The following is a 144179-nucleotide window of genomic DNA, read 5'->3' on the forward strand; positions in this document are numbered from 1 at the left end:
AAGGACCAGGGCGGATCCGGGTTTAGAGTTGATCAGGTTTGAGGAAGTATCCCGCTCCTTGGGTTTAAGGCGTTCCCGGTTTAAGACAAGTTTAAGGTGTTTCCGGTTTAAGACAAGTTTAAGGTGTTCCCGGTTTAAGATAATCCGGGTTTAGGGAAGTTGCATGTTGAAGGTTATTCCTGCTGGGAGTAGGGTGTTCCTGCTGCCTGAGTTCCCGTTGAGTTCTCGTGGAATTCAGAAAGTTTTGGGACATGAATTGTGGCGGCAGAACTGGGATTTCCAGAGAACATGTTTGTTGAAGGCCAGTGTGAGTTCGGGAATAAAGAATTGCTGTTTGAATCTACAAAGCTGTGAGTGGCTCGTGATTCTTGTGCCCAGCCAAGACATTGACACATACATGCTTACAAACAAAAATCATCTGAAGTCTTTGGCACTGGAAGAAGACACGTAATTATAATTATATCTGTAATTATATCTGTAGTCATACTTGAATTTTACCACTTATTTACTAACCCTGTGTTCTGGAGTAATTTATGTATTCCTCTAGTGCCTCTAAATATTAAATAATACAATAACTAAAATAATCAGTGTTGTGAGTTATTGGTGTGTACAAAGTAGAATGGTATCATAAGTGCTGACTTTATCCTCTTTATCCCCAACACACATCTTCTCTTCCAGTTAACACAACCCTCTGCTCAATAATTCATTTAAAGCTTTCAGCTTCTTGGTGGTCTCAGTATCCTTATTTACACTCAGATTCTTTTAATTTCCTCACCTATATTATCAGAAAAAAAATGCTACAATTTCTAAAGCATATAAAAAAGTGTAAAAAGAAATATCTGTTTAGATTTTTTTCACAAATATAAGTTAGGGAATATGCACACATGAGGAATATTATGGTTTTTAATCAAACTTAGTGAATGCAGGTTTTACATGTGATGAATGGTATCAAAAAAACTATGGACTGGGGCTGGGGTTGGGGCTCAGCAGTAGCATACTTGCCTGGCATGAGTGAGGCACTGGGTTCCCTTTTCAGCATCACATGTAAATAAATAAAGATCTATCAACAACTAAAAAAATATTTAAAAAATACTTTATGGACTGATGGAAATATTTTATGTTATCATTGTGTTTGTAGTTATGCAATTATATGAAATTGGCAAACTCACATTTAAATTTGGTGAATGTATTTAATATAAACTATACCTAATTAATGTTAATTTAAATTTTAAAACCAATGATAGCACCTATTTCCAGTAATAGAAGACTAGGTAATTGAGACCAACTTCTCTATCAGAAAAAAAGGAAAACAAAACAACAACAACAGCAAAAGACAAAACTGAGCCAGGCATGGAGGCATACATCTGTAATTCCAGCTACTCAGGAGGCTGAGGCAGGAGGATCATGAGTTCAAGACCAGTCTGGGCAATATTGTGAAACCCAGTCTGAAAATAAACAAACAAACAAAATAAGAACAAAAACGTGAATTAAATATTCAAAATATATGAAATGTGATTTTTGTCTTAAAGGCTCTTGGCAATCTAGAAATATAGAATTTTAGCCTTTCCCATCTCATAGGAGTACACCAGAAGCCCATATCCTCTATAATACAGGAGTTCAGTGGCAGTATCCCATCACATCTCCCACAGCAAACTGGGTTCAAAAGGGTTACACAGCTGAGTAAAGGATACTAGAAATTAAATTTAAATTTTCCTTAAATTTAGTTCTTTTTTTTTAGAATATAAAGGGCTTTAGGAACAACTAACAATAAAAAAAGGTACTTCAACTAACCAAAGCAATAAAAACACAAATCAATTGATTTCTGCATATTCAGGGTCTCTGATATAGACTTTCAAACATGCTTGATAAAATATGTAATGTGGATCCAGGTATTTTCCCATCTCTGATCTGCTAACTTCATGATGTTGGTTTTGTTTTTTTGGATAAGTCTTGCTACAGTTCCAAAAGAGGCTCAATAGTTCCTGATGTCCTATTCAGAATCAACGCCACTGGATCTTCAGAAGTGAGATGAGTATCACATGATAGAAGTAAGGAGAATTGCATGTGGACAGAAATGAGTCCATCTGTATGTTTGAAAACTGGAGCTTCTATTTTCTTTATAGAAATAGGAGAGAGACAAAGTCACCTGCTGGGAGTAAGGAGGGAGGTTGGGCAAGCAAAGTTCAGAAGACATTGGAAACAGTCATTGCAGGGAGTAAGAATGAGAGCAGAACAAAGGAACACAATAGAATAACTGAGCTTCAGTGAGGACCCAGCTGAGGAGGGTGATTACAAAGTTAAACTGATCATGGTCTTTCATGTTCAGTGATTCTTTCCAGCAGTATAAAGTTCCTCAGGTGTGGCTATTGAGACAATGACTAGTTGTTAGTATCCAATTTGGGGACATTAGAGGCACCTGCAAAAGAAGAGAAGCAGAGCAAGTGGTTTGAGTGTTAAAATAACTGGACTGAAGAAACAGGAGATCTGAGCTACATAGAGTTGAATTACAAGTTAAGAAATCATCCAGTGAGACACAAGAATGGTATAGGGACAATATTGTAAGAACATGTTAGAACAGAAGGAGACTGTGCTCAGGAAACAGAAGGGTTGAATTTGTACATTTGGTGACAGAAGAAATTTTGAAAAAAATCTAAATTCCTTATAGACCAAGAAAACATGAATGTATTTCTCCTTTAAATTTTAGAGAAAAGTCAAAATTCTTTGTTGCATTTGAGTAAAAGCTAACTTCCCTGTGAATATCCACATTATCCCTCTCTCTGCATAAAATCATGAGTTTTGATGCCTATTTCATGTTCATACATACATACATACCCACAGAAAATATATATCATTGGTTTGCATGGATATATATGGATAAGTTGATGTATATATTTGATGTTTATAAATCACTGTGCAACTTGATTTTCTCATTTTGTAATATTTTATTTAATACATATCTGATGCTCTTGGATATGTATAACAGTTTTTCATTTGTTAATTAACTAGATCATTTTATCACATGAATATATGACATTTAATTTAATTTATTCTTCTTTGGAAATGCATCAATCAGGGTTCAATGCAAGAAACAAACATCTGTGTGTATATTAAGCAAGAAGAGATAGAATAGGTCTTAGAAAATAATTGGAAAGGTTAAAAATGGAGGATTCTCAGCAGGTCCTTGAGAACATCTTCCCAAACAATATGGAATTAACCAGTTAAAGCAGCTATTACCTCTGAGATTGTCTAAAGCTCTAAAAAATTAAAACAACAACAATGCTCCTATTGCTTCCACCAAAACTGCCTCTCGATTCTTTGGAAGCTGGAGATTGGATCCTGGAATGCTACTTTTGTCAGAAACATTCAATCAAATAATAGCAATAGCAAAATCTGTGCATTTCTACCACCTCACTTACAAATTAGAGCAGGAAGACAGTATCCAATTCATTTCTGCCCTGTGAATTTTTAATGTATCTGATTAGTTCACCCTAATTTTACCTAGAACCTTTTCTGTAATAGTTTCTGGGAAATGAAGTTTTAACTTTCCAACTTCTAAGCATAGGAGGTAATATGAGATGTGAGTGAGCTGATGTAGAATATCCAAAACCAAATGAAGGTTTTTGCATTATTCCCAATTCTTTGAGATTACAAAAATGCTATGATAGGGAACCCTGTGTGTGTTTAGGAATCTGTCTTGCCCTCTGAAGAATTTTTACAAACTTAAACTCCATGTAACAAACTTTGAAAAAAAAATTAACCTTGTTTTCTTGGACGATTATATAGATAAAAACTTGAATTTATCATAAACTTTATGTTTTTGTGTGTGTTTCAGAACTTTTCTTACATACTTAAAATTCACTTGCATGTATTTTTTTTTTCTGACAGTAAAAATGCTTGGCTGAGTTGAAGTAGTCAAGAAAGTGTTTGGAGTTGAAGAAAATAAGGAGATAAGTAGATGAGGATGAGTAGATTCACTCAGAATGACTGCAGGATTTTGAGTTGAAAAACAGTGAACCTGATTACAAATATATCAAATGTTAAGAAGAGTTACAGAGAAGTAATGAGGCGGGCTACCAAAAACAGGTAGCATATGCTATATCCAAATTAACTATGGCTTGAGGGGTTGTGGATATGTAAGTTCACACAACCAATGAATACCATAGGTTCTTGTGAAAGGCAGCAGGCTAAGATGGCTACCTTTAGGGAGCACATGGTCAGATGTTCCTCAGCACTGTTGTTAAGTTATTCTTTTCATACAGCCAATTTAAAAATAAATAAATCATTTTACCTATAAAATCCTTCCTGTTATCTTTTAAGAAGAAAACAATAAAGTTCTACCTTATAATATCAAAATATTTTATGACATGCTTGTAATAATAACCAGTCCCATGATAAGAACTATTATTCTTCCAAAAGGATAAAGTCAAGGTTAAAAATTGATGTTGATTTTCTATAAACATTCCAATTGCTGTCTCTCTCTTCTCAAAGTATGTTAATAATTTACTGCAAATTATATCTTTGTTTTAAAGAGTACTTTGGACGTGGGAGTTTTAATATACTTACTTGTCTCAGTTTTATTTTTGGATCATCATTATTCACAGTCCAAATTTAAAAGTTGATTCTTTAGAACTTTTCAGTTTTCTTAATCTATATCTAACATCAATTATTTAAAACATTCCTACAGGCCAAAGTGTTGATACCGTTGGTCAGTTTTCTATTACTGTGACAAAATACCTGAGCTAAGAAACCTTCAAGGAAGAAAGGTTTATTTGGGTTCATAGCTTTAGAGTTTTCAATCCATGGTCATTTGGATCTCTTGCTTAGGACTGTGGTAGCACAGTACATCATGGTGAAAGTACATAATAGAGAAGGTTTCTTTACTTCATGGCAGCTGGGAAGAGAAAAGAGAGAGTTAGGAAGGAGCCAGGATACCAATATTACCTCCTAGGGCGTGCTCCAATAATCTGACTTTCAATAGTCCCCACCTCATAAAGGCTCTACCACTTCCTATAGCACTGTGGGCTGGGACAAAGCCTTCAACACATGGGTATTTACCTGCAGATACTAAGAAAATTGTTTAATGTGTTACTTTCTGAAACAAAACTGCAATTTTAATTAATGATGATTAAAGAAACAAAAGGTTTCCTCAAAATCGTGCATTGCAAAAATCCTCTTTCAAGCTTTGTATCATAACATAAAGTGAAAACTTCTCTTGCTCTGAGCAACTTTCTGAACTTTTCATGTCATTTCACTGAAAATAAGCCTTTGAGACAACTTCCAGAGTGGCTGCATGTGGGGATCTGCAGATCCATTCCTCAGTAAAATGACAATAAATCATGAAAATTGTTGTTGTGATTATTATTGTTATTATAATTTTATGATACTAGGGATAGAACCCAGGGTCTTATGCCTGCTGGGCTCTACCATGGAGCTACTTCCCAGTCCTTTTATAATCTAACTTTGAGACAAAGTCTCCCTATGTTTCACAGACACCCTTGAACTCATGGTTCTCCTGCCTCAGCCTCTGGAGTCACTGGGATTATGTGCTTTTTGCCACCATGTCCAGCTAAAATATTATTTACATTTTTTTTAAAGTCTGGAAGTCAACCTAAGGGCATATGGGAAATTAAGCAACATTTAACCAGGGAAGTCTACTGAATCTTGGTTTGAGCAGATTGGTAACTCTTAAGTTACAACTTGCTTCCTAAGGTCCTCCACTCCCAGCTCATGGTGTTGGAAGCTGTATTCTAGGTGCTTGTGACAATAAATACAAGGATCCCTCTCCCTCTAGGTCAAATTAAAGGACTACAGTAACCCCCTGTAGGAGAACAAGCCATCTACACTCCTGTTTCCCTCTCCTCTTCTCCCTGATGCTTAGGCTAAATGAGAGGCAAGTGCAGCCAAGATGAAGGGAACACTTATCTCCAATGCTGGCTCACAGAGACTCTGTCTTACATGTGTCAGGCAGGAGTACTATGGCCCAGGTCATCCTTACACTGCTCAGGTATGGGGCAGAAGTTCCACACTCTGAGGACAAAACCCCCATGGTCAGATCAATCCACAATGGAAAAAATATTTTTTTTGAGAAAAAAATCATTTAAACAATCAATGGACTATCTCAATCTTTTAAAAACATTCATAAACATGACACAGATAACATCAAACTTCAAATTGAAAACTGAAAGCTTTCTGTGTAGAATCAAGACAGAGACCTTAGTTACAAAGGGAGGAATATTGCCACCAGGGAGCACAATCATCATTCCAGGACCACCTCCTGCCTCCTCCGAAGCAACAGAGAGCGAAGGGTGCTCCTGTGCTAGCCAGGTGACTGTTACAGCAACATGTACAAAACACTCAAGGAGAGACCTGCTAAAGATTAATGGACTTGAGAACAGCAGAGCACTGCAATATGGAGTACTCATGCCAGAGAAAAGGAAAGTAAGGAAGCCTAGTGTGCAAGACAAGAGATCCACTGAGGCATGTGTTGTTATGTTACTATGGCCAATGACTGCAGTCCATGGGAAACTGTCACAATTCAGACCAGATAAGACCAGCAATGGCCCAGAACCTTCAGAAGTGAAGGACTGGTTACCCCACCAGCCTAAGAACCACAACCAGCTGAGGTGCTTGCTTAAGGAAAAAAATAACAACAGCATAGGGAGTGGAAGAAGGTAGAATAAATATCAGCTTTAGCACAAGACCAGCTGCAGAAATGTGGACTTTAATTGTCATGAGCATTTATACTCTTTATTTTGGTATGGAGTGTGTGTGTGTGTATGTGTGTGTGTGTGTGTGTGTGTGTAGCAAATATCTTGGTTTTATTTCTCACACTCCCTTAATCTGTGACAAAGATGTATTGAATTTATATTATAGTATTTAGAACTTGGTGATTTTACATCATAGTCATTATGCCATGAATTTTTGCTATGGTTTGGATAAGTGGACCCCCTAAGGCCTGTGAGTTAAAGACTTAATGGCCAGCTTATGGTGCTATTTGGAAGTGGTAGAGAACCTTTAAGTAGTGGGGCCTAGTGGGGAAAGTTAGGTCACTAACGACATGCCCTTAAAGGGAGATTTGGGGATGCTAGCGCTTTCCTAAATCTCTTTTGCTTCCTGGCTGCCCCAGAGTGAGCAGCTTTTTCCACCATGTGTTTCCTGCCATGATATTCTGCCTTGCCACAGACCCAAAGACAAGGGGACCAAGAGACCATAGATCAAAACTTTGAAACTGTGAGCCCAAACAAGCGTTTTCTCTTTGTAAGTTGATTACCTCAGAGACTTTTTGTCTCAGTGATGGAAAGCTGGCATAGTTATCGAGGAGAATAGTCGTCATCACTTGAGTACTTTTCCTCATTATCAGGAAAAGGATTATTATGTTGACAGTTGTATTCCGTATAGCTGTAGCACATTAGGTAGAATCACGACCTTGTTATTTGCTTTATTTGTGGATTAAGCATAGTATAAGAAGATATATAGACACACACATGTGTATATATGTGTGTGTATATGTGTGTGTGTGTGTGTGTGTGTGTGTGTGTGTGTGTGTGTATTGCTAATAGGGAAAACCTCTCTGATTTCTTCAATATTTTCATGACAATCTCAATACTTCAGACATAAAAAAGTTGTATTTACCCCACGACGATTCAATTCAATTCTCAGACATCACCTAGATATCATATACTTCAATTCTATTCTGATTCTACCCAGAGTTAGAGTCAGATCCCAGAGGACAAGGCCTCAATCTCATAAGACTTTTCCCATCACCTCAGATGCCAATTGCAAATAGTTCATGTTAAGATTACTCCCAACAACTGCCCAACTTGGCTACAAATCTAAGCTCCCATGTCCCCTTCCTTAGTATACAAAAGCTAGAATGGCTCACAGGACCAAGGAAGTTGTTTACTTATTAGGTTATCAAGTTTACTATAAAAGTAAACTCAGAACCATCCAGAGGGAAGGGGTGCCGAGGTCCGTGTATGGGGGAAGGACTCCACACCCTCTCCAGGAGTAGCATGCGCACTGCATCTTGGCATGTTTACCAACTTAGAAGCTCTCCGAACCTCAGCTTTTGTGTCATTACATGGGTGAGGTCCCTTAAATCATTGGTTATGGATGATTAAGTTGATCGCCAGTCCCTCTGCCCTCCCTGGAGTTTAGGGAGAGAGTCTAAAAGTTCCACTCTCTATCACATCATTGGTTCTTCTGGTAACCAGCCCCTGAACCTTAGGGGATTTCCAAATATACCATATCAACATAAACTCAGGTATGATTGAAAGGGGTTTGTTTTGAGTAACAAATGATGCTCTTTTTTATCTTTATCACCATTATCATTAGGAAATTAAAAGCGTTTTTGGAGCTATATCCAGAAATCACAGATGAAGAATGAATATACATTTTTTGGGGGGGGGGTACCAGGGATTAAAATTAAGGGCACTCAACCATGGAGCCACATCCTCAGCCCCTTTTTTATATTTTTATTTACAGACAGGGTATCACTGAGTTGCTTAGTACCTCGCTGTTGCTGCGGCTGGCTTTGAACTCTCGGTCCTCCTGCCTCAGCCTCCTCAGGTGCTGGTATTAGAGGCATGTGCCACCATACAGGCTATACATTTATTTTTACTTATTTATTTGGTTCTGGGGATTGAACTCAGGGGCACTCAACCACTGACCCACATCCCCCAATCTTATTTTCAATTTTACTTTGAGACAGGGTGTCACTGAGTTGCTTAGTGCCTCACTGTTGCTGAGGCTGACTTTGAACTTGTGACCCTCCTGTCTCAGCCTCTCGAGTGGTTGGAATTACAGGCGTTTTCCATCATAACTGGCTACATTTATTTTTATATTACAATATCATGGGTATCAAGTTGACAAGAGTTGGTCTTGTGATGGTTAATTATATGTATCAATTTTACAGAGACACAAAGCGCCCACACACTTTGTCAGTTATACTAGTCATGTTTGTAGGGGTTTCTCTGGATAAGTATAACGTTTGAATTCGTAGTCTGAGTAAATTGAATTGAATTTGCTTTCTTTGTTGTGGTCTTGTCCAATGAGTTGAAAACCAGATAAAACCAAAGGCTCCTACAAAGAGAGAACACTTTCTGCCTCTGAACATTGTTTTTCATTTTTTCCTGTCTTTGGATTCAAACAGAAATGTCAAGTGTAACTGAGCAAAGACACTGCAGTCCATCAGACTGGGATGATACTCTTGATTCCTATGTCTCTAACTTGTCAATATTGGGAGTTATATAGTTTCTATAATCTTGCGAAGCCTATGTCTTAAAATAAATCTGTATACATAGGTAAATAGATTATATTTCTTCAAAGAACTCTCACTAAAATTAAAATAGCAAGAAAATAAAATAGAAGCCACTTATATTAGAATAGAAGATGGGAAACTATTTTTGTTTTGAAATTAGTTGATTTTTGTATATTTAAAATTTTAAAGAATCTTAAAAATACTATTAGAACTAACATTCCAGGTAAGCAAGCCTAGAGGATACAAGATCAATATTTTAAAAATCATATTTCTATACATTAAAAATAATTTGAAGCTAAAATTAATAATGCAACTATTTATAGTAGCCTCAGAAAGAATACAGTGTCTCAGAATGAATTTAATAAATGAAAATTTATATGCTGAAAATCACTTGAAATTTTTAAAAGAAATTGAAGAAGACCTAAATAAATATAAAGATATCCATATCTTTATATGAAAAATTCATTTTATTAAGATTTTTCCCCCCAAAATTAATCAAAAGAGTTAATGAAATCCCCACCCAAATCTCAGACTTTTATTTTAGAAATTGACAAGTTTTTCTATATTTCATATGGGGAGACACAAGCATTCAAACCACAGCATTTCAACACCTGTCTCCCAAAATTTATGTCTTTCTTACATGAAAAGCATGCATTAATTCCACCCCCCTAGCCCCTGAAGTCTTAATTTGTTCTAGCACTGACTCAAAAGTCTGAAGTCCAAAGTCTCCCATAAATCAGGTGCAAGGGAGACTCACAGTGCGATTCATTCTGAGGCAAAGTTCCCTCCAGTGGTGAGCCCGTGAAGCCTTACAAATTGTGTGCTTCTAAAATAAAATGGTGAGACAGAAAGAGAACATGACAGACTTTCCCACTCCAAGAGGGTAAAATATGAAAGAAGAAAGGATTGAAAGGCCTCAAGCAAGTAGAAAATCCAGTAGACCAAACAGCATTAACTGCTAATGTTTCACCTTAATGCTCTGCCCACCAGGTCCCACAACTTTGGACAGCCCCACTCCCATGGCTCTGCCCACACCACAGCTCTCCCTAGTTGAAGTTAGGTGTCTGCTTTTCTTTCAAGATATAGTCACAGCCTAGGAGCTATACCAGTTTGGGATCATGAAGTTGGTCATGCTTTCAAGGCTCCACTTGACTTTCTTCAATTGGGGTCCTCTGTAGTGAACCTCTCCTTCTAGTGGTTCTCTGTACAGGATCCATGGCTCTTGGAGGCATCCTTTGAAATTTTGATAAAAGTAGCCAACTTCCACAGATTTCTTGGGCACAAGCACTCTGCATTTATCCTGCCAGAGCTGCCCCTAGGGGGACTGCAGAGTGAGGCTGCAGAATGCTTTCCCTGCGTGGTAGCACCAGTAGTGGGGATCCCTCTTTTACAATAGTATGGCCCCTCATCAGGCCCTTAAATTCTGGCCTGATGTAGGGGGTCCAGCCCCCTGTGATCTCTAAAATGGCTTCAGGGTTTTCTACCATTGTTTTGAAGAACAGGTCCCTACTTCTGTTTAAATTACCAACTAATCTCATTATCCTCTTAATGAATCACATCTAGCTTCCATTGAGGTGGCCAGTCCATACTAATATTATCAAATTGGCTGCATTCCTTATATTTTTTTTTCTGTAAGAGTCTTCCTAATTTTTTAGCTCATGGAATTTCATGAATAGTCTCTGTCCTTTGGATTTTGCTGAAAATCATGTTTTCTTATTATTTTAACATATTTATTTATTTATTTACTTACTTATTTATTTATACAATAAATATCAGAAGACTTGACATTGCCAGTGTCCCATGATAGTGAGGGAAAGTTTTTAAGAACATATATCTTAGTTAAAACTGCAAACATCACATTTCATTACAAGAACTAACCCCATCGTTGCTGTTGGGAGTCTGAATGAAATTATGGACAAATACAGCAAACATAATTTAACTTAAATTAATAATATTAACAGTCATAGTAATAAAATAATTAAGATTTATATAGCTATTTAGTTCACAAAGGAGTTCATGTGTATTGCTTTCTTTGATCCTCATAACCTTTGAAGTATCTGCTATTAATTACCCCAACTTTGTTGATGAGAAAATTGAAGTTAATAATTTGAAAGACATGCCTGAGTTCTCAAAGCTAGAAAGAAATTTCATGTTAAAAAAACTGTACACTTGCAGATAATTGGGTATTAATCACAGGCTTGAGGTTATGGCCCTTCCATTAGCTCATCTTTGCTTCATGTTAATCACCTAGAATTAACTGTTTAAAGGTTACAACTGTCATTTGTGCTATTCAAGTACTTTTGACCCTCTGTCTACCAAATACATGGTATGATTTTTGCCTCATGACACCCTTTAGGTTGAGTGAAACAACATGATCTGTTCTGGCCAAACAGTTAAGAAAAAAATAAACATAAAACAAAACAAAAACAAATGAGTCACTTCTGGGCCAGAGAGATGGGATAGAAAGTAAAAATTTTTCAAGTGGATTATTAGGGGTAACAGTAAGAGGTGTCTCTCTCACTTCCACTCCTTGATTCCTGGGACACGTTTTCTACTTATGGGGGAGGCAAACAATATAATATATTCTGATGCAAAGTACATAATCTGGACTGAACCCCATTATTTCAGGATGTTTTCTATCAAATGGCACTATGACAATCTTCAGTAGGCCAGTCCATATTTCAGTTAAGCCAGTTATTTCCAGATTATTAATATTTGGTAAGAACAGTTTATTCATGCATGTAAGCCCATAATGACTTTCTTTGTTGCAAACTATGATCAGATGTAATGCTAAGGAATTTCATGATGGTGAATAAGACACTCTGTGAGTACACTGATGGTGGTGTTGGCAGGAAAGGTAAATTCATATCCAGAATACATGCATTTCAGTGAAGAGGAAGCTACCTAGTCCTAGAGTACAGAGGTTTAATGTAATTGGCCTGCCACCAGATGCTTAGCTTGCCTCTTACACACCAGGAATATTACTATATTGAGTGTTCATTGTTGTTCTGTGCTATCGGTAGATTAGGTACACAAAAGGACTACTGGCCAGGTCAGCTTTGGTGAAAGAATATCCATATTATTAAGCCAAAGCCTAGACTCCATTCCTGCCATCACAACCACTTAGTTCATGAGTCCAGTATGCAATGAATTTGATGGGTAAGGAGAAAGTGCGTATTATGGTTTGGATATGAGGTGTCCTCAAAAGCTCATGTGTGAGACAATGTAAGAAGGTTTAGAGGACAAATGATTGGGTTATAAGAGCCTTAACCCAATAAGTGAATTATTCCCTTGATGAGATTAACTGAGTGGTCACTGAAGGCAGGTAGGGTGTGGCTGGAGGAGGTGGGTCATTGGGGGCATGACTTTGGAGAACATATCTTGTATTTGGTGAGTGGAGTCTCTCTGCTTCCCTCCATAACACTCTTCCACTATGATATTCTGCCTCACCTGAAGCACTGAGGAATGGAGCTGACCTTCTATGGACTGAAAAAACTTTTCCTCCCCTAAAATTGCTCTTATCAGGGTTTTTAGACACAACAGCAAAAAAGTTGACTAATACAGTGCATAATTCTGCCTACTTACTTGATCATTAAGAGTCACCACTGCAGTATTGGTCCTCTGGTGGGTATTTCACATTTATAAACATCTGTAATCATTATGAAAAATCCATCCATATACTTTTTTCAGTTCCCTTTCCACCAGTTACCCAATACTGTTCCTTCCAAGTCCTTGACCATCCAACCCAACCATATGCAACTACTCATTACTTAATACAAATCTGTATTTTTGGCCATTTTTTCAGACATGAAGAATGAGAATTTAATACTCCATTTATGTATTATATGTCAAAATGCAGTCTACTGTCATGTATAACTAATGAGAACAAATTAAAAAAATAAAAAAGAAATGTCTCCTGAAAAGCTCATATTTTGAAAGCATGATACCAAGTGCAGGAAGATTCAGAGATGGGTGTTTTAGGCAATGATGAGAGCTGTACTATCTTGAGGAGATGCATACATTTGGAGGATTGATAATTTGAATTAGTACTGGTTGGTAACTATAGGCAGTTGGAATGTGACTGGAGAAGTAGGTCACTGGAGGCATGCCTTTGAGGACTATATCTTGTCCCTGATTCTTTTTTTCACTCTTTTTTTTTTTTTTTTTTTTTTTTGGTATTGGGGATTGAACTCAGGGGCACTCAATTCCTGAGGCACATTCCCAGCCCCATATTGTATTTTATTTAGAGACAGGATCTCACTGAGTTGCTTAGCACCTCACTTTTTGCTGAGGCTGGCTTTGAACTTGGCAATCCTCCTGTCTCAGCCTCCAAAGCCGCTGGGACTACAGGCTGTACCACCACGCCTGGCCTCTTTCACTCTTTGCTTCCTTGTTGTCATAAGCTGAGCAACTTTACCATGTTCTTCCTCCAATGGAGTCAGCTGAGAATGGACTGAATCCCTGAAACCATGAACCCCAAAACACTTTTTCTCTTCTAAGTCACTTTTGTCAGGCATTTTTTTAACAGTGATAAAAAACTGACTAATATATATGGTGTATAACCAAATGTCATGTTGAAAATTCTGAGTACTGAAAGGATTTTCTTTCACCACTATCCTTCAGGTCTACCCTTGATTGGAGCTGTGGTGATGCAACTACTTACCTTCAGATAGTACTAGCATATGGTAAAGAATAATGGTCAGAATTAGAGTCCAAGAAACAAGGGAAAGGGCTGGGTATTGCACCTTTTAGTATTATACCTGCATTTGAAGTTTTGGACCTTGCCTATTTATAAAATTTAGTATCCAAACAAGAATTCTTCCATTCATCCAGCGATAGTCCTAATTAATGTGAAGTTAATATTATAGGAGTTATGCATATTAGAGTTGGAGTTGTATCAATAATGAATAGGTTTGGTTGGGGTTTTCTTCCTTTAGGGAGCTGTAGTCTGTGCACCCAGATGATTGAGGTTTAACCATACTACATGTATAGAGAGTGGCAGGACAGGGGGAGGTATGTGAAGAAAGATTAGATTGCCAAATGGGTGAATTATAAGTAGGAATTTTTTTCTCTCCTTCTCTCCTCTACCCTTCCCTTTTTCTTCCTCTCCCTTCCCCTGCAATTCCTCTTAACTGACCAGCATCAATATGCCCTCACTGTTTACAAAATTCTCTGCCTTAGGAATCTTATTGGTACCTGGCCAACTGGGCCAAGTCTATAAAACCTCTAGGGTTTTAAAACTAGGATTATCAACACAGAGAAAGAACTATGGGCACATTTTTTTTTTTTTTTTTAATGACAGTTATAAAATGGGAGTTCTCAGAAGCAGTGTAGTCCTGTTGTCAGGGACATCACTGGACTCCAGTGATATCAGGGTCAGTGGCACTATGTGAAGTGGCATGGCATTTAGTATCAGGTAGTGATGGCAACAGTGTCTTGCAGGAGCGGTCCTGTGCATGGTTTTGACTGTGATCTGAACTGTGTAGTCTTGGTTTGTTCTGCCTATTTTCTCAGCCTGTTCTCTATGCTCCCTGGGCAATTATGGTGAGTCATAATATCATTAAGAATTTCCTGGTTCAGAGATTGCAATTAGGAAACGTTAAATTTTCCTCACTAACCACAATGAGCTTAGAGAGGGACAAATAAAGTCTTATATTTCTGTAGACTTCAGCAGAGAGCTTTTTTGAGTGAGTACATCTGAACAGGCATATCATGATCTCTATTCTAAAAATGTTATTGTTTTCTAAAGAATATAAAACACATGCATGAAGCAAACACAATCTATATAGTGCAATAAATTAAAAGAGACTGTCATTTGGAAAGTCTGAAAGAGATGGGATTATAGTTAATTTCTGAAAGATAAGCAGGAGATAACATTTTGGGTAAAGGAATCATAAAGCTCAGTAAACTTAACTGACAATGACCAACCTGTCCAAAATCAGTGAGAGGTATATTTGACTGGATAAGAAGGGATATATTGAGGCTAGCATCAGAAACAAAAATCAGAAATAAAAAATATTCTCTATTTCTATAAATAGAAAATGCTTACATATATCTTTGGTTTCCTTAAAAATTTAAATAAGGCCTACAGAAGAGGCCAGGCTTAGGGGAATAAAGAATAAAATCTGAAGATCATTCAAAAACCTATCAAAGCAATTTGCTTTCAGTTTTCCATGATTTTTGTAATTTTAAAATATAATAAACAGTGAACTAGCAGCTAAATAATTACAGCTTTGCACTGGCAACGCAAGGACTGCAGATAATTTCTTTCTAGTCCTGCTAGTTGTCCTTGGCACTAATATTCTTGCTCATTAACTTCAGGAAGACTTCCAGGAGTAAAGATACATTGGAAAGCGGCTGAAAATAGATCTGAAATCTCAACTTCCCTGGCCTGACCATGAAATAGCCACAAAGTTCTGTTACTGGGTCAAAAATCAATGACAAGTACAGGGGAGGTTTTCAAGTCTTCTATTTTTGCATCAGCCTTTAGTAATGATGGACTCCAAAATCACAACCAAGGAGAAAGGCAACCTTTAAGGGCAGGAAATACAATATTGGTTTTTGTCTTTTGGCGGGTTAGGTCGGCTGCCTTCCAGTCCGCTGTGGATCCCGCGAACCCTACTGTTCCCTCCCAGGCTGCTTCCCAGACCCTGTCACCTCAGAAACCTTTCCTCCGCGGTCCCTGAGCTGCGTCAGTGCCCACCCGCAACTCTCCAGTCCCCCTTCCTCAGCGGGCAGCCGTCCTTCTCCCACCCTCGCCGGGTTCCGGGCCCCCCACTCTCGCTCCTCCAGGCGACCCCAGGCCACGTGGGGATGCACCCCAGGCCGCGGCGGCCCTTCCCGGCCCAGCGCTCATCCCGGCAGTTCCGCGTCTGCGCAGCGGGCGAGGGGCTGGAGCGGGGCCGGCCGGGGAGGCGCAGGATGCGCGGGAGCCAATGGGCACGCTCGGGGGAGCCGGGCAGGCGGCGGCGGCCCTTCGGGCGCGCACTCTCGGGATGGAGGGCGAGCACCGGGCATCTCTGGCGCGCTCCTCGGACCTCCCGTCCGGGGGCGGGGGCGCGGAGAGCCCTGGGGGCGGCGCCCCCTTCGCGGGCAGCAGCGGATCCTCCACCTTGCTGCAGGCCGACGTGCTCGATTTGGAGGAGGACGAGGATGACCTGGAGGTGTTCAGTAAGGTGAGGGCGCGGCGGCGGCGCGTCCCGGGAAAGTTCCAAAGCAACTCTAGGAGTTGCCTCCGTTGATCCGGCGGCCACCTGGAACGCGCCCGGCCTCTCCCGGCAGAGCCTGGGAGCTAGAGGTGGGGGAGGTCTCCTTAAACCGCCGGACCCGGGCTGCAGCAGTCCCGGCTCTCAGGGCTGCGCCCTGGCGGGGTTCCGAACCGGAGCCGCTCCCTCTTCTGCACTTTGACCTGCCACTGGGTAGGGCCTTGGCTTCACGAAGTCTGAACAAAGTTGTGATCCCCACCCCCGCTTTTTGATCTTTGTCTGCCAGGGACATCTCCTCCAGGCAGCTGTCTGAACTCGGGAGGCGGGTAGCCTGAAACTGTCCCCGCTCCTGCCAGCTGCTTTTCGGGCGCGGCCAGCTCTGAACTCGGGGAAGGAGATCACCTGAGTTTAGGGAAATTATTTTTTATTTAGTGGTGTTGTTTTTGGATTTGAGAGTTGAGTGACAACCAGACTGAGCCTGGAATCCAGTGGGAGTAGGTGCGAGGATATCTCAACCGGAGAAAACGGTCGTGTGTCTAACAGGAAGCTCCTCAGCTGCGGAGCTAAGGGTATTTCAGAGTCAACTACTGCCATCCCAACCCACAGCCGGCAGCTTTCGTTTTCCCCTTCCACTTCCCGCTGGAGGAAATTGTAGGGCTAAAGGCTTTTCCTAACTTGTAATTGGAGGAAAGTCTTGTGGGGTTAGTGGTAGACTTTTGGTGCGTGTAGACTAGTACTTGATATTTCTTAAAGGTTTTGGAGAAGATGTTGTGTCCTCCGAGAACTAAGAAAAAATAAATAAATATTAAGATTCTCTCTCAAAAAAAAAAAAAAAGAAAAAATAACTTTCTTTTAGAGTGATTGAAAGCCATTCTGGTTTCTCAGGTTGCTAATAGAAGACTTGAGTTCAGATCAGAACAATGTACTAATGACTAAGAAGCAATAGATAATTGTTACCCTGAGATGTTAGTTAAAGCAACTAACCTACTTAACCATTGTCTTTATTCTGGAAGAGAGAACAGTAGCTAGAAAGTGAACCAGCATAGTCTGGCTCCAAAGAGGAATATGTAAAACTCAGTTTTTTCTTGGTGTTAAATGGAATTGTAGGCCCACTTGCATTCTAGATACTTGGACACAGTCACAGTTTTGTGCTCTTTTCTATTTAAATTGCAAAACAACGGAATTATGTTTAGTTGTAAAAGGTTAATATTGTCTTTTTATATTACTCACATACTTTATGTTCAAATCAATGACAATTGGCCAATTGGTTGATTTATTTTTAACCTTCCTTTTTTACATTGCTTTTTAAGTCTATGAATATTAGTCTATGCTTATACATTGTTTAACTTCCAATATTGGGAAGGGGAATGTTGGGATTGGCAACTGTGTATCAGAATCACCTGGAACTGTTTTAAAACTTGTCAGGTAGTATCTCTTTCCCCAGATTCTCAGGATTCCAGCCAGTTTTTCAGGACCAGTTTTATTGGAGCACTATTGTCAGATGTGGATCTAAGGTGAAGCTGATGAAATTTAAGATGCAGAGCTGTTCATCTGCAAGGCCTGTGGGAATATAGGGAATGGCTGAAGTTGTAGATATTGGGTGGGAAGGAATTGACAGGTTGCAACCTGAAGCATTTTAAAGGAATCATTCCTGGTAAATTATCTGATGCACTCTCAGAAAATATATCCATGGCTCCAATTATTTTTTGAGATTTTTTTTCTCATTCTAAATAAAAGTGTATTTTTCCTCATAATTTTTATTAGTAATTTTGTATTTTCTTATTAAGGTATCTTTCCAAGCTGAGTATGGTGGTGTATGCTTGTAATCTCAGGGACTTGGGAGGATGAGGAAAGGAGGATTGAAGTTGGAGGCCCCCCTCAGCAACTTAAATGAGACTCTGTCTCTAAATAAATAAGTAAATAAATAAAGGATCAGTGTTAAAGTGCCCCTGGGTTTAATCCCCAGTACAAAAATAAATAAAATAAGGTATCCTTATAAATTGTGTGACCTTCAGTTCTCTGCACCTGGATCCACTGTTTATTAGGGTTGTATAATTGCATTTGCTGAGCACTTGGACAGTGTTAAGAAACAACCACTTCTAATAGAAACTGGCCATATAGATAAAAGTAAAGATATAATATTGGTTAAAGTCTAAAAAGAATCCGTATTTGGAAAAATTTGAAATTAGCCACTGTATTATATTTCATAAAGTTAAAAATTTTAACCACTAGTTATAATTAGACAAGCAAATTTAAGAAAGTTTCCGACATTTTTCTTACTCTTTAAACTAATCCTCTGTTAACCTACTTCTCTGCAGAGTTGTCTAGCCTACCCTAGGATAGTATCTCCCAATTACTCATGAAGCAGACTTATCATTGCCCTTCAATATCTTAAGACTGGCTGTAATCACATCTGTTCCCTTAGATTGTTTGTGAATATACCTCAGTGGTAGAGCACTTGTCTAGCATGTGTGAGGCCCTAAGGTTGATCCCTAGCACGAGAGGTGGGGATGTTGAAAGGAATAGACTAGTAGGTTTAATTCCAATTCCCAACTAAGCCATAAAGTGAATTTAGTGTTTTTAATAAATACATTGGAAAGAAAGAGGTCTCAATAGAGGCTAACGTTTTATAAGAATAATGTAAAATTTAAGATTATTCTGGTAAATCAGACTCTTTGAGCAAGGTTTTGAAAATAATTCATATTTTCACAGAAAAGGATACTTTTGAAAGAATGGTAAGTTATCGTTATTGGGACATTCAGTTTTCCCTTTACTATAACATTTCTAGAAGTTCAAGGGCAGGGTTCTGGCATCAGCCGAGCTTTCAAGGTCTTAGGGGGAGGGAAGAAGGAAGCCAGAGAGGCTGAAGAATGGCCAGTTTTGCTCTATAATAACAGCCTTCTTGCAAGACCTAACTCAGTGTCCCATGAAAACACTTAATCCCTTTTGAGGATAGTACCCCTAGTGTCCTAAGAACCTCCCACTTGGGCCAACTCTTAATGATTCACCACCTACCACTATTGGACATGTGAACCCTTGGAGGAAAAGCTTATATCTTATTTGACAGTAGATACAAACCATACTGGTAGAGGGACCTAACTATGTTGTTCAAAAATTCTATCGAGTACTTTGAAGAAGATATGAGAAACCTACAGATTAATTTTTCACATTTGATTTCTCAATGTTTCATTTCTATGATATACCTGTATCGGTCATCACTCTGATAAACAGAATTCTCTCCAATGAGAGAATGTAAATGAGGTTTTAATCCAGGGTCTACTTATAGAGTTGTGGGCAGGGTTGAGAACAAATAAGGGGTATTGAGGCACTTGTAGTCTTGTAGTAACAAAAAGCCATTAGGACCCCTAGCTCTAAAGTGACAAAGAATGGAAATACTGTTGCTGGAATTCAGTGGGAACTAGGGCTGTAGGAAAGAGGCCACTTCTGCAGAAACCATAATTACAGAGAGATGTGGCTATTCCCTCAGATTCCCTTGAGGGAATAGGCAGCATATTCTCTGAGGTTCTCTCCTTTGCACTCCTTCCTCCTGTCTGTGCCCTGCACTGGTTGAGCTGCTAAAGATATATCTTCCTCAGGAGTCAGACTCCTGGATGAGTGGAAGCCGATGGTTAAAACAAAGCATAACTAGTTTAGAACACGATAGCAAAGGGATAGCCACGTGCTCTTCCGTAATGTGACCTCCTTCTATCAAGAGGATCTGTGCTTCTCTCCTTGAATCTGGGGTGGGGTGGAGCCTTTGAGGGTGGATTTTAACTGTTTCTATAGTTCTGCTGGCAGTGATGCTGTGCAGCTTCTAAGCCTAGATCCTAAAAGAAAACAGAGAATTCACTTTGTTCAGTAGGACATTGCTTTCTGAAGCTGCCACTTGAGAAATGCAACCTAAGCCCTCCGTGTTGTGAAGTTACATTGAGATCATGTGTAAATGCTCTACCAGCAGCCCCATCCAAAGTCCTAGTCCCCGTCTGTCATTAACTTGAAGTCTGGCAGATGTTCATGATTACAGCCCCCAGCATCCAGGTACTCTCAGCCATCAAATCTTCCCAGTTGAGGCCTCACATGTGGTGAAGAAGAAACAAGCCATTTCTGCTGTGTGCTACCTGAATTCAGAAAACCAGGGATTGTAATTAAATATAAAACACTGAAGTTGTTTTCTACCACTATGTTTAGGGATAGTTTGCTACGTAGCAGTAATAACTATAACAATAGCTAGTAGTCTGTATAACATAGTCAGCCTTCCAAATCTTTTTGTAATTTAGAATAGTGGGTTCAGGGGAAGACTGAAATTTAATTGGGATAAATGTTAACTTCTGAAGAAGAAATCTGTTACTCATTATAAATAAAAATATAACAAAGATATAAGCTTAGTGGTTAGGAGCAGAGATTCTGTAGCTATATTGCCAATGTTTGAAATCCTGGCTCCACTGCTTGTTAGCTTTTTTTTTTTTTTTTTTTTAGGCAAATTATTTCATGTGAATACCTCATATTTATCATTTGTAAAATGAGGATAAACAGTAAATATGAGGATTGAATGACTTACCAGATGTATTACTTTTCCCTGAAATTTACATCTTGATTCTGGCTCAGTGGCTTTTACCATTTTGATGATTTAAAATGGTTGGGGGAGAAACCAATAAAACAAAATAACGCTGAGCTAGGACTATTTATATTATACCTCTTCTGGAAATTCCACTCACTGCCATCATAGTTCTCTTAGTATTAAGTACTTTTATATTTCTTTCTAAATGAAATAGAGAAAAGATAAAAAAAATCCTCAGATTTTCTCTTTGAATTAGCATATGTGATCAATGATAAAAATTAAAGCATAAGGAAAATTCAGAATAAGTTTGAGAAGACCCTTCTTAGGGTCATGATCATATTATGTTTAAATATTCCTTGTGGTTTTTTAGTACATGAAAAATCAACATGTACAAATACATGATGTTGAATCTAAACAAACACTATTGTTTTCAAGGTCACATGGTGTATTAATTGTACTGTAATCTAACCTGTCCATGATACTTCTAAAGATCCACTCCACCCTCTGTTTTGAAAAGGGGAGTTGAGAGTCTGTCAGAAATAGCAAAGAAATAACTCATCTTGAGATGCCAATGCTTTGTTATTGATTCTTTGGAACATTGTGTCTAGATGGAATCTAAGATGTTATCTGGGAGGATCATGAATCCATTAGCAGTGCCTTGATTGCCACAGAAAGAGTAACCATTTTGTCACACATTTCCTATCCATGAAGAAAAATAAAGGATTTCTCTGGTTTTGGTACCATGGCCTCTGAAGAAAGTCTGGGGAAGAACCAAAGTGGTTTAGCTTAGAAAAGACTTAAGTATTAATTCTTTTAAAGACTCTTTATGAGGAGTCATTGTGATTGAGGTGATTAAATGTTTGTAGTTTTTGAAAGGCAGAAGGGGAAAACTAAGACCACTGGGTTAAAAATCTTTCTTTTTTCCCAGGGCTAGGGATGGAACCCATCGTCTTGTGCATGCTAGGCAGGAGCTCTATCACTGGGCTGAATTCTCAGCCTACTGGGTAAAAAGTATGGGGAGAAGTTTTAAATCAATTTAAAGAGAAGTTTTCTAACTGAAGTTTCCAAAATGAAAAAGATTGCCTCATACAGTCATGAATTATGTCACTAAAAATGGCTAATACAAGCTGGATGACTAATTGTCCCAGAGAAGAAGATGATGTGACAGTTGACTGTCCTTTTCCATAATTAAGAAGTAGTTACAATGGAATTCTAGCTTACTAAATTTAACTGCAAGAGCAGTGGAAAAACTTAATTGGATGATCCTACTTATCCCTTCAACTTAATTCCCAAACTGAACTCTATTCCACCATTTCCCAATTCCTAATATTTCCCGTCCCAATCCTGTTGTCCTTTCCATTTAATTTTCTGTTAATGATGTCATAATTCCTTAGGTATCAAGGATAAAATGCTTAACGTTTACCTTTTATTCATCCTACTCACTGACTCTCCATGTCTGCCCATATATATGAAATGTTCTTGGAATTGGTGTCGTCTTTACAAATGCCTACAGCTGCAATCAGAGCACTTACATGGTTACCTCTGAGAACCATTAATATGGCCTCATGGTCTTCATTCTCCTCCTCATATCCTGCCTCTCTCTGGTCTATCCCATGTGCTTTCAGAGCTCTACTTAGATTGCTCTTCAAGGCTCTTGGTGATCAGACCACACCCTGGCTCTTCTTCCTTCTCCCTCACTACTCTCTTTCCCTCTTCTAGAGCCTCGCTCATTACAGAGCGTACCATGAATCAACTATGTTACTAAGAGCTCATTAGAATGCAGTCTCAGAACTCACTCCAGACCCAGTAAATCAGAATCAGTGTCTGAGCAGGATTCCCTGGTGGGCGGTTTATTTTCATCTTACATTTTGCCCAGCATTGGTCCAGAAGTTCTGATCTAGTTTGATTTGCTTGCCACTGCGTGAGCTTACTCTGTATTTGTTTACTTTTATAATTATTGCTGGCTCAACAAAATGAAATCCTTTCTGATTTTTATGGCCCAGTGTAGAACTACCTTTTCCTTAAAAGCCTTCTTCCCTCCCCAGATAGAATTAATTTCTTTCCATTCTGTGCTTTCCAGAATAATATTTGAATATCATAATACTTAATACATTTTGCCTTTTAAATAGATGTTTATTTCTCTTATGTAAAACCATGATTGTCTAGTTCCAATAGACTAAACTTCTTGAAGGTAGAAGGGTAGGGACATCACATAATTATGGGATATTTAGATTGCATATTAATCACATACTTACTTTAATGAATGACATGGCCTCTGGCTTTTTTTTTTTTTAGGTCTTATAGATCCAATTAAAATAGTAATTTGTTGATGCTCTTTCAGAAAATTCAGTTTGTATTGTATTGGTCTTTCCTAGCAGGATACTATACTGAATAGAATTAAATTCTTAATCAGTGGTGAGTGATATTATTGCTAGATTGGTGCACAGCTCTCTGGACAAGATCTCCTGCTTAGTTTGTATGAGAAGAAATAAACACAAAACATGTAAAACCCAGGGAAATCATTCAGGAATGTCTTTTACTTAGAAAAATAAATTGCTTTAAGCTAATAGCACCTGACTCAGGATTTGGTTCCAAGCCACAGTAACCAACTCTGGCAGGAAAGGAGTGAATTGGTATTAGGCAGCTCATAGACCAGATCAAAAGGTTGGAAATGCAGGTGCAGAAAGGGAACTACAGTGCTTTCCTGCAGAAACAATGGTGTTTTATTTGTTTTTTATGTTTATTAGGGGCCGTGGAGGAAATTATTATGAATATTTTGGGAAAATGAGGTCAAAACACTCCAGATTTAAATATAATGTACTCTACATATAATATTTTATCCTATGAGCTTTAAAAGTGGAGTTTCATGTTTATATCTTTGAGGATCCAAGCACAACTCTTAACTAATAGCCTTCTATAGTTTTATAAATAGCTAGTAAAAGAAACACATTTGGTAGTTAATGAAATTATGGTGCTCAAAATTAATTTCATTCATGCGCTTATTTATTTCTATTTCATGCTTTCTAAAGAAGAAGTAAAACTTAAATATTTACAGTTAACCACCTCACATACATATTTTTAAGGTTTTCCTTATAAGTAAGTGAAGAATTATGTGATTAAAAAGTTTTATTTATTTTAAATGGAATGTTTGATTAACTCTGGAAGTGTATATATCAATCATACTTCATGACAGTTACCTATAGTATTGGTAAAAAGGACAATGAAAATCAGTAGCAAATACTGACATAAAAAATCATGAAAGTCCACTTAGATGGTAAAGCCAATAGTTTTTAAAATTAAAACAAATAATTTTACTATTACTATTTTTACTTTGAGAAATATTTTATATGGCATGTTTTCTTTTTGTTTCTTTTTGAAGATAACTTTGTGGAGGTATATTTTACATAGCATAAAATCCACCTGTTTGGGTGAATGAGTTTTTTTCAAGTAGGCTAATTGAGTTGTACAGCCATCCCTGTAAGCCTGTTTTAAAACATTCTCATCTCCATAATAAGATCCATCATTGCCCTCTACAATTAATCCCTGTTTTCCCACCCAACCATAGATACCCATTTGCTATTTTTCATCAATCTACTTAGATTTTCTTCCTCACGTCATTTCATATAAATAGAATTATTTAATATGCGGCCTTAATGTCTGCTTTCTTTCAGTTAGCATTACATTTTTGAGGTTCACTTTTGTTGTAATTTTTATCATAATCTTAATTTTTTTGGTATAAGAAGCAAGAGTTCTTCTTGTTGTTGTTTTTAATATTGGGGATTGAACCCGGGGCCTTGCACATGCTAGGCAGTTGCTCTACTGAGCTGTGTCCCTATCCTCAAGAGTTCTTGTTTAAAAATGAAAAATAGCTTCATTAAAAATGAAATATGAAGAATAACAAGTCTGTTTAGAATTAAATTGAAAACCTTACTGTGTGTGACAAAAATACATGGTAAATTCTTGTCATATGAATGTTGAAAATTGGAAGAAAAAAATCCCAAATTTGTTCTATTCTACTATTTCTGAGAAATCTTTTTAACCTGTTTGAACATTGAATATTACCTTCATCAGCTCTAAGTTATGCTGCAGTATAACACCTGAATATCTAGTGGCTTACCTACAATAAATATTTGCTTCTTAGTTGTATATCTTTTAGGGGACTCAGCTGTGATTCTGTTGTAGACTTTGAGTCTGTTCCCCTTAGTCATGTGCATTTCAGTCACTAAGGAGTGACTTCTAACTGGGACACCATTCCTTGGCAGAGGGAAAAGAATGCGTGTGCTGGTGGAAAGAGGCAGCAGCTCTCACATCTTCTGCCCAGATGTGTGCATTGTCTAGAGCAAGTCACTGGCCAAACCTATTGGAGTAGGGGAAGCACTGAAAATTGCCCAGCAATTAGCCAGCAGGTATAATCCTCTCAAAGGAAGAATACTCTTGCTACCTCCAACAATGGTTTTGTGGCCAAGTTATAGGCAGATTACTTGTTAGACCTTTCAGCATAAAGAAAACCAAATTTTTAATAGAGCGTTAAACATAAAAAAAGGAAATTTTCCATTAGTTAAGAAATTATCCAAGCGTAATTGAGATAAGCGGAATTGCATTAGTTATGATGAGTAACCTCTAATAGACTAATGCTAATAAGTAGGTGAATAAGACCTTAGAGAAGCTGAGCTAGCTCTAGCTGGACAAGAAATGTCTTCTTTTGGATTTTCAGGTACAATATTCATCATGGAGTTCTTCCCTCACTGTTTTAAAGACTTACAAAATAAAGACATGAATACGTGAAATTCTGACATAGTAAATGTGACAGTTAAGCTTTGTTGGTTATTCCCCTCATCAAAGCCCATGTTGGAGTCTGGCATGTCCTTTTTTTGTCCTTGAGTATTTCATCCCTTTTCTGCCATGGGCTTGCTGGTCTTGGACTAGACTTCTCATCCCTCAGTATTTTACATAGCTGGCTGCTTCTCACCTTACCTCCTGAAAGCCTCCCTGAATGTAGCTACCAACAGCATTCTTCCTGCTCTGGAACTTACTCCCTTATATATCAATGCTTAGTCTCTAGTCTTGTTTTTATCTGGAATTATCTTATTTATTGAGGTGTTGATTTGTTTCTTGTCTGTACCTCCTTTGTGTTAGCTTTTCATCCCTACGACTGTAATACCTGACATGATCAATTTAGAAGAGGAAAAGTTCATTTCATTCACAGGTTCTGAGATGCCAGTTCATGATTGGCTGACTCCATCACTCTGGGCCTGAGATGAGGTGGAGCTTCAGGGCAGAAGGGCATGGCAGAGGGAAGCTGCTCACCTCTTGGTAGCCAGGAAGCTGAGAGAAAGCTGAAACCAGAGATCAAAATACATAATGCCTAAGGCATGCCCTAGTGACCCACTTCCTCCAGCCATGCCTCACCTGCCTGTAGTTTCCATGCAGTAATCCATTCAAATTCTTAACCCATCAAATAAATTAAACCACTGATGAAGTTATCTCTCTCATAATCTGGTGATTTCACTTGTATTAACACAGAAGCTTTGGGGGGATACCCATATCCAAACGGTAACATTCTTTTTACCCAACTCAAAATATAAGCTTCACAAAAACAGGACCCCTGCCATACTTGACCATGGTTTTGTTCCCTGCCCAGGGCCTTTGACATAGCTGGCCTTTAGTGAACATTTTCGAAAGGAAATAAAATTATTATTTTAGGTGCTTTGTGCATGTGTTTAACTCAATGAAATTAAGAGATACGTGATTTTGTAAAAATTATTAGAATCCCTAAGCCAGAAACTTATTTAATTGTAAAATATGGTTGATAACAACCGGTTGTTCAGAGGATTAAATAAATTAATGGACATATTAACTGTTGTGAAGGCACAGTTGCTAGTGCTTAGGAAACTGAGTATTTACTTACATGTTGAGTAAGATGAATGATTTTGACTTAGGTAAACTCCCACTTTGATTCATAATGAGATCTTCAGAGAATCACAAACATATACTTGTTTCTATCTTTATAGGGCTTGTATTTGTTTAAGGCAAGACATTGTGGTACTATACAGATGATCTAGATGGAGCTATATATTACAGCTTCTTAGATACATGCAGAAAATATATATTAAAAAATCCTTTCAGGTAGTCAGAGAAGGTACCATTGGGATGAAATTTAGGAGGATTCTTACTTTTCATTGAAGTAATTAGAGCGTGTTTTTCCATTTTTGAGAGTAATGCCAAAATTCTGGTAATTGCTTCTTAAATGTATGTGTGTAATTCCTTCTTGAGTGAGTCATTGCCTATACTGTCTGCTTGTCAATTTAGAATTACCCAGAGATAAGAGTATTTGGTGCATCTCTTTTAATCCCAAACTGGTTTTTCTAATACATGTGTGAAATGAGTAAGTACACATTAAGACTCTTCAGGAATGCCTAGTACATTTGTTACTGGAGATAGATATTGACACAGTTCAACCTTTTCCTGGGGAATGTCTATAAAAGCTACCTTTTGGTTGAAGGGACTACTTTTAGTTTAATGCAGGCCAGGATTGATTTGAGCCACACCTAGTAAGTGCACAGCTGGCTGGCTGCGCCCCTTAGGAACCCTTTCTGGACACACTCCTGGGTTGAGTCTGTTGTGTTGTCTGTGTACAGCACAAGCCTTCAACCTCCTTAGCAGTTCTGGTTAGAATATTTTTTCCTGGCTCATTCTGCTCCAGTCTGTTGTCTCTGGATCCACTGTTGGCTGATTCTACATTTCCTGTGTATATCCAGTACCTTGGGCTTGCTTTAAGGAAGGTTCCATACATGCTCTGTCCTTGGTAGACTCAGCATTCATGGTTTGAAGGATCTTTTATTGGCAGCAATGTGACTAAGTGTTGAGGCACACGTGTGAGTGCATCAGCGTGTTTGAATACACACTTAGTGACGGACCTTAAAGGAATTTTCAGCCCTAACTCCCTAACCTTTTAGTTGTTCTTTGTCTTTGGAGTAGTCTTTATTGAGGTGAATAAAAACATTGATTTCTGAATGTGTGTGTTTGTGTGCTCATGTGTGTCTAAATGTTAAGGGTTTTTCTTTGTTTCTTTCTTTCTTAACAGAAATGCAAATACTGAAAGTTTGAAATTTACCTTCTGCCAATTTGCCAGGCATTAAAAGGACTTTACTTTTATTTTTAAGTTCCATGAGAAACCTGGGCAAAGAAAATTAATGCATACTTTTCCATAATCAAGACCATATCATTGCTGGTGTGTTGCTGCACACCTATGACTCTAGCTACTTGAGACTGAGGCAAGAGGATTGCAAGTTTGAGGGACAACGTAGGGAGACTCTGTCCCAAATAAAAAAGGGCTGAGGGGGTAACTCAGTGGTAGAGTATCCCTGGGATCAGTACCCAGTACTGCAAACAAGAAAAAAATTATTATTATTGTTCTACTTAAACGTACTTTTTAAAAACTTTTAAAATAATTCTTATGGAATATTCTGATACATATAATAGTATATGAATATCTATATACATATTTTATTGTTATTTATAGAACATCTATAGTGTAAAGCAAGGGCAAGCAGCCTGTGGACCAAATGTGGTTTTGTAAACAACATTTTAAACATTTTATTAGCATATAGCCACACCCATCCTTTTTTATTTTATTTTAGGTACCTGGGTTTTAATCTAGGGCCAATTTACTTGAGCAACATCCCTACCCCCTTTTCTTTTTTTTTTTTTTTTAAAGAGAGAGTGAGAGAGGAGAGAGAGAGAGAGAGAGAGAGAGAGAGAGAGAGAGAGAGAGAGAATTTTTATTATTTATTTTCTAGTTCTCGGTGGACACAACATCTTTGTTGGTATGTGGTGCTGAGGATCGAACCCGGGCCGCACGCATGCCAGGCAAGCGCGCTACTGCTTGAGCCACATTCCCAGCCCCTACCCCCTTTTCTAAAATCTTTTGAGACAGTCTCACAAAGTTTCTTAGGGTCTCACTAAGTTGCTGAGGCTGGCCTTGAACTTGAGATCCTCTTTTCTCAGCCTCCAGAGGCCCTGGGATTACAGGCTTGGGCCAACTCACCCAGCCCCACAACCCATTCTTTTATGTATTGTCTCTGACCTGTCACACCACAGTGACCAAGTTGAAAATTTTAAGAGAGACCATATGGCCCTGGAAGCCCCAAATATTTGCTGTTTATCTTGTTCCTTACAGATAATGTTTGTAGACTCCTGGTAATAGAAGAATAAAATTGACATCCATGAACCAATCCCCAGCAGAAGAAATAGAAAATTCAAATATTTTAACATAACTGTACTACCTCCCCAAATGATTCTATTTAGTTAAAAAACAACAAAAACAAAACAAAAAACCCCAAGTAGTCTGGAATCCATATTTGCCATTGATTTGTTATTGTATATATCTTGAAGCAGTATATTTTAAAGATTTGTGTTCTTTTGGACTTTGCATGTTTTAGGACTTTTAAAAAACTCTACACTCCTGTGTGAAATCTTTTATGATTTACTATTCTTTTCTCCTCATACTTAGTTTATGAGATTACTCCCTGTCATGGCACAAGGTTGTAGTTAATTTTCATTGCTGTGTAGTACACATACCCTTGTATGCATATGGCACAATTTATGTTTCCATTCTTTTGTTTCTAGAACTTTTTTTCTAGTTTCCAACAGTGCTGCCTTGAATGTACTTGTACTTCCTCAGATTTTGTGTGCTATATAGGTATATATTAATCATAAACATTTATTTACTTGCTTTAGATTAATATTTAATTTCATGAGAAACTGAAAAGAGTAAATTCACTGATGACTCCCAGGGATCAGTATCATATTTTGATATAAGTTTGACTTAATGGCAGTTAGAAGGTCAAATCCTGGTTTCTCCACTTAATAGCAGTTAGAATTTGAAAATGGAATTTAACCTATTTCCTCATCAGAAAACCAGGAGTCAAAGAGTTCTTGCCAACAGTATTTCTATCTAGTTAAGAAGGGAGAATAATGCTAAGTGTGAAAGTAAACATCTGCAATTTAAGCTACTCAGGAGGCTGAGATAGGAGGATCTCAATTTTGAGGCGAGCTTTGGCAAGGCAATAAGACCCTGTCTCAAAATAAATTTTTTTTTTTTTTTTAAAAGGGCTGGAAATGTAGCTCAGGGCAGAGTTCCCTGGTTTCAATCGGTAGTATCAAGAGACAGGGGGATGAAGAATAAAGAAAAGGAAAAAGGGGAAAATATATTCCCTAGGAATGTGGTAAGGTTAACATAATTCATATAAAGCTTTTAAGCAGGCATTGTGCACATCACTTTCATTACTCATTTTTGTGCTCATTTCAGTCCTCCTTAATCCAAGGTGAAGTATGACCTTTCTAAGGAGTTAAAAGTGTGAAACTGAAACTCAGAAAAGTGACTTGACCAAGTTCACACAACTGGTATATAATCTAAGCTTGGATTAAGGTTAGCTCTTTTTTTAAAAAAAATTAAAGATATCATTCCTTACTTTGTTTTCTGTTGCTATAATAGGATACCAATTATACTGGCCAGTTTATAAAGAAAAGAGTTTTATTTTGATTCAATTTTGAGGTGAGCTTTGGCAAGGCAATAAGACCCCGGAGTCTGGAAAATCCAACACTGAGTGACCATATCTGGCAAAGACCTTTGATTCATAGTGGAGAGGGGCAGGACAAGAGGGCATGTTCAAAGAAAGAACAGGATAGTGGGAGCTGACCTGCTTTACAACAATCTACTATGGAGAGAAGTAATCTAGTCCTGAGATAATTACACAAATCCTTTCATGTGGGCAGTTCCTCCATGACCTAATCACGTTTTAAAGGACCCACCACCACTCAATATTATTATATTGGAAATTAAATGTCAACATGACTTTTGGTGGGGACAAAGCATAGTCAAACCATAGCACGACAGTTTTTATTTTATTTAATTAATTTATTTTGTCAGAAGGAAAAATTATGTGCAAAATTTCTTTGGTCAGTGCGTGGCTCCATAGCGCATGAAACCGAAGAAAGCACAAGTGTATTTGAGTTAGCACTGTTTGAAGGTTGAAGAAATAAGAAACAGACGAATGGATAAAGGAACTGTGGTATGTGCATGCAAGGGTGTCTCTGCTACATGGCAATGGAAATTATGTCAAACAAGATTAGAGTGTTGTATGCCCCTTTATAGAACATGACAGGCTGGCTTTTCCCCCAATCATATTTTCAGCAGTGTTCCGAAGAAGGCCTTTCTCATTTATTATTATTATTATAAGCAGGCAGATTGGAAGGATTTGTAAACCAAAACACAGCTGGTAGGTCTAAATTTAGGCCTATCAAGATGAGTGTCCCTCTTCACAACATGGTTTCTCAAACTCCTTCCACTTTAAGTTGCTGTTTTACCAGATGTCTCTTGGTGTGCATGTTTCTTGTGCATCAGCAATTTTATTTGCATGGCCTTTTCATGCCAGTATTCTGATTTATCACACTTCTCACATTGATTTTTCCTCCCTTCTACTTGTAAAAAGAAAATAGCTGTTTGTGCACAGATGGTGGATGCAATTTAGTATTATCAGAGTAATTCATGTTATATTTATGAGATGTTCCTGAGTAGCATTTTAGTGAGGGATGTTAAGGAAGAACATCTCTGGTAGAGGTCATATCTCACCTTTTAACCGGTTTCATTTGATGTTTATCTCCCGAGTGTTCAGATATCCACTAAATGTCATTTATTTTAAATTTCAGCTGTGTTTTATTTATTTCAGGAGTAAAACTTTGGAAACATCTAATAGCATAAAGCAGGGGTGGCAATAACCCTTTTCCAGAAATTACTAGAGTTGTTATTAGTCTTTAAAAATAAATGAATGATTATAGCAAAGATGAAATATTTGAGATGTGGTATCTCTCTTCCTTTCTACCCTTACCTCCAACTTCAGGTTTTTATTGTGCACAACTCTAGCTGCAGATATGCTATTTTAGTTTGCGAGGGCTGCTGTAACAAAGTACCAGAGACAGAGTATCTTAAACAACAGAAATTAATTGACTTGTAGTTCTGGAGAATGGAAGTCGAAGATCAGGATGTTGGCAGGGTTGCTTCCTCCTATCTGTTCTAGGCCTCTCAGCTTGGCTGGTATGAAGACAGCTGTTTTCTCCCTGGTTTTCTTTGCATTCTCTTTCCTCTGAACATGTTTCTGTGTCCAAATTTCCCCCTTTTGCAAAGATACCAGTTATAAAAATAACTACAGACCACTTTAATGAGACCTCATTTTAACTTAATCACATCTATAAAGACCTTATTTCCAAATAAGTTTACATTCCGAGGTACAGTTGATTATAGGACTTAAACATGAATTCTAGGGGAACCCAATTTGGTCTGTAACAAATGCTTATAATAAACCAAGAGTAACAACAGGAAAACTTACACTTAATTTGTAAATCATTTTGGCAATAAATTCCAATCTCATGCTAACACTGTTCTAAATCCACTCATTTCAGTAAAGTTACTGAAATGGTTTTCATTACTTACAATAGATGTATTGTTTTGGAGTAAGGATAAAATACAATGAATTCTCACAATACACAGAGCTTTTTTTTTTTTTTTTCTCTATTTTGCACATTCAGATCTCAGCCTGAAAGCAACTCAAGGTTTTCTTGGTTTTGTGTGTGTGCATTTCACTATGGTAGCTATAGGAACAGTGCTAAATGTGATTTAAAAAGCAGAAATTTGTCATACAGATAATTTCCCTTTTGTACTGATCTCTTGAAGGAAAAATGAAAAGTTATGTTTTCATCATTTAAAAGACTAAGATAATGGGCATGTATCCAAATGTTGGAGGCGGTAGAGGATAAGAGAGACAGAGAGTGATTGTGGAGATGAGACCTCTGTTTAGAAAGAACAAATTTTGATGATCCATTTCTCCTGAAAAGCATCTACCGCAAAAGGTTAAATGCAGCTCTTTTTGGTTAATTGCTTCTTTGCTTCTTTTCACACACTTATTTTCTTTAGTTATTCATGTCCAAATGTAAATTTTAAAAGTATTGTCTGTGTCTGTGTATTTTCTTCCCCCATCCCCCCCCCCTTTTTTTCAGAGTGAATATAAAACACTTTGGATAGTCAGTTTTATTGAGGTTTTAGGAATGTTTGAGTGATTCATAGTAATTTAAATCCTTCTACTGAAATCTTAGATGTTGCTAAATTTCAGCCTGTAATTTTCCTCCTTTGCCAGATATCGAAACGTATTTTTGTGACACCACACACTACACTCACTGGAATCGTGAGCCTTTGAAAATTCATGCAGATCTTTCCCACTCTGCAAAAGGGTGCATTTTAAGCTGAAGAAATGGAATGCTAAATTATGTAGTAGGTAAAAGAAGTGGGTTGTGGTGAGTTGGGAGGGTGAATATGAAAAATGCCAGAGCACATGGCAGCATCAGTGAAATTGAAAGTACATGCGCCCGTCATATTGAAATATGTCTGCTTAAAAAACTCCTGTTTATATGAAATAGTTTTTGAGAGAGATATTTGTACATGCTGATTGCACATTTATTTGTAAGTTCTGAATTCTGTTAATGGTTGCTTAGTTTTCCTTTATGTTAGCATCCCATACTTGCATTGGGACAGTCTTATTTTCATTTGTTCTGATATATTTTTGCATATTTTTTTATTTAACTGTGCAACCTTCATGAGTTAAGGAAAAATGATCAAATGTAATCTGAAGTCTTCTGCCCCATTCAACTCTTCTATCACCATGATTTCCTATCTCTGAACATATCATGGACAATGTTGACTCTAACAGATTTCATTTTTTCTGATTATGAAATAATATGTTTGTTTAAGAATATTTGGAGAATGCAAAAAGTCACATAGAAAAATATGAAAATCAACAGCAGTCCCAGCATCTGGAATAACTTCTGTGTGTGTGTGTGTGTATATATATATATAAGCTGTATAGCTTCTAAGTTCTCCCCTTCTTTCCCTCCCTCTTCTTTCTGCTTTCTCCCAGTCATACACCTACTAATATATATTGAAACCTGGTTGTGCATGGACTTATAACATGTTTTTGTTTAATAGCATACATCAGCCAAGTGAGGTGGAACATTTCTGTAATTCCAGCAATTCAGGAGACTGAGACAGAGGGATCACAAGTTCGAGGCCTGCCTCAGCAACTTAGTGAGGCCTTAAACAACTTACTGAGACCCTGTCTAAAAATAAAAACTAAAAAGGGCTGGGGATATATATGGCTCCGTGGTTAGGTGCCCCTGGGTTCAATCTCCAGTTCTCCCCCAAACAACAACAACAAAAAACAACATATAGGTAGAATTTATTGTATCCCATCATCTGAATATAAAATGATATATTTCCCAAACTCTAGTTATAAGCCATTTGTTGTCTCTCTATTTTTGTGTGTTTGATTAACCCAACTGAATGTATGTATGTGTTGTGGGGGTGGTATAGGGGTACTGAGCAAATAAGTATATTCAGGATGCTAGGAGCCAGGCTTACTGCTAGAGAAAAGAGTTACAAATACGTAAGGAAGAATAAACCACGTGGTATCAATTTAGGATTAGAGGTATCAAGTTTGAAAATGAACTCTTGGAATTTCACTTCTTTTTCTATTTATCTATAGATCCATATCTAAAGGAAATGTGTGGAGGGGTATCTTATACATTTATTTCCTAGCACTCATATTGTTTTTTGAAAGAGAGTGAGAGAGAGAGAGAGAGAGAAAGAGAGAGAGAGAGAGAGAATATGAATCTTTTTTTTTTTTTTGTAGATGGACACAACACAATGCCTTTTTATTTTTTATGTGGTGCTGAAAATTGAACCCGGGTCCAGCCCGTGCTAGGTGAGCGCTCTATTGCTAACCCACAATCCCAGCCCTCTTATTTTATAAAAAAAATCAGAGTCTTGGAACAAAGCAGCCCAAATGGGTTAAAATAGTGGGGTTTCACACTTTCCTGCCAATATCCATGGGGCCAAGTAAAGATAGGAGATTGGATGTCTTTCATCTGGTATGCAGGACTTTCACTTCATATCTGTATTTTCATGAGCGTCTCCCCTTATACTGATACCCTGGAGTTAGAACCTTCCATAAAGTAGTTCCACAAAATAAAGTTAGGAAGTGACCTGATTACATGGGGTGAAGAGGGAATTTGATGTTCTTGTTTGTTTGATTCGATTTTAGACCAATGTTCTCATTTTAACTTTACCACCACCTCAGTGTACATGAACTTCCAATGACTCCAGTCCCTGAGCCCTTCTGGAATTCTGCTTCGTCAATATGTTTGCATCGTTCTAGTTTACCTTTGTTTTCTAGGTCACTTTTCATTGTTGTACTGGGATTTCAGTGCTCACTGATTGATCAGGTTCCCAATTTCTAAAAAGTGGTTGATATATCTTGCTTGCCGTAGTTTTTCTTTTAATCCTTTTCTTGGCCTTTTTGGGCTTTTATGAAATATACCCGAGGATGGGTAATTTACATATAACAGGAGTTTATTTCTTATTGTTCTAGAGGCTGAAAAGTTCAAGAGCAAAGTGCTGCCGACAGGTTTGGTGTCTGGTGAGGGCTGCTCTCTGGTTTCAAGATGGAGCCTTGTTGCTGTGTCCTCACATGGTGGAAAGCAGAAGGGCAAAAAATGGCTAGTTTCTGCCCATTATAAGATCACCACTGCCATTTATGAAGTCTTCTTGGTTGTGATTTGATCACCTTGGGAAGACCCTACCTTTTAATACCATTGCATTTATCATTAAATTTCTACTTGAATTTTGGAGGAAACACAAACATTTAAACCTTAGGGATCCTTAAGGGTGTGTGCCTTTTATTTGTTCTTATCTTTTGGTTTGGGTGGGAGTTTATAGGGTGCAGAAGTAAAAGTAAGTGTTTAACATACCATGTGCAATCAGATCTTCAATAGTCTTTTTGTTCTTAACATATTTGGGTAATATTGGCTATATCTAAGAAATAGAGAGTTTTAACTATTTTTTTTGGTATTCATTTTTGTATATTCTGTTCCTTAGGATGCTTCATTGATGGACATGAACTCCTTCAGTCCGATGATGCCAACATCCCCTCTATCGATGATAAACCAAATCAAGTTTGAAGATGAGACAGATTTAAAGGATCTCTTCATTACAGTTGATGCACCTGAAAGCCATGTTACTACAATTGAAACTTTTATTACTTACAGGATTATAACTAAGGTAAACATTGAATGAACATTTTCTTGCACATCACTGCTCTCTTTGAATATTTTGGAAGTGCTTCTTGGTCATTATATCTCTTAATATGCAGAATATTATTCAAATTGACTTTTACTTGTCAATCATTTTGGGTAAGACGTTGTATCTTATCTGCCATTTACTTGTTCTGTTTGAAGTTTAAAATTTGAATTGACTTAATAACTAGTAATGAATTTAGTTATAACTATTAGAATAAAAGCATTTAGATTTTTACTGTAAAAAATAAATAAATGCCTTTGGAAAAGAAAAGCCAAAGGTTTCTAATGCAGATAGTAAATGGTTAAAAACATGACATAATATTTTTTTTTTTTAAAGAGAGAGTGAGAGAGGAGAGAGAGAGTGAGAGAGGAGGGAGAGAGAATTTTTAATATTTATTTTTTAGTTCTCGGCGGACACAACATCTTTGTTGGTATGTGGTGCTGAGGATCGAACCTGGGTCGCACGCATGCCAGGCGAGCGCGCTACCGCTTGAGCCACATCCCCAGCCCATGACATAATATTTTGTATTTACAATTCTTCTAAAGATTACAAAATGTAATACTGTTGTTTTTCAGGAGAAGATGGCCACTTTATATATTACCATTATATATATATATATATATATATTACCATTACTTCTTTAATAATGCAAAGGCAGAAGTAGATTCAAAACCCAAGACTCCTTTATCCTCTGCAAAAAGACAGTTTACCTCAACCAAATAGTATAATCTGAATTTTATTAAGTACTTTATTTAGAGAAATCTTTGATAATTCTGTTTATAAGTTAAATATCTTGTTTATAAAGCCTCACCCTGGAGTTGTGTGGTTCATAAATATAAAAGATTCATCTCTTTTTTTAGCTGAACATATTCTGAACTGCATTCCTAATGATCCTATCTCCTAATACAAACTTGAGTCTGTAAGCTTCTCAAGGGTGTTGACTACATCTAAAGTGGTTAGTAATTGCAAACACAATTTTTAGGTCATAGTAAGTAAGCAATTAAATTTTTTGGTGAATGAGTGAATGAGTTTACAATATCTTAGTTAATATCAAGAGGTGATAGAACAAGATATGCTGGAATTAAATCTTGATTTCTCCCCTTCCTTATTATGTGTCTTGGACAATTCAGTTAACCTCTATTTATTAGTATCCTCATTTGTTAATAGGGTCAGAGTTCTAATTATTTCATGGGGTCTTTATGAAAATCAAATATGTTAATATAGGAATACTGCCAGGAGTAGAGGCAGGGTTCTCTGGTTACTACTCTTATAAGCTTTGGTTGTCATCATCCTTCCAAGCAGAGAATTTGTGAAACAATTGTTTTCCTATCATTCACATCTCTTGGAAAGATGCTCTTCATAAGCTCTCTAGTGGATTTCATTATGATCATAGGCATACAATGAGTTATTAATATTTGTATCACGCTTTAAATGGACTGCTTTAGTATTAATACTAATACTAATAATAGTATTAATAATAGTATTAATAGGAATTGTGACTACTTGTGTCAAACGACACTCAAACCACTTTCTAAATGTTAACTTATTTAAATTTGTAACAGTTCTAGGTCTTAGATATTATGATTTACCTTCATTTCATTCATAAGGGCACCAAAACTCAGTAATTTGCCAAAGATTATACATCATAGTAATTAGCTGAGCTGGAATTAAACTCAGTTTACTTTCATAATATACATTTTTTTCTATTACATTTTTGTGTATCTGTATATGGATATGACAACTTTTCATTGTAACTATTACAAACTAAATTTCTTTATTTCCTCTTACTTTTACCAGCATCTTAATATAATACACTAAAACATACTTTATAGATACAAATGATAAATGTCTAATGGATATGTTATGTTATCAAATAATCTCTTCTTTGTTTTTTACTTATTTATTTATTTAATAATTTATTTAATAAAGTTTTTTGAGAGCCAATTGTGTCCCAAGTTACTGAATTTGTATATTAAGACTACATCAGGGGCTGGAGTTGTGGCTCAGTGGTAGAGCGCTCACCTAGCTCATGTGAGGCACTGGGTTTAATCCTCAGCACCACATAAGAAATGAAATAAAAAAGATATTGTATCTACCTACAACTAAAAAGTAATTTTTTTTTTTTAAAAAGACTACATCAATGCTCAGGACAGACCTGGCAGAAAGAGCCTTTGTCTTCCATGGATCTTTCAATCAGAAAGATAGATGGGGGCAAGGGTGTAATATTAAATAATTAGATACTTATTTAATTAAAAGTTGTGTTATGAAGGAAAAATACAAGATATGTGTATTGAGTACCCCCATCTAATAAGCATTAGAGATAGCTTCCCTGAGGAAGTTTTAATTTTATAAGTACTTACATTCATAGACTCTAAGGTAAAAAGGATAAATGCACATGTAAATATGCATATATGTGCACTGATAATCTCCTGCTTAGGAATGCTTATGAACTTACTGTTCATAATGAGCACCAGGATACCCACGACCTTGGCATTAGTTCTTATGGGAAATTACCTCTTCTTCTCTCATATAGCATATTTGAGGTGACTGCTTTCAAGGAATACTTGCTCTTTTGGAAAATCTAGAGATTGCTTTCTCTTAGAACTTGTAGAAGGAAGGACTAAGAATATCAACAATTGACTTTCTCCCACATCCTTATCATGAAGAAAAACCTAGAAAAGTCTACAGTATACAGAGAGGTTAAATTATATTATTGATGGGTTGCATTGATTGTTAGGATCATTTAATCTCAAAAACAGTTTTCTAAATTTTCAGAGCTTAGAATAACTGTTGACACTTGACCAAAGGTCAGTGTTAGTTGAATGGATGCAATTTGGGTATCAGCTACGTGAGAATATTGGTACTAAATTTCATATTTCTGAGCTAAAAACTCACTCAGGAATAACGGGTCAGCCATAAAAAATTAGCCATGAGTTAAGAGTATAACAGTGTGTACCAATTTAACAATATTGATATGAGCTGTTTGTCTTGTCATATTCCCTTCTGGAGTGTAATTATGTCTTAAATTAGTAAGAAAAATCATACTCTTCTTGATACTTGCTCTCTTTTCTTCCTCTGTTATTGTATTTTGTTAGAGAATTCAAGTCAATGACAAAGTGATGAAGACAGAATCAACCAATTATTTAACTTGATTTTTCCATCTTCTGCTTGTTGGAATTTATACCAAATTGTTTTATGTTGAGTAAAGAGTTGGAAACTCTTAAGCACAACTTAATCTTATTTTGACTGCCCATTTTTAGAGTGCATTTATTGTTATTTATGGTAATTTAATGAACCTGTATGCATACACCTGGCACAGAAAGGTGCTCATTCTCATTGTTTCTTAATGAGTGACTCTGGACTATGTTTGTGTGCGTATGTATGTTTGCATGTATGTGTATTTGCATATGTATGCACACATACCAACTAGTATGTATACACTGTTAAAGAGTGTTTCTACTAGATTTAGTTTTCCTATTTTTACCATTTTTATATTTTCCACCATTTTGCAAAATAGTTAAGATTTTTTAGGGTTTCTTGAACATTTAATTTCTTAGACTTCTGCATCTCATTTACCCCCTCTTTTTAAAAAAAGGGAGTATTTTACCAAGATATAGTGTATGATATTCTAAAGATTCATTTTAAAAGAATAATCTTTGGAAAGCATAGCTTTCACGGAGTTTATTTTATAACAATTAAAATTGCATCTTATTAAACTGCTATATCTACAATTGGATCATCTGAGTGGGTGACTAATATTTCTAGAGAGAGTGTAATATATGTGAAATATGTTATTTCATGTTTACTCCTCCAGAAAATTTCAACCTAAGTATTTACTGCATTTAATTTTTAACATGTAAAATTTAGTTAAATAAGGTATCAGTGAAAGTGACTGTTTTCTTATAAAAGGTGAGTATGCCTTTGGAAGTCACAGTTTTTGTTTTGGCCTGGAATTCAAGCAGTGGATGTGAGGTTAAAACTGGACTCATGTTCCTCTTGTCATATGTGTTGGCATAGATTTTTGGTTTACTGGGAACAGATCTTTTAATGTATTTGCTTAATTTTCAGGAGTTCAGGCATGTGATTCAAAATAAAACTCCTTGAGAAATGACAGAAAGATTTTCTTTTCATTGCAAATACCCATTAATTACATTTTCTTAAAACAGTGGTAAAAATCACTCTGTAAAATGTTAGAATTTTTATATACTAAAAGCAAATTTTAGCAAAGCAATTCATTTGAACAAATTCCAAGAAAACATTTTTCTCAGTTATATTCAGGTTATTTTCCAAATTACAAAAATAGGACTTTCCTCAAATTCTGAATTATAATCATCTTGAAAAAAGAAATATATTTGAAACCTAAATTCACAACACACTTTCTTCTTAAGCGAGAAAGTCATGCCAAAGATAATAGTAGTTAAAATCTTGTGGAAGACAGATGGTTGTTGTAAGACAGATTTTTCAGTTTGGACTTTAAATTTAAGCATGATGTTTGCTTTCTTTTTGGAAATACCGGAAAGTTTGCTTTATTTCATCTGCTACATGAATAGATGACTTAAAAAAATACAGACTGACAAACACTGAATAATTAGGATTTGTTAATTTTTCTTAGAGACCCATTTATTTCAGAATGTCTGAAATCACATTAGGCAAATGTCTCCTGGCTTCTCTTGCATGTGCTGTTATTTTCTCCTACTTTGTTCAGACGTCTCGTGGGGAATTTGACTCCAGTGAATTTGAAGTTAGGAGACGTTATCAAGATTTCCTTTGGTTGAAGGGGAAACTTGAAGAAGTACACCCCACTCTGATTATTCCAGTAAGTTTGCAAGTTTTTTCATGCTACTATTTTTTTCTTGAGTCTTTTAGAATGCTTAGAACCTAACACCAGATCTTTACATTCATTGCAATTTATTTATCTTAGAAACATTTATTTCTAAAGTTTTGAATCTGAGTATAGATTTAAAAGAAACTATTATTTTGCATGTTTTGGTTTTAGCATTGGAATTTTTAAAAATTATTTTTATAAGAATCAGATATTGAACTAATCTTTCAAAAAAGAAAAAAATATATATACAGAATTCCTTATAAACCTTTGCCACAAATTCTCAGATTGCTTTTGTTTTTGCTTTTCCTTTTTTTTGGTCTCAGCCATTGCCAGAAAAGTTCATAGTGAAAGGAATGGTGGACCGATTTAACGATGACTTCATTGAGACCCGCAGGAAAGCATTGCATAAATTTTTGAATAGAATTGCTGATCATCCAACTTTAACATTTAATGAAGACTTCAAGATTTTTCTCACTGCACAAGCTTGGGTAAAAATTTTGATTTCTACTCATATATAAGCATTTGGTATTTGAATGCTTTCTCTTGTTTACCTTTATATATTCAGCACTAGTATCCTTGAATTGAGATGGAGTTTCTTAAAATCACTTGAGGGATATACTTGAATGAAGTATAACCCTGTGTCTAATCTACATGTGAACATTGCAGGGATCTTGTATCTTCCTTAAATGAACTCACTGTTATTTCATTTGTTTGTTGGCCTTATTTTCAAATGTCAATGTGTTCATTGTACATATAGTTAATACTGAATATATAGGAATGTATTTTTTGACACTATTTTGAGCAATAATGGGTTAGGACTTTTCAAGTTCGGATAAAATTATTATTAAATTCATAGATAAACACTCTCTTTTATTTCAACTACTACTTGGGAGGGTAACCTAATTTTTAATACAGAAATCCTATGTGTATTTTGTTTTATTTTCTATGAAGCTCTCAACAAGAAAGATGATAGGACAATAGGAAAAATAATTAAACAATTATTAATCAATGTTTAGTTTTCTATCTCTCAGTTGCTGCCAAAGTACTAGAAGCTAAAAAGTGATTCATCTCTATCTTGAAAATTCTGCTCTCTGGAAGCCCATTGCAACTTAGGTGTAATAAATGTGTGGCCTGACTGCAAGCTATGGAAGCCCTTAGAAATATCCTCTACAGGCAACAGTTGGAATAACAGCCTTCCAGTTGTAATTTGGGCTGTCTCTAATGACTTACTGTATCAAATGGTGCTGTAGCACCTCTGGATGAATGTATCACCGGGTCAATGATGACACCTGTTATTATTTGTACACAAAATCATACTGACTTGAAAACAAACAAGTTTATATATATGTGTAGTTTTCTGTAAGACTTTAAGAAAACCTGGACAAAGATGGATAATGTTATTCATTATTTTGGTACATAATAGATAGTTTTTAATGTGTGAATTATATAGTCAGTATTATTATTTATGGATTTATTTCATCTGTGTTACTCTTCATGTATTTTGATCTTTAGAAATCTGTGTTTCAACAAATGCTACAGCCATCATAAGAATCCTTGTCCTCTTTTTTGTTGTTCTTTTCAAATATGCCGTATTTCTGAAGGAATGCATTTAAGTGTACTATAATAGCTTTATAGCATTTCTTCTGTATTGCAAGTTTGTTGCTGTCCCTGCTAGGTTAACTCTGAAATAGATAGTTACATATCTTATTGAAAATCTTTCTGTACAGAGAACCAGCCAGTGGACGTAGTGTCACAACTTACCCATTTCAGTTGGATGAAGAGCTATTTTAGGTAGTATCTGTTTACAAACTGTTCTGGGGACTTTACAGAGGCAAAGTAGGTTGGTCAGCTTAACAGTGATGCCTCTGTGGTCCAATCCCCAGTCTTCCAATCCTTCTGTACCACTTCATTGCTCTGAAATGTTGAGTAACTTAATGACACTTTCTATGTTTCTGTTATCTTCTGTAAAAAGACAAAAATAGAACCTACTTTGTAGGTGTATTGTGAGTTAATGTATACAAATATGAGTATAGTGCCTAAGAACATATTAATCTCAATAAATGTTAGCTCTTATTATACCAAAAGAATTAAGGATTTTTTTAAGAGAGTGAGAGAGGAGAGAGAGAGAGAGAGAGAGAGAGAGAGAGAGAGAGAGAGAGAGAGAGAGAGAATTTTTAATATTTATTTTTTAGTTCTCGGTGGACACAACATCTTTGTTGGTATGTGGTGCTGAGGATCGAACCCGGGCCGCACGCATGCCAGGCGAGCGAGGTACCACTTGAGCCACATCCCCAGCCCCAAGGATTTTTTCTAATTTTTTTTTCCAGAGAGTAATGTAGGTCCTGAGAAATCTTCTCTCAATCATTTTTCTATTAAGTATGTATTATAAAACACAAATGTCATATCATATCATCCTGTTTTCTTCTCTGGTATCTTCTTGAGCACTGTTCCCTGTTACATTTTGTTCCTTTAAAGATTTATGCTTTGAAGAAAGACTATACACCTGTTTCACATGAGTTTTTAGAAAAGGAATATTATCTATTATCTAGGGGACTAAAACTTAGAGGAAAAAGTGTACCATAATAAAACTCATCTGCTTCAGAGTAACGTTTAAAAAAAAAAGATGTGTAAGAAAGAGTTTTATCATCTTTATCTCATTCTGCTTATTGAGTTTTCTTTATTATTGAGTCTTGGAATGTTGTTACTTGTTTCTCCAGTTTTTTTTTTTGTTTGTTCTAGGAACTTTCTTCTCATAAGAAGCAAGGGCCTGGATTGCTGAGCAGAATGGGCCAAACAGTCAGAGCTGTCGCATCCTCCATGAGAGGAGTTAAAAACCGCCCAGAGGAATTCATGGAAATGAATAACTTTATTGAAATATTTAGTCAGAAAATTAATTTAATAGATAAAATATCTCAGAGGATTTACAAGGAAGAAAGGGGTATGTAGAATCACTGCATTGTGACTTCAAAGTTGTTTACTTTCTTTTGGATCTTCACATTTGCTGATGTCGTAGGATAATATTATTAGATTAGATATTGTTGTCACCTTCAAAGTGTGGCTTATGCACAGCAATGTAGGGAAAATTCTAGTTCCTAAATGATTTTGGAGGTACTCATGGCAAGTCCCCATTTGCTTTATCAATCCCTGGCCATTCCATTCCCAATTATACATCATAGTGGTAAAATGAGCACTAAGCTTAAGATTTTGGGTGTGGTTGTCTGCAGTTGGCACCAAATATTCATCATGGACCATACCTTAAAATCAAAGAAGTGATGTTTCAAATAATAGGTGTTTTTAGTTCCCTTATATTTTTTAGTTACTTTTATTTTTAATTGCTTTTGTTTTTTAAATATATGATAGTGGAATGCATCACAATTCTTATGACACATATAGAACACAATTTTTCATATCTCTGTATATAAAGTATTTTCACACTTAGTTACTTTTTTTAGAGAGAGAGAGAGAGAGAGAGAGAATTTTTTAATATTTATTTTTTAGTTTTCGTCAGACATAACATCTTTATTTGTATGTGGTGCTGAGGATCGAACCCAGCGCCGCGCATGCATGCCAGGCAAGCGGACTACTGCTTGAGCCACATCCCCAGCCCCACACTTAGTTACTTTTTTGATGATGGTTATTAATATTATATATTAGGCCTATCTAAGTATCTTTTAAAGAGTTATATAATGGAAAATAGGTCTTTTTTTCCTTTTTTTCTATCACTGTTTCTTTTCCTATTTTCTACTTTTTTTATTTTATAAATTAGGCTTGAATATATGATGATCTTCTGTAATTCCAGAATGATTTTTTTCTATTTTCTAACTGAGTTTATCTACATTAAAAATAAATGACCAACCCAGCAAACGTACTTCCTAACATTAAGTTGATTTTTAGAGATGACAAACAGCTTACAGATAAACAAAAGTCCTTATATTAAAGGCTTATTTATTAATTGTCTGTGTCTATCATTAAGTTTTTATATCTATTAGGATAAGCAGGGAAAATATTTATTTTTTAGTATCTAATGTCTAGGTAGTACCCAGCACAAAAGTGCATGCTCAGTTAATTAAAATTTTCTCAGTGTTTGAAAATAAATGACTGAGTATAGGAGTGGAATAGTGGCCGGAAAATTTGCTTTATCCAAAATTGGTTGGAGAAACTGGGCACAATAGTGTAAGCCTGTAATCTCAGCAGCTTCGAAAACTGAGAAAGGAGGATAGCAAGTTCAAGGCCAGCCTCAGCAGCTTGGCAGTAGTGTCTCAAAATAAAAAATAAAAGGCCTGTAGATGAAACTTAGTGGTAAAGTGCCCTTGGATTCAATCCATAATACTGGCAGGAGAAGATGATTTGATTGGCTGTTAAAAGAAATACAGAAAAAGTTCTTATATAGCTAAATGTACTTTGCCCTTTGTTCTTTCGATGTATTGACATTTGATGAGATTGTTGTGGTGACTGAATGCATGTTAATAAAAATCCATTGGTTTGTTCTTGTTTTTCCTATGTGCCATTTTTTTTTTTAAATCTCAAAAAGCTAATAATTCTTTTAACTAGGCTCTGTGATTCCAATTCAGTTAAGCAGATGCTGGATGCACAGTTAGATTGAATAGAAATTCAAAGAAACCTCAGGAAACTTATTGACAGTTAAGAGCTTTATGGGATATCAATATATTTTGTATTTGCTAGTGCCAGGAAATAGTTTTAAAATCTTTGATAGGACTCCAGTGTTTTTGAAATGTTTAGAGAGAAGGTTAGATTTTGATAGATTTATAAATCTGAACTCCCTTTTTTAGGAGTGTTACAGTCCCAAATTTGAGGAGTTTATTGGTCTTTGGAATGTGAAGCCTATTCATAAAGGTTCCATGCACAATAATGAAACAATTTCTTTTGTAGATTTGGGCATCTAATCTGTAGGGTGATTCATTCACACTGATATTATCAAGAATTTTGTAACCATAACTCGTGGTGGTTTCTCTTTGAGCTTTTTTTTTTTTTGTACTCAATGTTTTCTTTTGATATATTTGTGTTTCCCTCTTTATTCAGCTGAATCATATTGGCCATACGCTGTATTGCTTCTCTGTGCTGGAGATTAAAGGAGGAATTAAGATGTTATGTATCCTTGAGCTGATATTATAGTTGGGAAATGGATGTATTGACAGCGTATTACAGTGCAGCTCATTAAATGTTTGCATATAGATGTGATTTGAGTGCTATGCAATTTTATGGAAGCTCTGTGTAGAGAAATATTTACCCATTTAATGACACACATTGACATAGACACAAATTGAGAAAAGAAATGCAGAAAATTTTCTAGAAGTACTAGTTTAGTGTGGTCACTAACATAAAGATAGCCCTAAACTCAGGAGAGCAGGATGAGGAAAATTTTTAGAGGACATTAATTCTTATATTTTCATTAGGTAACAACTAGCAGTTCCATTATTTTAAAATTTAACTTTCTTAATTTTACTTGATTATACAAACTTTTGAAGTCCCAGTAGTTTAATTTTGACCAATATAATAGATTTCAGTGAATTATGATGAGAAGTAAGATAATTCGATATAGAGAACTTCAAGACAAGTTTTGTTTAGAACCTGTTGCTTATGAGGCACTCAGATGTGGTGGTTGGTAGGCAAAGTTCATGAAAAGCATATATGAGGATCATATAATTTATTTTCTAAGCAGGACACTTTTGACGGTAAAAAAGATGCTGATATTGACTATACTTAGTAGTCTTTCAGAAACCAACATGGGCATACTGGGATGGTTGGTCAATTCAGTGAAAGACAATATCCCTTTTATATTCATATGTCAGAACATGTGGACAATGAAGGAAATCAAGTCCTTCCACACTATTTCTGATATAGAGACTTTGAAAATGTAAATTCAAGAATTATGTTATTTTTTAGACTATTTTGATGAAATGAAAGAATATGGCCCAATTCATATTCTGTGGTCGGCTTCAGAAGAAGATCTGGTTGATACTTTGAGAGGTGTTGCCAGCTGCATTGACAAATGTTGCAAAGCCACTGAAAAGCGCATGTCTGGACTTTCTGAGGTCTTGCTTCCTGTCGTACATGAATATGTGCTTTATAGTGAAATGTTAATGGTAAGAACACCTAATTATAGTTTCACCCCAGTCCCTTACCTGATTCTAAGCTCTCTATATGGCAATTTCTGTTTCTGTTCTTCACTACTTTTTTTTTCCTGTCTTGCATGTAGATTCTGCTAATAAGTATCTGTTCACTGTGAATATGAATAGATGAATGGAAGAACTTTTTGAAGACAGGACTACTCAATAGCAACACTAGCCATTTAGAAGATTAAGAAATTCAAAACATCTCCAACTAAGATTCACTAAGAAAAATGATTTTTTTCCTAACCTTTTTAAAATTTTACTTTAAAAAATTTTCAGTGTTTTGGGGATTTCTTTTCATGAGAGTTGGTTACATTCATTTTAACATGATTCAGCACTATTCTATAGAAAGTATGTGAATAGGATCTTGATGTTTTCTACTGCCTCTGGTTGCTTCTAAAAAAATCTTTCAAGTTAAAATGGTTTTCTTCTACTATTTGTAAAAGATTTTATTCCTATTATATCTAAGTTTTGCATTTTACCTCCTTGATTCAAGTTAATTTTACTAGATATTTGGAATTTAAATGTTCTGTGCGAAGCTATGTTTTTTCATCTAGTATTATACTGTGCCTAAGGTACTTGGCAATCAAACTGGCACTGTCTGGTCTCTGACTTTTAGGGTGATGGTAGAGGAAGGAGTCCTCTTATATTCAGATATCATCCCTTCTGCCATTTATTATTGGAACCATGTCTGGTTTCTGGTGTTGTGTACCTTTGATTGCTAGGACTCTTAGCTTTGCTAGGACTTTTAGCTTTGACTCTGTCTTGATCAGAGAAGGTATTTTAGCCTTTCAACATGAAATTGCTTTTCCCTGTTATCATATTTAGGCTTCCTTTGAGAAAGTGATTAGCTATTGCATGGGCATTCCAGGCTTCTGCTGTTATCTGACTTTACTGGGCTCTTTCTATAAACAAACCTGGCTTCCCAAAGGCCTCTGATGCTTCCCTGCTGAGGAGTCTCCTGCTTCTCTGAGTCAATTTTCTTGGCCACATCTGCTTTTACTTCATTATTGATCATTCCTTTTATGGCTCTGAAGAGAGAACTGATTTGTATATTCACTTCCCTTAATTAGTCTTTCTCTCCTATACTATGTTAAGACGGGAATTATGCAAGTGAAATCTTATTTTATTAAAGGTGTACAAAATCATAATAGTAACTAGAAAGAGTTATTGTATAGGTCCTCAATTAGTTGAATCATAGTATAGACAACAATGATGTAATCAGTATCATTTATTTTGCATTTCTGATTCTGTTTTATGTTGAAATGTTTCTTTAACTCTGAGCTTACATAATGAATAGTAATGCCTTGATAAAATGATTAAAGTTATTAATATTTTTTCACTAGTTCTCTTATGAAGCAACGTCTTACAACATATCTGTATATAGGAAGCCCAGTATTGCATAGAAACAGACTTTAAATATACGGAATTAAGTTATGGTATAGGTCATTTTGATTACAGAAAGGAGTTTCTTGACATTAATGGTCTCTTAAACACTTAAGTAAAAATACTGAAACATGGAATTGTGTTTCAAGAAGACAAGATGGACCTATCAACATAGAGGCTATGGTTTCTCATCAGAAGTTTTATTAATGAGTGAATATTTATACACTTTGAGCTACAATGAAATGCTTATGATAGGAATTACCCTTCAGTTTTCTGATTCCCACTGTGATTTTCTGTCTTGTTAACTGCCCCTTTGGGGTCATAAAAGAGGCTTCCATTGGTTCTAAGTATTTCCAGGTGAATGGTCCATGTGACTCCCAGCTATACTTGGTATATCCACTAATTTTTTTTTTTTTTATATTTGCTCTTTTTGAAGAGTTCTTCATCAAATGTTAGACATACATATCATACTTAAATTTGTAGATTGTATATTGGGAAAACTAATAAAAGAATTATAATAAAATAATTTTCTTAAATATTTGCTTGTACTTGAGACTTTAAACATTAAAGAAAACAATTTTTAAATGTATTATATCCTCAAATGAATGTTGGCATGGGGAATAAATTCCTGAGGGCTACTTATTTTCTGAATTGTCTACTATTGTTGTAAAAAGATTATTAAAGCCAAGTACAAGTTATTTGTGTCCTTATGTTTCAATATGAAGGGTGTTATGAAGAGAAGAGACCAAATACAAGCAGAACTCGATTCCAAAGTTGAAGCTTTGACCTATAAAAAGGGAGATCCTGATCTGGTATGTTTTTAAATTTCTTGATATACTCATGTGGAATTCATTGTCTAAATTTTTATTTGTGATGTATGACTTCATTACATGATTGTTTCTAAGTATTCAACAAATGTACTAAAATATCTTCCAACATTGTTATACAGTAAGTACCTGTGAGTCATCAAGCTTAACAAGGATGCTTTTCTGCCTTTCTGACTAATTTTGACTCATACTCTGAAGGAAGTATGAAGTTAATGTTTTAAGAAGGACATTATGTGTTAGAAAAAGGGGTGAAAAGTACCCATCTTTATTCTAGGTTAGGAGGTATTCAGTAAATAAATTCACATTTCCCTTTTTGTTTTATAAAGGTTGTTATTCAAAACAAGTTAATGTTGCTATATACTTTTTTCTAGTTATTATAAAAATCTTTACAAAGGAAGCTTTTTTCCAAATTTAATCTCTTCCTCAAAATTCTTTGATTTGGAGGTTTTTTCAAGTATAAAATGAGATTGAATAATATAATGAGTTCTCATATCCATCACAGAGCATCATTAATTCTCAGTGTTTTAAACCAACTTTTCATATGTTCTTTTCCCATTTTTATTTTATTTAATTTATTTTTTACTGAAGTATTTTAAAGCAAACTCCAAACATAACTTTGTTTTACCCACAGCATTTAATGTTTATGTCTTACTATTTGTGCATATTTTTCAGAGTAACACTATCAGATTGGATTTGATTTTCAATTTGAAGTTGAGGAAGAGACATGGGGAGTGGAGAAATTTGCCAAACTCCACATCACCCTTGAGACATATGTGTAGGACTGGAGGTGTTGGTGTCTCTTGGCTGCCTCAGATCCTGCTGCTTCTTATATAGCAAGTGTAGAGGTGCAAGAGTTATCTGTCAGTCTACTTAACTTCTGTTAGCTCTCTGAAGGATGCTTTTTACATTTTTCTTAAGGATTTAGGTTAGCATTACGTATGCTTACATTAGGTGAGTGGGGAGTCCTTAAACCCTACACCCCTTCATTCACCTGTATTATTGTAGCCTCTGTCACCCTGACCTGCTCAGAGATTTTCATCCTTCCTGCCTTAATTTTCCCCGTAACTTTAATCACTTTATAATATATGATTTCCTCATTGATTTTCTTTACATTTCTCTTTCTCTCTCTGATCTAAACACCTTAGCAGAGCAATCGTTGATTTGTTCATTGAAGTGTTCCCTGCTCCTAGATCACTGCCTGACATGTAGTGATCACTTGCTAGGCCCTTAGTGAAGAAATGAAAATTGCAGTGACTCCTGTGGTGCAGGAGAACATACCGAAGGCTTGAAGTAGGATGTTTCGGCAAAACCAGCTTTGTGCAAAGCATTGAGACTTCACTAAAATATGACTATGAATTATACTCTTGTTTCTTGCTTATGTTTTCTAAAGTGAGATTCTATTCTGCTGAGTGGAATGTTGAGTGGGAAATGGTGGGCAGCTATAGACAGAGTGAGACAGAGGAATCTGTGATAGAGAGAAGCAGATAACCGACCACTGGAGGAAGTAGTACTTGAGGAAAAAAAATCACATTTATTTTACCTTAAGATGAGAAAAGAGGGACCTTAATAATGATTAACTTTTTTCATCCAAGAGGAAACTTATATAAGTATGTGTCGTTTTTTTTTTTTAATTTAATCAGCTAGAAGGAAAATGAATGTTTTAAACTTTTTAGATTTTATTTATTTGTTAAAAATCTTAAAAGAATTTGAAATCAGTGTTTAAATAAAAATTTCCTACTAACTAAATACTAGGGAAAGTATTGTAAAATTTCAGAAGAATAATAACATGATTTAAAAACCAATCACCTATTCAAAATGGCTTGTGTTCATAGTTTTTAAATGAAAGGAAAATAAGTTGGGATTATTCCAACAAGAAAAGCACAGGAAAAATAGCTTAGGTCCACATATAGATAGGATTTCCCCACTCAATTAAAACAAAACAAAAAAAATACATGTATTTTTTTTCATTTGACTTGCAAAGAGGTTTTTTTTTTTTTTGCTAGATAAATTTTCCTTGGTGTCTCATTATAGCCTACTGATAACTCTGTATTACTTTGTGTGTGCCTGTTATGTCCACTGTATTTAATATCTTAATAGCTATTGTCATGATAACATGACAGTTAAGGTAGAGGTGTTCAATATGTAGCTGCTAAATTTTGTAAGAATGGAAGTTTGAAACTTGATTCTCTGCTTTATATTCTATAAGATACTTTTAATTCATTAAGGATTTGAAGCAGACACATTTAACAGAATCATTACAATTACTTTTTGTTACCCATAAAAACAGATCCTTCCTAAAACATACAGAGACTGATTTCATGATTTGTGAATGTCACCATTTACATTTTCAAATAGTTAATTTGTTTACAAGCCTCCTCACTTCCAAATCCCTCTGTGATATGATGGTTTCTTTGGGAGAAACCTTCCAGAGTTAATCTAAAAATGAACCTGCCATGAATGGTCACAGAACAACCAAAGGGAAGTTGCTTAGAAATATGCAGGATAGGGTCACCATGGAAACCTGCCCTTGTGAGGTCCTTCTAAGGAGCAGTCCTTTGCAGTCACCATGGCGACCCTGGCAGAGAACTGAATATAGCAATCTGCTTGGTTGTTTACCATGGCAACTCAGACAGGACCACTTTGGAGACAACCCTGAGGCCATTTCTATGGAGACCTGCCAGGGCTGCCTTCAGAGGCTCCATCAGTGTAACCTTTGGGTGTGATGCTGTGTGCAAAGCCAGTAAAGCAAGTCCAAATGGAAAAGTGAAATGAAGCTCTACCCAGAGGGACAAAGATTAGGAAGGCTATAATTATTGGGTAGAATGATAGTAGTGACATAACATTCCAGAGGTTATGTTGGATGTTTCAGGTGACCTTTATGTGGGTTTCATGGTATTCAAATACAAGGCTCTGGTCTTTTTTTCTTGCCTGCAACTCTGCATATTCCATAAATGAGCAATAATGGTATTATGGTTACTTTTACTCATCACACAAATCTGAGCACAGATGTTACGTGTTCTTTTACAAAAATAATGTTCAGTAATGAGTTCCTTAATTCTTTACCTGGCTAGAAGTATCTGCTTCTTACAGTTTGTGGTTTATAGTTCTTATCTCATAACATAAAATTAATGATTTCCAAATGACCTATACTCAGTCAAGACATTTAAAATACTTATTTGAAGGTCAGTTCAGCTATTTATAGTTTTATTTAGGCTTTAGATTTAGATGGACCTAGGATTAGTCCTGGATTATCTACTTATTAACTCTGTGACCCAAGAAAAGTTTCCTTACTTTTAGCCTTTTTTATTATCATGTACCATTTGGGCAAGTTATCAGTTCCTTTGTAATAAGCTTTTTTAAGGATTATGTGATAGAATGCAAGTAAATTGCTTGAATTATAATAAGCACTCAGTAGTTGTGAGCTGCTGTATTTTGATGACTATATAAAACTGGTATTTAGATGAGTCTTGTAAGATGATTAAGAATTGTTAATTGAAGAGGGGAGAAGATATTTTAGGAGAATGGATATTATTAAAAGTAGTAGAAGCTCAGAAAGCATGTTAAATTGGGGCAAAAAAATTGGTGTATGGAGAACAGGGTACATGTGAGATAAGTTTGAGAGAGGAGTAGGTGTAAGATATCAACTTCTGTCTCTTAGAGAATGAGAGGCAGCACTAGTGACTGACATTTCTAGCTAGGAAGATGGCAAATAGTGGCTGCTCTAAACTGAACTATAGAATAAGAAAGGAAGAAAAAATTTGGAGATGCAACTTCATGTCATCATAATATGACATTTAATGTAGAAGTTTTCAACAAAAATTTTAGAACATATTTTGAATGCCTAGCATAAGAATCACCTTTCTAGCCTTGGGTAACAGTTTTCAAGAAAGTAGATCCTTTTGATATGGAACAAAAACCAAACAGAATAAATAATTAACTAAAATCTTTAGTATATTGTTGTATGGTGATAAACATGGAGATTTGGATGTGTAAAATTGATGTGCCTACCAGATACCCAGATGGAGACTTTAAGTAGGGATTATATGTAAAACCCATGGGTTGGGGGCAGGATCCAGCTAGAGAGGTACATTTGGATGTTGTTAGGAATGGATAGTATTTAGAGTTGTGAGATTAGTTGAGGTCAGTAAAGGAAGAGAAAAGAGAGAAGAAAGAAGTTGTAGACTTGTAGGCATATTCCACCATTAAGCAGCTCACAGTAATGGAAGAATCAGAGGAGAGGCTGATGAGAAGGAAAGGAAATTTATATAGCTTTGACTACTGGCAAGTAATTGGGCCAGTAAGGTGAATTAAACAAATCTAATTAGGGTCATTCAGTATCTTACTTATCTATTTATAAAGCATTTGTAAAAAAAATTAATGCAGAATAATTGGCATGAATATAGATAAAATATTTCCAGAGATTTCAAAAGTTGTATTATGTAATGATAAACTAGTAAAGAAAAAGATAGTCAGTGACATAGATGTTGTTCATTGAAAACAAGAGAATTTCTCACTTGCAATAAAGGTATAACAACAACTGAGATTATGAGGAAAATTGAGATATTTGGAGGAACTTGAGGGTTTTGCAGTTTGGTTGTAGGTTTCCAGTCAGAGCTTCTGTTTGAAAATGCTTATTCACTTCACTACTTAACTGTAAAATAAATAAGGTTCATCTGTGGTGCTAAATAATGCTGCATATCCATTTTATTTTTATTTTTATTTTTGAATGGATGATTTATAGTTTCCTACTCAAAGCAGCATTCAAATATAAATGAATATGAATACATTTGACATTTAGCAATATGTGCATAGACTCTGAAATTTGGATCTAGATATAATGCCATAGCTGTTTAGAAGTATATTTATGTGAGCAAAAAATGCATTTTCATAAGATCATTATAATGTAGATTTGCATATAGCCACATTCAGTAGATGCAAACAGATACTACATTTATTCAGGCTGGTCCTTGCTCTCTCTGTGTGATTTGCTATTTTTGAACTACTGTTTTACTCTCAGCCTCAGATGGTGGTTATTAATTTTCAAATGATCTTGGTAGTATACTAAATGCTGTGCAGAACAAGATTGCTTTCTTTCTAAGTCTAGGAAGTTTAAAAAAGAATAATATTGATATAGGAAGCTTTACCATGGTAGGAAGTATAGGTTATCTCCTCTTAGATATTTGCTGGCTCAGTTCTCTTCCCTGACCTTTTTATGAAGTTATGTTTTTCTATATGCCTCATTTTCTAATATGGTCTGTTTTCTTCTCATTTTTTAAAATCTATATGCATGTGTATGTGTCTCACACACATACATGGCCATGTATGCATGTAAACATACATATGCTCATATGGCAGTGAAGAATATGACATTTCCTCTGTTAGGAGAGGAGACTTTTTTCTTGTCTATTTTATCTCATCAGGTTAACCTAGGGAGCAGGCTGCAAGCTTTTTTTCAGGTCTCGGGTCAGGATTATGAAAAGTCATGATCAAGTCAGTCCTTGGAGTGATAATGTGACCATTAGAATTGACTGAGGTTAGCTATAATACACCCCAAGTTTCAGATACCTAAAAACAAACAAACAAACAAACAACTTTAACTTCAGAAAGTAAGAAGGGGAGTGGATGATAGATTCTGGATTTAAAACAAAACAAAAAAACAAATCCCCCCACCCCCAAAGTGTACTAGCATGTTGGATCCACATGCACACAGCTGGATGGGAATGCAGGCTGGGTGGATGAGTGATTCTGTAATCAAGAAGACTTAGCAGCCTTATTTCCCCAGGGGAAAGTACCAGGGAGTGCTAGAATTTTTCCCCATCTGTACCTTCTCTCAGTAGCCTGTCATTCAGGCTTTCAGGACTTGTATGATGGGGATAATCCATGTGTTCCTAGTCATATAAATTTTTAAAAATTTAATTTTAAAAAAAGTTAATAAGTGCTTGATAAAATAGTGAAAAAGCCCTGTCTATCCAAAAAGCAAGAATCTGTTGAGCCAGGAATCTCTAGCTGGAATTTCAGTATTTTGGCTTTTTCTATTTGTCTGTTGTTTTTTCTTCTAGGGCATTTCCAAGTAGAGCAGTCCTTGAAAAAGGTATTTAATGTAAGGTCTTAATTCCAATTACAGGATTTTGCATGACTTCAACCACAGCAGTATGAGTCAGAAAGTTCAATACTACCTTTGTAGTTTTGGGCAAGTTAAAGTCTACTTTCGTTTCCTCAGCTACAAAAGAGGTGGGTAATATCTTTCTAGAGTGTTGTTAAACCAGCATATTCAAACTCTCAGCCCACTGTGTTTCACCAGAGTTAGGTCACAAGCAATTTTTAACCCATCTTAAGAGAAACTTTCTTTGGAGTATATGTTGTGCATTTTCTTCCTCCAGATCAAAATTTGGAAAGTGGTAGCTGAAGTCCTCTGTTTTAGAACTTCATATTGTTTTAGGAAAAGGAAAACAAGACAGGGTAAGAGGGAGGGAAGAAGGAAAAGAAGGAAAGGAGAGCAGAAGGAATAGAAGGAGAAAAGAAGGGAGGGAGCAATTTCCTTGAGATGAATGGTGTCCACCCCACTTACTCCTCTCCTTTCTCTAGGCCATTAAATAGATCCTTAATATATCTGACAGACTATCAAAACATTGTGTTTTGGACTCCTGTGGAATTATTTAAGCTGGATTATGCATGATATTATATCATTGATATACAATGAAGGACATTTTAAGGAGAACCATAGATCCATTTATGAAAAGCATCAGCAGCACTGAAGGCTTCATACTTTTCCATTATGAGGACTCATGAGGAAGGTCTTGTTTACATCTCAACACCAGCAAGAGAGTTTCGTCTCTCCTGAGTAGTGGGTTGGGTTCTCACCTTGTTCATATCTAGGTTTGACACCCAATCCAATCCCACGTTGTAGCCACTCCTCATATCCATTCTGGTTCAGATCTGCCTGTCAGCTGTATCCTTTGTGGTCTTCATACCACTGGCTTTCTCTACTCTTATTTTCTCTTTGTACTCATGTCCTTTTCTACTTATTGTTTTTAAACCAGTAGAGTATAATTTTGGAAGGCATTCGAAATCTAATATGGAACAAGTCAGAAACAATAAGTAAGAATTAGAGGTAAAAGAATTCCAAATTATCTCAAAGACAAACTCATTTTTATGCATATTTGTGACAAAAAATAAAATGAAATTTTGGTTATTTCTTTTGGAATCCACAAACACGACTTGTCTGTTGTGAACATAGACCTGGGGGCTGAATGGCTCCTGCAACTGTTACCCAGAAAACTAGTGAGCAGATATTTGGGGGTGATTGTACTCCTTTCACAATTTAACTCATGCAGTCTGCTTAGAGAAGGTTCTGCTGATTAAGGTATGCATTAAGAAAAAGACCACATCACCTTATGGTCTTGAATATAGCCTGTGTGTTATGGTTGGAAAGCATGGAAGAAGAGAGAAGAGGAGCAATGACTGTGGAGAGAGGCCTTATAACACTGTTGTAGATAATATTCCAAGAAAGATTGTAAGCTCTGTGTCTTTCCCTAGAAACTTTATTATTTTTTCTTTATTGTCTTCACTGTAAAAGAACAAGAAACACAGAGATTAAGTAAAAGGAGTAGTTTAAAATTCCAGTCATTCTTCTCTGGATTTCAAGAAATGCTACTTCTTGTGTCCTTTGGATTTATGGTTTGCTTTGTGGGATTTGCCCCCCGTGAGTATTATAGACTCAACAGCTGTCCTATGTAGAAATCAAAACAGATTCAATTTCTTTCTAATTCAAACATTTTGTTAGTAAGAAATGTGTCCTGAGGGTGTGTCTTACATATCTTTTTCACACTGGGCCCTGCCTGGCCACTCGATAGATATTTGATTATGTTTAGAGCAAGAACACATTGGAAGCCAGAAACTTGAAGAGGGCTCTGATTCGCTTTTTTTTTTTTTTTTTTAAGAGAAAAGAAAGGGAGAGAGAGAATTTTTTAATATTTATCTTTCAGTTTTCGGTGGACACAACATCTTTATTTTATTTTTTATATGGTGCTGAGGATCGAACCCAGTGCCCCGTGCATGCCAGGCGAGCGCATTACCACTTGAGCCATATCACCAGCCCTCTGAATCACTTTTATTTAACTTGTGACCTTAATCAGACATTAATTATACTTAGTCCATGAACTTACGGGAATAATGCTTGAAGAAAGTTTTTCGAAGATGTTTTTCAATCTAGAACTTGTGTTACTGATAATTTTAGTATGTTCATGTATGAAAATGTAAAATATTAGACAATACATAATGGCAACCTAAAACATAATTTTAAAGTATGAACAGTTTAAATAGTATTGAGAAATAAAAAAAAACATTGTAATTCTGTGAAGAATAGAACCACTAGTCTTATTTAGTTTTTTTGTTAGCATAGTATAATATCACTACATTAAGTACATTTTGATTAATTGTAGATTTCTCGGCCTTGAAGTCTCAGCTGTCTCTCTCTATTGAGTCTTTGCCATTTGGGGAGTCAATTTAGTAGGGGGAAAATGCGTCAATCATATTACCATTCAACTTTCAAAGTAATTCTAGGCTCAAACTAGTGCTTTCCTTCTGTGACCACATTTAACATCCTTTAACTTTTGCCAGGAGTGTGCTGATCATTTGCCTATTACCCTCCAGTAAGCAATCCTATGAGGTATATAGTAACTTAGGCCTATTTTTATAGATGAGAAATTAAAGTCTAGCGGTCAATCAGTGAATAGTTGTTGGTTCCTTTAATGTCCAAGCACTGGGTGGAGGGAAGCCATAGTGAGCATGACTGATTAAACCCCTATCACTACAGAGCTCACAGTCCAGTGGGAAGAGACTGAAAATGGGCAGAAAAAATACTAAACAAATATAATTTTAGATAGTGACTAGTGCTACAAAGAAGATAAAACAGGACAAGGTGATGGAGAGTACCAGGAGGGGAGGAGAACTTTAGCTAAAGTGATCAGAGAAGGCCTCTGTAGGTGGTGACATTGAAAGGAGAGCCAGTGACCATAATGGGCAGCTGATGCAGATTCTGGAGCAGTTCTGGAAAAGATGAAGGATCCATGAAAGAAACAAGAATGAGCACCACCTGTACCAGGAACCTGGTTATGTCCTGTGAGGCTAGAATATAGACAGAGGGGTTAAGCAGGGGAAGGACATGTAAGCCTTTGGTTTGGTGCTGGTTGCAGTGGAAAGTGCCTAAGCAGCTTCAAATAAGGAAAGTTACGATTTGATGTTATATGCTTTTAAATTTCTTCTTGAAGTGACAGATTTCAAGTACAGCTCAAAGATTTTTTTTTTCCTTGAATCACTGGCGATGGTTTTAAACCGTATGCTCGTGACTCCCGAATAGTGTGCATTTCTCCATGAATAAGGACATTCTTCTCTGTAGCCATAGTACAGTCATTAACATCAGAAAGTTACCATCAATCTATTTCTCAATCTAATACTCAGATTCCAATCAGCTTTTGCCAGGATTCTATAATGTTCTCGACTGCTTTTAGTTAGATGTCTACTTCAGTCTAGACCAGTTCCTTTGTCTTTCCTTGATTTTCAGGAACATTACAACTTTGAAGATTAGAGGTGGCGTATTTTCTACAGTGCCACCAGTTTTCATTTGTTTGATATTTCCTCCGTGATTAGATTTAAATTGTCAATCTTTGACTGGGATATCTGTTAAGCAATGCTGGAATCTTTTCATTGATTCCGGTTAAGATAGACCATGGTGTGTAATTGCCCCAGGAATGATGGTGTCTCTTTGATGGTGCTCTTTGATCACTGATCAAGGTGATGTCTGCCAAACTTCTCTGTCATAAAATCATTCCTTTCTTTCGGTGTTAGCAAAGTTTCTGTGGGGAACTTCGAGACCAGACAACTGTTCCGTATACTTTGAAGCTTCCAATGTATTTGTGTGTTTGTGTATATTTGTGCTTTCTTATTTCACTCAGTAAATAGAATTTAGTTCATTATTATAATTAATTATCTGCATACATGAATTGTACCCCCAGTGTGCGCGGTGGGACCATCTTCATTTTGGCTTCTAGGACCTTTGACATTTTTCAGAATTTTGAACCCTTCTTTGCTTCTGATGCAATTAAATATCATGGGCTCTCGTATTTTACCTGTATTAGCCTTGAGATCAACCATTGTCTAATGAGCCTTGGTTCCTTTCAGTGACAACATCACATTTAGAATATAATATCTTGGCATAGACGTGTTCACTGCTATTGAGATATCACTATCCAAGACCTGAGTACACAGAGCCAAGAACTATCTGTACATGTAGTCATTGCTTCCCTATTGTTATATCTATGTTTGTTTTTCTGTTTACGTACACTTATCCCTTGTGTCTTGAGGGCATTGGTTCCAGGATCCTCCTTGGTTACCCAAATCTGCAAATGCTCAAGCTCCTACTATAAAATGGCATAATATTTTAATATAACCTACAGACATCCTCCTGTATCATTTGAATCATCTCTAGAGTACTTATAATACCTAATACAATATAAATAATATGTAACTAGTTGTTATACTGTATTGTTTGAGGAATAATCACAATAAAAATGTCAACAACAATAAAAATGTCTGCACATATTCATGACAGATAACATTTTTCCTTTACAAATATTTTTGATCTGTGCTTGGTTGAATTCAAGGTCATAGAACTCCATGGATACGGGGACTGGGTATCTATTTAAAAAGGGAGTTTGCACCAATGCTTTCTATTTTAATCCAGTTATTAGGATTCATTCTAGATTTCTTTTCCGTTTGTAGTTCCCTTCCTGATTGAGAAGTAGGCTTCCGTTTTCCTTTATGTATCTGCTTATCTCATCATTCCCCCAGAATGTGTCCTGTGTGGTCTCCTTTCCTAAGTAGAGACACTCTTCATTCTACTTGGGCTTTTTCACCCTGGACTGAGAGCCTCCACCTTACTACTCTAGTAAGGTGTCGCTGCCTCCCCCATGCAGTGCCCTCCTCACCTGGCTTGAGCTGTTGCTCCCTACCCGGGGCCCTTTCTGTAGGTACTGCCTCCTTTGTCATTGCTTTGCTTCCTGCTTTAGGCCATTACAACTTTGTCTTCCTTCTTCACTAGCATGGACACCAGCCTTGCTCTGCACCCCTGAATTGTGTTTGGACCAAGTTGTTCAGAAAGGGAAAAGGAAGAGCTGATACTTGTTTTCAAATGCTCAGTGAGTTTCTTGCATGAGAAACAAAGTCGAGTTCAGAGACCAGTGCAATGGGAAGGACGTGATACTGGCTCAAACTTAGTGGGTGGTAGTAGAGATTTTCAGAAGAAACATTAAGTGCATTGCCTGGTTATGTAGCTAATTAAATAGCAAACCTAGAACTATACATTAACCTTGTTTTCCCTGATCACTTGTAAATACTTTCTTTTCCTTTGATGGGTGGTTTGAAGTAGAGGGACCAGAAGAATTGAAGACAAGGGATAATTACCTCCTACTAAAATCAAAACAAAAAAGAAAATTTTAAGTATTTGATGCTTTCTTCTTTTGTCCCTCCAATCCCCCAAAAGAGAAAAACCTGGAATTCATAATAAATTGGAAATTACAACTTGAAAATACTTTGGAACATGTAGACTTATAATGACCTCAGAAGGTGGAAATCCTGTTTTTCTTCTTTCAAGGAATTATTATTACTTTAAATTAAATAGTTTAATTGAGTAGGAAAAGGTTTATGAATTGGGTAGCACTCAGGACAAAACTGGTCCAAAGTACTCCCTCAAGAAATTATCATAAGAGCTGTATTCTAACTAGGTCAACAAATCATGCTAAAACGAATAATAATAGCTAACATTTCTAAGTAATTATTATGTGGCAAGAAAAATTTGAATCTAAATGTATTGGGTCATTTACATCTTATAAAATATAATGGAGTATAAGCACTATTATTTTTATTTTATAAATGTGATACTTGAGGCACAGAGAAATAGTTACTGGCTCAGCATTGCACTTGTAGGAATTACTAAAGCAGGGCTCCAAAAATTGTGCGGTTAACTGTATTTGAAAATTACAGTCCACCCCAACTCCTTTGAATAGCCTGCTGCCCTTTTACCCATAGCAGAAACCACTGATCCATCATGGCATTTTATAACAGCCCAGAAAAATCCTCAAAAATATTTATCCATATTCTTCAGATGACTGATGCTGATTGATTAGCATTTGCATGTTTGATAAAGTCTGCTTGCCATTCTTGTTGGAGAGCATTATTGGTTACCTCATATATTCTCTCAAAACACAATGGCATTTTTAATAATTGTCCTTAGTGTCCATGGGGATTGGTTCAAGGACCCTGAAGATACCAAAATTTGCAGATGCTCAGGTTCATTATATAAAACAGCATAGCATTTTCTAATAACCTAAAGTCTCCTCCCATGTATTTTAAATCATCTCTAAGATACTTATAATTTCTAATATAATGTAAATGTTATGTGAATAGTGGTTATACTATATTGCTTAGGAAGTAGTGGCAAAGAAATGTCTGTGCATATTTAATATGGATCCCATTTTTTTTCTTAAGTATTTTCAGTCCTTCATTGGTTGAACTCATAGATAAGGAAGGGATAAGGACTCTTGGATAAGGTAGGGTGACTATATTTATTAGATGAAATTGACTCGCCTTCTTTATCTCAGTCAAAAAGAGGGTTGGAAATGAGTTTAGGAGACCCAGTATTTTTCTCCTGATGTATCAGTCATTCTCATAAACAGTGTGTCTGGGGAAAGGGTAAGAGATATTTTCAAAATATACAAACTAACCCAGATTCTGTTCTAGAAGCTTTTAATCTAAAATTAGTTAGCAAGTAGACAAGAGACATCAAGGAAATGCACTTAAGATAAAATCTTAACAGTAAAAAAAACCTGTGGCAGATTCTTGCAACAGAAAAATCTTGTACATATTATGAGTATTCTGTAAATGAGGGAATGAAAGGGCCATATGCATAATATAGATGACAAGAAAGGTGATAGGTGTGATAATAACCTGTCATACATAAAAGTATAAATACAAGGCTTCCCTGATACAAGTTTTCCATAGACGATTCTATGTCAAAAGGTGAAAGCTTTATCCAACCTCCGATTTTTAGTTGTAGTATTTTTATTAGCTTATTTATACATATTTAAGATTGCACATATGAATGCATCACTATTTAACGTACATTAAATATATTAGTGTAGAAATATCTTTTTCAATTCATGAGTATTCTCAACACTTCTTTTGGGTCATCTAACATTTTCTTATATTGGAAGAGGAAATTATACATATGCGTTTCAACAGTCAGGATAAAAGGAACTCAGAGTCTTTGTTTCTGTACCTCCTTTTTTGAATCCAGGTATAATGTGTCCCTAGAGGTTTACCCCTAGCTACCTCTACTCATTTACACAGTATTAGCAACTTCAGCATTTCATTCGTCCCATGAGATATTTTCTCTTGATCTCTAACGTAACTAATCGGTATTATTCGTGGCTTAAAAAAAAAAAAAGCAAGAACAATTTATCTGAATAGGTAATATAGTCACATGGTTGAGAATTCTTAAATTTAAAAAAAATTAATCGGGTGTTATTTCCTTCCCACCTCCATAGCCCGCTCTGCTCATGCCTCAAGCACATTGTTAGTCACTTCTGTCAGCCTTCCTGGCTTCTTTGCAGATATAAAGCAAGTATAAATGCACTTTCTAATTCTTTTGTCCTATGTATGTGGTAATATGATAAAATAATTTCTGCATGTGGCTTTTTAAATATGATAACATATCTTGGAGTTCATCCTATTTATTGGCCTTTTATAGTCTACATGATATTTAATTATGTGGATGTTCTAGAATTTATTTATCCTGACCCCTGCTAGTAAATATTTGTTATTTCTCATCTTTTCTTTTATAAACAATGCTTCAGTGAAGAACCAATCTTGTACATATATTATAAATGCCAAAGTGTACCAGTAGGTCTGAAAAAATAAATGCCTGGAAATGAAATTTTTGAGTCAAAGGATGCATTTAATTGCAGTAACACTTTTACTAGATGTATGATCTTGGGCAAGTGAACTAACTTCTCAATTACTGGATTTCTTTATTTGTGAAATAGAAATAATATCACCTAGCTTGAGGTGCCTGGAATACTGCTTGGCACATGGAAAGGGCTAAAATAATTAACTGTTGTTACTTGGCACATGAAAAGGGCTAAAATAATTAACTGTTGTTACTTGGCACATGGAAAGGGCTAAAATAATTAACTGTTGTTACTACCAAATTGTTCTCCAAAGGCAGAGCTATTTACATTCTCCAGTGCTTGCCTATTTCTGCACCCTCAGCCCTCACCCTTGTCAGTGTTATCCAATTGTAGATTTGTTACCATTCAAAAAGTGAAAAATGTTATTCCATTGTAGGTTTCATTTGTGTGTCCCTTATAAAGAGTAGCATAAACATTGTTTTTTATGCCTAAGTAAAACTTGCATTTCCCATTTTGTGATTGTTTTTTTGATCATGAAATCCTAATTCTTGTTCTTTCTTTGATTTCAAGGGCTTCTTCTTAGGGAAATTAGATTTTATTTGTCACTCATATTTTAATTTTTTATACTGATTTTTGCTATGCAGATTCCTAAATTTTATAAAGTCAGATTCATCTTAAGGATTTTGTTTTAAGACCGAGTTAGCAAGTAGATAGAAGTCTTCTACTTCACGTGAGAGAAGAATTGTTTCATGGTTTCTTATATTAACTTTTTGGGCTTCCTTTTTCATATTTGAAACTTTGAGTCATTGGGAATTAATTCTAGCTATAAATATGAGGTTTCAATTTAACTATAATATATATTTAAAGGTAACTATCTAGTTTTGCCAAACCTAGTCATTGAATAATGACATTTTCCATAGTGATTTTTGATGCTACCTTTTAAATATACACGACTTTTGTTTTTTTATACATACCTATTTTAAGACTTTCCATATGTTCCCTTCATCTGACTGTTGGGAAATGCTCCAGGACCATACTGTTGAGGTTTTAGAATATGTTTATACAGGCAGGAAGATTTGTCTACCTCTGCTCACTGCTCTTCTTCTTTGTCTGTTTACAGTGCTTTAAAAAGTAAACATTGAAATATTTATAAAGCTAATAAAACCTTTGATTATGAAGTCATTTTCAGAAATAATTACTGTTTCTTATTAAAAAAATCACAACTAATTCTACCAGTAAAATTATATATATATGAAAACACTATTGAGTTTGCTTATTTTTTCTAAAATATTGGGTTTTTTCAAGTAATTTTTTAAGTAATTGCAATAATACTCAATAATATTAGAAATTTTCTATGAAAATGAATAAAAGCAATAAATAAAATAAAAGCAACTTAGGTAAAGGGACAGCTACAAACTCATGTACTAGAGCACAGATGCTGTTGCATGTCTGTGATGTCAGCTTTCTAGAACTGTACTGCTGCAAGGGAAAGAGCTGTTTTTACTGTATGATAGTTTGGTTAATTGAATCAAAGAGGAGAGGTTGTTTCTCGTGGAAGTCTTAGCTCTGGTAGGCATTCAAATAGAAAATAAATGAAAGAAACAACAGGAAGATTTACCTGATTAAAAGTATAATGTACTATAGCAAAGGTAACATGGTAGTTACTAGACTTTTTTGATCTCATATTGTGTCAGCTAATGGTCACTGTGATGAAATACCTGAAAGGATTATTTTGGCTCAGTTTTGAAGGTTTCAGTCCATGGTTGGTTACCCCTGTTGCTTTGAGGTCTGCGATGAGGCAGTACATTATGGTAGAAGGATGTGGCAGAGCATTCCGCTCACCTCATGGTGACTGGAAGCAAATAAAGAGAGGAAAGAGTAGCAGTTCACAATTCCCTTCTAGGGCATGTCCCAGTGATGTAGTATCTCCCACTAGGCCTGACATCCTCTACCACCTTCAGATAGTGCTGTGGGCTGGGAACCCTCCTTTAACTCAGTGGCCTTTATCGAAACTATAGCATATATGTATCACCTAAATACTTTTAAGCATATCTCCCAATATATAAACATTTTTTGCTTTGTAAATGACTTACTTATATTACTTACTAAATTATTATACATATTAAATTATTATAATTGTTATAAGTAAATATTTATTATACTTATAGTACTTATTTTATTTAAACTAGTATATTCATGTATTTTATCTGTGTTACAAATTATGCATGTAAGTAGGTACTAAAATATCTGAATAAGAGTTCAATATAAATGGAATTTTCTTTAGGCAGCACTGTTGTCTATCTTAGGCATACCCTGAAGTTCCTCTATTCTATTTGAGAGTTTTGTAGTAGGTTGGGGTTTGTATCACAAATTAGAGAACCTGGACTGTAGGCAAAAGTTTCCAAATAAGTCACTTCAATCTCAATAGACATTGCCAAAAAACTGGGAAAAATAATATTTACCTTATAGGGGTATATTGAAAATTAAATATACTAATATGTGAGATATTATTTGGTTAAGTAGTGAGTGAAATAAACATATATCATGATATAAAATTGTATGGCCTGAGCCAGGTATACACAAGCCTTAATTTCAGCTACTAAGTAGGCTGAAGCAGGAGACTTGCTGGTTCAAGGCCAGCCTGGGCAACTTAGGAAGACTCTGTCTCAAAATTAAACAAGAAGAATAATTGAGGATATAGCTCAGTGGTAAAGTGCTTTTGGGTTCAATTTTCAGTACTGCAAAAAAAAAAAATAAATAAATAAACAAAAAGTATGACTTAAAGGCCTTGGAAATAAATAAGTTTTAGATTTTGGCTCCAGAATAATATATGACCTCAGGAAACCTAATGATAATATGACATATGGTTATAACTTAAAATAGCACATTACTTTTTATGACTAAAGTATGATCTTCAGAAAGAAATACAGAAAATTATCATGTCAAAAGGCGTAAAAGACCTTGAATTTTGTGGTTTTTATTGTTTTATTTTTGAGGAGCCACATCATTTCTTTATAAAAGATTTTTTATTAATGGGACTCCTGGAGGCACCCAGAAAGAAATGGATCCTCTTTATTCCAATGTATACTTAGTGTGCTTCACTTGTGCAGAAGATTCAAAGGAGAGTGCTTCATTTCCTAGAATGCTACCATTTAAATAACTGGCTTTCTGTGCCTTCAGTATAACAAGAAATCATAATTATCATTTGTGAGATGTTAATGCTGTTGAAGGGGCTGGCTTGAAAGGTGATGCGTCAACTACATTTGTGGGTGTTTTATGACTCAATGTGTCATTTTTAGAAATTGCTTTTGTGTTTTACTGAACAAGTTACATTTGGATAACAAAATTGGCAATGGGTTTCAGGGAGAGAGGTTTCCACTTTTTGAGAAAAGTGTGTATTATAAAGCATATAAAGAAGGTACTATTTAGTAATCACATGTATGCCTGAACAGCATTATATAATCAAGCATCTGATTTCCTCAGACACATCTTACCTCTCTCACGAATCAGAAAATAATACAATTTTATTGTTAAGAGCCCTCTTATCTCTCCCCTGCAATTTAATTAATGCTTGTTAAGAAGAGGTAGCTGTCAGATTAAAATTGAATTTTTGAATTTTCTATTGTCTTCTGACAGAGTGGCAATCTAAATCTTTTTATTTAGGTATGTTATTTTCAAGAACTTTTCAAAATGATAATTTCCTAGCTTTTCTGATTGTGAAGAGAAATTTTTAGCATTTGAATAAATAGATTGAATGGTTAAAGGTTTTTTTTCCATAAAAGGAAATAATAGAGAAGCCATTAAAAAAGGAAAACAATAATGATAATTTTAAGTAAGAATAACTATCATCCTCAAGTTGTACTATTTTTTTCTCATAAATTTTGCTGGTATATACCTTTATGGGTAGGTACCTACCTGCACAGTTAAATTGTTTTGTGGTATTTACAAATGTAAAGAAATAATTCTTGGAAAACTAGTAGAACAAGTCTATATTCATCAGTAACATTTTATTTTCCTAATATTTTTTGTTCAGCCTACAAGTATTTATCAAATCCCTATAAACACTGGAGATAGTGTTGAAAAGATAGACATGTGGTCCCTCATGGCAGAGCTTACCTTCCAAAGGGAAAGTATAAAACAAAGTAATTGCTATTTGTAATGAATGTTAAGGAAATGAACAATAGACTGAGATAGGATATAACCAACAAAAAAAGGGAAAAACTCATTTTGTAGGATAAATGTCTTTCTAGGTAGGGCTATCTGAGGACTGTTATTTAAGCTGAATTAAAAGAAAGAGTCCTTGACCCACACCCTTCACGCATACCCTTGCCTGCAAAAAGTAACTTGAAGGCAGTCTTCAAGTGCTGGAAAAACTGTATGAAACTGTTACTCAGCCCTGGCTTCACCTCTCCTCCTACCCCTGACTACTGTACCTCTATAAATATGAACACCCATATTAAATGTTTCTGTCTGTCCCTCTGCATATGACCTGTATTCCTTTGTGTATTTCTTACTTTACTCCAAACGGCATCTCTCTCTCCAGATAGACTACATTCTCCCATGAATCAATATCTGATTTCCTAATTAAATATCTGAGTCTCTAAAATAAATAAATAACAAACAAAAGAGAACTATCAAAAAGATTTATTTTTTAATCAGAGCATTCTTGTTACATAGCACTTGGGTTCATCCCAACAAAATCATATATGCTTGGAATTTGATTTCAGTTCATATCCCCACTTTTCCCTTCTCTCCTTCTTTCCCCCATTTTCCTTCCTCTACTTTACTAGTCTTTCTTATATTCATCTATTTTTTAAAAAATTTTGATTGATTCTTTCTACTTGTATATACAGGTGAAATTCTGTGTGGCATATTTATATATGCACATAGAATGATTTTTTTCAATTTATTCCTCAATTACTCCCCTTTCGCATCCCTCCTTTCTCCCTTCAGAGAGTAGATCTTCTGCTCTATGGATATTCCCTATATCTTTATGATCTTAAATCCTCCCTTTTCTTTTCCTTTATTTTGCTGTAGCTTCCATATATGAGAAAAAACATTTGACCCTTGATTTTCTGAGTGTGGCTTATTTTTCTTAGCATGATGTTTTTTATTTTCATTCATTTACCAGCAAATGCAATAATTTCCTTTGTCTTTATGGCTGAGTGAAACTCCATTGTGTATATATACCACAATGTCTCAATTTAAAATTGATTTAAAGGGCTGGGGTTGTAGCTGAGTTGTAGAGTTCTCCCCTCGCATGTGGAAGGCACTGGGTTAGATCCTCAGCACCACATAAAAATAAAATAAAGGTATTGTGCCCATCTACAATCCAAAAAAAAAAAAAAATTAAAAAATAAGTAAAATAGATTTAAAGTAGAATAATTGCTTAAATATTTCCCCATTAAATGCCCTTTAATATCTCTCAGTGAAGATTTAATTTTTTCCCTATAAGATCTTCTATATCTTGTTTTATTTATTTTTAAGTAACTTATTTTTTGATTTGTATTTACTATAAATTTTATATGTGAATACATTTTATTGCCTAACTTTTTTTTTGTTAAATTATAGAAATGTAACTGACTTTTTCTTATTTATCTTATATTTGGCAACTTTCTAAATAATAATAATAATTATATATTACATATACCATTATATATAATTATATACATGATAATTATTGTTATCATTTTTGTGCTGGGGATTGAACTCAGGGCCTTATCCATGCTAGGCAAGAATTCTGCCACCAAGCTTTATCTCCAAGCCTTTTTGCTTTATTTTGAAAATTACCTAGGTTTGCCTTGAACTTGAGATCCTCCTGCCCCAGCCTTCTGAGTAGCTAGTATTACAGGATGTGCCATCAAGTCTGGGATCTAAATTATTTTAAATTTTAATACTTTGTTTATAGAGTCTGGTTTTATCTGTAGACAATCCTAATGTGAGTGCACATGAATAATTTGTCTAATTTATTCAATAATTGTACCTTTGTAATTTTTTTTTCATTTGTCGTTAAGCTAGTGAAAGAAGAGGTGACAATGTTATCAGTATGGAAAATCCTTGTATTACTCCTAATTCTAGAGTAAATGCTTTCAATATTCTTTCCATTAGTAATGATGTGTGTTTTAGTATGTGTGTGTATATATATATATATATATACACACACACACACATACACACACGCGCGCTCACACACACAGTATTTTAGTCAGGGTAGGATATTTCTTATCACTCTTACTTGACTAGAGGTTGATTTACATAAGTGGGTGTTTAATTTCATTGAGTGCCTTTTGGCACTTACCCAGGTAATTTTTATTTTCTCTATGTTATTCTCTTATTGTGCTGATTTAACCTAATTGAATTTCCCATTTTAGCCATACTTTGATGCCTGGGGGACACCCAAACTGGTCACTGGTGGATTTGGCTTGATAACTTTTTTTTTTCCCTAGGAATTTTGAATTTACATGTTTGAATAAATGATTTTAATTACTGTTTTTTGTACCAGAAATGGCAATATTTATATTAAGGTTATTCTGGTCTCATAAATATCTATGCAGTAGATTAATTTGTGTGAGATTGTCATTATTGTTAATGAAGAGATAGCTCATGATTCTACATTAGGAATAGCTTTCAAACTGTTTATACATTAGGGAATCAGTAATAACATTGGAGAAATCCTAAATATTAATTGTGCTGCCATAAGCCCTTATAAATGTACTTGGGAATAGAGATCTCCTAAGGTTAGGATAAAGGTTTTTTTTATTTGCTACTGGTTCTAGATTTTAATATCAGGAATAAAGGATGCAGGATTGATGATTGAATATTCAGTAAAGGTGATTCTAAGAGTGGTAGGTTAAATTCCCCCTAGATTGCTTTTTAGTAGTGACAGATCACAGGGATTGAAAAAAAAATTGATTGGACATTTTCCTCTGTCATCTGGCAACTGTTCCTAGAGAAATAAACTGTAGAGAAACTTCTTTCTGTATCCATACTTTTTATACTTGGTACCTTGACAAAACCATTGGTACTTATTTTAATCAGCTTTTTTGCTGCTGTCACCAAAAAGACCTGACAAGAACAATTTTAAGAGGAGGAAAAGTTTATTTGGGGGCTCACTATTTCAGAGGTCTCAGTTCATAGCTTAAGGTGAGGCAGGAGATCATGGTGGAAGAGTGTTGAGGAGGAAAGCATCTGGGAACAAGGCCCTAGGAAAGAGAGAGAGAGAGAGAGAGAGAGAGAGAGAGAGAGAGAGAGAGAGAGAGAGAGAGGCTAACAAGGACAAAATGTATACCCAAAAGGCATGTCCCAGGGAGCCACCTCCTCTAGCCATGTCCTACTTGCCTAAAGTTACTACCCTATCAGGGAATTAATATACTGATTAGGTTAAGGCTCCCATAACCCAATCATTTCACCTCTAAACTTTGTTGCATTTTCTCACGTAGGACAACTCATACCTAAACCGCAACAGTAATCATGGCAGTTGATGCCTCTAGACTTATCATGCCAAAGTATGTTAATTATTTATTATATATGTAGTTTAGCAGTCAGCAAATTTACTCCTAACACATTTTTTTTTCAGGAGCTGGGGTACCCAGCCATATTTTGTATTTTATTTGGAGACAGGATCTCACTGAGTTGCTTAGCGCCTTGATTTTGCTGAGGCTGGTTTTGAACTTGGGATCCTTCTGTCTTAGTTTCCCAAGCTTCTGGGATTACAGATGTGCACCACCTCGCCTAGCCCTAACACATATTTTAATGTGGTATGTAGTTAAACTTTTTTTTCTGAAAGAGTTTATTTTCTAGAGTATGGGGAAGTTGGAATATGTGCACGTGATAAATGTTAGACCCAATAATTCAAGTTTAAAATATCTTTCTTTAAGATCTTTTAAAGTTTCATATGAGTACAACTATTCCGGTACATGTTAATTTAAAAGTATTTTTCTCTCTCTCTGTAAAATATTGACAAGATTATGCCATGTTTATTCATGGCTTTGCTGATCCTCTGAGCCATCGCTGAGTATTGATGTGGGAATAGGAATCCCAATTTGAGAAACACACGTTGAAGCCTTCCATATTGGTCTCATTTGTGAAGCTCTCAGCATTGGGAGGACTTTTTGATGTTAAGTAAAGATATGTCTCTATGAAGGAAGTGTTTCAGAAATTGAACGAGAAAGGAAAGAAAACACTTCACACAGGGGCACTGTGCCTAGCATGGTACTTGGCATATAGTAAGTATTCAACAGATAGTTGTTGGATGAATTAATATGTTTTCTAAAAACTGAGCTGTGGTAAACAAGAAAAGCTAAAGGCTGACAGATATGTTTGGAAGTATGGAGGGTCCTTGCTTCTATTTTTCCAACTTTGCTAGACAGGAATTTTAGTTACTAAGAAATATAAAATAACTTGCTGAATCAGGAAAAGTGTTCATTTGCATATTTTGTCTGAGGGCTTTATCATTTGTAATTTGCATGATATTAATGCTTCTTGGATTAGAGAGGAATGATTTATTAAGGTGAAATGGCTATTCAGTTCTTTATATCTGGAACTGATTTGTAGAAGGGACTTATGGAATATCCTTACTTAGATTTTTGGGCCTACAGTATTATCCAGCTAAGCTACCAACATCCTCAGGCATATTGGGGCTTTAAGGGAGCTTTCTGAGCTTTTAATAAGGTAGTATATTGTGTCCACTTGACTGTTGTTCCCTTCTTATGCAGGTCTTCTTTAGGGGTTCCATAACAGAATAAGTGAATGAAAGGCCAGATTCTGTCAGGATGTTTCTGATATCCTAACAATATCCTCTCATAACCACCTGGAACCACTCTAACCCTCACATGAAATAAGGGAAAATGCACAAAGCAATGTGGATCCTAAGACCTTGCCAGCCTATAAGCTCCCAGTGGAAAAGTCTTCCCCTCTCTGTTTATCCCTGTGCCCTTAGTCATATGCCTGGGTCAAGGCCTGGCTCACAATAGGCACTTCAAAATAGATTAATTAACCAAATTAATATTTTTCATGAAATATATTTTTTCTTCCTTATTGAAGGTAATAGGAATCTGCATTTTGGTTGGAAAATAGATTGTGATAGAGCATGAATAAGTAAAATTAAAAGTTTCATATGGAAAATAATCCTGAGATTGAGCCTGCCAAACAATTTGGAAGAAGAAAAACATTGTTGAGAACTAGCCTACACTGGAAGTGTAGTTACAGGGAGGGACCTGTATCTCATGCCAAATCTTACTTTTGTGTTACTGAAAGTTGGGCCAGCTGGATTGAGGGGAAAGAGTTACAGAGACAGTTGAGTGAGATACCATATGTGACTCACAGGGCAGGACTGATCATAATAGTTTTTCAGAAACGGTAACTTAGCAGGCATATGTTAAGAATCTGCTGTGTGCTACAAACGTGCTGGATCATAGCTCCCTGAGCTAACTCTACCCTTCGCCATAACCTCCAGACATCTCTTGTGAATTCCCTACTCCTTATTACTATTACTATCAAGTTGTCTTTGAGGTGTTAGAGACAGAGAAAACAAAGATATTAGGATGATCAAAAAGACTTCAAGCAAGAATGTAAAGTTGATCAGGGCAGTTTGTTTTCTTGATAACAAAGGCAATATCATTCATCTGACTGGGTAGATGTTTCCTCATTTTTTTCTTTTTGGACATATCCCTCCAAAAGCTCATCCCTCTCTTTCCTTGCTAAATCCAGAACTGTTCTAAATTATGAAATAGTTGTACATTCTGCTAGAAAATCCAAATAATCTCTCCAGGTCCACCTGAAAGATAGCTCAGTGAATTAAAATAAGTGTTATTTTTATTGGTAAATGTGGAATTCCTTGCCTCTAAATGGAAACAGTGCTTAGAAATGGCAGCAAAAAGGTCAAACTTAAAGTTTTAAGAACAGAAGACTTAATTGTTTTTAAGGACATTTTAACCTCTATGAAGAAAATTCTAGTTATTTCAAGTGTGTAATGTTAAATCAAATATATGTATACTTTCAACATTGGATTTATCTCTTCTTCAGTTATGGGCATACAAGTAATCCAGTTTTACAACATTTGTCTCCAAAATTTGTTATAAAACATTTTTAGCAATTTGTATTTGTGGAGCACATGGTTTTTAACAATTTTAAAGGTCTTTTCTATACTGTTTTTGCTACCTTAATCTTGTGATAATACAATTCACATCTGTAAATTTTAAGTATAAATAAATAGATATTTGTGATATAATTTCAAAGATAACATTTTGTCAAGAAAAAAAATTCTCTTAAATGATTCTAAAGTGTTCTATCCCCTTAACCTTTTTATAAATTGGTAGAGACTGTTCTTAAATACTCTTCTGGGAAAAAATATTTTTTTACTTTTCCTATTTGAGTTAATTTGGTTAAAAAGCCAATAACTTAATCATTTGCCTATATTTATGTAACTTTAATATGGGATCTATTTCTGATGGTTGGATTTATGTGAAAGTATGTTCTGGCAAATTTAAAGTTATAAAAGTAACAGAAAATTAAAATTTCTATAAGCTATTTATGAAAATTATCAGAATCCTGCAGAGTTTTGGATCAGTTTCATCTCAAGCCAGTGTTGAGGGTTTGTAAGGAAGAAAACTGCAGTGTGACTGAATGGGCTTGAGAGATTGTGTGCACCTATGGTGTTATTAGCCACCATATGTGCTTCAAAATTAAATACGGTTAAAAATAGCACAATGGCTTACAGTGATGAAAATGTTCCCACAAGGCCACACAACCAGAAGGTAGCTTTAATTTTCTAGTAATAGTGAATGATCTGCTTGGATTCACCCACATTAATTTCCCCATGTGACCTACAGACATTGACAATATGAAGGCCAGGGTTTTGAGTTGTATCTGGTATTTATGGGACCTGTGCATCTGCTCTTGGGCTTTTTGGTTACAGGATGATTCTCCTTGAACAGAATCAAAGAAACAAAACAAGTCCAATCTGACAAGCAGGAATGGACCCCCTTCTGATGGCCTGGACCCCTCCAGTTGATGGGATATAAAACAAAGCTTGTGGATCTTTTGTTCTTCTGCTTGACACCCCACTTATTGGAGTGCACTTTTCATGGATGGAAAATAATGAAATATAGTAACTAAATATTAATATTAATATTACTTTAAAAATTTAACATAGTGGATTTATTTATTTATTTATTTGGGGTGTTTTTGTTGTTATTTCATTTGTTTGCTTCATTATTTTCTTTAATTTTTTTTCTCTTATTCAATAATAGGGGGTTTTAGTGACATATGTTACAAGCTTACCAAAGTTTGATCATGTTCCTCTCTCAGGAACAATAGTTTAAACAGCAACAACATAATAAAAGTTTAATCTCACCTTTTTTCTAGAATAAAGGGGAACTCCAAAGTTTAAGAATCCTGTTTTGTTTTGTTCTGTAATAACACTAATTTAGCCCCAAGTGCATGAAGAAACTATATATGTTTATTAGGTTGTCTGTCTTTAGTCTGCCATATGCCTTGCCCACTGCAGACAGGAATAAACATTCACTAACTAAGGAAATAAAGTCTATTATCTTTTCAGGATACAGTAATCCTAAATCGGTTTTCTTGATAAGCAGGTGCTGCTTCTAAATTCTCTAAGCTGCCTTTTTTTCTTTGAGCTTTTAGTATAAAATTTTTCAGTTACATTTCAGATCAGATTTCCTAGAATCCAATCATGATACATATCAACTTTCTTGAATTTGTTTACATTTCTTTTTATGACTTGATTCTACTATAGGTACATCATACTTAAAGCTACTATTTGAATGTGAATGACATTCAAATTACTTAGAACTAGTAAAATATTTTATAGTTTTCACATAACTCCCCAAACTTAGCACTTCAAAATAAGTGATTCAATTTAAAAAAGTCACAGGTAACAAATAGACCAGGCTTGTATCTGTGTGTATTTTACTAAAGTGGATCATTAATTTTATACAACCGTTTTTTGTTGTTGTTGTTGTTTGTTTGTTTTGTTTTATTCTTAATTCTGGAAAAAATTCCAAAGCATTTTAAGCACTAACGTATCAAGTTCAAAACATTACATATTAGTTTTCTGTCACTATGACCAAATACCTGAGGGGATCAATCATTTTGACTCACAGTTTTAGAGGTTTCAGTCCATGGTCACTTTGCCCTGTTGCTTTGGCCCTGTAGCAGCATGGTACATTGTGGCATGATGGAGGGGCCAGTTTACCTTGTAGCAGTCAGGAAGCAAAATGAGAGAGGAGAGGAGCAGGGACACCAGTATCTGTTTCAAGAGCACACCCCAACAACATAACCACCTTCCACTAGACCCCATCTTCTAAGGGTTCCACCACATCCCAGTAGCGCAACAGGCCAGAAACCAAGCCTTTGACACATAGGCCTTTGGGGGACATCTGAGATGCAAACTATAGCACCTTGATAATGTAGAAAAGTCCCTCCCCAAAAGGTTGTTCAGCTTTGCCCATCAGCTGTGCTGAGATTTCCTTATAGTTTTACTTCTCTTCCTTAGACATATAGCTCTACTTTGTTATTAAAAATATTCAGTTTTGCTTGGGTATAATTGGTATGTCAATTGGTATATCTACCTCACTTCCAACTTGTCCAAAGCACCTAAATCAGTGTAGCAAAGTCATTTTGGAAGTTTCAAAGTATAAATGTGACCCTGGCTCCTGCAGGTATCTCAGAATTGAATGAAGTTTAATGCCATATGTAACTGAATGGGTTTTAATGTTTGTATAACACTGAGCCTCAGCAAGCAAGACAGGACAGTTTTGGACAACACGTGTTTGTTTTACTGCTGTTGTCTTCAGGCTTTCAACTCCTACCCCACCTGTTCTCCAGTTCACCTTATCAGTAACACAGTCCTTTCTCCCCCTACAGCTAGCCAGGCACCAGACTCTCCTGATTCTGCCTCTCAGCATTTTATCTCATCAATTTCACTGGTACCAGGAATCTGATTGTTGTTACTGCCCCCAGTCCCTTTTCGTAAACTCCTTCAGGGTTCCATTTATCTTCTACTACATCCAAATGACTGCAGGAAAAACTCCTCTAGGACCTGACAGTCACCTGCCTGTCTGTCTTCATCGTTCACTGTTCCCCCTTCTCATTCTCTGAGTACCAACCCTAAGGAGCCACCTGCAACTCTTTGAAAACTCAAAAGTAAACATGCCTCTGCGCATTTACACCTGTCCTTTGATTTGCATGAAATACCTTGCATGTTCTTTATCCTGTTGCATTTATATTTCTTCATGTCTGCAGGAGTTCATAAGGGCAAAATCCATTTCTTCACCCTCTATTTTAGTTCTTAACAGAGCCTCTTAGATGGATGCTGAGCAAATGCTGCAGGGTGAGTTGAGTGAGTGGGAACAAATCAGATCCTGATTGGTGTTCCTGGTTATCTTCTTGGTGCCAATTTAATCTAAAAGGTTTCCTTCCTTCCCCTCTTCCCCTCTCCTTTAACCATCCTACACACCTCTTTCTAAGGAATCTATCTGAGTCTGTCCTGGTCGAAACCCTCAGTGGCTTACATTTCCTGAAGAATCCATTTCATGCTCCATATCATTTCCACCCTCTAGTGGTCAATCTTCAATCTACCTTTCCACTTGGATTTCTCAGGTTTTTCCTTGCCTACTCCAGACTTTAAACTAGGCTCTCTCTGCTCTTTTATCCCATATTGTAGCATATCACCTCTCTGGTTGTGTTCATACCATTCTCGAAGCCAGGTATTTCTTTGCCCCAGTCAGTGCCGTGTGAATTAACAGTCAAAACATTCTATAATCAGAATTTAGAATTAATTTAGAATTAATTTTCCATTCTGTATCTTTATTTTTTCCTCCATGAAGATATGTGTCACATTTTGCTTTTTATTATAGCTTTTGGTTTTTGCTTTACTTTTACATGTCTTTATTTTAATAGATTATGAACTCATTGAAATAGGAGCTGAATTAGTTCAACCTTGAAAATCACAGGCAAGCCAACTCTGTTCCTGGTCCCATCCAATAGTTATAGAGGGAAGATGTATTTGGCAGACCTTGATTTGAATCCCTGAAATGCCACAAACAATTGTAATCTCCATCAGTTCTTTCTCCCAGTTTCCCAGTTTATAATAGGAAGATAATAATACCCAATTTAAAACATGCTTATGCAAATTAGATGAAATAATGTAAATATATAGCTTAAAACAATGACCCCTGGCAGAAATGCAATAAATGATTCTTATTACTTCTACTACTCTTACTATAGATATGGAATATTGGAGAATGATATTGTTTTGTTTGAGTTCTTAGTATTAATTACTTTCATTTAATTGAGTGACTATAGCTAGAAATTAACCTTTAGCTTTGTTGTTAAACATAAACCCTTTTTTATTATCTTACAATCTTCTATTGTTACTTAATTCTGGTATTGAGACATTCTTTGGGCAAAAAGCATTGCTTGCTTCTTTAGTTTTTCCAACAGAGGGCCCAATTGCTGCCAGCATCTGTGAAAAGAAGAATTATGCAAACTTTAAATCCTCTTTATCGCAACTTTCCCCATGCCATTTTGCAGTAGAGTCTATGAATTGGATTTCCCATCATTAGAGTTATTAAACCCTGCTTTGTGGTGTTGGGGGAGACACTGGAGCAAGAAAGGGCTCCTTTGTCCTGGAAGGTATCTTAACACATCTTATTTTCCCACTTTGGTTAACTTTTGGTGTGCTCTTTCAGAACCTGGACAGGTGGTGGAGTCAGAATACATAATCCATGCACCAAAGAAATGGCTAAAATTGAAGTTAATCAAAGAGAAGGACATCTAATTATATTATGCATTTATAAATTGTTAGGCAAGATGTTGTCCAGATCATTCTTTGAATAACATGATCATACTCATTATCAATTAGTGTTTCTCCAGTTTGAAATTATGGAAGATTATTCAGTGTGAGGAAATTCCTGTCTTGTTTCTCCTTTCCCAGTTGAAATAATAAAGAAAGAAATAGCAATGGAAATCAAGTTAGACCCCGATCTGGCAGGTGAATGACATGTTGCCAGAGACCAAAATACCAAAAGAGAGAGGATCAGTGTCAGTTTTGCTGGTAATATTGATGGCAATAATGGTGATGGGCATAGAAAGCATGTACTAGGCAAATTGTCAGGATGTGAAACAGTGTTTTTTTTTTTTTTAAATTTTGTGCAGTTTTCTTAAAAATCCCTATGAAGCGAGTATTATCATTTTTATGTTTTCTAGATGAATAAACTACTTCAATAGGGAGTCTTATCCAATGTCACATAGCTTATGAAAGAAGCAGGACTTAAGCTGATGTTGACCTAACCCATAGCCAGTCCTCTTCATCTCAGTCCTCTCTGGAGGTGAGAGTGAGTCTTATAAGACCTTTTCTCTAGAGAGTGAAGAAACCATCCACCAACCTGACCTGGAGTCTTCAATGAAGGGGATTTACAGATTGACAAGGGAAAACCCTTTGCTATAAATCGGTTATTAAAGTAACCCCATTATAAGCTTCAATAGGAAAGGGAGGAAGAGAAAATATATGATTCTGATGCTGTGTTTCCTAAAGCCAATTCCTGGGGGGCCACCTCTTTCAGCAATCTCACTCCAATAGATTGCAACTTTAGACTGCAAAGTCTAACTAGAGAATAACAGTGTGGTTACAACTGCTATGTGTGACTTTTGACCCTAGGTGGAGGAGGAGAAACATTGGGTTACTACTTAATATTTGAATGATAAAACCCCATCCAACAACTCAGAGAAGTGAGGCTTCTAACAGACCTGAAGCTTTGTCTATTAGACATAGATGTTAAATGAGTTTGACCTTTAACAATTTTACTTTTAGCTTATCCCTTAGCACCTACAGCCTGTCATTATTAGTTATTCAATTAATATCCCATTAGACAGGTTCTCTTAAGAGTTAGCAAAATCATTGCCCCAAAGAATACACATACCCATAAAGTACTAAATGGCCTCATTGATATGGTTCTCCCCCCAAAAAAACAGAACAAGAAATTTAAAACTCTCTCTCACACACACATACTCCCCCCAATGAAACTCAATGTTACCGTTGAAATAGATTTCCCATACCATATATATTTATATATATATCAGAAACAATACATTTTATTGATTCTAAGATATTTTCACATTGTAACATGTTTGAAATAGAAATTCTTCTTACTCAGGGACCTATTACAAATATATACAGTTATGAAATGGTGGTAATGCATAATATCCCATTTAAAACATAGGAGGGAAGAAGTCATTTCTTCTTAAATCTTCATGGCTTTGGATCTCATGCAGTAAAACCCAGAGCTGTCCCACAGACTACACAGCTCACTGTGATCCAATCACCTACCACCTGTCTGACCCATCTTGAGTCTCCCCTGTTCCTTCTCACTGTGCTGAAGCTGTGCTGGTCGCCTTGTTCTAGAAGAGCCAGTCATGCTTCCACCTGAGGTCAACTGCCTTCTTGATTCCTCTGCCAGGATCTCTTTCCCATTTAGAATGCCATGGTTCACTCACATGTCTCCTTAGAAATTTATTCAAATGATGATTTCTTATTTTGGTTTTCTTTGGTCACCTTATCTGAAGTTTGAGCATTGTAATATTTTCTATCGAGTTTTTTTGTTTCATTTATCTCTTTAGCTTGTATTACTGGCCGATAGTTAATATTTTATATTGCTTATAGATTCTCTCTCCCCAGCAGAGTATAAGCTCTACTAAAGCAGGGATTTTTGTCTATTATCTTCAGTACTCATTTTCCAGGTCCTAGATGAATGCTTGGTACAGTCAGGAAGCTATACATATATACACAGTCACACACACACACACACACACACATACATATAAACAATACGAATAAAATATATAAGTATGTAAAATATATTAGTCTGCCACATATAAAGAATAAGTCAGTGGACTGCATGCTTAGTTTGGTAGGTAAGATAGGGAGGGGTGTAATTACCGCACTAAACCTTCCTAATGGACCTTAGATTTGGGGTCCAGCATCTTGAGATACAAACCTGTCTCTGTTGCCAGTTATCTGAGTAAAATTGTTCAAGTTAATCCCTGGGCCTCCAGGCTGGACAACATGATCTAGTGAATGCTATAACATGTCAGTTAATTGAGATTTCTTAAAAGCAATTGAAGACTGGGAAGATAAATGAATGAAACTACATCTTTTAACAAATAATTATTGTCACAATAATAATAATTATTGTCACCCTAATGAGAGTGTTAGTATAAAAGAATTTTGAAATAATTTGTTGTTCAATTTCCTTCTTTTCGTAAATAGTGAAACTGAAGCCCAGGGTTGAAAGATTTACCAAGATTAAGTGCTACTTGATGGCACACCTTAGAACTCTGTTCAATGGCCCTGACCAAATTCAATGTTCTTTTTACTTTAACTAGTACATGTGATAAATACTGGTAGCTTTTAAAAATATTATTCTCAAGCTGTTTTGATATCATGTTCTACTTACATTCGATGAATTTACCTCATGGCAAGACTACATAGATCAATTTCTGTCTCTTTGTGGTTTACTTCAGCTTACAGAAGAGATTGGAAAACTTGAAGATAAAGTAGAATGTGCTAATAATGCCCTGAAAGCAGACTGGGAAAGATGGAAACTAAATATGCAAAATGATATCAAGTCAGCATTTACAGATATGGCTGAGGAGAATATCCACTATTATGAACAGGTAAGTGGTGCTACTTCATACTGCTTTTTTTTTTTCCATGCTGCTTTGTTTTTAAAGCATTATATTCTCTTTCACTCACTACTATCCTATGTTGAAAGAGTCAATTTTAAGATCCTGTTGTCCCAGTGGAGTTATTTGTTACCAGTTTGTTTTGTGTTTTTTCCTTGGTTTCTTACATTAGAAGGATTTGAAATCTTTGAAAACATTTGGTAATGCTTCCTGGTGACTCACCTGTCTCATTCTCCTCCCTTTCTCTTTCTCTTTCCTATATTGTAAAGTGCAGAAGGAAAAGGACAGAGATTGGATAAGCAGAAAATCGATTCAGGGCCTATACCTTTAACCCTATATCCCTGCTATCTCCAGCTTAGATAGCTGCTCAAAACCCAACCACAAAGGAGTGTACTATTCTATTAGTGAAAGAGAAACAGTTTTTGAGGGGTTGAGGGAGTTCAGAAAAGAGTCTAGGTAAGTGGTGATACTTCATACTGTTTTTTTTTCCCATGCTGCTTTGTTTTTAAAGCATTATATTCTCTTCCACTCTTTACTATCCTGGGTTGAAAGAACCAATTTAAATTCTTTTAAATTCTTAAGTCATCATTTTAAAATTCTTATCATTTTCCTTTCCAAACAATTATTTTTTGTTATATAACTATTTCTCAAATGACTTTCTCAAATGAATTTTATAATACTGTTGCTTTTCTCTACCCAGCATATTCTAAACATTCTTCTTTAAATATTCTTATTTTAAATATATGTCTTTAACCTTATTTCTTGGTGAATTAATAAATACATGAAATTGATAAATTAAGGAAATCATATTTTAGTCTGGAGTGATTTTCAGTATAGGGTATTTTTAAATTGAAATGTTCATTTTGAAAGATTAACTGATATTTTCATATTAACAAGAAGAGTTAACTGGGTACTTCCTATCCCCTCCTGCCCACCTGTGTGGGCACCTGGAGTATACAAGGCAAACACAATTGCAATTATTTCTCATGTAGTTGTAGTCAAATATGGAAAGAGTTAATGAAAAAAGGATCATGTTACAGTAGTATAAATTTCAGTGTAGAAAGTCATTGCAGAGGCATCTCACCTAATGTAAAAGGAATAAGGAAGTTGCCTCGAAGAATGTTTAAAGTGATACCTGAATGATGAGTAACAGGTTGCAAGACAGAGAGATGTGTGAAAGAGCACTGCAGAGCGGAAAAGAAATACAGACCAAAGCACAGAAGTGAGAGAGACTTATGTTCATGTAACTGAGGCTTATTTCTGGAGGAAGGAAATGTAGTGTTCAATTGAAAGATTAGGCTGAAGATGGCATCATGAATTTTTAGTCTTTTGTCATTCATTCTAAGGGAAATGGGAACCATTAAAGAGTTTTCAGGAGGCAGGACGTGCCTTGTCCAGGGATCACTCTGGTTGTATGTGAATCAGGGTAAAGCAACACTGGCTGTGCTGAGCCTGTTTGGAGGAGGCTGCTGCAGCATCCCAGGCAGAGAAGTGAGCTGACCTGGGGTTTCATGGTAGTGCACAAGATGTTAGTGAACAGTGTCAAGGGATTTTTTTTCATGGGTAGAATTGGAAAGATAATTTTTAATCTCTTTTTTTAGTTTTGTATTCTGCATTAAATTTAAGTATCTAAAGGAATTCCCATAAATCTCTGATTTTTGAGTGATTTAAAAATATTTCTCTTTTTATCAACATAGGGTTTTGTTATCACCTGTTTAAATCCTCAGTAGTAAATCCTCAGTAGTAACTACCTCTCTTTTATGGTAAAACCTGCATATACTTATATTTCCGAATTAAATGACAATCAGCAAGATAATTTATTTAAAAAGTCCTCAAAATTAGAATATGCAATATATTATACATGATTATTATTATAAAATATAAGTATATTAAGGTTTAAAATTGCATGATATATAAAACCAATGTATTTTTCTTTAAATGATAACGTCTGCCAGAATTTTCAAATTTGGACCTTTTTTTTTTTTAATGTTCAGATTCATCAAACTCTGACTAAAATGTTTGGGTTTTGACTATACTTCTTATATAAGTATGCATTTTGTCATTCTCATAGATTAAATTCAGTTTATACAAAACACTGTTTTCTTAGAAACAATTAACTTAGCATCACTGTGTCATGTTGCAAATTTTATTCTTCATAGCAGTTTACAGTTCTTAACATTTCCCCAAGTGAATTATATTTCCGAATGTAATTAAAAATTTATCAATTGCATAGCATCTTGGATATATAAATTTGGAGGTGTCATTGATTTTATTTAGTGTAATTTCAAAAGATCCCTACTTCGTCAGTTATTTGTTGTTGGTGTTTTTTGTTTTGGTTTTTTTCATGTTAAAAAAATTTTAACATGTTTGTCACATCCATCCACTAAAGCATAGTAAGGGAAGTTGGAGTCCTTAAATAATCAATGATTCTTAATTAGCAGAAAGAATATAAGGCCTAAACAGTGACAATCTGCTGTTATCTATTAACTTCAGAATGTGTCAGATATGCAGGGAAGTGAAATGTTTCATCTTGCTATTCCTTGCTTAATTTAGTCATATTCTAATGGAAGTACTTCCTTTTTCATCTATATTTACTTAGATAAGTCCCCAAAGGGGTCTGCTTTTAGTATGATAAATAAATGGGGCGTAAGCATTTGCCTTTGGATTTACTTGTGTGAAGTAAAATGATCACAGCTTGTTTACAACTTAAAATTTTTATATCAAGGGAAAAAATGAAAATCAGATTTACAACTATGAGGTAAGGATCTATATGAGATTCCAATTATTGTCGTATTGAAATGTTGTATTTAAACATATGGATTTATTAGTAGATAGTTGACTGCAAATACAGAAGTGGTGTCTTGGACTAAACTTTGAATAGTTCAAGTGTTATTCCCATTCTGTTCTATATGACTAATAATTAAGAATGAATTTATTGAGACTGTAGAAAAACAAGAATAACAACACAGTAAAACCCAAAATCCAACTCAACAGGGTGAATAATTTCAATGTATGGCCATGGGGGATTTAGGAGTAGGGAGTCATTCTGAGAAATATGTCCTTAGGTGATTTCATAGTTGTGCAAACATCATAGAGTGTACTTACACCAACTTAGATGACTGTGCACTAGGCACTATAATTCTGTGGAGCCACGATTCTATGAGGTCTGTCATTGATTGGAACATTGTGTGACATTTGATTGTACAAGGGCACCCAGAGAGCCAAAGAAAATTATTTCCTGCTAATGTGAAAGGAATAATGAAACAATAAAAATAAGATACATTAGATAAAGTACATGGATACTTTTAATTGTTCCCCCATGGGTACAAAAGAGAATTTGCTGTTGCTGTAATTCATGCTAACAATGAAGAGGCTTCAGAGGACATGATCCTTAGCAGATAAAATGAATTAGAAGAGTGTGTTCTTATGAAAGCTCAACTTTAATGTCATGGAATTTTCTTAACTATCCTATGTCCTCTTACAAATGGATGTTGAATGGTTATTTGGGATTTCGGCAGGAAAGTGCAGCTGATTAGGACTTGTTCTAGACTACTGTTGGGTTTGGCAAGTTTGGCCCCAAAACCAGGAAATTATCTACCAATCCAGTGGCATTATCTTTGCTATTAAGGAGATGACAAACAGCTCTAATCTCTTTTACATTCTTGTTTAAGGCTTCTCAGCTATATTAATGTTTTTGTTTTTTCATCTCTGACGTTTCAAGGACAGCTTGATATTAATAGAGTAAGGAATTCACAGAGGTAGCTTAAAGTTGTGGTAAAGGGAACTATGATCCAACACTTTTTTAACACATGGAAGATTTTTTTTTAATGGTGTTGGGAATTAAACCCAAGGGTGCTCTACCCCTAAGGTATTCCCCAGCCTGTTTTTATTTTTTATTTTTGAGACACAGTCTTGCTTAGTTGCCACAGTTGCACTTGAGCTTGTAACCCTCCTTCCTGAGTCTCCTGAATAGTTGGAATTTAGAAGAGGGTGCTGCTACACCTGGCTCAGATTCTTAACACATGTCTGCTAATTTACCATTTTTAAGTAGCTAGTATGATCATCCCTGCCCTGTGTATCACACACAAAATCTCACTTAACTTTCTAAGCCCCAGCCCCACCCATCTCACCCAATTTTCAAGTAATATAAACATTTTAGTGATAATTTTTGACAAATCAAGTAGTTTGTACCTAAGTGAATTTAATGAAGGATAATAGCTTAGTCCTTTACATAGCTTATTTTAAATTATTAGTAAATATGTGGGAGTCCTTGTTTTATAGCCTATTTTTCTGGTCATAAAATTCATACGTGCTCACCAAAACAAACAACAACAGCAAAAATTAAGTAGGTATACTAATGAATAAAGAAGAAATACTAAATGCTTATAAGCCTATCTCTTAAAAGAGTGGTACTTGAATATTAACTAAAAAAATTACTATTTGAAATTAAATATTAATTAAAACTTTTCTGCATGGTCATTTCTAAATGTGTTTATATGTTGATATAAACACATTAATTTTCTGTCATGATGATTAAAGTGAATAGATTATTTTGACTTTCATATTTTCTAATCTTTTTGCATACTTTTTCACATGGTTACAATCTTCATATGATACATTGTATTACTATATTTTCATTTGCTTAGGTAATTACAAATAGTGAAACATCATAAGTAATAGTAGTAAGCTAGGTGTGATGACGGACACCTGTAGTCACAGATACTCAGGAGGCTGAGGCAGGAGGAGGATCACTTGAGCCCACAAGTCCAAGACCAGCCTGGGCAACAGAGTGAGACTCCCATCTCAAAAAAAAAATAACCAATTATAAATAACTATTAATATTAGCTTTTTAAAAACTTGCTTGGCATGCTTGGCAAGAATTCCAAGAAATAACTCCATCAATGGGTATGCTACCAGTCTTATTTAAAAATGTAATTTACTTCATGCAAAATCCTTTAAGATTTGATTATCATCAAAGCACTATGGGATATCCAAATTCAAACTTCTATCTTGCCTATAGTAGGTTAAAGTTTATTAGGAAAGAATAATATATATTTTCACTTGACTAATACAATTTATAATGTGTTAACTTTTTTAATGGAAAAATATTTGAATTTATTTGCTTGAATTGTAATAGACAGACCTACTAGAAAGATTTGTCCTTAGTGGATGGCAAAAATATTTATATGGACATCTAGGAGGCAGGAAATCAATTATAGTGAAGTATATTCTCTAGAAGAAAAAATGGACTAATACTTCTCTAAAATCCAAGTCCAGTTATTGATGGGTCATTTAAAATTACAGAAATTTTTTAAAAAGTATGTCTCATTGCAGTCCTTCAACTAAGTAGTGGATGGACACTGAGTATTCAAAAGTTTCTTCAAGTATAGTTGTATTTATTTAGAAATTTATTCTGTATTATTTTGGTAAAATAGTAAATTCTAGTGAAGAGGTAGTTTGTTTTAAATTCATTGTCATCCTACATACTTTAAACATTTGGGGGGTTTTGTGTTTACTAGAAAAGAAACATTCTGATTGTATGAGGTTAATCTATATCAATAATAATTATAAAATTGTTACCTAAGGAAGATTCTGATGGGTAGCATTTAGATTTTGTCAGAAATGTCAATCTTTTGGATGGAGAAAATCAGAAAATTAACTTTTTGAAAGGAATGATTAGCAGATCAGCCTCTAGTCTAGTTAATTTGCTAGTTAGTTCTAACTATCAAAGTAGAACTGCCATTAACCTAGGAAGAAAGTTGCCATGCCATTAACCTAGGGAGAAAGTCCCCCCCCCTTTTTTTTTTCCCAAAATCTAAGAGGGAAAGCAATGGAAAGAAACCTTGGCCATTCTCAGTCATATTCCCTAGAATTTAGTAAAGTGGCTTTAAAAATTATAGAAAAGCTAGTTATACTTTCAAAGTCATCGACTTTAAAAGAGAACATGACTTAAGAGGAGTGAGCAGTTCTGAAAAGTGAAGAGTGAGGCAGATAAAGAATGAGCTCTGATTACACCTGTGGACCAGGGACTGTGACTGTGAAGATGAAAGAGGGGGTGCAGTCCCAGATGAATACGGAAAAGAACAGGAAGTGTCAGGGAGGGCAGTTCAGGAGGAAGTGAGGTTTGGAGGGAAATAGTGGAGAACTTCCCAACAGTACCAGAGTCAAATCAGAGTGAGTGTGAGTAACCCTTTGGAAGCAAAAAAAAAAAAAAAAAAAACAAAAAAAAAATTCTATAATAACTGTAACAAAATTAATAAAACGAGTCCCTTATGGAAACTGAGCAAACAGAGTTGCCTCATATCTATTCCACTCCTTCTTTCTCCATAAAGAAGAATGCAAGTATGTGTTGAAAAGGTTCAGCAAACACATAAAAAAGAGGTAAGTAAAATCTAGTATGTTTGAAGAGATAAAACAAAAACTATACATTTCCACAAAAAGAGAAGGCTGGGCATGTTGTTTATTTATTTTTTCAATGAGTGGTATAATAATCCTTCCTTTACTGTCTGGAAAGCAGTGCTTACAGAGCCCCAGTTGAAGCTCTTCATTCTACACTGACTCCTGGAGGGAAGATTGACAGGTTTCCACGTAGCAGGCCAAGTTTCTCTCCTAAGTTAATACTAGATATAGCTGCAGAATGGTGGGAATACTGGAACAATGACACCTGTTTCCAGAGTAGCTGACTTCCACTGTAATTTGTGATGCATGCTGTACACAATCACCCAATAATACTCAACTCTTTGTGAGCAGCCTGTCTTGGAGAGAAAGGATGGAAGTGGCAGAGGTTATATCCAGATGGAGTTGTTTAGTTCTGAGCCAAAGGAATGACAGGTAGTATCTAGGTTTTCTTTTAAAATTTTGGAAAAGTGGCATAATAGATAGCCTGTATTATATCATTTTTTTTATATTGGCTCTCTTAGGTTAAATATGAGTAAAGGGGTACCTTCGTTATACTCCCTTTCCTTATACAACCAAGGTTAACTAGAGTTGGGATAATCCAGAATTATCTAGGACAGGAATTTTTCAATCCATATCAGGGTGCTTTTTATTTTACCTAAAAATTATAAAACCCTAACTTAAACCCTTAGACTCAGCAACAGAAATTTTTTGATGATGCTAAAAACACTCCTTCACAAAAGAACAGTCAGTATCTTTGGTACCATATGAAGAATGTCTGACAACTACGTTATACATCCTGGGATGAGGAGAGCCCAATCATGTGTGGATTAGGTTTCCTGCAAAGCAAGCATACCTGCTTGAGAGGCTCAGAGGCTTACAAATTTTCCAATCTGTTACCTCCTTGAACTCACATTAGTTAGTCTTCTCCATTTGAGGCACTTACTAGAAGCCTGAATGCCTGGGTTAGGAGATTCAGGCTGTGTCACACTATTTCTGAGGGAACCACCCTCAGACATTGTCATCTTCATCAAAAGGGAAATATCCACTTTTCATCATCTTAATGCCATTAAATAGCAATCCACTGATAGCTAGGCACTTTCTCGAGTTTGTTCTAAAGAAATCAACCGTGATTCATCTTGTCCTCCTTTTTACCATCTTGTATCATAGACATCATTTTATTATCGAGCAAGACAGTCTTATTTCAAACAGAATCTAGAAGTTTATGATATAAATGAGTAGACCACAAGAATAAGAGATGAAATAGCCTCATAAGGCCTTAGAACTTTGAAACTTTGTGTTCTTACTAAGGAGAGACTTCACCATTGACCATGTATCCAGAATCATCACTGGATGATTTTTTTTATTTTAAACCTTTTTGGACTGCTCCTAGTAGGCTGTTGCGGTCATCTGTTACTGGCTGACTGTTGGCGGGAAGGAGGTATCTTTGGAGACTAGCTACCTCAGAGAGCAGGAAACTGCCTTTTCAGTTTGACAGATTGTTACTAGGAATTTTGGATAAGTGAAGAAACAAGAATTATAATCTGAACTCAAGGACATCTGCAATTAAGATTAGATGATGATTTCTGTTCTAAATTAGATATTCAAAAGTCATAGCTATAGCTCTACATAACTGTGTAACACTTTTATTATGTCTAATATAAATCTGGAAGATTTTTGTTTTGTAAGTTTCTACTTTCTTAAAAACTTCTATTAAAATATTCTTACCACTCCCCTGTATTCTATAATATAATTATATCTCAGTTATCTGTGCAAATGAAATTAAGCTTCGGTATGAAATGCACATTTACACCATAGCAGTGACAGTCTACCCATCCTTTGGATTAAATGCATTTTTTATGAAGTTAAATTAATCAGAGATTTGAATGGAAGGGGATTAGAAAAAGAAATGGTTTAACACACATGTTCATGATACAATGCATGATTCAACATCTTGAATAAAGAGTTGAATTTACTAATGAAAAATATTAGAGTTGTGTATCATGATGCTGCTGGCTAGTCAAATGTCTTAACCATGTCCTCTCTGCCCATTTGAATCTGGCAAACAAAGATTTTGACACTTTTTCCTTTGTCCCTCAGCTTGCCCCATTCATACACTCACCCTTCACAAATCTTTGGAAGGCTAAAATAAGAACACATAATACTTTAAAATGATGTGTTTCAAACCAGAGTTGTACTTTGATACATTTTCCAGTAATCTAAAGCTAAATGTGCTGTCTTTATAGTTTGTTGTATTTCAGTAAATGGTTAAATAAAAACACATACACCAAATCCTGAAGTATTCATTATTAAACTGGACAAATTTCATGCAACTGACTTGTTTTACGTCAAAGATAGTGATGCTAGGATATATAGAAAGCATGAGTTGAAAAGATATGAATTCAAATTTAGGCTTTTATATGAATCCCTCCTATAAAGATTTTCCATATTTTAGATCTTTTGGAACACAAATGTATCCCATGTGTAAAAATGAGAGGAAATGGTATAAATTACACCTAGGGATCTTTCTATCTTTATCAGATTTTAGGGTAGACATCTTCAGAGCAATACTACAGAATAATAAATAAATGGACCACAAGATGGCGTTTGTAGCTAATGAGTCCTTCTGCAATCTCTGTTGCCGTCATTTTGAGTATTATTGTAGTGTTTACAAATGCAAACTTATCACTCACATTCCTGGGAGATGTATAAAAGTAATTTTAGGAAAATATGCAAATTATGATTTTAAAGTTACAGATACTTCTAAAATTATAAATTGGCAAATGATTCTCAGAAGTTGAATTTAGGCTTTTCCTAAAATGAAATTCAGTAGATAATTTGAGCTATTGTAAAATAATAGAAATTTATTTTCTCTATCAGAATCATCTTTGCTTTCTTTCCAGGCTTATTATAGTTCAGAATTTCAAAATATGCAGCTCCTGAAAGTTTTCATTAGTATTCCACATCTTAAGTTTAGGTGATAAAAGGCATTATTAATATGTTATACACCTATTATCCTTATTATATGATCTATAATTTTTATTTGTGCTAAATAGCTTTGCAATGATAGTGACCTATTGTAAAAATAATTATGAATTAGAACTTCACTGTTTCCTTAAATGTAGGTGATATCATCTGTTCCCAAGTTCGTTTAAATCAACATTAAAATACTTAGGGACACTGAATTATATTTCATATTGTTAGTTTGTTGAGAATGATGCAATTATCATGGTACTCTCTAGATTAGTAGAGAAAAATAGAAACACAACAACTTTTGACTTAAAATGGTTTTAGTGGAAATATATAGTAAGGTTTGGCTTTTATCATTTTACAATGATAAGTATCATTGTTATTATTTTAGACAAATTTCTAGTTATTTTATTAATGTAGTCTTACATAGGTCATACTTTACTAATTTTGACTTATGTGATAATTTGAATGGAACTTAGTTTTCCAGTAGCTATTTCCATGAACAGGTGAGCTTTACCTGTGGAAATATCACATGTTGGCATTTGCCTATGGTGGCTAAGAGGATGGGTTTTGGATCGGCATAACTTGTGACTTTGAGCACAGTGACCTTTCAGGATTCTCTTTCATCTTATTCAGTTATCCTCAGTATCCTCTTCTATCAAGTGAACTTAGTAATACCTACCTCATCATAGATTTACTGGGTATTAAAATATACTTGTACATATGTGTGTGTGCAATGGGATATGTGAAGATGAAAGAAAAGTTTTAGAAGCAAAGTTTAATATTCCCAGTGAGTCACCAAATGTAAGTTGATTTTAAACTTTCTTGTTTATTAATATATTTCCAGGAGTTTCAACTAGCATATATCTCAAGCCACTAATTTTATGTGAGCCTGTAATTGCCAATATATAAAATAGGTTTTAAAGTTGCTAAATGAATGAATGAAAAGCATTTCTCACTCAGTATCTTGTACATAATAAGCATTCAGTAAATGTAGGTTAGTATAGTAATAAAGCTGTAATGGTGATTGAGAATATTTATCATATTTATCATACTTATCTTTAGAAACTATTTATAATGATAATTATTTTACAAATACAATAGTTAGAAGGGGGAGATACAATTTAATGCTTGCCACATTCCATACTGAGTCAAACTATGTATGTTATTAGCTTTTTGTTGCTGTGATTAAAATCCTACACTTAGAGGAGCTATGGTTGGCTGGCTCAAAGGCAGGAATATGATGGCCTGGCAGAAGAAAACTTCTCAGCTCATGGCAGACAGGGAACAGAGAAAGATAATGAAGGGGCCAGGGAAGATAAACCCTCCAAGGCATGCCTCTCCTGACCTACTTCCTCTATATCAGTCCCGATGGTTAATTCAGCTATCAATGGAATAATCTATCAAAGGGATCAGTCCACTGATAAGGTTAGAGCCCTTATGGTCTAACCATTGTCCAAAAGTCCTATCTCTGAACCTAGTTGGATTGAGGACCATGCTTTCAGAGCATGAGCTTTTGGGGACATTTCAGATCCAAACCGTAGCACTAATCCTATTAATAAATTGTATGTGATCTCATTTGTTGCCTTCCTGTTGACCATAGGTAAGCTCTGGAAACTTTTAAGTTTAGTTCTGGGAAGAAACTTAATGGACACACATAGTCTAAGCCCCTTTTCTGTGAGTAGGCAAATAGGCCTAGAAATATAAAGAGATTTGCCTACAGTCACACAATGGGATAGAACGTCCTCATACCCCATGAGCCTGAGAAAATATCAGTATTAATTCTTATATGTGGACACTCCCATGGGAAGTTGTATTGTATCTAGAGTAACAACGTTAATGTCACTGTTTATTCTTAAGAAAACTCAATCATTTTGTGGGACCACTACCTGCTTATAAGAACTGAAGAGACTTTTACCCCTTCTTATGGTAAAAAGTCATCAGTACCTCTGCTGAAATGAAGAGATTTATTTTCAAAACTAAGTTTGTCTTGGAATTAAAGTTTCATTTTCCAAGTGTTCCATCTTTGTGTTTGAGATGTTTTTAAACATGTATAGGAGCTTAAGGTTTTGCTTCCCAAGGATGTGTTTCCCTAGCCCTTCTGGCCTGCTGGTTGTCTTTGGATTCTCTCCTTCCAGAGAAGTTTCAACGTTAACCTTTGACTACTGGAGCCATCTGGGAAAAATAAGCACTGGATTTTCACTTAAGGGGAATTTGTAATAAACTTCTTTTTTAGTCACTCTACATCCTGGATAACAGCATGCATGGCATATTTATCCACTATCTTTACCTGGAACTGAGGAGGAGCATTCCCCGTGTTTTCATATGGGGAAAGGGGGGGTAGGGGTGTACAGTGTGAACATAATACTGTACTCTAGAATCAGTTTTCTTAACTAAAATTGGGATGACCTGATTTCATCAGAGCATTGTTACATCAAATGGAATAATATAAATGGAAAATGAGAACTCTTTATTCAAATGAAAGTGGAGCGCCTTTTGTTGATTTTTCCTATAATAATATGAGAATCTCAACTAGAATGAGCTGACTGGTAAACTAGTAAAGGTCAGGCTAGCACCAATACTGGGTATTTTCACTTATCACTCTGATTTTGACTGATGTTAACTAGCCTCATAGATTGTAATGATTTTAAAATGGGAATAAAGGCAAAGCCACATTGTTAGAAACAACTCTTTAAAAACTGTAACTTGGAAATGAAGACTAGTCTCACACTCAGTTTTAAGATTTTGTTGTTGTTGTTGATTTAATGATTATTTGAATCCTTCAATGATCACAAAGCCAACCACAGTAGTAGGTACTCACTGAACTTAGCAGAAGAAGACAGAATAAAGAGAGTTTAGAATTAACTATTTGTGGGGCTGGGGATGTGGCTCAAGTGATAGCGCGCTCGCCTGGCATGCGTGCGGCCCGGGTTCGATCCTCAGCACCACATACCAACAAAGATGTTGTGTCCACTGAAAACTAAAAAATAAATATTAAAAAATTCTCTCTCTCTCTCTCTCTAAAAAAAAGAATTCACTATTTGTTATTTCTAAAAGATGTGTATATACTTTACACATGTGCAAGAAAGATACCAGGTAACTCAGCTGATTATTGAACATTGGTTGGAAGGGGCAGTAGAAAAATACGATTTTTCATTTAGTAAAAAATTTTCTAAGATTCCAAAATCTTGATCTAGTAGCATAAGGAGTGACATAGTTCAGGGTCAAATCCTCGTTTTGCAGGCCCAGATCTTCTTCAGTCAGCATCCAAAGTGTAGATCAGGTTTGTTTGGCAAAACTTATCATTAATAAGTTTAGAGAGCAATAGAAATCAGGATGTCAATTCATTAGTGTTCAGGTAGAATATAGTTTCTGTGATGACCAGTATTTTAGCATCAGTCATTCAATACTTTCCTTCTCTGTTGTCATATGACTTCATTTACTGAGCACCTGCCACATAACCTGCTATGTATTAATGTAGTTGTCTTCAAGAAAGAAATAATTTCTAAGAAATATATAGAGAATCAATATACACAACCTTTGTGTATACTCTTTCCTAAAATTTGATCAGCCTATTGCCTCTGTAGTCAAACGTTTTCTTACCTCCTTTTCCAAAATTGTTGTTTTTCCACTATGTAAAAGAGAGAGAGATCTTGTCTTGCTTGCCAGTGACTTAGTAAGTGTATCCCAGTGATAGTTCAGGCAATTGGTTACTTCCTATTTGGTGACAATAAACATTGACTATCCTATATATTTGTACTTAACATCATAATTGTTCTACTTTAACCATTTGAGCCTTGGCTTTCTTATCTGTAAAATAAGATTCATAATAATTATTATCATATTTAAGAAAGTAGTATGTAAATTAACTGTTATAATGCTTGACCAAGTATTCATATCAATATAAGGGAGTTGTAATGTTATTTCTGTTGTTATTACATATTAGTGGTTTTTCCATTTAGTATTTCAAAATACATAAATCTTTCTGACTCTAGTATGGAATATGGTAAGGGAATAATAGTTCAGTACCAACTTTATCTCTTTTACGAGGTATCACTGTCCTTTTCAGTACTTACTTTAGAAATGAAAATGCTCATTCACAACACTAGTAGACGTGGATGGCTAATGAAGTTAACATAGTTGAACCAGAATCTGATGATGATGGAAGTATGTTCCCTTGAAGAGTAGTGCCATCTTTGGTGAAATTTGAATTGGTTATTTGACAGGAATTCTAAAGAGAACAGAAGCCTCAGAATTTATTTTGAATTTTATTTCAGGGACATTTATAAGTTTGTTTAAATGTTTGACAGTTATCAAAAAGATATGAGATCTTCTGAGCAGTGAGTGCTTTAGGCTGCCTTGCAGGGTTACTGGCTGCTAGATCATTTGTGCATTTGCAGAGAGACCAGAAAGCTGCAGCAGAAAGAAAGTGAAGGGGTTCCCCAGATGTGAATTATGACTCCGCTCTCTATCTATCTATCAGCCCTCCCAACCCATTTAATAGTTTTCTTTGTTTTGTAAGCTTCTAGATAGATTTCTTTTTTGAGAGAGAGAGAGAGAGAGAGAGAGAGAGAGAGAGAGAGAGAGAGAATTTTTTAATATTTATTTTTTTCAGTTTTTAGTGGACACAATATCTTTATTTTATTTGTATGTGGTGCTGAGGATTGAACCCAGCGCCCCGCGCATGCCAGGCGAGCGCGTTACCGCTTGAGCCACATCCCCAGCCCTAGATAGATTTTTTAAAAGTTAGTTTGGTATCTTTACATTTACTTCATACTTTATACTGGAAGTTTGGTAAAGGAGATTTTTTATTTGTAAAGCTGAGGTTTTAATTTCTTTTTTTCTTGGCATTGAAAATAAATCAAATACTAACAACAGTTAATATTTATTGCATGTCTGCATGTAATGTTAACTGTAGGAATTTTATAGGTATTCTTCCTCAGCATGTGGAATTCCTATCCCTAATTTGTTGAGAAACTTTTTTAAAAAATCAGGAATAGATGTTGGAATTTGGAAATGTTTTTTCTGTCTATGCTGAGATGATATCGAATTTAATACAGTCAATTATGTTGGTTGGTAGTTGATGATTAGTCCAACCTTATATTTTGAGGAAAGTTCCCATTTGGTTGTGATGTGTAATTCTTTAGATAGATTGAGGGATTTGATTTGCCAAAATCTTGAGATTTTTTTGCATCTATGATTATGAATAAAGTTGGTTGCTCATTTTCTTTTCTTGTAATGGCTTTGGTTTTTTCCCAGTTGAAAAGCTCTCCTATTATTTGGTTTTCTGGAAGAGTTTGTGTAGGATTGGTATGCTTTCTTCCTTAAGGGAGTTATAGAATTCACCAATGAAGAGTTCTGGGCCTGAAGTTGTCTTTGTGGAAAGATATTTACAGCAAATCTAAATTCATGTGGGCTATCTTTATCTTATGGAATGAGTATGGTAGTCTGAATCTATTGAGCATTGGGTCCATTTCATCTATGTTTTCAAAAGTATGGACATGAAGTTCTTCACAATATTTCCTTTTTTCCCTCAGTAGAATTGGAGCTGACATTATGCCTTTCATTCCTCACCATTGATAATTCATACCACCTATTTTTATGATCAGTATGGCTAAAAATATATCAATTATAGTAATCTTCTCAAGACATTCAATATTTAGTTGTATTATTTTTCTTTTATCTTTCATTGATTTCCACTGATCTTTTCTGGGGTTTTCTGTTGTTGTTTTGATTTTTTTGGGGGGGGTGTGTGTTTTAAATTTTCAAAGTAGAAATCAGAGTCATTAGTGTAAGACCTTTCTTCTTTTCTAATGTAGGTGATTAGTGCTGTTTCTATATGTACTATGTTTTTGAACTATTACAGTTTTTGATATGTTGACACAGGGGATTATTTATAATTGTCCTACTTGGATTTTAAATATTTGTTGTTTTTCATATAGTTATTACCAACTTCTAATTTAAATCCATTATATTCAAAGAACATAATTCATACTGCTTGAATCTTTTTAAATTCATTGAGATTCCTAATATGATTCAGAATATGGACTATCTTGCTAACTGTTATATGTGTACATTAAAGAAAAATGTGTGTTCTGTTTTTGTTCTATTGATACCAGTTAGGTCAACTATATTGAAAATTTGATTCAAATCTATTTTATTGCTTTTTTCCTCAGCATATTCTATCAAACATAAGATGGGTATGAAAATCAATAATAATTATTTGCCTTTCTCCTTGTATTTCTGTCAATTTTGTTTCACAGATTTTCAAACTTTCTCATTTTGTGTGTAAACATTTGAATTGTGTCCTCTAGATAAATTAGCCCCTTTATCATTGTGAAATTATCATTTTTACCTTTGATAATTATCTTTGCTCTAAAATCTACTTTTCTGACATTAATATAGCCATTCTAGCTTTTCTTTTGACATGTGTTACATGATATATATTTTTCATCCTTTTAATTTTAATATATTTGTGTCCTTTTATTTAAAACTGTTAGCAATTTAAACAAAATTAATGTGGGTATTTTTTCATTTAGTAGACCATCTGTATCTTTTATTGTGTATCTGGTTGATTTAATTGATTAATTATTGATATGATTATGTTTGAGTCTTTTATCTTGCTGTTATGTGTGTGCATTTACACACACACACACACACACACACACACACACTTTTTTTTGGTCCCATCTGTTCATTGTTCCCATTTTCCAATTTCGGCCTTATTTTGGCTTAATAGACTGTTTTACAGATATTCATTCTGTTGGTATATTAGGCATAACTCTTGTTTAATTATTTTAGTAGTAAGATAGCCAAGCATATTAATGACCAAATCTTACCACCCAGTCCCAGCAGATCATCATAATATAATATAATTTATATTATAATAAGAATATTATAATATATTTGCTAACATTTTGAACTCTTTGTGCTAGGCATTCTGCAAAGAGATTTATTCAGATTATATAATTTAGTTTTCACAATTGCCTTATCAGTAAGTACTGTTTTCAACCTGATTTATAGTTAAAGAAATGATAATAAAAGTTAATCAGCTTTCCTAAGTTCTTCCGTGTTGTGGTGGGATTTGCCTGCACAGGGCATTTATGCATCCTTTCTGTTCTGTTCACCTGCCTAATGCCTCCTCATTTCCAAGTGGGTTCATCTTTTCATCTGTAACTTTGAGCTCTGTTTTCTCTCTTGACAATGGGGTAGCAGTGCATTATTTAAACAAAGTAACCCATGTTTATCTTTTAAGTCTAATATGTTTTAAGTCTGATTTAGCAATAGCATCCCTGGTTAAGATTGAAAATATGTGGGAAATTACGTAGATTCTGGTAGGCTGATGGGAGAGAGGAGTAGAGAAGATTGCTGTAGGGACAGATTAGGCAGAGTTTATGAATTCTTTGCACTCTGAAAGTGAACTTCTGTTGGTCTTCTCATCTGTGTTTCCGTTATTCAGTGCCTTGCTACGTGGGAGTCATTCCTTACATCACAGACTGACCTCCACTTGGAAGAAGACTCTGAAGATAAACTTTAATCCCATAAGAACTTCTATTTGGTCTTTGGGAGACAGCATCTATCAACCAAAGTTATTCTGTAAGGATTGGCTGTGCCCTGTATAAAGTGGATGAAAATGTTTAACACTGTCTGGAAAACCGACTTGAAAACTCAGGTATTCCAGGTCATTGACATGAATTTGGATGTATATATAGAGATATCTATCTATATAGATACATCTATATATCTATATTAAGAGAGATAGGTTTAGCTTAATTTTAATTATGTTCTTAAATTTATGTGCCAATAATTGCATATAGAGATTTTTTTTTCTTAAATATTTGATGTGGAATATTTCATTTTAAATATGTTGAAAAGACTGAGTTTTAATAAAAGGTTTAATATGAAATGACTGGCTGTGGTGTATTCTTTTTCAATGGATAGCTCAAGACTCTGAAACATATTCTAATATGAATTCAGCTATGTTAACAGGTATGCTGTGCATTCATTTTAATTATAATTTTCTCTCAAATACTATTTACTTTTATATTAAGAATTTGAAGTAAATATCAAAAATTACTTAACATGAAAAATTAATAATAGCTCTTAAAATAATTGATTTGTTACAAGTTAACCAGTTTTTTCCTACACTTAAAAGATTAGTTTTCAAAAAGTAAATTTCAATTATTATTTGAGGTCTCAGTTAGAAATCTTGATACAGTCTTATTCCTACCTGTAAATATATTCTATTTCTTTTGCCATATTTTACATACTCTTCACAACTCATATCTAGCCTTGACTTTTTAAGGTATACAGGGTTTATCAGGATTATTCTCCTATTCATTTAAGTGTCTCCCCTTTGCAAGGTGTTGTTGTAGGTGCTTGTGGTTCAGAGTGATGGAAAAGAACCACTTGCTCTCAAGGCTTAGATTCTGTGATATTGATTGTATAGAGTGATTTCATGTTAACTTTGTGGGTGTGAATTTTCTTATACCTTCAAGTGAAATTTCTGGGTCATGTCATATCTAAATGTAACCATTTCAGAAGCTACCAGACTGTTTTCCAAATTGGCTGCACCATATTACATCCCCATGCCCCAGCAGTGTATGAGAATTTCAGTTTCTTCACAACATCGCTGATACTTGTTAATATCTGATTTCTTTTGACTGTAGCCATCCTAATGGTATGAAGTGGTACCTCATTATTGTTTTGATTTGCATTTTCATAATATATTTTTCATGTGTTTATTTGCCATATGTAAATATTCTTTGGAAAAAATGTCCATTCACATATTTTTCCACTTTGAAAATTAGGTTGTCTTTTACTGTTGAGTTGTAAGTCTTCTTTATATATTCTAGATTCAAATCCCTATCAGAGTGTGATTTTTTTCATTTTCTTGATTATACCCTTTAATCTAAAGGAGCTTTTAATTTTGATGAAATCCAATGTAACTATTTTTTGTTTTGTTGCTTCTACTTTTTGAGTCATGTCTGAGAATCCATTGCCAAGCCTATAGTTACACAGATATACTCCTATGTTTCCTCCTGAGTTTTAACTCTTAGATTTATAGGTTTGGTCCATTTTGTGTTAACTTTTGTATATGGTATGAGGAAAGGTGCCAGTTTCATTCCTTACCTGTGGTATGCCTTTGTTTGTTGAGAGACATTGTCTTAAGAGTTTTCACACTGAGTTCCATGTCTACAGGTCTTGTCTCTCTGTCCTGCTACTTACTAGTGGGATTTCTGGCATAGCTTTCCTGATCTTGTTCTGATGTGTATTGTGTGTGGTTGTTAGTAATCTGTAAGTGTGGTTACTGAATACCTCATCATAAACAGCTTTTTACTTAAAAGACTTTCACTTAAAAGTCCACCCTAATGTTTACATGTACTTTTCATTCAACATTTGAGTAAATAAATACTTCCCAAAACACAAGCATCTTGCTGTTCAGTTACTTTTTCTACAAGTGTATAGCCTTACCAAAAAAAAAAAAAAAAAAAAGATGAATTCAATGATGTTAAAAGGGACATTCCAGTAGCTGATATTTGGACACCATGATAGACTATTTAGTACATTTTGATAGTTATTGGCTGTGAAAAGATGAGTACTTGTGTAACTGTTTGGGGATTCTCCTGCCTCCTTTAATTCTAGTTACCTGGAGGGTAAATAACAACATTATTACCTTAACTGATTTTCAAACCAGAGCTTTGATGATTAATTTCTTAGTTGTTGGATTTGAAATCCAAGAGAGAAAGAAACATTTTCTATATCTCTGGGAAGTGAGATTGTGCTTGCATGGAAGACTTCCCCAGAGAGCATGCCTTCCGTGAACCATGGAGCTACAGGCCTAGCCTGGGCATCTGACTTAACTCAACTGGTTCACAGATGCCAAAGTTCCTGTTCAAACTTAAAATTTTCTTTCTCTCTCTTTTTTTTTAAAGAGAGAGAGAATTTTTTAATATTTATTTTTTAGTTTTCAGCGGACACAACATCTTTGAATGTTATGTGGTGCTGAGGATCAAACCTGGGCCACATGCATGCCAAGCGAGCGCGCTACCACTTGAGCCACATCCCCAGCCCATCTCTTTTTAAAAAAAATTTCTGGCAGTCAATTCAGCAGAAATCATTATTTGCCCCATTTCTCAAGAAGTAGAAAAACACAAACAGACACACACTTTGAACAGGATATCATTTCTTGATATTTATATGCTCTCAAGAAGACACAAAAACACAAAATCTGGGCCTCTATTTTTATTTTTTAATTTTTTTTTTGCCTCCTTCCTATGCCTCATTCTAAGATTACTTCCAGGATAATTTTATATCTCTCTGGGTTTCAACTTATGCTGTTGAGCATCTATTTCATAATTAATTTTGTTAATTCCTTCATCTGTTCTGCTATAAATAGTTCTTTTGTAACTTTTCAAAACTCACAGTCAGATCTATGCTTTGATCAAGCCTGATTGATTGAACTTTTTTTCCCCACTGCTCATAGGCCCAGTTTCCCCATCTGTCTTTTTTGAATTTTGCTTCAAAATTCTCATTGTGATATTGATTGGATAGAGTGATTTCATGTTAACTTTGTGGGTTAACTTTGTGGGTAGTTATTGCACTTGATAAATGAACATATCAAATTACATTAAAAAAAGGCAGTGGATCAGCTTATATAACAAAAATGAAGCAGAAATATTTGGGCACAGCTGGTCCTCCTTCTCTCCGTTTCCTATTTCTCTTGAATAGGTTGCCTCCATTCCTTCTCTTCTTTTCTTTCCATGAATCTAGATCTGTGATTCAACTGGTGTCATTTTGATCCACAAAGGATATTTAGCAGGGGCTAGAAGTATCTTGGGTTGTCATACTAGGAGAAATAGGGTACTATTGGTACCTAGTAGATCAAAGCCAGAGATGCTGTTAAATGTCCCATGATGCCCATGGCAGCCCCTGATAATATAGAATTATCTGACTGAAATGTTAATACTGCTAAGGATGAAAAATATTGGGTTAATGTGCACTAGTAGCTCCTGGCTCACAAGTGCCAGCTTTAAGTGAAATAAACCAGTCCCACAAAACCTAAGGCCAAATGTTCTCTCTGATATGCAGATGCTGACTCAAAATAGTGGTTGGGGGCAGTGTTCACCAGGGGTGTGGGGGATGAGAAAGACAGTAGAATAGTAGAATAAATCAGACATAATTTTCCTATGTTCACATATACATAAACAACCAGTGTAACTCCACATCATGTGGAGTCACAAAAGTGGGAAGTTATACTCCCATGTATATATGATATGTCAAAATACATTTTACTATCATGTATAACAAAAAAGAACAAAAATTTTAAAAGATGTTCATAAATAAAGGGGGGTGGTCCTTCCTTGCTACAGAAAGGGGAAAGAACTTGTCTCTTTCAGATTCAATTCATTTGAAAATCTAGGAAAAACTGTCTTTATATACAATCAAGCCCCCATTCATCCTTACCCCTCATTTCTGTTCCAAGTCAATCTTTGTGGATAAGAGTTACAGTTAGTTCTTCCACAGATTATAGCAGCCAGGGAGGTTATGGCCAAAGAAAGATGGCAGCCTTAATTCAGATCACCTGTTAGATATTACTGTTCAAACAGAAAGGACTGCTTTACCCAGAATAAAGAAGAGTGTCAGGCAAGAGAAAGTAATACCTTACATGTTCACAACTATAATTTTAAATGAATATGCATTTTATCCATTGAGTATTTTATTAGCAGTATACATTTATATAATTAATACTATTCTTATGCCTAAAATTCTTCAATAAGCAAGGACTAATGTAAAAATAACTCTTCAAAGAACATGTATTAGAGATTATAAGTGTAAATAATCAGTTAGTCCAGCACATATAATTGCATAGAAAATCAATCATAATTTTGTTGGCTAAGAAATATCACAGGACTGTGAAATTAGTTGTTAGTGCACTCATCTGTATTAAAAATATCTTTAGGTTTGATTGAATATGTAGTGCAATATATAAAATGTATTCCTGTGCTGAAATACTGAATTGAGATTCCATCCAAACACTCTGATATGTGGAATGCATTGAATAACAAAGATGTGATCCTTTTATTTATTTATATTTGAGAGAAAGGAAAAAGAAATTTTATTGCTTTGCCAGCAAAGGAGAAAGACAGGGGACTCCTGTCCCAAAGGCTGTGATTCTACCTATCAGCAGTGATCCTTTCTTTTACAAATATGTTCAACTACAGATTATCTTATCATAAATGAAGTAATGAGGGACTGACACACCAAATATTACTAAAGATCAAGTTCATTGCACTAATGCAGGAAGATTTGAAAGTTAAGAATAATGAAATTCATCTATTATGTGGACATTGCTTTTCTAGGTCTCTTAAGCCAGGTTAGTTCCTGAAAATGGCATTTGAATGTCTTCAATTTAAGTACTATGCACCTGCAATTGATCTTGTAATTAATCAGTCCGTTGCTGGACTCCTCTACCATCTTAGGTTTTGACCCCCTCTAGCAGCACACCTCTTAAATCTGGCAATCCGATAGAGTTATATTATTATTGTTGTTTTATAAGCAGCTAATTTTTCATAATATCTCAGACAAAATTTTCACAAATATTAGTGTGTAAAAACCTCTCACAGCTAAAGCAGTAACATTGTATCTGTTCATTTCCTTCTATACAGGTATTTTGCAATGGACTTAGCATTTTATTTTATTTTCTTCCATTTTTAAATAGGACTAAACATTTCTTTCTCTTCTCAAAATAAAAGGGGCATCATAGAATTCTTACAACTATAAAGACAAGGGTCACACTGGTACAACTTCCAAATTTTCTGTCCACGTTACTCTTGTTCAGCAGGTGCTTGAGGCTAAAGTTCTTGAAGATTAGCTCTGCTCTGTCATCTCACAGATATGCTTAGTGTGAACATTCTCAGATCATGGTGTTTGAGAGCCAGACCCTCATATTATTTCAGTCAGCCTTTACCATATAAGAAAAGCTCACAGGAGCACAGGGGCTCACGATGGTTGCCCTTTCTGTTTAATTATTGCTTTCACACACTCTCTCACATCACCCCAATGCCAGGTCTGGCTCACATCTTCCCTCCTTTGCAGCAGAGGCCTCTCAGTAGATAGCTCTCATAGCAGGCTCTCTGACATCTATTTCAGTCATCTTCAAACCACAATTTTCTGACTTGTTTCATCCTCACAGAGTTTTCTTTGGTCCACAGTACAATAGAAAGTTAAGGACAATGTACTGTAGTTTTCATATAGCCAAATTCAAGTTGTTTTTAAATCTATTTTAAAGTTAATATGCTTCTTTTGTGGTATAATGATACTTTCTGTGTCCTTACCTGGCAAAACAAAAAGAAAACCATTTATGATGATTAGTTTCATGGGTTGATGTGATTAGGCTACAGGGTGCCCAGAAGTTGGGTGAGATATTATGGGTGTTTTCATAATGGTGTTTTGAGATGAATTTAACTTTAAATTCATGCACAGAGTAAAACAGTTAGCCTTCCCTAATTTGAGTGAGTCTTATTTAGTTAGTTGAATGCTGAATAAATTCAAAAGGATAAGAGCAAATCCTGCCTTCTTGTCTCCCTCTGAGCTGGGACTTTGTCTTCTTTCCTGATTTTGAACTCAAGTCATCAGCTGTTCTTGGGTCTCAAGCCTGTTAGCCATTAGACTGGACCTAATCCATTGGCTCTCCTAGGTCTTGAACTTGCTGATTGCAGATCATGGGATGTGACAGCCTCCATGATCCTGTGAACCTGTTCCCCACAATTAATCCCTTTTTCTCTCCCCCAGGCCTCTCTTTCTCTGAAGAGCACTGATCAATACATCATCATTTGTTTCCCTACATTTCTTTAGGACCTATACTTGTTGTGAAATTCCAAAGTTCAGAATCTGAACTCTTCACACCCTGTTTCATCAATCTGATTCTATTTCTCTAAGTCTATTTTTCTGCATTAAGCCCCTGAGGGCTTTAGCTTGTAAAACTCGGGGCTTTGTCTTCCTGCCTACTGTACAGTCTCCCTCATGAGGCTATCAGTGCCTCTAACCTCTGAAGGAAGGATGAGAAGAGGCTAAAGAATATAGGTAAAAGGATTATTTTGATTTGTAGTTTAAGTCTTATCACCAAAAAAGATTATTTTTAAAAGAGAGATTAGTCCTTGTCAGATATTCTAAGCTGCTCAGATGCATAAATTCACAATATTTCTAGATGGAACTTAATTTCTGCAATCATATTTCTCAATTTTTCAGTCCTTTTTATGTGCCATTCCTGCTGGTTGTGATTTTCTTGCATGTTCTCACTTCAAGTTTCTAGCAATACAGAAACAGAGGCACCATTATCTCTGTCATTCCTAAGGAAACTAAAAGTTAACCAAAGTTATTTTGGCTAAGCTCACCAAATTAGGAAATAATGAGTCAAGGGCAACGGAGTTCTCTTTCCAACTAGTACAGTCTCTTGCCTGTACCCCAGATTCTGAGTCTTCAGCATGCACCTGTATCACATGACTGATTCAGTAGGTCTGGGTAGGGTCTGAGGTTCTGCATTTCCAATTAGCTTCCAGGGAATGCTGATGCTTCCACTCCAAAGTTGACTTGTCAATTAGCAATGTGATTCATTATTGAGATGGTAGACCCCATGAGAATGTAGTACATGACAGATATAAATCCTCTGTTTACTTGAGTGGTAGAGTCACATTTTGGTTTGTGTTTTGGCTCTTTCACTTTAGTTCTGTGACTCTAGGAAAATCATTTAATTTTCTTTCACCAGTCCTATAAAAAAAGGGCAACTAATAGTACCTAATTAATAGGATTATTGCATAAAATATGTGTGAAAATGTCTGTACATATTAACAGTACAGGCTACACATAAAAATACAGGAACATAGGAGGATCTACTTGTTCTCATAGAGACCTATCATGTAGCATAGGATTTTTCCAGAGTGGGAAAATAAGAAACACGCAGCTGTTAGCTACTGATAAACTCTTTTGTAGTAAACTGATCAAGAAAAATTTTTCCAAGTCCTGCCATTTGTAATCATGTGCAGAGTGACAGTTCCCTGAGCCTTGGGTAGCCTACATGCAGAGAGAGATAAAGGCTTTCTGGAAGTGGTCTCTCTGGTAAACCATTCTGGTATGTAGCCTATAAATGTAGAAATAATGTTCGTGTGTGTTTAATAATGGCCTTGGATAAACTTGGAGAGTTGATAGAGCTAGAATTAAATTCCGAACATACTGTTAAAAAGAAAAAAAAACAGGCATTTTAGCATTAGAATTAAATACTTAGCTCTTGAGTTAACTATTCTAGGCCCCAATTCCCCATCTGTGAAAAGGGGAAATTATTCTGCCAGATCTACATTATTGGGAAGTATAAGAATAAATTACACACAGCTGACTTTGACTACTTACTTTACCAAGGGGAAAAAAAAAAAGTTCTAAGATTTGCACCAACTTCCCTCTGTTACCTACTAAATACTTGAATCTTCCACTCCCTCCATGAGTGAATCCTGAGATAAGGCAAAATTGAGAATGTGATACTTGTTTGTGAGATGCACATATTGAAGTTCATATTTATTCACATGGCATAGCAGGATGTGTGCATGTGTGGTATATGTATGTATATAGTAATTTCTGGAGATACATGAGTCATAGATCCATGGAGCAGGAAGCATGCATACTCTTGCTTATCTCCCTCTACTCTTTTCAGGTACCACAATTCCCTCAGGTTTGAAAATGCATTTATGTCCATGCTCATAAGGTTATTAAGGAATGAGATCCTTTAAAACAAGGCAGCTACTTATCTGTTTGTTGACTTTCGCTTGTATAATTATTTAAGGCTATAATTAAATATGTTCAAAAGAGAAAATTTGAATTTCCACAGTTCCTGTTTATGTTTCTCTTAATGTAAGTCATAGAGATTGAAGAGATTATTTGTGGTTTTTATTCTAAAATATGACAGTGAACTCTTTTGTTGAGATCAGAAGAACAATGCTTTCTCATTTTAAGGGGGATCATCCCAGAACATTGGATTTAATGACTAATCAAAAATAGTTAAATAAGGCATTTGAAAAATGTGCATCAAAAATGTTCTCCTTACTTGAAATCATATTATTATTGACTTTAAAATTAAATTATTATTTATTTGAACAATCTAATATTCCAAATGTCTTGAAGCAGTTCACATTAAAATATCATCACCCATGCACCCACTCATTCAGTAATTCCTTAGTTCTACAGATATTCCACTACTAATAAGTGTCAGAAAGCATCATCTGTGCTGTTGTAAACAATAATGATAAATAAAACAGACGTACCCCACCCTTATATAATCAACAGTCTAATGAGGAAACAGACATGCAATAAGTAATAATAAATCTCATTTATTAGCTCCTAAGGCTGCCTTTTAAAAGGACCAAAATCTGAGTGGCTTAAAACAACAGAAACCTACTGCCTTACAGTTTGAGGCTAGAAGCATGAAATCAAAGTGCCTGCAGGGCCGTGCCTGCCTCAGTGGCTCAAGGAGAGAACCTCTCCCTGCCTCTTCTAGCTTCTGTTGTTGGCTGACAACCCTCGGTGTTCCTTGCCTTCTCTCCCTGTGTGTCTTCAAATTTTCTTCCCTCTGCAGGTGTCTCTGTGTCTAATTTCCCTTTTTAACAAGGATCCTAGTCATATTGGATTAAGGCCCACCTTAATGACCTCATTTTAACTTGGTTATCTCTAAATAATGAAATAAGTTCACATCCTGAGCTTTCGTGGGTTAGGACTTTAATATGCCTATGTTCAAAGGTGACATAGTTCATAACAGTGCATAATTACAAATAATGTATGGCAAGTGCCATGACATAATCCAGAGGAAGTATCATTAGTGAGAGAATAACATGGACATCTGTATTATAATGGTGATGATGATGATGATGATTTTGGTACTGGGGATGTAACACAGGGATGCTTTTACCACTGAGCCATATCTCCATCCCTTTTTATTTTTTTTATTTTGAGACAGGGTCTTGCTAAGTTGCTTAGGGTCTCACTAAGTTGCTGAGGCTGGCCTCAAACTTGCCATTCTCCTGCTTCAGCCTCCCAAGTTGCTGGAATTACAGGAATGTGCCAGCACACCAGGCTGGAACAACTTTTTAAATTGAGTAGACAGGGAAAGATTACTGAAGACCTGGAAAATAATAACCAACCAAACAAGCAAAAGGGCAAAGATTAGGGCTGAGAAAAACAGCATATTCAAAAGCCCTGAGGTAAGGAAAAGTTTGATGCGTAGAAGGAAATAGAAGAAATCCAGAGTGTCTGGAGCATTGTGAAGGTGAGAGACGGGCCCCAAGATGAGTTGCTTAAACTAACTGGAATTTTTTTTTAAAGGAATGTTGCGAAATTACCAGAACTTGGCTGAGGATAGTATAAACTTACAAAGGACCCAAGGACTATGGTTTTATTAGTTCCTTAATAATAAGTGAGAAGGGCAGAAACTTGGGAGGAAATAAGCAAGCTAGGAACAGCAGAAGAGGAGGGAGAAGGCTGAAGAACGAATGAGTGCTAGCAGAACTCTTAAGCTGTCATAAAGGTTTCTACTAGTACAGCCCTACTGTCACTAAAACATTTAAATTTCATATTAATTAAAAATAATTGAGTCTTCCAATCACCTCACTGGCCCATCTCCTGGAACCTTCCTTAACCCTTAAGTTTCAAAATTGAGAACATCTCATGATTGTGAGCCCAGGAGACCCCTGCTTCAGCTCTATTGCTAGCATTTATGTACATTTACCATGTACATGTGTACAACTACATGTATGCAAATGTGTTCATCTGCATGCATTTATTTGTAATTAGCAGAATAAGTTTAAAAGCCAATTATTTTAATATTTGCCTCAGCCATAATGTCTGAAATCTTCACCATCCACTGAGCATCAAAAGCATTGGCTGACAGGGAGGTGTGGAGGCTAGAGACAGGCATGTAGCTGGGAAAGTGAACTTAAAAACAGAAAGTCCAACAATCAAGTTGGCCTTGATTCAGGCTGATGCTTGTATCCAAACTGGTCCCTTTCCACAGAAAAAGTGGCAAAAGGAGAGATCCAAGCACAGGCAATGCCTGAAGCCCAGAGAAATAACTGCATGCCTGTTCCAGTGGAGCAGCTGAGAGATGGGGGGCAGGATCCAGTCCTGTGGGGGGGAACTGGTCCCAGTTGGATGCTGGACAGGTTCCAATGTTAGCACAGGAAGGAAAAGCTAACACTGTCAAAGTGGGACGCATTTGGAAAGGTTTAAAGATGGAGGAAATGCCTCCTCCTCATTTAACCAGGAAGTCCACAGGTAGGGTGGTTTCAAGATTAGCTTCATCTGGGTGCTCTACTTCCTGTCTCTCTGTAGTGGCTGCTGCCAGCATTTTGCTTCTTGGCTTGCTTTTATCTGCTTTCTTTCCTGACTGTAAGGAATAAGCTCGTAGCTTTAGGTTTCATATCTGTATACACATTATCAGAGAAAGCAAAAAATTGTCTCCTCCAATGACTTTCTATGCTTCAAGAATAGGTCTCTCTCCTACAAGGCCTAGCAAAATTCTCCTTGTGTGCCTTGTCTCCAAATTAAAATCTCCCCACACCTTGAACCAATTCTTGTGATTCTTTGTCACACAGCAGTTGGCTCAGACCCAAGCTTCTAAGCCAGTCCCAAGCAAGCTGAATGAGATTACGCATTCCATTTAGTCCACTCCTGGATTTATTATCTTTTTTTTTTTTTTAACATTTAGCACTGGAACATTTCATTAGATTATTTTTCAACTTTGTTGAAAGCACAAAATCAGAGAAGGATTTGATGCTCTAGTATTAGTGTCTTAGATAAGGATGCACACTCCAAGACAAAATTGGAAACATCAAAGATTTGTATAGGATACCTGTGAGTAATAAAGAGGAGAGGATCTGGGGAAGGCTTCAGGCTGCAGTACAGGTGTGAAGCTAGGGGAGAGAGGCGAAAAGAGACAACACTGGGTTTGAAGGACTGTGGAAGACAGCATAGTTCTTAGAAGGTCTTGGGTCAGAAGGGAGTCCAGGATAAGCATTTTCTGTTATAAGAATCCCAGGTGGGCAAAGATGGCCCAGGTCTAGTAGCTCCACCAGCTCAGCTCTGAGGAGCTTGAGGAAATGACATCTGTAAGGACATTGTGATGGGTGGGTCTGCACAGCAGGCAGCTGCAGGTGCCCACTGACCATGCTTCACAACCCATGCTTCCTCTTTGAAAGGGAGCTAAGCTGTGGGCCTAGCTGCTGCCTGGGGTGTGTCAGAGTCTGTCCTCTCTTGTCAGTTTCTAGAAAGTTCAGAAACTATATTTCATCAAGACTTATTCAACCACAATTACCAACTTTTCTACTCTTTCACATAGAAGCTTAACATGTTAGAAAGATGTAGGAACATGTGTGCATTGCTAATTTTAATGAATCTTGCCATTACAACAAGTTCTGATATGGTACTTGAATCTTTGTATTTTAAATATATTTTGGTCAAAACTTTGGAGGTTTGAGAAAAATGTATTTAAAGAGCCTTCCTGTTCTTAAAAATAGAAGGAGACAGCTCATTCAATTGGTAGAAAATGTCTACCATATAACCTAATTGGTAAGACCAGTCCTTGTTGTAAATCAGACATTATTTTTAAATTTAAATAAACATGAAATCTGAGCTTTTGGAAGAATCATCTCATCCCTGAGTTTTAAGATACGTAGTTATATGGAGAGGTAGGTGATAGATGGGAAAAGGGATGCATGTGTTGGCAAACAGATCAGGATATCTGTGAGTAATGAGGAGAGGAGCTGGGGAAGGCTTAAGGCCTTACAGGTGTGAAGCTAGGAGAGAAAGGTGCTAGGATGTCATTGGGATAAAATAAAACCTCAAGACCTTTAATATTTCTTGCAATAGATCCATTTTGTTCTACTGACACACAGTCACTAGAGCCATGCTTTTTGTTTGGTAATTATCCAGAGATAGATGAGATCATTCAATAAAAATTAAATAAAGTCTGTCTCACCACAAATTATTTTGAATAGCCCAGTATTAAGAATAGAGCAGACTGTAATTATATATACACACACGGTGTGTTTGCAGAATACTTCAACAGTAACTTTGGTTAGTGGTAGTGCATTTGCACCCCTAAGCAATTTTAGCTGTAGCTGAATATCAGCTACCTTTTGTCAAAGAAAGAAAGGGAAGGTGAGAAGGAAACCAGGCCATGACTCCTAGAAAGCAAAGATATTCCGCTTTAGAGAAGAGTATATTTTGGAATTTAGTATCTAGAAATTGATCACCAAAAAGACTACCCAAACCAGAGTACTTCTTTTTTTTTTTTTTTTAAGGAGAGAGAGAGAGAGAGAGAATTTTTTTTTTTTTAAAGAGAGAGTGGGAGAGATTTTTTTTAATATTTATTTTTTAGTTCTCAGCGGACACAACATCTTTGTTGGTATGTGGTGCTGAGGATCGAACCCGGGCCACACGCATGCCAGGCGAGCGCGCTACCGCTTGAGCCATATCCCCAGCCCCCCAGAGTACTTCTTGGAGATGTTTCTCCTGAATCCCAGGCTTGTTCAAAGATGGCTGTCACATATGCTTCTCTCTTTGTCCACTCTAAATTCCAATCACATGGACTTAACGCTGCATTCTTCAGACATTTGGCACATTTTCATTCTTCTGTCATTTTGCTAGTTTTGCCTTGTATGATGAGTTCTTCCCTCCTGACTTTTAAACTCCTGCTCATCCTTTAAGGCTCACCTAGTGTCACCCAATTTTGATGCATTTTCCTACTTGAAGAGGCACTCTTCCCTCATCCTCCCGTGGCATAGAATAGCTAGGTTTATTTATTGCAGCATGACCCATTGTTCCTGAAGTTTGCTTACTGAAATTATCTAGGGAATAATACCATCACTGGAATAATAATTACTTTCTAATATTCAGCCTCATATTCACAGTCTCAAACTGTGCTAGTGCAAAGCTATTAGAGAAAATATGAAAATATTCAGCATAGAACAAATTGAAAAGCCACATTTGAAGCAGAGTCTGGGAAATTGATTAATTAAGAATTTGTTGCTGTAGCCCAGATTAGAGATCAATAAGATCTTCACTAAATGAACAACAGGAAATATTTTGAAGGAGGGGTTAAAGTTTGAAGGGGAAAATATAAGAAATTCATCTTGTCAACAAAGAGTTTCAGGGTAAATGGAAAATAAAGTAAAGTGAATTACTTCAGAGAGAACATATAAAAAGTGGACCTACTGAGCTTGACAATTAGGAAACTAATCATAATAAATTGTTTTTTTTGTAATTCAATGACCAGAATTTATTTATTTATTTTTTTTTAAGTTGAATAATTTTTTTTTATTGGTCGTTCATAACATTACATAGTTCTTAATACATCATATTACACAGTTTGATTCACGTGGATTATGAACTCCCCCTTTTACCCCATATACAAATTGCTGTATCATATCAGTTTCCCTTCCATTGCTTGACATATTGCCTTTCTAGTGTCTGATGTATTCTGCTGTCTGTCCTATTCTCTACTATCCCCCCTCCCCTCCCCTCCCCTCCCCTCCCCTCCCCTCCCCTCCCCTCCCCTCCCCTCCCCTCCCCTTTTCTTTCTCTACCCCTTCTACTGTAAATCATTTCTTCCATTTGTATTATCTTGTCTTGCCCCTCCTTTCCTCTTATATGACATTTTGTATAACCCTGAGGATCGCCTTCCATTTCCATGCAATTTCCCTTCTCACTCCCTTTCCCTCCCACCTCTCATCCCTGTTTAACTCAATGACTGTTCATATACTACACTTATCTTCAAAGCAGACTGGAGAATTAAATATTTGTACACACAGCTTCCAACAAATAAAATCAAATCTCTTTTACTAAGGAAAAGTGAAGTCTAGGTATGAGCTAGATAACTAGCAATATCTGCAGTCTATCTATACCTGTGATAGATGGCATAAAATTCCACTTCTCACCACAGTGAGTCAGCTGCAGTGGACACCAAACCCAAGGACTAAGCCTTGTGTGGCATCTTTTGCCAGAGCCCAGGTTTTGAGCTTTTCCGAGGACTCCTCTTGAAGGGCTTAAAGGTTTTTTCGTTTCATTTAAATTGTCATTGCAGTCACTTAATGTTGCTTCTGTGTGTTTCTTAATATAAAATATGAATATTCCTTAGAGGAACATCACAGTAAGTAGTGTTTTCTTTCTTTCTTCCTCTTCCTCTTCCCCCTTTATTTTCTATCTTATACTCATGCTTTCTCTTAGTGTTCTTTCCTCTTCCTCCCTCCCTCCCTCCCCCTCCCCCCCCCTCCCTCTTTTCCTGTGTTTTCTCTTTCTGGTACTGGGGGTTGAACCCAGGGGTGCTTTATCACTGTTCTACATCCCAAGCCCTTTTTTTATTTTTTGAGACAAGGTCTCACTATGTTGCCAAGACTGTACTTGAACTTCAGATCCTCTTGCCTAACCCTCTAGAGTCACTGGGTTACAGCTGTGTGCCATCATGCCTCGCTAGCTTTTGTACATTTTGTCCTGTTGCAATGCATTCCACCTTAGGGAATTGAGATTCCGACATGACAAGAAAGAGAGAATTGTGCTAAAAATCAATACTTTTTTGAAGGGAATTTTGGTTGTTGTTGTTTAATTATATCACCAAAGCATAAAGAACTCAAGATGGCTTGATGGCATAATTGGCATCCTTCAGTGAGCTGTAAAATGATATAATAGAAAATGCAACCAAAGAACTGTAATTATTCACTTCTAAACTTGAAGACTGAAAATACGTAATAGCTGCATTTTATTATCTTTCCACAAAAAGTGTTCTGCCGATCGATCCTTTCTCTCTTTCAGGTTTGATTAGTCAAATGTTCCTTTGAAAATATATGATAGAAATCATCAAGAATCTCATTTAGGAAGTTAGTATTTTTCTCCTCTCAGGCAAGGATGTTATAAATACTGGAAGATATTTTGGTGAGTCATTTACCTTTAGGAGGAAAAAAATGAAAAAATTCTGCTATAACAAGTGAACATTATAATCTTTTTCATCTGAGAGAAAGATAAGGTATTAAAGTCGTGACTCAGAGTTCAAAATTCTCTATGGAATCATGGAGATAAATTTAGCTTTTAGCTGAGTCCCTTAATTTTCAAGAAATTGTTTGCCAGGGTCTTTGCATAGTCTTCCCAGCATGCAAACTGTGTGATCATATAAGACACTACTCTTATGAGGGCCCAATGTAGCTGAGTGTGGTGGCACATGCCTGTAAGCCCATTGGCTCAGGAGGCTGAGGCAGGAGGATGGCAAGTTCAAGGCTAGCCTCAGCAAATTAGCCAGGCTGTAAGCAACTTAGTGGGACCCTGTCTCAAAATAAAAAATAAAAAGGGATGGGGGTGTGGTTCAGCGGTAAGTGACCCTGGGTTTAATCCCTAATACAAAAAAAAGGGGGGGTGGTGGTAAGGGACGTGCTTGGTTTAATGCTCTACTGTTACCATCTTGGAAATTCTAATTATTTTCCAACAAAGGGCCTCATGTTTTCATTTTGTACTGAGCTCCACAAATTATTCAAGGGGTCCTGGTCTCAGATATTTAAAACAGAGTCTGAATTAGAGCTATTTTCCCCTGTCTTCCCGTCTTATATGCTTAGCCATCATGATTTTAAATGAATTATTTTGGTAGCTTCCTTTCTAACATACAGCATCTTGCTGTCTCTACCACAGGTATTGTACCCACATCAAGTGCCACTATCTTTAGTTACCTCAAGTAAGTGACTGACCCACAGTGCTTGCATGACAGTTCCTTGGTGTACACAGGAGGCACCATGCGTAGGCACCTTTGGCCCTTGACCCTTAGCACAAGTTTAGTGCAAAAATACTCATCCAAGCAAAACAAAATATTTAGAAGTTAAGGACAATGAGCTTGACAGTAAATATGAAGCTTGGGTTTTTTTTAAATGGTTAATATTTTTATAATTTTAAAAGCAGTTTTGACTTATCACCTTGATCTTCATATATAAGATGAGGAGAGAGAAACAATAAAAAGTTTGAAAGTCTTCAAATATTCAAAGATATATATATATATATATATATATATATATATATATATATATATATATATGAGTATTTTTTTATTTTTTAATTGTCAAAGGATTATTTATTTATTTATTTATGTGCAGTGCTGAGGATAGAACCCAGGGCCTTACATATGCCAGGAAAGCCCTTTATCAGTGAGCCGCAACTTTAGCCTTATTTATAGTATTAATATAATATATATGTAATACTTCAGGAAAAGTATTATTATTTTTTTATTTTTTCTTATATAAATGTTTCCTCCTTTCCATTCTATATTTATTGTGTTTTATATTTCACATTCTGAATGAAGCTGCTTTTCTTCTTATTTAGCTGCTCTGTGTCCAATTCAAGTAAATCGCAGCGATTCCTATACTGAAGAATTTTCCAAGGATACATTTGTTGAATCTTCTGAATAGAATCCTCTTCTCAGAGGAACCAAAGTGTGAAGTTCCTGACCTAAGGTGAGAACTCTGAACCCCACTGTACTGAACTTGTTTAGCACCACTTTCAGATTCTATGCTTACTTTTTGTTCTGGTGACCAGCAGGTGAACCTCAGCACACAGAACAGTTTGGCTGCTATGTAACTGGAAGTTCTCAGAATTTTCTCAGAAAAATTTTCTCATAGTTGGTCTCATATTTTTTTGTCATTCAAGAAAGAATTGCCCCATATCATTCTTCCTTTTTAAATACAAAACTAAAATTATCTCAAAGGCCTAGTACCTCTAACATGTTAATTTGTTGAACAATCTGAGTATATTGATCAATAAATTTGTTATTGATTGTTTATCAAAAACTACAGAAGTACTTAGCATCTAGTTATGCAGATAGGATAACCAGGTGCTGTTTTATGTTATGGTTCAGAATGGAGGACTCTGGAGTTAAGACCTGGATTCAAGTCAGTCATATATTATCTATGTGAACTTGTCCAGAACTTCCATGACATGTAGGGTTTTTTGAGTCATTATTTTTTCTTTTCTATAAAAATAATGTCTTAGTTTACTATGGCTGCCATAATAGAATATGACAATTCTGGGGGCTGGAAGTCCAAGATCGGGTGTCAGCAGGTTTGCATTATTCAAGGCCCCTCAGCATGGCCTCTAGGATAACTACCTTTCACTGCATTCTCACATGGTTGCCTGTTCTCTTCTAATCTCAAGCAGCTGGTTTGACAGAGAGTGAAATAGAAGACTCAGCTACAGCACCATCTAAGTGGCAGTGCCTTGCAGGGCTAGGTCAAGGTTCTCCAGAAGACTATATATTCTCTGAATTAGGGTCCAGTACAAAGTGCTGTTTTTTCATATCTAGGATTCATTGGCCCAGGAGTCAAGGGATAGACATGGTAATGGCACTCCTAGTGAGAAATCAGCAGAATTTTCACTTCTATCCCTGTGATCTTATTCTCCACTGCCTAGAAGTCTTAGTTCCAGATGGGAAAATGCTTCCATGAGGACACATAACAATGGTTATGTTGAACCAGATGTTAAGTCTGATACCCATCCACTTTCAGCTTCTCATGACTCTAAATCAGTAGGGAACCAAGGTACTACCATGCTGACCAGGGCAATTGATCCTGACTACCAAGAGGAAAGGGGGCAGCTGCTCCATAGGTACATAAGGAAGGGAATGTCTGGAATTTAGAAGTTCCCTTTCACTATTATCATTGCTGTGATTAAAAGCAATGGAAAACTACAACAAGTAATCCAAGAAGGACCACTAATGGCCTAGAAACTTCAGGAATGAAGGTTTGGGCCACCCTACCAACAACAGGACCATGACCAGCTGCCAGGCTAATTGAAGCAAAAGGAACACAGAATGGGTAGAAAAAGGTAATAATAAATATCAACTACAACCACATGGTCAGCTCACAAATTGCCATGAGTATTTCTTCATTATTTTGTTAATATGTCTGTGTGGATTTGTATGAATACACACACACACACATATGTCTATAATCAATTTTGTATAATATATGATAAATATGATAATATATAATATTTTTCTTCCCTGTAAACTTCATATCATGTATCATAAGACAATTGGTTTTATATCATAGTATTTAAATATTATTATTTTTGTCATAGTATTAAGTTACAGGACATCAAGGAAAAGATGTTTGCAAGAATGAACATCATCCAAGACTTTGGGGTAGCTGTCTGACATACAAGCATCTCGTTGGTAAGATGGGTATGTGAGTAGAGATCTGATAGAGTAAGGAAGAATACCTTGCAGGTACAGGGAAAGGAGCATCCCAGGAGAAGAACTGATCATTAACACAAATGCTCCAAGCCCAAACTTGCAATTGATATTTTCAAGAGTAATGAGAAAGACAATTTGTATGCAGCACTGCACATGGGGAAGGCTGGGGACTTCAGACTGTTGGCAGGTAACACATCATCTGATGCAGTCTCTGCTTTCCTACACAAATTATGTTAAGCAGAATTATTTTTAAATTGGATATTTAGACTTAAAAGATGCTTTGAAAGTCTCTTATCCTCAAAATGATCATAAAAACATGCTATCACATATTTTGACTTTGGAAAGATATATATTGAAGCAGCCTGTCACATTGAGACTACTCCAAAAATCATGGCTATTATTTTTATTTAAGATATACATTAGTCTTCACATTTCACAGTTTCTGATTTATGTACTATTTTATTCAATAATAGGCAAGTGTCTTTTGAGTATGTATCTGTGCCAGACATTCTCATTGATGGCAGTTAATGGTGGAAAGAGGGACATCTCTGTTCACAAGCCGTCATCAGCCAACACATTTGTATGAAGCATGGAAACAGGAATGTGAGCACTAAAATAGCACTTAGAGGAAAACTTAGGTGTCAGATCATTAAAATCTGAAAAATTTAAATAAAATGGTTATATTTGCTTTTACAGTTCTGGTTTGCAAATACACTACATCCAGGAAGGGTTATTTTACAGCTCACTTTTGGGCATGATTATATTAAATCTAGAGCAAACGTGACTATAAAGCTCCAGGAATCAAAAGTATGTTATATAACTTGGAGTGTCCTTCTTTTTGGATAATGTAAATGGTTTTGTCCTTGGTGGAGATGATTGCATAATAAAGACGATATTAACAATCAGAGAGACAGAAACTTTTTTTTTTTTTTTACAGATTTGGCAGAGTTAATTTATTCCTTTTAGCATTCAGAAATCTTTCATAAAACTAGATAACAAAGAGTCTAATGTATAATCTTGTTGTGAGTGGGTGGTTATACATTGAGATATCTGACACCCAGTTGTTAGAAGATCAGAAAAATGCAAAGCCCAACTGAAAGGCTAATTGTATTTTGTGTCACATGTAGCACAGCAGTAAAAGAGAGGCACACTGCACAGGGAGCGCTCTTTCTGAAAGCTGAGAGCCATGCATTTTGCAGCATGTCCAAACAAGTCTTACGGGGAAGAATAAATTTGTTTCCATCTTCTTCACCTTCACTCATCAATGTAATAATCCATTCACCAAAGATCTTTAAAAATAAATAAGGAAATAATTTATTTATACGCTATGCCAGCATACATTGCCTCTGGCTCTAGGTACAGAAGCAAAGAGACATTTGACATTGAACTTGATCTAGTGATTCTCAAAACTTTTCTGTCTTATCACTTCACTATCACCCATTCAACTGCTGTCCTGAGTTTTTGGGAGAAGCCATATCACCCAGGTTTAGATAGTTAGGGGCCATTGTCATCGTCACCACACTGGCATTAAAGCTCCACTGATACTATATTTTTCAAATCCACGATCCTTTAAGAAGCCCATAACTTGCTGACAATGTAGTCTCGATTGCAATAGGACATGTTTACAATACTTCACACTGTGTGGCAATTCTTCCATCGTTTCCTTAATAAATTTGTAAGTTATTAAAATATCATTTCCCCCACTGAGAATTTAGAGTAAAATAACAGGCTACCAAACAGCAGTTCTGGGAAAAGAAGCATAGTGGAGAGGTAATCCTATTTTATTTTATAGTAACAATGGTTACTATTTTTTTAACAGATACTGTCAAGCACTTACCTGTGATTAGTCCTCACTGGGTACCATGAGACAGGCACAATTGTTACATGTTCTCAGAGAAGGAAAGTGAGGTCTGGAGAAGTGAAATAGTTTGTCTGATTTCACATAAAACCAATGTGATCATATCTTAGTCTTTGTTCTTAAGCACTACCCTGAGTTACCTCCCATGACTGAAGTATGCAAGGAAATTTGGTTTGTTTATAAGAAGTGTAAGTCATTTTGCATTTCCCTGTAATATTCGAGCCACAGTGGTGGGGAGCAGTGGAACATTCCTAGCAAGTCCCTTGGAAAAGGGCAAGAGTTTCAGCCCTTCTATGTGGAAACAGGAGGAGGCATGGCTTGCTGCCAGTGACAGCTGGTGTCTCCCACTGTTGAACCTGGAGAGCTGCAGAGAGAAGGAACTATCAGTGTCAACAGATGTGGTGAACTGTCAGGTAGGACTCTCAGAACTACTAACAGACCAGCTAGGATTGTGTTTTATTCTGACCCTCTTCCTACAATATTTGCAAAATTAGGGAATATAGCAACTGACTGTTAAAATATTTTCTAACTAAACTTACATAGGTGTATAGCTATTGCATTTGTGCATTTTGCACTCACCCATATGTTGTCCTGCTATTTATACCCTGATATTTCCTTTCTAATGCTCAGTCCACCTTGCATTGTTTCTTTCTTTGCAAAAATAGTTAGGAAAGAAACTAAAATAATGAATGTGCAACTCTCAATGTTTCTTTAAATCTCATGACTTTGAGGAAATAGTTCTGTTCTTCTAAGTTAAGCTTTTTCTAGGTCTCTTGATACCCCAGAATAATATTCTAAGCAAAACTTTCCATTGTTTTAAAATTTAAGCAAGTATGTTGGTACTGCAATGTGTACTGATATATCAAAGACAACAGGTGCTAATGTATACTTTGTAAATCTGGCATGAATGTACTGATCTATTTATTGAATACCAGTTGATATTTCTATTTCAGATTAGAGTGGTCACTGGATAACTATTAAATTAGATTCTTGTGTGTTTCTTTCTTTTTTTTTTAAAGAGAGAGTGAGAGAGGGAGAGAGAGAGAGAGAATTTTAATATTTATTTTTTAGTTATTGGCGGACACAACATCTTTGTTTGTATGTGGTGCTGAGAATCGAACCCAGACCGCACGCATGCCAGGCGAGCGCGCTACCACTTGAGCCACATCCCCAGCCCTCTTGTGTGTTTCTTATTTAGCTAATATGAATGTTTGATTTATCATGCAGAAGGGATAATTCTTTTTTTATTATTATTAGTTGTTCAAAACATTAGGTAGCTCTTGACATATCATATTTCATACATTTGATTCAAGTGGGTTATGAACTCCCATTTTTCCCCAGTATACAGATTGCAGAAATTCTGAAGTCTAGTTGTGATTTCCTCTCTTGTTTACCATTATGCATAGAACACATGATCTGACCAATTTACAAGTGCACCTATCTTTCCTCAAACAATATAGATATCTTAAATCTAAGGAGCTTTATTGTTACTATAATTTCAAAGTACTTTGATAAAAAATGTTACAAGAAAATAAAGATTCACCAATGTTTTCTCACTGCTCTGCAGAGCTTATAACATCCAACCTGACATTACTATTGCCAGATTTTTATTATGGCTCCATACACAGCCAGCTCAACCATTTATATTGATGTAGGGAACCATTCAATAACCTGCAAGGTTAGAAATTTTAATGATCTAACTGATTTAATTGAATTTCCAGAGAGTTTGAAATCTTCAGTCCATTCAGGCCAAACAGCTTAATTTTACCTACTGGTATAGTCTTGGTGATTTATTTGAAGTTCTATAAATTGGTGTGTGTTTTATCCATATAAAAACTGTGTTTTCTTTGTTAAACTTTTCTATTATTTGATTGTGCTTTAATCTACATATTCTTTAAAATTAATTTAAATGGGAAGACCTTGCATTTTGAACAAAGAAAGATAAAATGAGTAATTTCTGGATTTATCTTTATTAAGAAAAGCTTTAGGAAGGCAAAGAAAATAAAAACTCATATGTGGCACTTTAACAAAGACAGATACTCAAGAATAGTCTAAAAATGTTAAAAAGACCCTTTTATAAAGATAAAGTGAGAAATATGTACTCAAGGCAAATCCCTCTGAATAATAACAAAAACAATTCTGATTTATGCCATCTTTTGTTGTTGTTTTGATTTGTTTTTATATGAAGTGTTTTTACAAAGGAGTATTTGAGTCTCCATGATTATATAGACATAATAGTTGCTGTGGGAATATTTTTATTTATCATTCAGAATCCTAAAGCTTTCCAGTGTCAATCAGAATGAAAATGAATACATTTAGGAATATCCACTGCCAACCAAGACGAGTCACAAGGAACAGCATTACCACCCCAACCAGAAAAATAACCCTATGGACAAAGTATATGAAATAAGAGTTATCAAGATACTGGAATCCTACTATGTCGGACCATGGTCCTGGGTAAAAGTGATGTGAGCCCTGTGGTTTGCCCAACTCACTTCCTTGAAAGATTTTCCAGGCAACAGCATGTGGACACAGAAACCAGGCAGAGCCTGCTCAACTTTCTGAGTTGGAGTGACAGAGCTGAGGGTTTGTTATACAGTGTGCTGGAGAAGAACCCAGAAAGGGAATTCCAGAGATCTGCCCCACAAGCCCCTCATGTCTTTAACAGAATGTTGTTAATAAGTGTATGTGTGTAGGAAAACTACAAAAGGTGATGAAAAGAACTACCTAAGTAGATTAAAGGTGCTGGTTCTTGACTAAACATAGCATCTTCTCACCAGCCAAACTGGGAAGCCTCATAATTCATAGAATATCTGGTAAATCACACTGAATATCTTTATCAACAATAGGAAATCATCAATTTGAATCACCTTTTCTGCCTTGCTTGAGAAATCTTGAAAGTAAGATCAAACAGGATCCAAGTAAATGAATACTGTACAGTAGTCTACCCTAATCTATGGCTTTATTTCTCTAGTTTCTGTTATCCATGGTTAATCATGATTTTAAAATATTAAATGAAAAATTCCTGAAATAAACAACTCATAATGTTAAATTGTATGCCACACTTAGCAGGGTGATGATATCATGAATCATCTTGCTCAGTCCCACTAGGAATGTCCAACTTAATCATTTAGTAGCTGAATGGGTACCAGATTGACTGTCTACAGAATCGCAGTGCTTATGTTCCTATGATCCTAAGGTAGTAGCCTAACCCTGTAACCCAATGCCTGCATCATTGGCCTCACTTTATCTCTTCACATAGATACTGTATCATTCCACATTATCACAAAAAGGGGAAGGGCAAGTAGAGCATGCTAAGCTATTTGGAGGACAGAGACATACATGCACAAAACTTTTATCAGATAATTATAATTGTTCTATTTTATTACTAATTATTGTTCTTAACTGCCGCAAACTGCCCGGCCCCGGGCCGGCTGAGTCCCGCTCCTGCTGCCGAGCACTGCCTGCGGCACCCCTGCTGAGCGATCCCCTGCTGAGCTGTCAGTGCACGCGGGTTTGCAATCTTGCAACCCGGTTGGGCACAAAAACACAAGCCAGTCAAACTGAGACAAAGTTTTATTTAGAGAGAGGCCGTGTGCGTTCCCTAACAGGTGGGTCCGCCACGTGTGTGTCTACCTGAGCCGGGGGGTTTCCACTTCCCCCGGAACACCCTCCTACCATCCTTTTCCAACCAATGGGAACTCTCCCATTACAAGAGTGACATGAGTAACCTGAGTCCTGAAATTGGGCCCAGCTGGACAGCATGAGTCCAATTACCATATGAATGTGAATTGCTGGCTGGCAGTCAAATAAAATCCAAAGGTGCCTGTATCAATATTTTTGCTGTGGCTCCTAACATCTGCCCCCTACTGTTAAAATAAACAACAGGCAAATGTGGCTAGGGACCGTGCCTGTTAGGTATGTCCAATTCACATATGGTTCTTACCCGTCATGGGAAAACTGACCTTATTGCGTCAGTCTCCTGGCTTAGGTTGATACCACTGTAACCGAATCATACCCGTCACTGACTACCGGTCCAGTATATAGCCATACCTGTGTAATAGGCCTATGCACCAGTGGGGGGGTGAGGTTCTTGCCTCACCTCTGTTGGCCCCCAAATTTAACCTTGGTGCCAGTGGGGGGGTGAGGTTCTTGCCTCACCTCTGTTGGCCCCCAAAATCAGACCATCACTAGCAGAAGGGAGAAAGACGCAGAATTGCCACGACACCAAGCCAATTGACGGCTCCTTTGGAAACACTGGTGACACATCGGTTAAGATATTTAGCACTACCAGTTCGCTGTATCAACAAATAGAACACAATGCATACAGGTGATACATAGTCCAGACAAGTTGTGTAAGCAGTTCAAAGTGGAGGAGTCTATCAATATGTCCATTTCCTCCCAAGGTAAATTAAGTCCTTGATTGAGCAGTTCAAATTGGAGGAGTCTATCAATATGTCCATTTCCTCCCAAAGTAAATTAAGTCCTTGATTGAGCAGTCTTATTGAGTTATTTTGATTGATGTATCAATTTGTACAGTTTATAGTGATAGCTATCATAAAAGTTGTAGTTTGGTCTTAGTCTTCACCGGCACTGGGATGGAGATGGGAATTATGGCCATGTTGCTAAAGAGACATTATCCTGAACAGAATTATGAAATATAATGAAAAGGAAAGGTGAAAGTAAACAAACATATCTGTTAACCACCTTTAAAAACAAAATTTAATAACAGCTGTTTACCTAAAGTAAATTAAACCATATAAGTCACGTGACTAAAATTTTTTTTTTTTTTTTTTTGAATACTTGTATCTATATATACATGAGCGCTCCTTATAAATGAAATATGGACATACACACATACAGACATACAACACAAAACAGCATACATAACATAGAACATATAAGACAATAGTAAATAAAGGCCTTGTAGCTATAGCTAGGTGAAATCTCCATTGCAATGTTTAAAAACTTTACAGTTAAAAAAAATAAATAAATAAAACACAGTCAAAAAAATAAAACTGATCAGAAAAACATTAACCTAGGTTTGTATGAGCTTAAAAAATAAGGTAAAATAAAATAAAATAAAATAAAATAGAACTTTATGATGTGGGAAAAATGCAAATAATAAAATAGATATTGAAAAAGGCACCGTGGTAAATCACTGTCGCAGATGCAAGAATAGCCAGGCTGGAACTCTGGATATCAGCTGTTATGGATTTGAGTCAAATCATCTTCTTTTTCTGTAGAAATTGTTTTAGTTAATCTCTCTGGAATCCAAATTGGTTGCTGTTCCTCCTGTGGAAAAACACAGACGGAGCCCCGACTCCAGACTATTACTGGGTCTGGACCTTTCCATTGTCCTGTTAGAATATCTTTCCAAAGTACCTTAGGCTTATGTACATTTTTCGGATACATATGTCTTTCCGCAGCACTAAGTCCTGATGAATCCAAATTTAGAAAGTTTAGAGTAAAAAGGGTTATTTTAAGTTTATCTTTGGGGGATATATACCCCTTACTAATTCCCTCCCTTTGCTTTAATAAGTACATTTTTATAGTTTGATGAGCTCTTTCAACTATGCCTTGTCCCTGTGGGTTGTATGGGATTCCTGTTATATGAGTAATGCCAAATGATGAGCAAAATTGTTTAAAAGACTTGGAGATGTAACCAGGACCGTTATCGGTTTTTAACTGTTTAGGAACACCCACAGTGGCAAAATTTTGTAAGCAATGAGCTATAACATCTTTAGTTTTTTCTCCGGGATGAAGGGAGCCCATCAAAAATCCAGAAGAAGTATCAACTGTAACATGTAAATATTTTAATTTTCCAAATTCTGGCAAGTGTGTGACGTCCATCTGCCAAATATGGTTAGGTATCAGTCCTCTAGGATTGACTCCAAGATTAATTTGTGGCAAAAATGTCACACAATTTTGACATTGTTTTATTATATGTCTGGCTTGTTCTTTAGTTATTTTAAAACGTTTTTGTAAAGTATTAGCATTGACATGGAACCTTTTATGAAAATTTATAGCTTCTTCTATTGTGGAGAAAATATGTATGTCATGTGTAGATTTATCTGCTAGTTCATTACCCAAACTAAGGGCTCCAGGCAATCCTGTATGTGCTCTGATATGTCCTATAAAGAATGGATCCTTTCTATCCCAGATTAGACTCTGTATAGCAGAAAACAAAGAGAAAACAGTAGAGGAAGGAGAAATCCTACCAGCATCTTCAAGAGATACGATAGCATTAACTACATACTGACTATCAGAAAATAAATTAAATGTAGAATCTTTGAACATCATAAAAGCTTGCAATACTGCATTGAGCTCTACCTTTTGAGCTGATTGTTTGGGTACTAAAAATGTAAAAGTTTGATCAGGAGTAACTACTGCTGCTGTACCATTATTTGACCCATCAGTGAATATATTTGGAGCATTTATGATAGGGGTTTTTCTTGTCATTTTTGGAAAAATTACAGGATGCTTAGACCAAAAGGACAACAAAGGATTAGATGGCAAGTGATTATCAAATGCAACACTAGATTTACACATGATTATTGCCCAAGTATTTAACTCATTAGCTAACTCATCAATTTGATCCATAGTATATGGAGTAATAATTTTATTGGGAGAAATCCCAAACACTCCTTTTGCTGCCTTTATTCCTTTGAGTATTAATTGCCCTACAGCCTCAGGATATCTAGTAAGAATAGTATTAGGAGAATAAGACAAATGTATCCATAATAATGGACCTTCTTGCCAAAATACCCCTGTAGGAATATTTTTTGTCGGTAGTACAATAAATAATAAAGGCAAACTTATATCAATTCTATCCAAATGCATATTTTCCATATATGTTTCAATGATTTTTAATGTCTTTCTAGCTTTAGGCGTTAACATGCGGGGTGAATTTGGATCTGATGGACCTTTTAAAATATCAAATAAAGGTCCTAATTCTCCTGTTGGTATGCCTAGATAAGGCCTTATCCAATTTATATCTCCCAATAACTTTTGAAAGTCATTAAGTGATTTGAGTTGATCTACTCGTATTTGAATTTTTGGTGGACGGACCATGGTTGAGGATAATAGAACTCCTAAATAATTAATTGGAAGATTTAATTGTACTTTATCTATTGCTATCTCTAGATTATAATTTTTTAATAAGTTTGTAAGCGTGGCATAACATTCTAGCAATGTGTTTTTATCTTTATGTGCCATTAACACATCATCCATATAGTGAAATATCTGTAGTTCAGGGTTTTGAATTCTAAGTGGCTGGATTGCTTTATCAACATAAATTTGGCACAAAGTTGGGCTGTTAGCCATCCCTTGAGGGAGTACTTTCCATTCATATCTCTGATCAGGACCTTCATGATTCAGTGCAGGGATAGTAAATGCAAAATGTGGACTATCCTCGGGGTGAATTGGAATTGAGAAGAAACAATCTTTAATATCTATAGCTAGAATATGCCACGTTTTTGGTAAAGCAGACAGTTGGGGAATCCCTGATTGAGCAGGTCCCATAATAACCATCTCATTATTAATGGCTCTTAAATCTTGTAATAATCTCCATTTACCAGATTTCTTTTTAATAACAAAAATGGGAGTATTATGGGGAGATACGGAAGGTTGTATATGTCCTTCCGCTAATTGCTGTTTGACCAGATCATGGGCTACTTGTATCTTTTCTTTAGTTAGGGGCCACTGAGGAACCCACACTGGTCTTTCTGATTTCCAAGTAATTTTGATTGTCTCAGTGGCCCTTTTTGAAAACCCAATCCATGTTTATCTATCTCTTGATCTACTTGAATTGGTGCTGTTATATCTTGTTCTTGATCTTTTAATCTCTTTTCTTTTCTAAAGCCTTGTTTTGCCCTAGTAGTGGGCGCGTTAGGATTGACGTTATTTGTTAATGTCAATCCTAATTGATCTAGGACGTCTCGTCCCCATAAATTTATGGGGAGATGGTCCAATACATAGGGCTGTATAGTTCCTTCACATCCTTCAGGATCCCTCCAATCTAATACCATTGCACTTCTATGGGGATTAGTTGCCACTCCTAGGCCTCTAAGTGTTTGGGTCGCTTGCTGTAATGGCCAATGCTTAGGCCATTCCTGGCGAGATATGATGCTGAGGTCAGCGCCTGTGTCCAGCAGTCCATTAAAATCATGCCCTTGAATATTTAATTTTAGCATAGGGCGAGAATCTAAATTTAAAGATAGCATAGCCCAATCTACACCTGTGGAGCCTAATCCCTTGGAACCTCTTTCTACATTACAACTGGAAAATTTATCATGTAGGCTTGGTATTATTAATAGCTGTGCTATTCTATCTCCTGATGAAATTACTGATATACCTCTTGGAGAACTAGCTATGATTTTTATTTCACCCTCATAATCGGGATCAATTACCCCAGGACTTATCATAAGTCCTTTAAGTGTAGAAGAACTGCGTCCTAATAATAAGCCTACTGTTCCCTGGGGAAGAGGTCCTTTTACTCCTGTGGGAATGATTTGAACTCCCATCTCTGGAGTTAATACTGCTCTGGCAGAGGCACAGATGTCCAACCCTGCGCTCCCTCTAGTCTGTCTGATGAGGGATCTGATGGATAATGCGTCCTGGGCACCACCTTGATGGTGCTGCTGGGTTCCTCCATTGCCCCGTATATTTGTGGTTTTGGGCCCCGGGGCATTGGGCCCTCCAATTCGTTTTTTGACAACGGGGCCTGATGCCTTTCTCCACGATATCGTGGGTAGACACTTGGTCTTTGTCCATTTTTTGATAACGGAATACCCTCTATGGTGGTTTGAGAATGGCATTCATTAGCCCAATGTCTCCCTCTATGGCATCGTGGGCAAATACCCGGGATTCTACTCTTTTGATACCTAGCTTTGTTAAACCCTCCTCCTATGGGGCAATTTCTTTTAAAATGCCCTTCTTGATTGCAATTATAGCATGTTTTTGGCTTGGCACTTAAAGCCTGTTTTACTTCAGCTGCCATGACTTGTCCTTGTTCATTAATGTCTCTACATAATTTAATATATGTGTTTAAATCTTCCTGTTTCCACGGTCTAATGACCTCTTTGCAGCAACGATTTGCTTGATCGTAAGCCAGCTGTTTTATAAATGGCATTGCCTGTTCTGTATTTTCAAATGTCTCAGAGGCTGCTTCAATAAGTCTAGCTACAAAGTCAGCGTAGGGCTCATTAACTCCTTGTATTATCTTAGATAGTTGACCTTGAAAATCCCCTTGTCCCTTTAAAGTTTTCCATGCCTTAATTGCATTTATAGCGACTTGAGCGTATACGCCAGGATCATATCTGAGCTGTTGCATTTGTTCTTGAAATTCTTCTTTTCCCAGTAACATTTTCAGGCCTCGTTCAGGGTAACCTGCTTCTGCATTTTGCCTAGCTGTCTCCTTGCAAAATTCCTCATTGGCAATTTTCCATAATAAATACTGTCCTCTATTTAGCACAGAATTACACACGTTAGCCCAATCTGCTGGTGTTAAGTTCCAGCCGGTAATAGATTCGACCATACTGACTGTGAAGGGAGCGGCCGGGCCGTAGGCTGCTATAGCTTCCTTTAATTGCTTTATTATTTTGAAATCTAAGGCACGGTAAACTCGTTCTTTATCTTCTCCCTGCTCAACTATAGGGCATGCTAGTTTTTGGGGTCCCGCCTCAGGATTCCGTTCATCATCTATGGAGGCAGGTAAAGCTGTTGGTTGAACTATGCCCTCTGGTGGTGGAACGGAGTTAGTAGCAGCCTCCCTATCTGACGACCGTTTTTTCCCTGAGCTTGCCTTGTTCAAATTTTCTTCTATCTGACTAGCTTGAGAGACCTTTTGTTTTGCTTGACCTAATATGTTTTCTGCCATGGCTTGGACCTCTAACAATTTACTTAACAGTTTTTCGGTTTGTTTTTTACTAGATTCTAATCTACTATAAAGGTAACGTAACCCAATAAGATAGGATAGAAGAAAGCCAAAACAGAATGAAACAGAAACGGAGAGGAGGAAAATGATTATGTCAATTTTCTCTCTCTCAGGGCCGAATAACTTCAAACCTTGAGTTAGCCATTTATCCCAACTGGTCTGGAAAAATTGTAAGGCTAGAGAGCCTGAAATAAGAGCAGAATAAATCAAAACAGAAATACCCATTCTGTCGCCTTTCCTTAGGGGCGAGCGATATTACTCACCTTTAAGTTTTGGGCGTTCCCCGTACGGGCCACCAAAATGCCGCAAACTGCCCGGCCCCGGGCCGGCTGAGTCCCGCTCCTGCTGCCGAGCACTGCCTGCGGCACCCCTGCTGAGCGATCCCCTGCTGAGCTGTCAGTGCACGCGGGTTTGCAATCTTGCAACCCGGTTGGGCACAAAAACACAAGCCAGTCAAACTGAGACAAAGTTTTATTTAGAGAGAGGCCGTGTGCGTTCCCTAACAGGTGGGTCCGCCACGTGTGTGTCTACCTGAGCCGGGGGGTTTCCACTTCCCCCGGAACACCCTCCTACCATCCTTTTCCAACCAATGGGAACTCTCCCATTACAAGAGTGACATGAGTAACCTGAGTCCTGAAATTGGGCCCAGCTGGACAGCATGAGTCCAATTACCATATGAATGTGAATTGCTGGCTGGCAGTCAAATAAAATCCAAAGGTGCCTGTATCAATATTTTTGCTGTGGCTCCTAACACTTAACTGGTTACTGTGCTTAATTTATACATTAAACTTTATCATAGTTATGGATGTACAGGAAAAAAAAACATTGTATTTACAGGGTCTATAACTACATGTTTCCAGGAATTCACTGAAGCCCTTGGAGCACCTTCCTCTTGGGAAAGGCAGGACTACTATACCAAGGACAAAGCTCCAGAATATGTATGAGAATCCAAAGATATTCAGAACTCCTCACACCAAAATAAAGTTCAGACTGTCTAGACTTAGAATAAAAAATTATCAAACAGACAAAACTTTAGGAAAAAAATGTGACTCAATTGAAAGTCAGAACTGACAGAGATGTTAGAATTAGTAAATAAAAACTTTAAATAGCTGGTCATCATGGTGCATGCCTGTAATCTCAGCAGCTGGGGAGGTTGAGGCAGAAGGATTACAAGTTCAAAGCCAGCCTTAGCAATTTAGGCACTGAGCAACTTAACAAGACCCTGTCTCTAAATAAAACATAAAATGTGCTGGGACGTGGCTTAGTGGTTAAGAGCCCCTGAGTTCAGTCCCCAGTACCAAAAAAAAAAAAAAAAATTAAGTAGATATATTACTATAGAATAGTTCATAAGAATATGTTCATAAATTAAGCTTAGACATGAAATACATAAAAAAGACAAATTAATTTTAGAAGCAAAAACAAATGTGTGAGGTGAACAATACAGTGGATGGAATTCATGAAAAATACACATCATAGCTGTAAAGGTCAGTCAATGTGTGAACATGGAAATAGATGATATCTAGACGAAACACAGAAATAAAGGAGGATTTACAAAAAAATGAATGGACATTTGAGATAAGGGACAATTTCATGTGGCCTATTATACTTGTAACTTAAATGTCAAAAACAGATGGATAGACACAGGAAAAAAAATGAAAGAAAGGCTTAAAAAATTCCATATCTGACAAAAACTGGAAATCCACAGATCCAAAAAGCTCAATGAACCCCAAGCACAAGAAACATGAAGACAACTACATGATAGTTCATCATAATCCTGTTGTTAAAACCCCTAATAAAGAGAAAAAAAAATTTTAAATCATTTATATTATGAAGAACTTCATCTATCATCTCTTCCCCAAAACTCAATAAAAGAAAATAATGTGTTCATTGAAAGTGAGCAAAAGATTTAAATAGACAATTTACACACAAAAAAAAACAATGGAAAATAAGCAAATGAAATAATAAGCACCTTCATTCAGGCATTAAGAAATGCAAATTAAGCCAGGTGTGGTAGCACAGGCCTATAACACTAGGGATTTGGGAGGCTGAGGCAGAAAGATTGCAAACTTGAGCCTCAGGAACTTAGCAAGACTTTATTTCAAAATAAAAACCAAAATGAACTGGGGATGTAGCTCAGTGGTAATGTGCCCTGGGTTCGATCCCCAGTACCATAAATAGATAGATAGATAGATAGATAGATAGATAGATAGATAGATAGATCCATCTTTAAATATGCCAAAAAAATTTTTAAAAAGAAATACAAATTAAAAGCACAACAGGATATTACCACCTACCTGTTTGAATGTTAAAATTTAAAAGACTGTGTATTGCAAGTGCCAGCAAGAATGTAGAAGAACTACAGCCCTCATATATGGCTAGTAAGAATATCAAATAGTACAATCAATTTGGTTGACAGTGTCTTAAAATGTTAGTCCTACCATGTAGTCTATCTTTTCTACTCTTAGGCCATCTACTATATTATTATACTCAAGAAAAAAGAAAACCTCTGTCTTTACAATTATTTGTACTGAATGTTATGAAAAGCTTTATTTTTTTAGTAGCTAAAAATCTCTAAATAATCCAAATATCTATCAACAGGTGAATGAATAATCAAATTATTGTATATGTTTATAATGGAATATTGCTTAACAACTAAAGTGAGTATATTATCAATGTATTTTACAGCATGTATTAATCTCCCAATAATTATACTGGGTCAATGAATCAAGTAAAAATAGAGAGCAGTAAAATTGTAGAAAATGCAAACCAATCCATAGTGACAGGTTAGTCAAATATATAGTGATAAACTAATTTGTGGTTAGAAAGGTAGGTGGAGTGGCAAGAGGCAAGCAGGAAGATTTATAAAATGGTACCCAAATCCTGGGGGTGATGAATATGTTCACTACCTTGGTTGTAGTATTGATTTCATAGCTATATACATATGTCATTTTAAATATGTAGCTTATTGTATGTTTATTTTATATCAGTAAGCCACTTTAGATAATAAATACACTTAGGAATGCATGGAAATTTGTATCCTTCTTCATTTCTGTTTACACCCTAACTTGGAAAGTATGCTCTTTTGGAAATGAACTGTGCAGTTTCACAGTGGCAAATTTTTAAGAAATGTGCATTTTCTTTGAATTCTATTATTATTTATCCTATGATGCAAATGACAGACCATCTCTGTACATAAACATTTTAGTAATTTTGGAAAGCTTCTTTAATGCAGTGTTTCTGTTGAGGTTGCTGTGTTACCAATAATGAGATATGTGGCTCTTTTCGGTCTCAGCTTACATAGCTCTTCGAAGAAAAACTCACTTTTATTAATGACTCCTACATAAACATTTCATTGTGGAACTCATACTTCTGTACTGGTGTCATTTAAGTCATGCTACCCACTGAAGAAATTATTTCTAAGTTTGTTTAAGTTTTAAAACTTTTGTGGAAATAATTGTTTTCTCTTAAAAAAAAAAGCAAATAACATTTCTTATAGAAACATTTCAAAATGCCAAAATCAATCTAACATTCACACAACTAACCATTGACATAATTTACCTATATTTTTCTATGAATTTTGATTTATGTGTTATATTATCATATAAAATTGTGTATCTTGTTTATTCACTTGATGTTAATGTATTCCCTTCCAAGGATATGTCCCTGTGACCTAAGACTTCCCACTTGGCCCCACCTATAAAAGGTTATACTACCTCCTAATAGGGCCATGAGCTGGGGATCAAGAATTTAATGCATGAATCTATGGAGAATATTCGCCCAAACCATAGCAGAGAGAAGAGGTAGAAACAAATGTTGTATGTGTTTGCCTGTAGGCACCTTCCAGGTTCTAGGTTAATGGTTTCTGAAGAGTGATCCACATCAGTTTAACTTGTACCATATGTTCATATGCTAAATAATAACCATGTGTTGGTATGGATTGGGTAGAAATGTCCAAATGCCCACTTGATAAAGTTGATAATTCAACTTCCTTACTATCAGTATACAAAGAAAATGTCCACATAGTATATTTAAAAGAAAACAAGATATTATAAAATAAAAAATGGCATCAATATTTTTTTATTTTTAAAGTATATAGAAAATTTTTCTTCTAAAGAACCAGATTTTATTTAAAACTATTTAATAGTAACAATGTGCTGTTGAAAATATCTTCCAAAATTGTAAAAATAAGAATTCTGAAAAAAAGATAAAAGAGGGAGCAGAAGAGTTGTCAGAGGCAAATTAAAACACATTTTTGGTGATATTGTATTGATATCAACAAAAAGAAAGAAAAAGTATTTGCACTGAGCCTTCTTTTTTCCACTGTTGGTTTTAAAATGCTTAAAGGATCATATACTTTTAAAAACTCATAGAATTAGGGTACCCCTATGGACCTAGTGAAATAATATATGATTATATTTAGACAAGGGCGTGATGCAATTGGGAAATTCTGGAACTTACGCTGCTGAACAGGACTAAATGCTTATCTAGATGGAAAGACATAAGAATGCTTAATGACTCAGTATTCAGAATGTAGCATGAAAGCACTACAAGGATATTGATGCCATTAGTCTTTTTTTGTGGGGGTGGGGACACCAGGAATTGAACTTAGGTGCACTCAACCACTGAGCCACATCCCTAGCCCAATTTTGTATTTTTATTAGAGACAGGGTCTCACTGTATTGCTTTTGCTGAAGCTGGCTTTGAACTCATGATTTTCCTGCTTTAGCTTCTTGAGCCTCTGGGATTCCAGGCATGCACCACTGCACCCCGGGATCATTAATCTTTAAAAAGGAGCTGTGAATTAGATTAGGAAAGGTCAGAAAATAGAAGACACTCATGTGGCCACTTCCTTTCCTTTTTGCCATGACAAACATTGTCAAGCAATTGTGGTACTCTTTCCTATTAGGGCTTAACATGAGCTTGGAATTGTTTTTAATACTGTGTGTCCAAAACCAACAGATGGACTTCAAAGCTCAAACACATAATAGCCAAATGTGAGATATACTGATGCTTCAGCTTTCTTATCTTTACTTTTCTCATAGAACTGTTGTAAAGGTACATAAAATGGTTTGTGTTTAAGTGAATTTTCAGTACAATGCTAAGCATTATTACATGGGAAGATGATTCATTTATCTATGGCTATAAAAATGTCACAAAGAAATAATAGGTTAAAGTCCCTTGCATATCACCTAGAAGTTCTTACTGGATACAGAATTTTCTGTTTGAGTTGTGGTCTTTATGGTCATTGCTCAAAATGATCCCTAATGTTGAAATGAAATCAATTTTGCCTAAAACTGGCCTCCATATTTGAGCAGTCACATTTATTCCATGTAGCTTCTGTATGTAGTGAACTTGATGTGCAATCACATTGCAACCAAGCAACTGAGCTTCAGCCAATCATAGCCGACAAATCCTTTACCAATCCCATGATGAATATTGCCAGATTTGGCCCCAGTAAGGTAAACACTGAATTGCACAAATCAGATGATCTCTGTATGTCATTTCCTTTCAATTTGTTTGTTGGTTACAAATACTGCTCACTACATTGCTCTTGGGTGCATTCGGAATAGTGTTTTGTTCAGAATGCCAGCCAGTTCTAGAATTTTTTCTTTCTCAGATATACTTTGTTAAATTTAACTTGCTTTTGGTGTCTACCAACAGCAATAACCCTCACCTTATCCTGGCAGTCAATCACCAATGATCAGTGTAGTTAGTAGGATCTGAAGGAGAATTTACAGCAACCCCAAGACAAGTAAGTGATCAAGAAGATATCTACTAAGGTACCTTGAACCTAGTGATCCCTTACAGTAGTTGGGATCACTAGGCTCAAGGTACCTTGAGTCTATGCTCCATTTGCTTTGTGTTCTAAGCTTTCTGAGTTTATTTAAACAACTATTATTTTCCTTATTTTCTTTTTTTTTTCATAGTTTACTACATTGGAGTCAGTTAAGAGTTTTAGGTATCTAATTGGGTTAGACAGAATCTGAACTAGATTCAGAATCAAATTAAATTTAACAGTTCATTGTATTGAATACTGTTAAGGACCTTAGGTAGATATTTTTGATTTTCAGTTATTTTTTGTATTGTTTTGTTTTTGTTTTTGTTTCGTGGTGCTGGTAGTCAAACCCAGGGCCTCTTGCAGGCTGAGCAAACACTCAACCACTAAGCTACATTGACAGGCCCCTTTTAAATCTCTTTTTCTTCCATATTTTTATTGGTGCATTGTAATTACATATAATAGTGGGATTCATTATCACATATTTGTAGTTGCAAAGGATATAACAACATAGTTTGGTCAACATCTCACTGTTTTAAATTCTTGATAAAGTAGTTATCAGAATCCAAGGAGTCTAGAACTCCACCCGAGACACCAGTTAGGGTCAATGCCATCAAAATTTTGAGCTCAGAACATGCACATTTTTGGGAAAATGGGTCAACCCAATGAGAAACAGCTGAAAAACCAATGACCACATGGAGAAGTTTTAATTTGGAAATTACTATTTATTTATGATGCATATTAGAAATACATGGATCAAAACCCCTGCAAAAAACAGTGGCATGTGTTTTTTAAATATATGTGGAAGTATCTAAAAGATGAAATGAATCAAAAATTGTCACCTTAGGGCTGGAGATGTGGGTTAGTGGTATAGCGCTTTCCTAGACTGCATCAGGTCATGGGTTTGATCTTCAGCACCTCAAAACATAATCTCTTTAAAAGCCAAAACAAAGCTTAAGCAACAAACTAAGAGCATGATGAAAGAGCACTGTATTTTGAACTAACCCCAACCATTTCTTCTCTCTATCCATCTTGAACTAAATACTCTAAGTCCACTTACCTTTTGTTCAATTGCATATTTACTTGACAATGATGAAAAAGAGGAAGTTCAATGCTTCATAAAGTAAGATCTGACCGTCCAACCTCGTTTGCCATATCCATTTTTACTTAGTCTAAGACAGAGCTTAGAGACATCATAAAAGAATTTCCAAATCCAAACAAAAATCCTCAAAATCTCACTGAGTAACTCAGAATTTTCATAGGATCTGGATTTCCCTGATCTCTACCTATTGATGCCCATGATATTGGAACTCAGTGAAGCTTAAAAAGGGGTGGCAGAAGCAGAATGGTAGGAACCTAAGGAGGATATTAAAGACTTTTTCCAAAGTTTCTTTAAGGGAGGGACTGAGGGGAGATAGGAAAATTGCTGAAAGCCTTTTAAATTCAATCCCTAAGGTTCTCCACAGAAGATTGATAGGTCTATTATTCAGTCTTGCAGGCAGAAGAAGAATGAACCAGTTTCAGATTACAGAACTCACTTACACTGTGAAGCATTTGGGGCCTGAAATACATCAAGAGATATTTCCTGTGGGGACTGAAATGACATTAATTGCTTTATTTGTAAATGGATTTTGTCCTGAACTTAGCAGTCTAATTAAAAAACATAAACTGGTATGGCAGATTACAGAAATGGTTGAATTGGTGGCTTTCACTGAGTATCTTGAGAGGACTCCAAAATGCGATGGAGGGGACGCCCCAAAGGCTAACATGCTTACGTTTCTCTAACTACAACAATCACAGGGACTCAGAAGACCAAAAGAACTTTCCTGTTCTTATTTTAATCCACACATGAAAGGAACAAGAAATTCTATACCTCCAGTTGCCTGCCTTCATTGCAAACAATTAGGACACTGGAGGAGAAACTGTCTGCTTTTATGACTGTCTGCAAATAAATGTTTTTCTTTGGGCCTAGACTTTTCTCACTAGAGGGAGCCCACAAGAATATAATTACCATTGATGGGACTTTGAGGGAGTTTTCAGTAAAATGTTCCCCATAATACCCTTGAATAAAAAGGGGACAAGAGAAGTTAGAATAAGTGGGGAATCCTGCACTATCCTGGTAGATACTATAGCCACCCTATCTATCATAAACCCCATTTTTATAAATCAGCAAACTCCTTGGAGTAAAACATCATGTCTATGGTGGGAATTCTGAATCCCATATCTGAACATGTCCAATTTACATCAGGGCCATTTTCAAAATAGCATGCCTTTTTAAAGTGTGATATTATACCAATGAGTCTGCTAGAATGAGATTTTTCAAACTAAAGGGACATATAAAGTTGTCTTCAGAGGAAGAAATGACTTTAGAGTTTTCTCAATCCCCTGGACCAGAACTATTGTGTTCCCTGTAAGCAGAAATTGATATGGTTAATGCTCAGACCTGTGATATCATTGATCTTTTCAATATACCCTAATGTTTGTGGGCTGCTGCTTCTACTGACATAGAAAAAATTAAAATTGTGGAGCCCATAAAATTTCAAATAAGATCTTTCTAAATCTTTACCTAAATTACCAATATCCATTGAAATCTTAAGCAATTCAAGGATCCCCGCTGGTTATAGAAATCTTACTTAAACAATGACTGACAATTCCATACACCAGACTGTGTAACACTTCAATATCACCAGTTAAGAAATCAAAAATATGAGGGCTACTGCCTTTATTTATTAATGATCTATAATCAATAAAATTGTGATAATGAGGTTTTCTCTGGCTCTAAATCCAAATACTTTATTGTGCAATACACCCACTGATTCAAAATAGCCTTTTTTAGTATTCCACTTGAGAAGTGATACCAGTATTTGTATGCCTTTCCTGAAAATATCCACAGTACACATGGACAGTAATGTTGCAAGGATCTACTGAAAACCCTTATTAATATCTCCTGGGTATTGCTTCAGAAGTAGCAACCCATAGTCCCCTAAGAATCCTACCTGTATTCAGCATGTAGATGATCTGTTCTATGCTCTCCCACTGAATAGTGCTCTGAAACTGGCTCAATTTATGTTTGCCTCTTAATACCAACTTGCACAGTAAGGTCACAAGGTTTCAATGGAAGAGCGTTAGTTTTCAAGGAAAGAAGTCCACTATTTAGGACATGATCTATTGAAGGAATTTCTCTTTTATTTGAGAGAATAAAATAAAAGCTATTTGAAATCTTCCCCAGCCTGCAATTGTCAGTTGAGAGACTTTCTTGTGGTCCACCATCATGTGAGTTCATGAAGAATGCTGTGCCAGCGCCTTTTCCTTGGGGAGGCTATATATGTATATATTCTGTATATATGCATGTATATATATATACAGAGAATGCATTACAATTCATATTACAGATGAATTTCGTGATTGCTTCTTCCATTTCTATGAAGAATGCCATTGGGATTTTGATCATAATTGCATTAAATTTGTATAGTGCTTTTGGTAATATGGTCATTTTGATAATATTAGTTCTGCCTATCCAAGAGCAAGGTAGATCTTTCCATCTTCTAAGGTCTTCTTTGATTTCTTTTTTTAAGGTTCTGTAATTTTCATTGTATAGATCTTTCACCTTTTTTGTTGATTCCCAGGTATCTTTTTTTTTTTGAGATTATTGTAAATGGGATAGTTTTCCTCATTTCCTTCTCAGAGGATTTGTCACTGATATACAGAAATGCCTTTGATTTATTGGTATTGATTTTATATCTTGCTACTTTGCTGAATTCATTTACTAATTCTAGAAGTTTTCTGGTGGAGCTTTTTTGGATCTTCTAGGTATAGAATCATATTGTCAGCAGCCAATATGGAAAGTAGTATGGGGATTCCTTGGAAATCTGGGAATGAAACCACCATTTGACCTGGCTATCCCTCTTCTTGGTCTATACCCAAAAGACTTAAATATAGCATACTACAGGGACACAGCCACATCAGTGTTTATGGCAGCATAATTCACAATAATTAAACTGTGGAACCAACCTAGATGGCCTTCGGTGGATGAATGGATAAAAAAAATGTGGCATATATACACAATTCAATTTTATTCAGCAATAAAAGAGAATAAAATCATGGCATTTGCAGGTAAATGGATGGCATTGGAGAAGATATTGCTAAGTGAAGTTAGCCAATCCCCCAAAACCAAATGCCGAATGTTTTCTCTGTATAAGGAGGCTGACTCAGTGGGGTAGGGAGGGGGAGCATGGGAAGAATAGATGAATTCTAGATAGGGCAGAGGGGTGGGAGGGAAAGGGAGGGACAGGAGATTAGCAAGGATGGTGGAATGTATGAAGACATGAATTGGTGTCAACATATTTTATATACAAAAATAGATATAAAAAATTGTGCTGTATACGTGTAATAAGAATTCTAATGCATTCTGCTGTCATTTATTTTAAAAAATCAATTAAAAAACAATTCATATTACACATATAGAGCACCATTTTTCATATCTCTTGTATACAAAGTATATTAACACCAAATTGTGTTTTCATATATGTACTTTGGATAATGTTGTCCATCACATTCCACCATCATTTCTAATCCCATTCCCCCTCCCTTCCTCTCCCACCCCTTTGCCCTATCTAGAATTTGTCTATTCCTCCCATGCTCCCCCTCCCTATCCCACTATGAATAAGCCTCCTTATATCAGAGAAAACATTCGGCATTTGGTTTTTTGGAATTGGCTAACTTCACTCAGCAGTATCTTCTCCAGCTCCATTCATTTATCTGCAAATACCATGATTTTATTCTCTTTAATTGCTGAGTTAAATTCCATTGTGTATATATGCTACATTTTTATCCATTCATCTACTGAAGGGCATCTAGGTTGGTTCCATAGTTTAGCTATTGTGAATTGTGCTGCTATAAACATTGATGTGACTGTGTCCCTGTAGTATGCTGTTTTTAAGTCCTTTGGGTATAGACCACAGAGAGGGATAGCTGGGTTAAATGATGGTTCCATTGGAGAGGCAGTCTTAGCCTTTATCTGGATGAAGTCTCTTGTTCTAGGACTTCTAAATTATACTATTCACTATATTTATGTATAAGTATAAAAATCAGGCACTAGGAGTTCTTATCCAAGAACCCGAGGGAGAACATAGGCCCAATGCATATTAAGGCGTGCAGTTAGATTCACTAACAAAGTTATATCCTAACTGTTTAAAGGCAGTAGTGGGAGCAGCCAGATTAAGAAATCTCATCTGAATTAGGGTTAGGGAAAATTTCTTGCAAATTTCACATATAAAAAGTCTGTTAAAGTCCAGCCAAACTCAGCATCTTTCAAGAAGTAAAATAATATATTATGAAATTCTAGTTTTTTTTCCAATCTTTATCTAAAATACAACTTAATCCTGCTACTTTACTATTTTTACTGGATGATAGTGAAGACCACAATTATGCAAGGATTGTACATCAGATTTAGTGACCTTTCATATTTATTATTGGGATACTGCATTGGATAATTCTGAATTAATAGTTTTTGTGATTGATCTTATGCCCCATAACTCATCAGAAGAATTTCAAGCAGGGTATGCTGTTACAACCCAAATTGAGTTAATAGAGAAAGAAACTCTTCCTGAATTTAAGTCAGCTCAACCTGTAGAGCTTTTTGCTCTCACCTGAGATTGTCATATAGCTAAAGGACAATCAGTAAATATTTATACAGATAGCAGATACACTTTTGGAGATACTCATTATTTTTGCATGTTGAAGAAGAAAGGGTTTCTCACATCTAGTAAAATTTCTATTAAAAATAAACATCAAAGTGATTAGCTCCTTTCTGCTATCCTGTTCCCATTAGACATTGCCTTTATTGAATCCATGCTGGTAAAACTGAACCTGAATATCAAGGGGGAATGCATTGGCAAACTTCTATGCCAAGTCAGCCTGTGCTGAAATAGTAAGAACATGCATTTTGAATGGATTCCACAGATGGGGCCAAGCCAACTTCCTGTGAGGATCTATTTAATAGTCGGTGAAATGTACCACCTAATTCAAAAAAGCAAAATTGGTATCGGAAGGGATGTAAATTCTATAGTAAGCAAAGACTCACAGAAGGCTTGAAAAGCCATCTGGTTTTCCCCAACTCTTGAAAGTTTCCATTGTTATAAGTCTTACATTTCGCATTCATTATAGAACAAGTAATAAATTCAAATTATTAGAAAATATTGATAGAGTGACTGTTCTAAAGTTATATTAAAAAACAACAACATTGATTTATAATCAATGTTTGATCTATTCAAGTCACAGTCCTGGGAAGACAATGACAATTTCAGATGGTGTGTGTCTACTATCTGATGGACCACTTGCATGTTTACAGGTGGATGTCATTCAATTTCTACATTCAATGGAGGATCAGTATGTTCTTATATTAGTATGTATGTTTTGTGTTTAGACAGAACTTTTCCTATAGAAAAGCTGATACTATGTGACAGTACCTGGGAAGTTACTAGAAAATATTTTCTCTTTATGAGAATACCCAGAGAAATTTCTAGTGATGGAGGAATCTGTTTTACTGGGAAAATATAAGACTTTAATGCATTATGACAGAAGGATTTACAGCAGGTAAATGAAGCTCTTCTTAAATCACTAACTGATGGCAAACAGACCTCTCATATCTAGAACCTGGAGTCTGGATCTTTTTGGAAATAATATTAGAGAAAGATGGTCCTTGAATTGCACTGAAAATTATTCTACCAAATTCTTCTCACAACCCATACAGTAGCATAGATTCAGGATCTTGAACCTTTGGTCCACACCTCACAACTTAAGAGGGCCCCTTTGAATACTGAAACTATGCCTGTTGGAAAATTTCAGTTAAAGCTAATAAGGGAAATTCTTCCTCAGAAGTAGGTGGCATTGTAAGATGTGGACAGCTTTCTCAACATCTTGGATCAATGACTCTCCATTGTCCTAAAGGATGTATCTTTTCTCTTTTTTCTTCCATTTCCTGCCATACCAATCCTTTCCCTTTCTACACAGAAGAATCCATGGAACCATAATTGGTAGATGACTTTAGTAAAAGCTTATGTTGATACTCTAGTAAGAAGCCATAATAATAATTGGGTCTATGGAATGATACCCCAAATATCAGGAACCTATTCTCCCAAAACCCAAAGTAGAAATTTATCATTGATGTGTTAAACATCATCACGATTTTCTTGCCCATACTCACTAGAAGTGATATTTGGCCTCCCCCCCACCTCCATATTTTTATTGGTGCATTATAGTTGCTCGTGATGATGGGATTGGTTTTTACATATTCATACATGTCACTGTATAACATAATTTGTCAACATCACTACCATCTCTCTCCCTCGCCTCCTTCCACTCCACGGTTCATTTCCTCTACTGATTTCCCTTTGATTTTCATGAGATCATACCTACCACCTTTCTTTTCTTTTTCCTCACTAGCTTTCACATATGAGAGAAAATTTATGACTCTCAACATTCTGAGTGTGACTTATTTTTCCTAAAATAATCTCTCAAGTTCCATCAATTTTCCTTCAAATGTTATAATTTCAGTTTCCTTTTATGACTAAATAAAACTACATTTTGTATATATACTGCAATTTTTTTCTACATTCATCTCCTGATGGACACTTGGGCTGGTTCTGTAGTTTAGCTATTGTGAATTGTGCTGCTATAAACACGAGTATGCTTGTATTAGTATACTATAATGACTTTAATTCTTTTGGATAAATACCAAAGAGTGCGTCATATGGTGGTTCTGTTCCTAGTCTTTTGAGGAACTTCCATACTGATTTCCATAATGTTTGCACTAATTTATAATCCTACCAACAGTGTGAAAATATTTCTTTTTCTCTACATCCTCTCCAGCATTTATTATTTCTATTCTTGATGTCTGCCAGTCTGACTGAAGTGAGATGACATCTCCATGTAGTTTTGATTTGCTGTTCCCTAAAGGCAAATGATGCTAAAGTTTTTCACATGCTTTTTAGTCATTTGTATTTCTTCTTTTAAGGAGTGTCTGTTTCGATTTTTTGTCCATTTATTAATTGGGTCAGGTTTTTATTAGTGGTTTTTTTTTTGTTCTTTATATATACTGGATAGTAATCCTTTGTCAAAAGAGTGGCTATTAAAGATTTTCTTCCATTCTGTGGGCTCTTAATTGTTTCCTCTGCTGTACAGAAACTTTTAACATTTTATGCCATCCACTTATTAACTCTTGTCATTATTTCCTGAGCTTTAGAGGTCTGATTGAGAAAGTCATTGCCTGTGCCTTTATGTTAGAGTGTTGGTCCTAAGTTTTCAACTAGGAGATACATAATTTATGGTCTAATTCCTATGACTTTCCATTTTGAGTTGATTTTTGTGCAGTTTTAAACTTGAGAGTCTAGTCTCATTCTTCGACATATAGATAATCAGTTTCCCAGCACCATTTATTTAAAAGGTTGTCATTTCTCCAATGTATGTTCTTTACCTTTGTCAAATGGCTTGACCTTTTAATTGGTAACCTAATTGCTACTAGGAATAGAAAATCTGTCAGGAGGATACCTGCATAAGATACATGGTGCTTCTAGGTAACTCATATTCATATCATACCCAGATTGTCTATGCAAGTTTGAATGACTGCTTATATAAAGTCACTGGATTAAATCCAGTAGGGTTCCTTGCCACAATATGTGGTTATGTAGCTTTATAACATCAGTAAAGGGACCATAACCAGTTAAGAGGAAATTTCCCAATGGATTTTGTTCAGTAGTTGTGATGATTTATGGGCAAATAGGTGTAACTGACCCTTGCTCAAACCTTGCTAGATGATCTTTCCATCCCCTGAAAACATCTATTAGGTTCATGAAGAATTTACTTATTCTGTTCTGTATCTTTGATGGTTTATGTCTTATCATTTGGCTTTGCTCATTTGTTCCTTTCAAGGTACTTTCACTGACCAGATGGCAAAATAATCAATAATCAAATTTAGTATTGATCTTCAAATAGATGAGGACAAATTGAATTCCACTGAAGAAGAATACCAGTGGGTTTCAGAGTGCTCACCCTTGGCAATAAAATATAAAGTCAATAAATTGGAAAACTTTTTGCATTCAGGACTAAAGATGGGTAGAGCCCACTCTCCACAAGTGGATAGGAGCATTCATGTGCAACAAAAACACTTAATGGAGATTCATGGAGGTCTGATCTCTTAGTCCAAGAAGAAGCTCTGTGTCGGTTGCTGAATATGATTGAATCCTGCACTTATCTTTTCCCTGATTATCATACTACAGAGAGTTTAATTTAAAATTGGCTAACACTACTCTTTCTCTAGACACTGCCACCAAGCATATTAAAGAAACTTGGGTAAGGAATACCTGATGTGATCAGGGAACAAACCTTAGCTGGTTTGTAGACATCCTGAATGTTGGAGGGCAAGCCGGGCTGTTCCAAGCATTTCTAACATTTATATATCTTTCAGTGTAATTTGTCTTAACTCTCTAACTCACCATGACCTCATGTCACCAGACTAATTGTGAAACTGAATTCCTCTCTATGTCAGACCATTTTGCAGCACTTTTGGGTCCTTGATTATCATCACACTCCAAAAGAAGTCTTTGGTGTTCAGATACAATTGAACTGCCTCTACTGCCTAAGCATTGAGTTGTTTAATTTTGATTCATTTGCCCTTGGAGTCTTCTGTTTAAAAAAAAATGTATTTCTATCTTTTTCTTCTCTTGACAAGGTAGTGTGTTGTACTCAAAGTTTATGCAACCTGTATATAGCCACCTTTATACATTAAACAGTCTTGTGAAGGTTGGAACAAAAGCATAAAAATTAACAGTCATCTAACAAGTGTGACATTGTGGAATTGTAAATTTACTGGAGTCAAGCTGATTTATTGCTATGGTTACAGAAGGCAGAATCACTACCCATACTTTTGCTGGATCTCAAGAATTGA

At 35.8% G+C, this 144179-nt stretch overlaps 1 protein-coding gene across 1 annotated transcript; it reads left to right on the forward strand.

The window, feature by feature from the left end:
- Positions 1 to 16254: 16254 nt before the first annotated feature.
- Snx7 (sorting nexin 7) lies at positions 16255 to 98290 on the forward strand. Its single transcript, XM_026401393.2, has 9 exons — positions 16255 to 16434; positions 36006 to 36188; positions 40912 to 41022; positions 41355 to 41519; positions 43771 to 43969; positions 46936 to 47135; positions 49274 to 49360; positions 80881 to 81033; positions 97868 to 98290. The coding sequence occupies exons 1-9, from the start codon at positions 16255 to 16257 to the stop codon at positions 97943 to 97945; spliced, it is 1356 nt and encodes a 451-aa protein (XP_026257178.2). The 3' UTR covers positions 97946 to 98290.
- Positions 98291 to 144179: the final 45889 nt, after the last annotated feature.

This window comes from Urocitellus parryii, chromosome 11 (genome assembly GCF_045843805.1).
Source record: "Urocitellus parryii isolate mUroPar1 chromosome 11, mUroPar1.hap1, whole genome shotgun sequence".
Classification (NCBI taxonomy): domain Eukaryota; kingdom Metazoa; phylum Chordata; class Mammalia; order Rodentia; family Sciuridae; genus Urocitellus; species Urocitellus parryii.

Excerpts from the sequence above, each read along its gene's own strand:
- Snx7 (XM_026401393.2), top strand. The coding sequence starts at position 16,255 with ATGGAGGGCGAGCACCGGGCATCTCTGGCGCGCTCCTCGGACCTCCCG. Across the intron at positions 36,189-40,911 it reads CTTACAGGATTATAACTAAG|ACGTCTCGTGGGGAATTTGA; the intron begins GTAAACATTGAA and ends TACTTTGTTCAG. Across the intron at positions 81,034-97,867 it reads ATATCCACTATTATGAACAG|TGCCTTGCTACGTGGGAGTC; the intron begins GTAAGTGGTGCT and ends TCCGTTATTCAG.